This window comes from Catharus ustulatus, chromosome 26 (genome assembly GCF_009819885.2).
Source record: "Catharus ustulatus isolate bCatUst1 chromosome 26, bCatUst1.pri.v2, whole genome shotgun sequence".
In the NCBI taxonomy this organism is placed as follows: domain Eukaryota; kingdom Metazoa; phylum Chordata; class Aves; order Passeriformes; family Turdidae; genus Catharus; species Catharus ustulatus.
Window position 1 is genome coordinate 5,675,595 of NC_046246.1, and position 122,033 is coordinate 5,797,627.

The 122,033-nt window shown below is 52.6% G+C and overlaps 12 protein-coding genes across 15 annotated transcripts in view; 4 read left to right on the forward strand and 8 right to left on the reverse strand.

Moving 5' to 3' along the window:
* The window catches only part of TMEM39B (transmembrane protein 39B), a 13,201-nt gene extending 7,805 nt beyond the window's left edge, over window positions 1-5,396 (forward strand). Inside the window, exons 5-9 of the mRNA XM_033081004.1 lie at window positions 616-770; window positions 2,393-2,729; window positions 3,625-3,812; window positions 4,670-4,790; window positions 4,973-5,396. Coding sequence (XP_032936895.1) covers window positions 616-770; window positions 2,393-2,729; window positions 3,625-3,812; window positions 4,670-4,790; window positions 4,973-5,209 — 1,038 coding nt within the window. The 3' untranslated portion in view covers window positions 5,210-5,396. The remainder of the gene's footprint in view (window positions 1-615; window positions 771-2,392; window positions 2,730-3,624; window positions 3,813-4,669; window positions 4,791-4,972) is intronic.
* Window positions 5,397-22,860: 17,464 nt separating this feature from the next.
* On the forward strand, window positions 22,861-25,128 carry MARCKSL1 (MARCKS like 1). The gene is made up of 2 exons (XM_033081002.1): window positions 22,861-22,988; window positions 23,715-25,128. The coding sequence occupies exons 1-2, from the start codon at window positions 22,926-22,928 to the stop codon at window positions 24,237-24,239; spliced, it is 588 nt and encodes a 195-aa protein (XP_032936893.1). The 5' UTR covers window positions 22,861-22,925; the 3' UTR covers window positions 24,240-25,128.
* A 3,601-nt stretch (window positions 25,129-28,729) lies between these two features.
* Window positions 28,730-46,144, reverse strand: HDAC1 (histone deacetylase 1). Its single transcript, XM_033081000.1, is given in 15 exon segments — window positions 28,730-29,278; window positions 30,117-30,189; window positions 30,777-30,923; window positions 32,473-32,603; window positions 32,686-32,794; window positions 34,098-34,238; window positions 34,327-34,435; window positions 34,695-34,787; window positions 36,400-36,541; window positions 36,976-37,114; window positions 37,967-38,041; window positions 38,223-38,340; window positions 40,636-40,658; window positions 40,661-40,747; window positions 46,045-46,144. Coding segments are annotated over 15 exon segments (1,464 nt in total). The 5' UTR covers window positions 46,094-46,144; the 3' UTR covers window positions 28,730-29,250.
* A 497-nt stretch (window positions 46,145-46,641) lies between these two features.
* LCK (LCK proto-oncogene, Src family tyrosine kinase) lies at window positions 46,642-58,269 on the reverse strand. The gene is made up of 13 exons (XM_033080668.1): window positions 58,109-58,269; window positions 53,226-53,332; window positions 53,005-53,086; window positions 52,832-52,922; window positions 52,623-52,721; window positions 52,438-52,541; window positions 52,212-52,361; window positions 50,840-50,992; window positions 49,617-49,796; window positions 49,158-49,234; window positions 48,919-49,072; window positions 48,550-48,681; window positions 46,642-47,206 (listed from the first exon to the last, which is right to left on the reverse strand). The coding sequence occupies exons 2-13, from the start codon at window positions 53,325-53,327 to the stop codon at window positions 47,004-47,006; spliced, it is 1,527 nt and encodes a 508-aa protein (XP_032936559.1). The 5' UTR covers window positions 53,328-53,332; window positions 58,109-58,269; the 3' UTR covers window positions 46,642-47,003.
* A 2,891-nt stretch (window positions 58,270-61,160) lies between these two features.
* FAM167B (family with sequence similarity 167 member B) lies at window positions 61,161-61,999 on the reverse strand. Its single transcript, XM_033080932.1, has 2 exons — window positions 61,709-61,999; window positions 61,161-61,451 (listed from the first exon to the last, which is right to left on the reverse strand). The coding sequence occupies exons 1-2, from the start codon at window positions 61,997-61,999 to the stop codon at window positions 61,188-61,190; spliced, it is 555 nt and encodes a 184-aa protein (XP_032936823.1). The 3' UTR covers window positions 61,161-61,187.
* Window positions 62,000-64,021: 2,022 nt separating this feature from the next.
* Window positions 64,022-70,983, forward strand: LOC117007468 (myotubularin-related protein 9-like). 2 transcript variants are annotated; one of them, XM_033080678.2, is made up of 11 exons: window positions 64,022-64,335; window positions 64,491-64,550; window positions 64,773-64,881; window positions 65,759-65,884; window positions 65,960-66,133; window positions 67,351-67,568; window positions 68,397-68,558; window positions 68,630-68,771; window positions 68,843-69,063; window positions 70,280-70,431; window positions 70,527-70,983. In XM_033080678.2, the coding sequence occupies exons 1-11, from the start codon at window positions 64,154-64,156 to the stop codon at window positions 70,685-70,687; spliced, it is 1,707 nt and encodes a 568-aa protein (XP_032936569.1). In that variant the 5' UTR covers window positions 64,022-64,153; the 3' UTR covers window positions 70,688-70,983. The 2 variants fall into 2 exon arrangements, with proteins under 2 accessions (XP_032936569.1, XP_032936568.1); XM_033080677.1 differs by lacking the exon at window positions 64,491-64,550 and having other exon boundaries at window positions 64,072-64,335.
* Window positions 70,984-71,675: 692 nt separating this feature from the next.
* Window positions 71,676-79,399, reverse strand: EIF3I (eukaryotic translation initiation factor 3 subunit I). Its single transcript, XM_033080602.2, has 11 exons — window positions 79,353-79,399; window positions 79,063-79,155; window positions 78,881-78,968; window positions 78,348-78,413; window positions 76,212-76,361; window positions 76,013-76,140; window positions 73,432-73,542; window positions 73,047-73,136; window positions 72,530-72,603; window positions 72,297-72,389; window positions 71,676-72,021 (listed from the first exon to the last, which is right to left on the reverse strand). Exons 1-11 carry the CDS (start codon window positions 79,353-79,355, stop codon window positions 71,940-71,942), a joined length of 978 nt encoding a protein of 325 aa, XP_032936493.1. The 5' UTR covers window positions 79,356-79,399; the 3' UTR covers window positions 71,676-71,939.
* On the forward strand, window positions 79,354-81,794 carry TMEM234 (transmembrane protein 234). Its single transcript, XM_042780007.1, has 5 exons — window positions 79,354-79,439; window positions 79,554-79,842; window positions 80,424-80,490; window positions 80,638-80,730; window positions 81,260-81,794. The coding sequence occupies exons 1-5, from the start codon at window positions 79,354-79,356 to the stop codon at window positions 81,319-81,321; spliced, it is 597 nt and encodes a 198-aa protein (XP_042635941.1). The 3' UTR covers window positions 81,322-81,794.
* A 1,298-nt stretch (window positions 81,795-83,092) lies between these two features.
* IQCC (IQ motif containing C) lies at window positions 83,093-85,942 on the reverse strand. The gene is made up of 5 exons (XM_042780008.1): window positions 85,802-85,942; window positions 85,315-85,587; window positions 84,601-84,871; window positions 84,400-84,509; window positions 83,093-83,545 (listed from the first exon to the last, which is right to left on the reverse strand). Exons 1-5 carry the CDS (start codon window positions 85,940-85,942, stop codon window positions 83,444-83,446), a joined length of 897 nt encoding a protein of 298 aa, XP_042635942.1. The 3' UTR covers window positions 83,093-83,443.
* A 38-nt stretch (window positions 85,943-85,980) lies between these two features.
* CCDC28B (coiled-coil domain containing 28B) lies at window positions 85,981-89,296 on the reverse strand. 3 transcript variants are annotated; one of them, XM_033080605.1, is made up of 7 exons: window positions 88,858-88,934; window positions 88,608-88,710; window positions 87,794-88,025; window positions 87,561-87,715; window positions 86,530-86,684; window positions 86,423-86,445; window positions 85,981-86,103 (listed from the first exon to the last, which is right to left on the reverse strand). In XM_033080605.1, the coding sequence occupies exons 3-7, from the start codon at window positions 87,946-87,948 to the stop codon at window positions 86,052-86,054; spliced, it is 540 nt and encodes a 179-aa protein (XP_032936496.1). In that variant the 5' UTR covers window positions 87,949-88,025; window positions 88,608-88,710; window positions 88,858-88,934; the 3' UTR covers window positions 85,981-86,051. The 3 variants fall into 3 exon arrangements, with proteins under 3 accessions (XP_032936496.1, XP_032936494.1, XP_032936495.1); XM_033080603.2 differs by lacking the exon at window positions 88,608-88,710 and having other exon boundaries at window positions 88,858-89,296; XM_033080604.2 differs by having other exon boundaries at window positions 88,608-88,946.
* A 39-nt stretch (window positions 89,297-89,335) lies between these two features.
* On the reverse strand, window positions 89,336-99,353 carry TXLNA (taxilin alpha). The gene is made up of 11 exons (XM_033080601.1): window positions 99,249-99,353; window positions 97,671-97,793; window positions 96,650-96,988; window positions 95,523-95,614; window positions 94,271-94,441; window positions 92,630-92,824; window positions 92,421-92,540; window positions 92,218-92,292; window positions 91,816-91,908; window positions 91,515-91,610; window positions 89,336-91,096 (listed from the first exon to the last, which is right to left on the reverse strand). The coding sequence occupies exons 2-11, from the start codon at window positions 97,777-97,779 to the stop codon at window positions 90,815-90,817; spliced, it is 1,572 nt and encodes a 523-aa protein (XP_032936492.1). The 5' UTR covers window positions 97,780-97,793; window positions 99,249-99,353; the 3' UTR covers window positions 89,336-90,814.
* A 706-nt stretch (window positions 99,354-100,059) lies between these two features.
* On the reverse strand, window positions 100,060-121,257 carry KPNA6 (karyopherin subunit alpha 6). The gene is made up of 14 exons (XM_033080952.1): window positions 121,221-121,257; window positions 113,948-114,057; window positions 112,081-112,176; window positions 111,153-111,252; window positions 110,827-110,921; window positions 109,772-109,903; window positions 109,504-109,592; window positions 107,586-107,685; window positions 106,008-106,171; window positions 105,345-105,423; window positions 105,133-105,258; window positions 103,470-103,597; window positions 102,337-102,515; window positions 100,060-101,561 (listed from the first exon to the last, which is right to left on the reverse strand). Exons 1-14 carry the CDS (start codon window positions 121,222-121,224, stop codon window positions 101,377-101,379), a joined length of 1,587 nt encoding a protein of 528 aa, XP_032936843.1. The 5' UTR covers window positions 121,225-121,257; the 3' UTR covers window positions 100,060-101,376.
* Between the last annotated feature and the right edge of the window lie 776 nt (window positions 121,258-122,033).

Sequence of the window (122,033 nt, forward strand, 5' to 3'; positions counted from 1 at the left end):
AGAGGGAATGCTCAGCTGTGCCCCACATCACCTTGACTGGAAATTCTCCTCACTCCCAGAGTAATGACTCCCAGATTGCCCAGAAATCCTCCCTGTCATGATGCCACCTTGTCCCTGGCACTTCCATCCTAGCTCTGATTTTACACTCTGTATTTTCTCCTTGAAGGAGAGGGAATGTCCAGCTGTGCCCAGCTGTGCCCAGCTCTCTCCTGTGCCCCACAGCACCTCAACCAGAAACTCTCCTCACTCCCAGAGTAGTGACCCCCAGATTCCAGAGGTTTTGGAGAGCCCAGAAATCCTCTCTAATGCCACCTTGTCCCTGGCACTTCCATCCTAGCTGTGATTTTACACTCTGAATTTTCTCCTTGAAGAGGAGGGAATTCCCAGCTGTACCCCACATCACCTTAACTGGAAACTCTCCTCACTCCCAGAGGAACAACCCCCAGATTCCAGAGATTTTGGAGAGCCCAGAAATCCTCCCTGGTGCCACCTTGTCCCTTCCTAGCTGTGATTTTACACTCTGAATTTTCTCCTTGAAGAAGAGGAAATTCCCAGCTGTGCCCAGCTGTTTCCAGCTGTTTCCAGCTGTGCCCAGCTCTCTCCTGTCCCCCCCAGGCCTCCCAGAGTGGCAAGGTGTCCCTGGCACGCTCCATCTTCCTGGTGGCCACTCGCTTCGCCGTCCTGACGGGCACGGGCTGGAGTTTGTGTCGCTCCATCATCCACCTGTTCAGGACCTACTCCTTCCTCAACCTGCTCTTCCTGTGCTACCCGTGAGTACCCCCCAGCTGGGAGGGATTTTTTTTATATTTTAGCATGGAATTTATTATTCCCAATGTATATCCCAGAAATCCTTGGAATTTTGGCAGGTTTTGGGGTGGTTTAGTGCAGATTTTAGGAGTTTTTGGGTCATTTTTAATGTGATTTTTGGAGCATTCTTAGTGCAAATTTTTAGGGACTTTTTGATTTTTTAGGTGAATTTTTTAGGAGTTCTTTCCTAATATATATCCCAGAAATTCTTGGAATTTTGGCAGGTTTGGGGTGTCTCAGTGCAGATTTTGGATGTCTGGTGACCGATTTTAGGACTTTCTTGGGGAATTTTGGGGGTCTGTTGGATATTTTAGCATGGAATTTTTTAGGAGTTCTTTCCCAATGTATATCCCAGAAATCCTTGGAATTTTGGCAGGTTTTGGGGTGGTTTAGTGCAGATTTTAGGAGTTTTTGGGTCATTTTTAATGTGATTTTTGGAGCATTCTTAGTGCAAAGTTTTAGGGCTTTTTGGTTTTTTTTTTAGGCTGAATTTTTTAGGAGTTCTTTCCCAATGTATATCCCAGAAATTCTAGGAATTTTGGCAGGTTTGGGGGTGTTTCAGTGCAAATTTTGGGTGTCTGGTGACCGATTTTAGGACTTTTTTGAGAGGATTTGGGGTATTTTATATATCTTAGTGTGGATTTTTTTTAGGAGATCTTTCCCAATATTATTCCCAGAAATCTTTGGAATTTTGGAAGGTTTGGGGTGTTTTAGTGCTGATTTTAGGAGTTTTTGGGCCATTTTTTTGTGATTTTTGAAGCATTTTTGCGTTTCTTAGTGCAAATTTTTAGGGATTTTTTGGGGTTTTTAACATGGAATTTTTTAGGAGTTCTTTCCCAATATATTTCCCAGAAATCCTTGGAATTTTGGCAGGTTTGGAGTGTTTCAGTGCAGATTTTGGGTGTCTGGTGACCGATTTTATGACTTTTTTCGAGAGGATTTTGGGTATTTTGTATATCTTAATGTGGATTTTTTTAAGGAGTTCTTTCCCAATATTTTTCCCAAAAATCCTTGGAATTTTGGCAGGTTTGGGATGGTTTAGTGCAGATTTTAGGGACTTTTTTGACCATTTTAATATGATTTTTGAGGCATTTATGCGTTTCTTAGTGCAAATTTTTAAGGATTTTTTTGGTTTTTTAACATGGAATTTTTAAGAGTTCTTTCCCAATATTTTTCCCAGAAATCCTTGGAATTTTGGCAGGTTTGGGGTGTTTCAGTGCAGGTTTTGGGTGTCTGGTGACTGATTTTAGGACTTTCTTGGGAGGATTTTGGGAATTTTGGACATCTTTATGTGGATTTTTTTAGGAGACCTTTCCCAATATATTTCCCAAAAATCCTTGGAATTTTGGCACATTTTGAGGTGTTTCAGTGCTGAGATTTGCTGCAGCAGGAAATATCCACAGAAATTGCTGCAGCAGGAAATACCCACAGAAATTGCTGTCTGTGTTTAAACTTTTTTTGGAAGTTTCCCTTTGGAATCCCAGACTAGTTTGGATTGAGAGAGGAACTTTACCCCCATCCCAGCCTTGAACTGTTCCAGCCCAGGGAAATTCAGGATGAGATCCTAATCTCTGTGCTTTTGCAGGTTTGGGATGTACATCCCCTTCCTCCAGCTGAACTGCGACTTCAGGAAGGCGGGGCTCTTCGCCCAGGTGGCCAACATCGGCCCCAGGGACACGGGGGAGGTGACAACTCGGGGCAGGGACTACCTGACAGTGCTCAAGGAGACCTGGAAGCAGCACACCAGGCAGATGTACGGCATGGAGGCCATGCCCAGCCACGCCTGCTGCCTGTCCCCCGATCTCATCCGCAGCGAGGTGGAGTTCCTCAAGATGGATTTCAACTGGCGCATGAAGGAGGTGCTGGTCAGCTCCATGCTCAGTGCCTACTACGTGGCCTTTGTGCCTGTGTGGTTTGTCAAGGTGAGGCCTGGATTGAGCAAAATCTGAGTGTGGGTTTGACACTGAGATTCAGCTGTGATGGACAAAAAATCTGTAAGAATTTAAAGTTAGAAAGTGTGTGTTTGTGTCCTGGTTTGGAGGGCAGGTGTGTGCTGAGAAAGGCAGGAGCCTCTCTTTGAAATGGAGAATGGAAACCCCTCCCTCCAAATTATTATAATTCTGAAATTAAGGAGCTCTCAGGCAAAGATATGGGAATAGGAATAACAGTTCTTTACTGGGGAAATTAAAATAGAAATACAGCACTACAAAGAACAAACCCAAGCCCTGCCAGAGTCAGAATCCAAGCTGACAGCCGTCAGTCAGGCAGGGTGTTGGCAGCAGTCCCATCCCATGGTGGCTGCATCCTCCTGCAGTGACAGATGTGGCTCAGCTGGAGCAGTGCTCCTGTACAAGGTGCAGTTTCCTCCCAAGCTCCAGGGATGATGTGGAAGGGTCTGGTTTTCCTCTGGGATCCAGTGGGAAAGGCTGCTCTGATGTTCCAAATCTCAGTTTTTATCTGGGTAGGAAATGTTTGGCTCCTCCCCCTGGCTGGAGCATCTCCCCATGGGATGATGGAATTTTATCAGCCATGCCCTGGGACTCAGTGGCCATGAACAGGAGAGATCTCCTGGAGGGAGGATGGGCTGTGCAAAGATAAAGAACACTGCCCCAGCTGGTTTAACAGCTGCCCATGAACAGGAGATATCCCACAGAGATCAGGATCACTGCCCCAGGCTCCCCCTTTTCAGACAGGATCAACAGCTCCATGCAGAGCCCTCATTTCTTCCCCTGAATGCTTTGTGTTGTGATGCTGTGAGGCTGCCCAGCAGTGTCCCAGCACTGTCCCAACCCTGTCCCACCTGGCTGTCCCCCCCAGAACACGCAGTACTACGACAAGCGCTGGTCCTGTGAGCTGTTCCTGCTGGTGTCCATCAGCACCTCGGTGATCCTCATGCAGTACCTGCTCCCTGCTCGCTACTGTGACCTGCTGCACAAGGCTGCAGCACACCTGGGCTGCTGGCAGAAGGTGGATCCAGCCCTCTGCTCCAACGTGCTGCAGCACCAGTAAGGAATTCTCTCCTGGAGTTCTTTTCTTGGTGGGTGGGGCAGCTCAGCCTTAAATTAAAGCAGAGAAAAGTGCAAGCTGAGTTGTTGGTTGGCACATCCCCAGCACAGACACTCTGGGCACTGTCCCCTGCCAAGCAGAGCTGATTTTTGGCAAGGTGCCTACTGCTCCTGGCCATGCCACCTGCACTTTGTCACTGCCACGGGGACAATTCCAAACTGGGAGCACAATTCCTGTACTGGGGAGGCAGCAGAGCCCAGTGCCCCATGCAGGTGGGATTGAGGAAACTCTGGTTCACTGCAGGTGGGGTTGAGGAAACTCTGGTTCACCTGCAAGTGAGATTAAAGATATTTTTGTTGTCTAAAGTGGGATTAAGGAATCTCTTGTTGCCTAAAGTGGGAATAAGGATTCTATTGTTCCCTGCAGGTGGGATTAAGGAATCTCTGGTTGTCTAAAGTGAGAATAAGGATTTTCTTGTTGCCTAAAGTGGGATCAAGGAATCTCTGGTTGTTTAAAGAGAAATTAAAGAATCTCTGGTTGCCTGCAGATGGAATTAAGGAATCTCTTGTTCCCTGAGTGGGATTAAGGAATCTCTGGTTGCCTGCAGGGATCTTTTGTTGCCAGAGTGGGGTTAAGGAATCTCTTGTTCCCTGCAGGTTGGATTAAGAACTCTAATTTTCTAAAGTGGGATTAAGGAACCTCTGGTTGCCTGCAGGAATCTCTGGTTGCCTGCAGATGGGATTAAGGACTCTGTTGTTCTCTAGGTGGGATTAAGGATTCTCTTGTTGTCTGAAGTGGGAATAAGGATTCTCTTGTTCCCTGCATGTGGGATTAAGGACTCTCTTGTTGCCTGCAGGTGGACTGAGGAGTGCATGTGGCCTCAGGGGGTGCTGGTGAAGCACAGCAAGAACGTTTACAAGGCCGTGGGTCACTACAACGTGGCCGTGCCCTCGGACGTCTCCCACTTCCGATTCCACGTAAGCTCCCCTCTCCCTCCTGGGCTCAGGGCTGGCACAGGGGGCTCCTGCTGGCCTGGACACCTGGGGCTGCCTGGGCTGGGGGTCAGAGCCCAGCCTGGGTGCATTGCTGGGGTCACCCAGAGCCAAAACATCCCCAAAGTGACCCAAAGGCTTCCCCTCCTCACCCTGCCGCCCCTCAGTTCTTTTTCAGCAAACCACTGCGAATCCTCAACATCCTGATCCTGCTGGAAGGAGCTGTCATCTTCTACCAGCTCTACTCTCTGATTTCCTCAGAGAAGTGGCACCAGACCATCTCCCTGGCCCTGATCCTCTTCAGCAACTACTACGCCTTCTTCAAGCTGCTGCGGGACCGCCTGGTGCTGGGCAAAGCCTACTCCTATGCTGCCAGCAGGGACTCAGAGCAGAAGTTAAATTAAAACCATTGCACTGATGCTCTCAGCCTCTCACAGAACAAACAAAAAAAACCAGAAAACCCTCAGAGCTTTGTATTTTTGTTACCACTGCTTTTTTTTTTTTTTGTCGTCGTCGTTTTCTTTGATAACTGATGTAATTAAAAGGAAAAGGAAGAAAGAGAAAAAAAAAAACATATTTTTTTACTCCCAACGAGTTGTTTGGTGTGTTTGTTGGTTGGATTCACCTCCACCAAAGGGTTTGGGTGTGAGGAGGGGGATTTTATTGGTGCTGAGGTTTGGCAGGGCAGGATGGGAGGAGGAAGGGGAGAGTTACAGAGGTGTTAAAGGGTGAACCTTCATCCCCTCATTTTGGGGGTCCCCAGGAGCTCCTGTGCCCCCTCCCCATCCTCTGTGTAAGAAAAGGTGATGCTATTTCTCTAAAATGTTGATTTCTCAATGATATTTATTTCTCTAAAATGTTGATTTTCAATTCGCTGAGTCCCAGCTGCTGCAAGCTTTGAGGGGTGCCCTGTGGATGGGGGGCACGGGCGGAGCTGGGGGGGTTTGGGGAGCCCCAGTTGCTTCCCTTTGCTCCTTTACCCGCGGGTCTGGTGTTCTCCTCGGGCTCCCCTGCCCGGGGGAGGGTCCCAAAAGGGGTTCCGAGGGTTCTAAACGGGGGTTCGGGGGGTCCCGGGGGGTTCGGGGGGGTCCCGGGTTCGGCCTTTGTTCGGCAGCGCCACGCGGCCGCCAGGGGGCGCCCTGCGCGCGCGGTCCCGGTCCCGACACCGATCCTGAAACCGGTCCTGGCACTGGTCCTGGTCCTGGTCCGGGTCCTGACATCGATCCCGGACCTGACACCGATCCCAGTCCCGATCCCGGCCCTGACACCGGTCCCGGTCCCGACACCGATCCTGAAACCGGTCCTGGTCCGGGTCCTGGTCCTGGTCCTGGTCCTGGTCCTGACACCGATCCTGAAACCGGTCCCGGTCCTGGTCCTGGTCCTGGTCCTGGTCCTGGTCCTGACACCGATCCCAGTCCCGACACCGATCCCGGCCCTGACACCGATCCCGATCACGACGCCGACACCAATTCTGGTGCCTATCCCGATCCCCGTCGCCATCCTGGTCCCCATCCCGATTCTGACATCGGTCCCGGCACGGTCCCGACTCTGATCCCGGTCCTCACTCAGGTCCCGGTCCCGATTCCCAATCCTGATACCGATCCCATTGTGATACCGATCCCGATCCCCGTCCCGATCCCGACTCTGATCCCGGTCCTGATCCCGATCCCCATCCCAGTCCCGGTCCCGATCCCATCCCGGTGCTGATCCCGGTCCCGATCCCAGTGCTGATCCCAGTCCCGATCCCGGTCCCGGTGCTGATTCCGGTACCGATCCCGGTCCCGCTTCCGACCCCGTTCCGGTTCAGCCCGGAGCACACCGGGGGAATTCTTGCAGGACCGGAAGCTGGATCGGGACCGGGATCGGGATCAGTACGGGACCGGGAGCGGCAGCAGCACCGTCCGTGACACCGGGGAGGGTAAAGGGGCTGTCGGTGCCCGGCAGAGCCCCGAGGGACGGTGGGGACACGGTGGGGACACGGCGGGACCAAAGGGCACCGGAGCGAAGCCGCCGCCGCTCCTCGGCGCTGCCGTCAGCGGGGCGAAGGGCGAGGAGGAGGAAGGAGCAGCGGGAATAGCGAAGGCTGGAGGGGAGCCAAGGCGGCCGAGCCCTGGGGATTGTGCTTTCCCTCACCCCCACCTCACCCCACACCGGGACCGGCACCGGGACTGGGACTGGGACCGGGACCCCCCGTTCCCGGGGTTCCGCTGCCTGGAGCGGCTGCGGGACCCCCCCGAGCCCCTCCTGCAGATGCTGCGGGTTTGGGGTGCCCAGAGCGGCCCCCCCATCCTGTCCCCGTTCCCGTGTGACCCCACCAGGACCGAGCCCAGCCCGGTTTTCCAGCCGGGCCGGGGCTGATGCCGGTGCCGGCCCCCTCCCCAGCACGGCAGGAGGAAGCGGCCGTGTCCTGCCTTTCCCGAGGATGAGGATTTCCTTCCTCCCATTGAGCGGGGACCCTGGGGTTAGCACGCAGCCGTGGGGCACAGGACGGGGGAGCCTGGCTGGGAATTGGGGGGCAGAGACCCCCGGCACAGCCCTGGGGGTGCCTCCCTTACCCCCTCTGCCCGGCCGGGACCCCGAGAATGAAGGAGATGGATTTGGGGGGTGGGGACACAGGATGGAGACACGCAGCCATTTCCTCCTCTCCTTCCCTTTTCCCCACCCCGGCAGCGCTGCGGGTATTTCGGGGGCGAGGAGAAGGAAATTTGGCTTTCCCAGAATCGCTGTTCCCGCAGCTGGGCAGGGCTGGCGGTGCTGGGAGCGGTGACAAATTCCATTTCCCTTCAACCGGGGCTTTCCCAGGGCAGCGATGATGTCCCGAGGGAGATCCCGCTGGGATTTCCACACGGAGGTGGCTCCGCTGGGGACTCAGCTGCTTTGGTGACCCCGGGGGTCCCGAGCTCCATCTGCCGCGCTCCCCACGCCCGCTAATCCCGGGATTAGCAGCCAGATGCCAGGGGCAGGTTTGCAGCAGGTAACGAGGACCCCTCGGGAGGAGGTGATGCCATCAAAGTGACAAATCCCACCCCAGCCTGGGGTCCCCCGGCCAGGAGGGCAACGGGGACAGGGAGCTCACATCTGCCAGGTCACATCTGGGGTGTCCCCAAGCGCAGAACCCCGGGATGGCGACCGCGCAGGGGCGAAATTCCCGGCAGAAATTCCCTCCGTGTGCCCGCCGGGAATCCCCTGCCGCTTCCCAGCGGATGCAGCTGATGGGAAGTTGATTGTTTTCCCCTAAAAGCCGTCCCTGCATTCCTGGGGCCGCGTCTCCCACCCTTATCCCAATTCCTGGGACCTCCAAGCAGCAAATTCCTGTCTGGTCCCAGGCGGCACAGATGAAGGATTGCTGGGTCCCGGATCTCTGGGTGATCCTGGATGGTTGGATCCCGGATTTCTGGGTGATCCTCGGTTGCTGGATTCCGAATTTCTGGGTTGTTTGATCTCGGATTTCTGGGTTGTTGGATCCTGGATTTCTGGGTGGTCCTGGGTTGTTTGATCCCAGTTTTCTAGGTGATCCTGGATGGTTTGGATCCCGGATTTCTGGGTGATCTTGGGTTGTTGGATTCTGGATTTCTGGGTGATCCTGGGTTGTTTGATCACAGATCTGAGTGATCCTCGGTTTCTGGATCCCGGGTGATCCTGGATTGTCGGATCCCGAATTTCTGGGTGATCCTCGGTTGTTGAATCCCGGATTTCTGGGTTGTTGGATCCCGGATTTCTGGGTTGTTTGATCTCAGAATTTCTGGGTTGCTGGACCCCGGTTTTCTGGGTGATCCTGGATTGTTGGATCCCGGATCTCTGGTGATCCTCGATTGTTGGATCCCGGATTTTGGGTTGTTTGATCCCGGATTTATGGGTTATTTGATCCCGGATTTCTGGGTGTTCCTGCAGCTCAGCTCCCTCAGTGTGGTCTCAGACACCTCCCAGCTCCTCCTCACCCATCCCAAACCCTCAGCCCACCCCCGGCTGCTTCCCTGCCAAATCCAGCACCCAGCAATTCCTGATGCGGACAAGAAGGTGGGAAGGGACAGGAACATCCCCTAAAACCAAAGGTGATCCCACCTGAGCCGTGCCACTCTGTATCCAGAGACTGGCACCTTCCATTCCTCCCTAATAAATGTATTTCACATTAATAAACCCAAATCCCCGAGGTGGTTAATTAAGGATTCGTTTGCTCAGTGTCACCTCACATCACAGCAGATTTGGGGTGAGATCTAGAGGGGGAAAAGCATCAGGGAGGGAAAAAAAAAATCCCGGACTGGGGACACCCCCGAGCATCCCTCGGCCCCAGAACCGCGGGACACCCAAATTTTGGAGATGCTGAACCAGGACGGGCCACGTCCTGCCGTAATTACAAACCTTTAATTAATATACACGCATCTCATTAACGATTCCACACGCGTCCTCATTTCCTCATTCAAACAATGTCCCCGCGATGTCCCCGGACCCCGAGCCAACTCCCAGCCTCTGCCACCACCTGAGGCCACCACGAGGGGTGGGGACAGAACCTCGGCACCCCGGGGGACAGATGGTGGCTCCGAGCTCGGGGCCAGATGGAGCCTCCGAGCCGAGATCCGCGCTCCGCTCCCGCTGCCATTTTCCCTTCCTAGAAATTAAATATTCAACAGTTCCGAGCCCGCAGGAGGAGGGGCTGGGGGACACCGGGGTGGCATCCCTGGCGTAGGGGACACTGGGGTGACATCCTCGACATGGGGGACACGGCTCCCATTGCAGTTTGAGCTGAACATTCCCGGTGATCTGAGCTGGAGGTGCTTTAAATGGACGGCTGGAGGCTCTGGAGAGTCCTGGGGCATCTCCCAAAAGTTGTGGAGAGGTGGGGGCAGTGCCAGGAATGTCACCACCCCCCAGGTGGGTGTCAGGCTCTGGGGTGACCCCACCTCAGGCTGAGCCCCAAAAATGCTCCCAGAAATGAAAAAGAACCCAAGGAACCCCAAACCCACCCCGGGGGTTCCGCTGGGGTCAGACCCCAGCCAGGCACCCCGAGAGTGGCAGCGCCACCTCCACGGCCACCAAAGGGGTGTCCCAAGGGTCCTGCTCCCTCTTTTGGGGTTTCCCACGAGGTTACGAGTCCCGAGGTGTGGCTGACCCGGCACGCCCGGACCTGCAGCCCCACGGGCGAGTTTCGGTCCCCCGGCCGTGTCCCATCCCCTCCCTGCGGGGACAACGGGGACAACGTGCACCGGGACAGCTCCTGCCTTCCTCCGGGTGGCCTCGAGCCTTTCCTCCGCTCTTCCTCCGCTTTTCCGCCGAGCTGGGAGCCGGGGCTGCCTTCCTGCCCCCGGCCCCGCTTCCTGCCCGTTCTGCTGTCAGCATTCCCGGCTTTCCCAGCACCATCCATCCTCCCCGGGCTCCATCCCGAGTTTCTCACATCATTCCCGGCTGTCCCAGCACCATCCATCCTTCCCGAGCTCCACACAGTAGAACCCGGTTTTCCCAGCACCATCCATCCTCCCCAGGATCCTTCCCGAGATTCTCACACCATTCCCGGCTTTTCCAGCACCATCCATCCTCCCCAGACTCCATCCCGAATTTTACACAGCCAGACCCGGCTGTCCCAGCACCATCCATCCTCCCCAGGCTCCTTCCCGAGCTTCTCTCAGCATTCCCAGTTGTCCCAGCACCATCCATCCTCCCCAGACTCCTTCCCGAGTTTCACACAGCCGGACCCGGCTCAGGACCCTGAGCCCTCCCGGACCCTCCGACCCCCAAATCTCCACGTGGGACCCGTCCCTGTCGGGGGGTCCCGGGGGTTCCACTCGCAATTTTCTTCCAGCTCAGCGAGAAAAGCAAAATCTGCCCCGAGGCTCAGCCCGGGGAGCGGCGATTCCCCGATTCCAATCATTTTTGGGGATCTGCCGCTGACCTAGTTTGTAATTCCCCGCTCGGGGCGGTGGGGATGGCACACGGGGAGTTTTCCAGCAGCATCCCCACCCCCTCAGCGCGTGGTTTTTGGGGAGCTGAGACTCCCAGAGCTCGGGGGGTGCTGCTGAGGACAGGACATTCCCACGCTGAGCCCGAGGGTGTCCCCCAAAAACCGGTCGGACGTGCGGGGCCGTGACTCAACCACGGCAGGACGGGACCTGTGCGGGGCCCCCCTGATCCCGGGCAGCCCTGAGCAAACAGGGAAGTGAAAAATTTCCTTTTCCTTCCTCCCGCCGAGCTGGGTGTCACCGCGCTGGGGTGACCTTCCCCTGCACTCCCGGCTGGGCTGGGCTGCTCTCCTTATCTCCCTTCCAGGCTGATGCAAGATTTGCTCATCCTGCTGCTCCCCAAGGCCGGAGCTGGCGGTGTCACCTTCCCCGAGGGTTTTTAACTCTCGCTGGGTGTTTCACCATCACCGTTCCCTGCCCCAAGCCGAGCTCAGCCCCGTTTTTCCCCCCAGGGCTCGGAGGGTGTTGGGAGCAGCCTGGCAGCTCTCTGCTCCAGCCAGGAATAAGTGGATTAGGAACCGATCTCGTTATCGCTGCTGGCAGCCTCACCGGGGCCGTGGGGTGGGGACAGAGTGGGGACAGAGAGGGGACAGAGTGGGGACAGAGAGGGGACAGAGTGGGGGGGACAGGGGTGGCTGGCACGGGTGGAACGTGGCCACCGTGCCTTGACAGCCAGGGCTCGGCCGCCTGCTGCTCCCAGGGATGCGACATCCAGGCTCTAACGAGGCAGGACGGCTAATTAGGCAGTGACAATTTCTGTTAATTAGCCGGGGGGAGTGCAGACAGCGATGGCCGTGCCACCTGGCTGGCACTGGGGCTGGAGGAGCCGGGGCTGCTCCCGGCCCTTCCTCGCTGAGACCCCGCAGGAAGCCCCAGGGATTTCCAAAAAACCTCGGAAACCCCCGAGCTCCGATCCCCTCCCCCTTTGTGAGGCTGCTGGAGTGACGGCAGCACACGCGGTGGCCGGGCTGGGAATTTCGGAGGGAGAAGGATGAGAAGGGGAATCCAGCAAGGAATGAGAGGGATGGAGCAGCTCCGGCGTTCACTGAACCCAGCTCCAGCTGCTGCCGTTTCCTGGGCTTGTTTCTCCTGCTGTGACCACAGAAACAAAGGCGAAACTTTAACCCTGCAGATCCTCCTCCCTTCCCAGCCAAGGCCGCGGGGGTTTGTCCCCTCCGAGGGGACTCTGGGGTCGGACACGGCTCCTCCGGAGCTGGGAGCAGCTAAAAATAGCAGCGCGTCTTCACGGAGGTGCTGCAGCCGCAATCAGCCATGCAAACGAGACCCAAATTAAATCAGCCGCATGCGACAGGAGCTGTTAACCCCTGCGGCGCGGGGATGTGTCCCCCGGCAGCGACAGTGTCCCCAGCGGGACTCGGGGTGCTCCGGCTGTGCCCCCCCGGCTCGCTGCCATCTGCTCCGGGTGTGTTAAAGGCGTGGAGAGAAAACGAGGTCAGGGCTGCGATGGCAGCGGGGACTGTGCCACCCGCCCGTGTCACCGGCGGGGCGCTCCGGTGTCCCCGAGTGGAGCGGGGATGGATTTTTGGGGTGTCCTCGCACCCCAAAGGCTCCCGACCGATATTCCCGGGGGGTTTTGTTCCTCTACAGCATTCCCACACCCTGGTGCCAGCGCCCCAAATCCGGGCAGCCAGAGCGGAGCATCCCCTCCCTGCTCCCCCGGGGGGCTCCCCGTGCCCATCCCGTGCCCAGCCCGTGCCCAGCCCGTGCCCAGCCCGTGCCCAGCCCCGCTGCAGGCGCCATCCCCGCGGCGCTGCCTGCATTTCATGCATTTTTAAGGGGAAGAAGGTTAGTGGGTCACTCCAGCGCCGCAGGCTTTTCTCCAGCTGAGCTGCTCCGCTGCCAAACGCAGCCGGGCTGGCGGGGGGGGCTGGGCCGGGGGGGCGGGCAGGTGGGCAGCGCCAGCCTGGCACGGCCACCCCCAGTGTCCCCTGTGTCCCCTGTGTCCCCAGTATCCCCAGTGTCCCCTGTGTCCCAGTGTCCCAGTGTCCCCTCTATCCCCAGCATCCCCAGTGTCCCTGTATCCCCAGTGTCCCCAGTGTCCCCAGTATCCCCAGTATCCCCAGTGTCCCCAGTGTCCCCAGTATCCCCAGTGTCCCTGTATCCCCAGTGTCCCCAGTATCCCCAGTGTCCCCAGTATCCCCAGTATCCCCAGTGTCCCCAGTGTCCCCTGTGGCCCCAGTATCCCCAGTGTCCCCTGTGGCCCCAGTGTCCCCAGTGTCCCTCTATCCCCAGTGTCCCCAGTATCCCCAGTGTTCCCTGTATCCCCAGTGTCCCTGTATCCCCAGTATCCCCAGTGTCCCCAGTGTCCCCTGTGTCCCTGTGTCCCCAGTATCCCCAGTATCCCCAGTGTCCCCAGTATCCCCAGTGTCCCCAGTGTCCCCTGTGTCCCCTGTGTCCCCAGTGTCCCTGTATCCCCAGTATCCCCAGTGTCCTCTGTATCCCCTGTGTCCCCTGTGTCCCCAGTATCCCCAGTGTCCCTGTGTCCCCAGTGTCCCCAGTGTCCCTGTATCCCCAGTATCCCCAGTGTCCCCAGTATCCCCAGTATCCCCTGTATCCCCAGTGTCCCCAGTGTCCCCAGTGTCCCCAACGCAGCTGGAAGCAGCGGGGTGCGCCCAGCACGGTGCTCAGCAGAAAATTTGGGGCTCCAAATGGTTCTGGGGGGGCTGGGCAGCAGCACCCCGAGGTTCCGAGCGCGGGGGAGGCGGGGATGGAGAGGAGAAGGTTCAAAGTTAATGCGGAGTCAGAGCGCGGCCGCACCAAAGCAAACAGCGGCGGCTTTCATGGCTTGGGGCTCCCCCCGAGCCCCGCACCCCCGGTACCGGCACCCCGGGAATGCTGAGAGCACCCCGGGAATGCTGAGAGCACCCCGGTACCGGCACCCCGGGAATGCTGAGAGCTCCCCGGGAATGCTGAGAGCACCCCGGGAATGCTGAGAGCACCCTGGGAATGCTGAGAGCTCCCCGGGAATGCTGAGAGCACCCCGGGAATGTGGAGAGCACTCCGGGAACGCTGAGAGCACCCCGGGAATGCGGAGAGCACCCTGGGAATGCTGAGAGCACCCCGGGAACTCTGAGAGCACCCCGGGAATGCTGAGAGCACCCCGGGAATGCTGAGAGCTCCCCGGGAATGTGGAGAGCACTCCGGGAACGCTGAGAGCACCCCGGGAATGCGGAGAGCACCCTGGGAATGCGGAGAGCTCCCCGGGAATGCGGAGAGCTCCCCGGTACCGGCACCCCGGCAATGCTGAGAGCTCCCCAGGAATGCTGAGAGCTCCCCGGGAATGTGGAGAGCACCCTGGGGGTGAACCCACACTGGGACAAAGCGGAGATTTTTGGGGAGCACAGGACAGGGGGCAAGGCGGGGTTGGGGTGGTGCCACATGTGGAGTGAAGGTTGGGCTGGGAGGGGACAGGTGGGGAATGAAGCCAGGTCTGGGAGGGGACAGATGGGGAATGAAGCCAGGCCTGGGGAAATGCAGATGTGGGGTGAATCCAGCCCTGGGGAAAGCCAGATGTGTGCAAATCCAGATGTGGGGGGATGCCAGGATGGCCAAGCCGGCCCTGGGTGCGATGGTAGCGCTGCAGTCCCGGCTCCCCCCGGTCCCCCTCGGCTCCTCCCGGTCCCCCCCGGTTCTCCCCCGATCCCCCCGGGTTCTCCCCGGTCCCCTCGGTCCCTCCCGGTTCTCCCCGGTTCCCCCCGTTTCTCCTCGGTCCCTCCCGGTTCTCCCCGCACCCCCTCATCCCCACACCCCCCTCATCCCCCGCATCCCCCCGCGCTGCCGTTGCCATGGTTACGGGCATGCAATTCTGCCCGAGCTGCATCCGCCGCTGCATCCCAGCGCGCCGTGGGGGCGGGGGCGGCCCCGCTGGCCCCAGGCACGGCCACGCCGCCGTCCCCTCCCCTCCCCACCCCAAAACCGCCCGGAGACCCCTCCCGGAGCTCCCCCCGAGCGGCTGGGACTGGGGAGGGGCTGCCGAGCTCCTTCCAGAGGGGTCCCCCCCACGAGTGAGGGGGGTGGGAGCAGCTCCAAAACCTCTCCGTGTCCCCTCGCAGGGGGTGGGAGCTCATCGGGCACGGCTGCGAGGACAAAGGGCTGCCCCAAAAATGCTCAACCCCAGCGTGGAACCCCCCCGGAGCCACCCCCGAGGTCTCCGTGCCCTGGGGACGCTTTGGGGTTTGCTCGGAGGCCAAGGGGGAATTTGGCTGCTGGCGATGAAGCAATCCCGGCCCGGGATGAAGGGAAGGAGGGGATTTCTGATGGGAAGTTACAGCCAGCGCTGACACAGCCGGGATTCCCGCACCGAGCTGCGCTCCCCGCTCCCTCCTGACCCCCTGGGATTTTGGGGGGAGGTTTTTCCTTGGAATTCCAGGGGGTTCAGGCACCCCCAGCTGCCCCAGGATCCCAGCCAGGACCCGGGGGAGAGGCAGCACCGACGGGAGCGCTGCCGGCGCTGCCACTCGCGGCTTCCTAATGAGGTTTTATAATTAATATTCCATCAGGATAAGCGGGGCGGGAAGTTCGCGGCTCTCGGGGATGATTTTCCACGCTCTTCGCGTACCACAAACAACACCCCCATCATCTAAAAGCTCTTCGAGCTCCCTCCCAACCCAAACCGAGATGATTCCACCACCTCCCAGGCACTCAGCATCCCTCCTGTGCTGCCCATCCCGGAGTGCTCGGGGTGGCCGTGGCTGTCTGTCCGTCCGTGTCCGTCCCTTCCCCCCTCACCCCGGGCACACACTGGCCTCTTCTCAGTGCCTGATGTTGCTGAAAAGGGAACAATGGCTCGTATTGTCTGTCCCCGCTCGGCGGTATCAGCCCCGGCAGCGCAACAAAAACCGCATTGAGTGCGGGGAGAAAAGGGGCTCTCACATCCCGCGGCTCCCGGGGGAGGCTCCGCAGCGCCCCGGGCCCTGGGGACACGGACAGGGGTCACCCTGCCGGGATCTGGGGGATTTGGGGGGTCTGGGGGGTCTGGGGGATCATCTGTGCGATCTGTGGGATCTCTGGGACCTGTGGGATCCTTGGGGTCTGTGGGATCTCTGGGACCTGGGAGATCTGTGGGATGTGTGGGATGTGTGGGGTCTCTGGGATCTCTGGGATGTGTGGGGTCTGTGGGATCTGGGGGATCTGTGGGGCCTCTGGGGTCTGTGCGATCTCTGAGATCTGTGTGACCTGTGGGGTCTGTGGGGTCTCTGGGATCTCTGGGATCTCTGGGATCTGTGGGGTCTCTGGGATCTCTGGGATCTGTGGGGTCTCTGGGATCTCTGGGATCTGTGGGGTCTCTGGGATCTCTGGGATCTCTGGGATCTGCTGCGCCCGGGGGGAGGCTCCGCAGCGCCCCGGGCCCTGGGGACACGGAGAGGGGTCACCCTGCCGGGATCTGGGGGATTTGTGGGGTCTGTGGGGTCTGTGGGATCTGTGGGATCACTGGGATCTGTGGGGTCTGTGGGATCCATAGGATCTGTGGGGTCTGTGAGGTCTCTGGGATCTCTGGGATCTCTGGGATCTGTGGGATCTGCTGCTCCCGGGGGAGGCTCTGCAGCGCCCCGGCCCCTGGGGACACGGACAGGGGTCACCCTGCCGGGATCTGGGGGATTTGGGGGGTCTGGGGGGTCTGGGGGATCATCTGTGCGATCTCTGGGATCTGTGAGGTCTGTGGGACCTGTGGGGTCTGTGGGGTCTGTGGGATCTGTGGGGTCTGTGGGGTCTGTGGGATCTGTGGGATCACTGGGATCACTGGGATCTCTGGGGTCTGGGATCTGGGGGATCTGGGGGATCTGTGGGACCTGTGGGATCTCTGGGATCTGTGAGGTCTGTGAGGTCTGTGGGATCATCTGTGCGATCTGTGGGATGTCTGGGATCACTGGGATCTCTGGGGTCTGTGGGATCTGTGGGATCTGTGAGATCTGTGCAATCTGTGGGATCTGGGATCTGTGGGGTCTTTGGGATCTGGGGGGTCTGTGGGGTCTGTGCGATCTCTGGGATCTGTGGGACCTGTGGGATTTGTGGGATCTGTGGGATTTGTGGGACTTGTGGGGTCTGTGGGGTCTGTGGGATCTGTGGGATCTCTGGGATGTGTAGGATCTGTGGGATCTCTGGGATCTCTGGGATGTGTAGGATCTGTGGGGTCTGTGGGATCTGTGGGACCTGTGGGATCTCTGGGATCTCTGGGATGTGTGGGATCTCTGGGATCTCTGGGATGTGTGGGATCAATGGGATCTATGGGATATATGGGATCTGTGGGATCTGTGCAATCTGTGGGATCTGTGGGATCTGTAGGACCTGTGGGATCTGTGGGATCTCTGGGATCTGTGGGATCTGTGGGGTCTCTGGGATCTCTGGAATCTCTGGGATCTCTGGGATCTGTAGGAGTGTCCCTGAGTGCCCTGCCCTGCCCTGCCCTGCCCTGCCCTGCCCTGCCCTGCCCTGCCCTGCCCTGCCCAGGTGAGGCCGCCCCCGCAGCCTCGGGCACAGGCAGGATGTGGAATTGAGCCCAGAGGAGGAACGGGGGTGCCCTGGAGACCCTGCAGAGGTTGGGACAAAGCTCTGGAGTGACGGGAGGGGCTCCCCTGTCCCAGGGCAGGGCTGGCTGCGATGTTGGGATCCCAAATCACACAAACCCCTCCTGCCCCTCCGGCCCGGCCGTGGCGTGCAGCAGCCAGGAAACAACACGGGAAAAGCCGCACTTGGAGCCAGCCTGGCTTTTGTTTCCTTTATAAACTTCCCTCTGGTGAGGAAGGATGATCTGGGACCTGTCCCTGCTCGGCCCCGGGCTGGGGACCCTGCCCAGGTCAGGGGAGCAGAGCCGGGTGGGGCCCCTCCGGTCCCTGCTGGGAGATTTTCTGGAGCTTTTCTGCGAGGCTGGGAGGTTTTCTTGGAGCTTTTCTGCGAGCTTTTTAGGAGGTTTCATTCCCAGTTTTTGGGAGGTTTCATTCCCGGTTTTTGGGAGGTTTCAATCCCGGTTTTCTGGGAGCTTTTCTGCGAGGCTGGGAGGTTTTCTGGGAGCTTTTCTAGGAGCTTTTCAGGACGTTTCATTCCCGGTTTTTAGGAGGTGTCATTCCCGGTTTATGGGATATTTCATTCCCGGTTTTTGGGAGGTTTCATTCCCGATTTTCTGGGAGGTTTTCGGGACGTTTCAATCCCGATTTTTGGGAGGTGTCATTCCCAGTTTTCTGGGAGCTTTTCAGGACGTTTCATTCCCGGTTTTTGGGAGGTTTCATTCCCAGTTTTTGGGAGGTTTCATTCCCAGTTTTGGGAGGTTTAATTCCCAGGTTTGGGAGGTTTCAATCCCGGTTTTTGGGAGGTTTCATTCCCGGTTTTTGGGACGTTTCATTCCCGATTTTTGGGACGTTTCAATCCCGGTTTTTGGGAGGTTCAATCCCGGTTTTTGGGAGGTTTCAATCCCGGTTTTTGGGAGGTTTCATTCCCGGTTTTTGGGAGTTTCAATCCCGGTTTTTGGGAGGTTTCATTCCCGGTTTTTGGGAGATTTCATTCCCAGTTTTGGGAGGTTCCAATCCCGGTTTTTGGGAGGTTTCAATCCCAGTTTTCTGCAGGCAGCCCTGGCACCCATCCTCTCTCAGCGCTCCCGAGCCCAGCTCAGGGTCACGGAGGTTTTATCAGCCCTGGGACACGGCCCGAGGCCGGGATGGGGAGATAAGAGCTGTGGGATGAGCGGGATGCTCGGCACAGGACGCTCTGGGGATTTCTGTTCTGCCAGGAGGGATCCAAAGGTCACGAGGGGGGTGGTGATGCCCAAAATACCAAAACCACGTCCGTGGGGACCCTCAGAAGCCACCCCTGTCCCCATGGCCACGCTGGGGCTGCACAGGGATTTGAGTTTGAATTTTTGCAAAATCCCAACTCCTCACCCTAAGGAAGGGCAGATGGGCTCCGAGATAAGATCCAGAGAGATTCCTCTCTCTTTCCCTCAGGGAAGGGGGTGATGGGCTGGGGAAGGCCCAGAGATGGGGCTGATCCCACGGGATGATCCCAGAGCAGGGGAGAAGGGAGCAGGAACAGCGAGTGCAGCGGCAGAAGGCGCCGGTTGCCATGGGATCTTCACAACCAAAAATGACATGACGGGGCTCTGGCAAGGACAAGAAGGGGCCCTTTCATGTTTGTGTGGGAAGTCAGCTCCTGGCCACAGCCTCCCGGGCTGGAGCCCTGCCCAGGGCAGCGAGGGTTTGGGGACACTGGGGCTGGGGGCTGTGGAGTTCCCAGGAGATCCCTGCTTGCTCCAGGAGGTTTTTCCCTGGTGCAGCTCAGGGGAGGGGAAAGGGGAGAGATTCCCTGTCACTCCTGCTGGGCCTTGTCCCCATCAGGAACCCCCAGCAGTGAGGATTTTCCTGCTGCAGCTGGGGAATCCACATGGGATGGACACCCAGAGCATCCCCAGGTGAGTGTCCGTGTCCTGGGAATGCCAGATCCTTCAGGGGCAGCCCCCAGACTCTTCAGTACAGCCCCCAGACCCCAAAACACCTCTGGGCTGTCCCCAAGGGTGTCCCCATCGCTGCCGTGGTGACAGAAGCCATCACCATCCATCCACACTCTCTCTCCCTGCTGGAATTCTCTCCCCGGAGAGATCTAATTAGTTAATTCCCTTGCTATTTATAAATCAATGTGGAAATCCCTCTGTTTTTATTCCCAGTTGTTCGCCCTGGCTGGGCCTCTTTAACTCGGGATAAAATCCCGGAGAGGATGATCCTGGTCCATGAATAAATAATTGCCTTAATTCCTGGGGAAGGGTGGGGGAATGCAGGGAGGGTTTGGGGACGGTCCCTCCTGTCCCTCCCAGCCCGCCTGAGCTCCCTGCTCTGCCCTGCAGCCTCCCAGCGCTTAACACCCAATAAATTAATAATCAGCCGCAGTTTAAGTAGGTCTGGAAAGTGGAAAACAACATCGGCAAGGATCTGGCGGGTAGGCAGCAGAGATTTGTCTGCCTGTCCATCTGCTGGAGGAGCAGACAGACCATAATCTGTCTGCGGGATCCTGCAAATTCCTGCCCCTTCCAAAGCTCTGCTGGAGCCCGAGCGCCTCCTGCCCCGCCTGGGATGGAGGATGGGACCCGGCTGGGGTCACTGGTTTGCACTGGGAGCGCTGGGATGTGCGTGGGAGCAGTTTGTGGTTTCTGGTGGGTTCTGTCCTCCACCCCCTGTCACCCACAGGCACACGGGGAGGAGGAAAAGCTGGAAAAGCTGGATGTGGGTGTGCCTGGGGACAGGCAGGGACACCCCGAGGGGATCCGGGGCAGCGGATCCAGCCCGGGGAGGAGCAGCGGAGGAGGGGGATGGACCGGGAACGGGGATTTCAAAATAAAATCACAGCCCTGGCTGCAGGAGAGGCTCCGGGAGCGGGAGGGAGGGATGAGGATCCCTCCGAGGTGAAAGCAGCTGGAAAAAATAAAAAAAAAAAAAAAAAAAAAAAAAATTGCCAGGAGGGCCTGGCGTGGCGGGGCAGTGTCATTGTCACCCCCTGCTCTGCTCCTTGTCCTGCCCCAGTTCACACAGCACATCCGGGAGGTGCTGCTCTGGGAGAGGGGAGGTGCGATGGGATCGTTCAGGGATGCTCCAGGGAATGGGAATTCTTGAGATGCTCCAGGGGATGGGATTGTTCAGAGATGCTCCAGGGAATGGGATTGTTCAGGGATGTTTCAGGGAATGGGATGGGATTGTTCAGAGATGCTTCATGGGATGGGAATTCTTGAGATGCTCCATGGGATGGGATTGTTCAGGGATGTTCCAGGGGATGGGATTTTAGGATGGGATTTTGGGATGGGATTTTGGGATGGGACAGGATTTTGGAATGGGATTTTGGGATGGGATTTTGGGATGGGACAGGATTTTGGGATAGAATATTGGGATGGGATTTTTGCATGGGATGGGATTTTGAGGTGGGATTTTTGGATGGGATTTCTGGATGGGATTTTGGGATGGGATTTTGGGATGGGACAACAGCACTCTTTGCATTCCCAAAGAGAAGGGCCAGGATGAAATGCCCTCCAACAGAAAGGCTGAAAATCACTCCTGGAAGGTGGGAAAAGCATGGATTGGATGTGGACATTTCCCAACACCGAGCAGGACACCAGGACAGGCACAAGCCTGGAGCTGGGACTGGGAACAAAAACCGTGTATCCACTAATCCCACACTCCTCCTGCTCTTCCCAAAGCCAGGAACAGCCTGGAGCTGTGGTTGTGCAGCAGGAACAGCCTGGAGCTCTGGTTGTGCAGCAGGAACAGCCTGGAGCTCTGGTTGTGAGCTCTGGTTGTGCAGCAGGAACAGCCTGGAGCTCTGGTTGTGCAGCAGGAACAGCCTGGAGCTGTGGTTGTGCAGCAGGAACAGCCTGAGCTCTGGTTGTGCAGCAGGAACAGCCTGAGCTCTGGTTGTGCAGCAGGAACAGCCTGGAGCTGTGGTTGTGCAGCAGGAACAGCCAGCCCAGCTCTGGGGCCAGCCCGGCCGCCGGCCAAGGGCTCTTTATCAACTGGCACCCAAAAGTCAATCAGGGAGATGCCGCCTGTTTTAATTAACAGCAATTTCGCTCTAAGGGGGGTGAGCTGATGTGCCAGGGGGGAGGGAGGGAGGCCAGAGACAAAACATGACCTTGTTGGTGCGGCACACACAGCGGGACATTGTTTTCCCCTCGCAGTCTGGCCTTGGAGGCTGCTGGGCACAGCTGGGTGCTGGGGACAGGGGGTGCTGCCACCCCTGCTGGCTCTGGAGCAGCTCTGGATGCCTGGAAAGCTCCAGAGATCGGGGTATGGCACGTGGGAGGTGTCCTCAGGGAGTGGGGGTGGTTTGGGATGGCGCTGAAGGGTCTGGATTTTGGGAATTCTCAGTGGATTCCAGCTGTGTCCGGGTGCTGCAGGGAGTGAAGCCCTGGCAGGGATGCTGCAGGCTCGGAGCCAGCCCCAGCAGTCCAGCCGGTTTCTCTCGTTTTCCTTTCCCCTCAGTTCTCCTATTCCGGGAAATCAGAGGGGGAAAACCTCGCTGTGAGTGTGCCAGGGTGCTCAGAGAGGCGGGGGGGTGACACATGGCACAGCCTGGCCCCAGGGCAGGACCTGATCCTACAGCAGGCCTGGCCCCAAATCAGGACCTGGTCCCAAATCAGGACCTGTCCCCAAATCAGGACCTGATCCCACTGCAGGAACTGTCCCCAGAGCAGGACCTGTCCCCAAAGCAGGAGCTGATCCCACAACAGGAGCTGATCTCACAGCAGGACCCGTCCCTACAGCAGGATCTGTCCCTAGAGCAGGACCTGTCCCCACAACAGAACCCGTCCCCAAATCAGGACCTGATCCCACTGCAGGACCTGTCCCCAAATCAGGACCGGTCCCCAAATCAGGACCTGTCCCCACAGCAGGATCTGTCCCCACAGCAGGACTTGTCCCCAGAGCAGGACCTGTCCCCAAATCAGGACCTGTCCCCAAATCAGGACCTGTCCCACAGCAGGACCCGTCCCTACAACAGGACCTGTCCCCAGAGCAGGAGCTGGCCCCAAATCAGGACCTGTCCCCAGATCAAGACCTGTCCCCACTCCAGGACACCCCAGGGATGGTGGGGCAGGGATCAGCAGGACCCTGGAAGAGCAAAACCCCGGATGAGACACCCTGGGGTGGCAGGACCATGGGGGGACAGGACTGAGCCCACCTGCACCAGGACAGTCCCGGGGGTGACAGGAAGGGTCAATGGCACCGTGGGACCCTGCCAGGGTGACAGGGATGGGTGAGCAGAACCCCAAGGCTGACGGTGGGGGGTTGTGATGGGGACAGAGGAACCCAGGGGTACAGGAATGGGGAGCAGCACCCTGAGGGTGCAGGAATGGGTGAGCGAGCCCTGAGGGTGTCCAATGGAGCATGGGGTGTCAGAATGGGGAGCAGCACCCGGGCTGATGAGACTTCCCCCAGGAAAGGGGCTGCCCCCACTCCCCCACCTCCGGGGGCGCACAGGCGGGGAGGGGGCTCGGTGGCCACCAGAACCCCTCCGGTACCCGGTGGGGCGGTGGCTCCAGCTCCATCCCCCCGCCCCCGGGGCGGGCTCGGCCCCGTCCCGCCCCCGCCCCTCGCTTTATCAGCGGCCGGCGGGGGGCTCGCCCCACTCCCGCCCAGCGCAGCCGCCGCGGCGGGGCCGGCACCTCCCCAAGTGCCGCACCATGGGCAGCCAGGGCTCCAAGGCGGCGGGCGGAGACCCCGACACCGCCAAGGCCAACGGGCAGGTGGGTACCGGGGGGTTCCGGAGGGCACCGGGGGTCCCGCGAGCACCGAGAGCCCCGGCGGGGCGGGCGGCAGCGCGGACAAAGGCGCGGCGGGGAGGGCGCGGTGATGGAGCCCTGGGGGGTTTCTTTGCCCCGGGGGGATTTTGCCCCACAGGGGATTCTCCTGCCCGGTGGCCGGGGATGCGGCACCGTCCGCGCTGTGCCCCGGGTTTCCCCCGGTACCGGGCGGGTCCCGTTCGCCGCCGCGCCCCGGTACCGGGAGTGGAGCGCGGGCGCCACCCGGTGGTACGGGCTGGGCCCCCCCACATCGAGCGTAACCCCCCGTGAGACCCTAACCCAGGCCAGCTGCACCCCCTTTTGGGTTTTGCCTTTTTTTCGGCACCCTTGGGTGCACCCCTTTCCCTCCCCATCGTGCTGCCCCCACCCCCGCGTGTTCCCCGCCTGGATCCCCCCCGTTCCATTCTCGGTGTCCCCGCCTGGATCCCCCCCGTTCCGTTCTCGGTGTTCCCCGCCTGGATCCCCCCCGTTCCATTCTCGGTTCCCCGCCTGGATCCCATCCCGTTCTCGGTGTTCCCCACCTGGATCCCCCCCGTTCCGTTCTCGGTATTCCCCCCTTGGATCCCCCCCGTTCCGTTCTCGCTGCCCCCCGTTTTCCAGGCTGGGCTCCCTTTGTGGCTGCGGGGTTTTGGGGGTCCCATCCGTTCCTAACGCGCTCCCCCCCCGCAGGAGAACGGCCATGTGATCTCCAACGGGGACATGACGCCCAAAGCGGGGGTCGAGGTGGCTCCCCAGAACGGGAACGGATCGGCGGAACCCCCCAAAGAGGAGAACGAGGGCGAGGCGGGCGGTGCCGACACCATCGAACCCGCCCCGGCCGCCCCCGACAGCGCCGAGCCCAAAAGCGAAGGAGCCGCGGGCGCTAAGGACGCCCCGAAGAAGAAGAAGAAGTTCTCCTTCAAGAAATCCTTCAAGCTGAGCGGGATCTCCTTCCGCAAGAACAAGAAAGAAGCCGGGGACTCCTCTGGCTCGTCGCCCACGGAGGAGCAGGGCAAGAACGAGGAGCCCCCGCCCGAGGGGCTGCAACCCTCGGCGCCCCCCGAGGAGGAACCGAGCGGAGCCGGGGCTGAGCCCGCAGAAAACAACGCGGAGGAGGAAAAACAGGGAGAGGAGAACCAGGGAGACACAGCCAAACCCGAGGAGCCGTCGAAAAGCGCGGAGCCCACGAGGAGCCCGGAGGAGAAGGAGGAGTAGAGGCCGGTTCTGGTTCCGTCCCCACCGGGGTTTGTCCCCCCAGCCCGTCCCGTCCCTGCCCGGACTCGCCCGCACCCCCCAGGACTGACACAGACCCCGCACTCCCCTCTCCAGTCTCGCTCTTTTTCCCCCACCTCGATCCTGGTAGAAAAAAAAAAAAAAAGCAAAAAAAAAAAAAAACTGGTTTGGATTCGCACCGCTGCCGCCACTCGGTCTGAGCTGAATTGCTTGGGAGAAAAAAAAAATGAAATTAAAATTAACAGCGTGAATAAGAAATGGAAGTGGGGAGGAAGATTTGGCCCGGACGCCACTGGAGTTACAGTTTGGGATCTCAAATCCTGCTCTGGATCTCTCCAAGCTCCAGACTGTCCCCTCTCCTCCTGCTCCCACTGACTGTCCAATGGAATTTTTCATTTTTTTTTTCTGTTATATTTTTTTTTTCTTTATTTCTCAGTTTACATTCCTGGTTCTGACTTTTCATTTCAAGTATTTCGTGCTTTTTCTATAGAAATCGATGGTTTCAAAAGCTAATCTGGTTAGTTTTTTATAATGATGTCTTCTATTGGCTTAAAAGCATAAAGCTTGTAAGTGTTTAATTAATTCTGCTTTAAGGGATAACTTTTGGGTGTGGGGTGGAGAGAGGGAGCCCTGCCAGCTGTAAAATGTCACGCCAACACTGTTTTGTTTTTTTCTGTTTATTATTTTTTTTCTTCTCTGTAAATAATTTTTTTAACGGCCAAAAAAAAAAAAAAAAAAAAGAAAAAAAATACAACAACACCGCTCGATTTGCAATTTTCTAACTTGTACAAAAAAAAAAAAAAAGAAAGAGAAAAAAAAAAAAAACCAAACAAAAGCTGTAAGATTTGAAAGGAATAAATGGTGACCCCTTTATGGGAGAGCTCGAGTCCTTCTTGTGCTGCTGGGGGAAGATGGTGGCAGTTGCTGCTTTACCCGACAGCTGCTGCGTTTAATCAACACTCGCCGTTAATTGACTCGCGGCAGATGCAGAGCCCCGGCCACAAAGGACTTTCCCATCCCTTTTTTTTTTTTTTCCCCTCCCTTTTTTTTTCCTGGTAAAAATCCTCAAGGTTTTAAAGATGAGGCGAAATTCTCCAGTGGAAGGTTGAGGTTTTAAATTTAAATTCTTTTTTTAAATTTTTTTGTTTGCTTTTTGGGATTTTGTTTGCTTTTTGGGATTTTTTTGGGGGTTTTTTTATTTTTTTTTTTAGAAGTGGGATTAGCTCCTCTGTGCTGAAAGCAGCACAAAAGGCGAGGGCTGGCAGAGATTTCCTGAACAAAGGGACAAGGAGGCGACAAAGGAGCCTCGGTCCCTGCTCCTGTCACAGCACCTGGGCTGGATTTTCTCCAGAGCTCTTGTCCCTTGGGGTGGCTTTTCCCAAGGAGATCCCTGCTCCTGCAGCTCCTCCATTTCGTGGCCTTGCTTCTCTAATTTTTTTTAGGCTGGAGAAACAAAAAAAAATTAAAAATTAAATTTAATTAAACCCCACAGCGTTGTTTGCCCAGCACGTGCCACCTTGCAAGGGCAAAGGAGCTTGAGGTAGGTGGGAATATCCAAAAATTCTGATTTTTATGCAAAAAAAAAACAAAATGAGGGATCTGGTTCCTAAAGGGATTCATTTCCTTGAGCAGAGGGTGAAATAAATGGGATTTTAAGCGAAATTTGAAGGAGAAATGGGATTGGGAGCGGAGCTGCAGCCTGGCAGCCATTTCAGGAATCCTGGAAAGGGCAGGGCTGGGAGGGATTCAGGGGATCCCCTGGAAATGATTCACTGGAAATGAAATTATGCCTGGAATGATCCCGGAAATGAATATGATCCCCCTGGAATTGAAATTATTTCCCTGGAAATGATCCCATGGAAATGATCCCATGGAAATGCCAGGACACCCCTAGAAATGAAATTATTCCCCTGGAAATGAAATGATCCCCTGGAAATGAAATAATGATTCCTCCTGGAAATGAAATGATCCCATGGAAATGCCAGGGACACCCCCTGGAAATGAAATTATCCCCTAGAAATGATCCCATGGAAATGCCATGGAAATTATTCCTGCTGGAAATGAAATAATGATCCCCCTGGAAATGATTCACTGGAAATGAAATGATCCCATGGAAATGCCAGGGACACCCCCTGGAAATGAAATTATTCCCCTGGAAATGAAATTATCCCCCTAGAAATTATTCCCTGGAAATGAAAATGATCCCATGGAAATGCCATGGAAATTATTCCTCCTGGAAATGAAATTATTCCCCCTAGAAATGAAATAATGATCCTCCTGGAAATGATCCCATGGAAATGAAATGATCCCCTTGGAAATGATCCCATGGAAATGCCAGGGACACCCAAAGAAATGAAATGATCTCCTGGAAATGATCCCCTGGAAATGAGATAATGATCCCCCTGGAAATGAAATGATCCCATGGAAATACCAGGGACACCCCCTGGAAATGAAATTATTCCCCCTGGAAATGAAATGATCCCCTGGAAATGATTCCATGGAATTCCCAGGGTTTGGTTCCTACAGGCCAGGATTTCATGGGGGAGGGAGGATGGAGCTCCCAAAGTCTGCTGAGCCTGCACAAATCTGATTTTTGTGACTTCAAAAAGAGCAAATTTGGGTTTTGGGTCCATCTCAGAACCAGATTTTGGGTTTTGGGTCTATTTTAGGAGCAGATTTGGGGGTTTTGAATCCATTTTGGGAGCAGATTTGGGATCTGTGCCCGTTTCAGGAGCAGATTTTGGGGTTTGGGTCCATTTTGGAAACAGATTTTGGGTTTTATGTCCATTTCAGAAACAGATTTGGGGTTTTTAGGCCCATTATGGGAGCAGATTTGGGGTTTTGTGCCCATTTCAGGAGCAGATTTGGGATTTGTGCCCATTTCAAGAACAAATTTGGGATTTTGGGTCCATTTTTGGAGCAGATTTGGGGTTTTGTTCCCATTTAAGAAACAGATTTGGGTTTTGGGTCTATTTCAGGAACAGATTTGGGATTTTTTGGCCATTGTGGGAGCAGATTTGGGGTTTTGTGGCCATTTCAGGAGCAGATTTGGGATTTTGTGCCCATTTCAAGAACATATTTTGGGGTTTGGGTCCATTTTTGGAGCAGATTTGGGGTTTTGTCCCCATATAAGAAACAGATTTGGGGTTTTGGGCCCATTTCAGAAACAGTTTTTGGAATTTTGTGCCCATTTCAAGAACAAATTTGGGGTTCTGTGACCATTTCAAGAACAGACTTGGGTTTTGGGTCTATTTTGGAAACAGATTTGGGGTTTTGTTCCCATTTCAGGAGCAGATTTGGGGTTTTGTGCCCATTTTGAGTTCTTTTTCCAGACAGAGAGAGAATCTCAAGGTTGTTTTGTAAAAACACTTGGGAAAAATGTAAAAAAAAAGAAAAAATTACAAAGGAAATAATAATTTACAAAAGATATTCAAACAGTTTTTTCATTGCAGGGTAATTAAATAAATTAAATGTTTTTTCTGGATGGAATTAAATCAACATTCCTGTAAGAAGAAGAGAATTAATTCCTTAATTTTCTTCCCAAATCTTCTTTTTTTTTTGTTGGGATCTCCACGAGGTGCAAGAAGAGCTCAGGAAATGAATGAAAAGAACAAAAAACAGGCATAGAAATGGAGCAGTTTTATTACAAAGGTTCTGAAAATTCAAAATAAACGCCTCTTTAAAAAAGCACAATAGATTTTTTTTTTTTTTCTCCCCTCCCTCCCCTCCCGCCCCTCCCACATTCCCCAGACACAAAGTTACACTGATCTCGCTTTTGTTTCACATAAAAACACCGAAAAAATCGGAGTGAAAACCTCACTCGGACCCCAAAGAGACTCAAAAACTTCAAGGTGAGGAAGGAAAAAAAAAAAATAATGAGGAGGGAAAAACAAAAAATAAAGGAATTAAAAAAATAAAGGCTTAGAAAAAGAAGCTGTGAGAAGTTTTAGCAGCATTTTTGGAGTTGGAACTTCCTGGGATTTCAGAGGAAAGGAGAGCAGCTTGGAAATAATAAAATTTTAAAATTCTGGATTTTTTTTCCTACCCTAAAAAGATTTTTTGGGGTTTTTTTTAATTTAAAAGGAGGTAAAAAGGTGAAAAAGGAGAGGTGGGGAAATGCTCAGAGCCCCATCTGCTGTTTCCTTAGCAAGGCAGCAGGAGAAAAAAATGGGATTTAAAAAAAAATTGGGATTTAAGAAAAAATTTAGATTAAAAACAATAATAAATTGGGATTTAAGCAAAAAAATTTTGGGGATTTAAAAAAAATTGGGATTTAAGAAAAAAAAAGGGATTAAAAAAATTGGGATTTATTGGCCTGGGGAAAAGGGGGGAAAGAGGAAAAAAAGGGGAAAAGGGAAAAAGAAAAGGGGAAAAAAGGAGAAAGGGGGAAAAAAGGGAAGAAAAAGGGGAGGAAAGGGGAAAAAGGGAAAATAAAAAAGGGAAAAAATGAAAAAGAAAAGGGAAAAAAAGGGAATAAAAAGGGGAAAGAAAAGGGACAAAAACATGGAAAAAAAGGGGAAAAAAAAGGATTTTTCAGGTTTGTTTTCAGCTGCTTCCTCTTTCCCCAAGTTTGCTGCAGGGAGGAGCCAACTCAATTCAAGAACTGCACAACTCTGACCCTGAGAAGTGGCACCAGCTGGCAGGAATTCTGGTTTTTGTTGGTTTTTTTTTGTGGTGGAATCCAAGTGCAGAGCCCAAAGGTCACTCTGGGAATTGTCCCTTCTCAACACAAAACACCAAAAAACACAGGGAAAAAAAATCAAGAATTGATCTTTGCAGATATTGCTGCTGGAATTCTGGATTTTTTGTGGGTTTGGAGAGGCAGTGGAAGGCAAAGGGTGAAAAAATCTGCCCTGGATCCTCCCAGCAAGGAATAATTTACAGTTCTCCAGTTATTTTATACAATTCTATAGAAATATGTACAGGGAACTTGTAGAAAATAGAGATGTGTGGGGAGGAGTTAAACCTGGAACATCTGGGCAGCTGCAGCCACTCAGGTGGATTTGGGCTCTTCCTTCACCCTGGGGAAAAGAAAAAAATAATTTAAAAAAATTGGTTTAAATTAATAATTGTTACAATATAGAGTGAGATAAAAGGGATTTGTTCTGTCAACATCACAGGGTGGGGCAGTGATCCTGATCTCATGGGAGATATTCTGCTAATGGGTCATGGTTTATAAACCAGCTGGGGCAGTGTTCTTTATCTCATGGGATATCTCCTGTTCATGGCCATGGTTTATAAACCAGCTGGGGCAGTGTTCTTTATCTCATGGGATATCTCCTGTTCATGGCCATGGTTTATAAACCAGCTGGGGCAGTGTTCTTTATCTTTGCACAGCCCATCCTCCCTCCAGGAGATCTCTCCTGCTCATGGCCACTGAGTCCCAGGGCATGGCTGATAAAATTCCATCATCCCATGGGGAGATGCTCCAGCCAGGGGGAGGAGCCAAACATTTCCTACCCAGATAAAAACTGAGATTTGGAACATCAGAGCAGCCTTTCCCACTGGATCCCAGAGGAAAACCAGACCCTTCCACATCATCCCTGGAGCTTGGGAGGAAACTGCACCTTGTACAGGAGCACTGCTCCAGCTGAGCCACATCTGTCACTGCAGGAGGATGCAGCCACCATGGGATGGGACTGCTGCCAACACCCTGCCTGACTGACGGCTGTCAGCTTGGATTCTGACTCTGGCAGGGCTTGGGTTTGTTCTTTGTAGTGCTGGATTTCTATTTTAATTTCCCTAGTAAAGAACTGTTATTCCTATTCCCATATCTCTGCTGAGAGCCCCTTGATTTCAAAATGTCACCCAAATTGTCACCTCCTGGTCCCAAAGCTTTCAGGGCAGGGCCAGGCTCACCCTTTGGGCTCTGCTGCTGCTGTTGCTGTTGCTGCTGCTTTTTCCTCTTTTGCTTTTTCCTCTTCCTTCTCCTCTGAAAAATAAAATAAAATATAAAAATGAATAAAATGAAATAAAATAGTAAAATAAAATAAAATAAAATAAAGTAAAATAGAATAATAATAAAGTAAAATAAAGTAAAATATAACAAAGTAAAATAAAGCGAAATAATAATAAAGTAAAATAATAATAAAATAAAATTTTAAAAAGTAAAATAAAAAATTAAAATATAATAATACAATAATAAAATACAATATAAAAATAAAATAATAAAAAATAAAATAGAATAATAAAATAAAATTAAAATTAAATAAAATTAATAAATAAAATAAAATAATTAAAAAATAAAATTTTAAAATTTTAAAATAAAATTAAAAATAAAGAAATAATAAAACAAAGTAGTAAATAATAAATAATAAAATAAATAAATAATAAAATAAAATAATAGTAAAATAAATAAAATAAAATTTTAAAAAATCATAAAATAAAATAAACAATAAAATAAACAATAAAATAAATAATAAAATGAAATAAAAAATAAAACAAAATAATAAAATAAAAAACCAAACTGAAGGCCCAGAGCAGTGCAGAGGAAAGCAGAACTCAGCACTCTGTGCTCACCTTTCTTCTCCTCCTCCTCCTTGTCCTCCTCCCCCTTCCCACGTTTGGCTTTCTTGAAGCTGCCGACGTTCCTGCGGCCGCCCTCGCCCTCGTCCTCCGAGTCCGAGAATTCCTCATCACAGGAGATCCTCTTGTTGGAATTCCTGACTGCAGGGCACAGCCACAGCTTGTCTGAGCAAACCCCAAATCCAGGAGGTGCCCCAGTGGGGTTCACACAAATTGGGATGAGGCCACCAGAAAAACTTTTATTTTTTATATTTTTGGTTTTTTTGTTTGGTGCCTGCTGCGTTTTTTCAGCTCATCCCTTCCCCAAATGCTCCAGGATCTCACAGAAAGCTGCTTTTTTTTTTACTCCAAAAAGAGGAGATTTGGGGTTTTAGGTCCATTTTGGGAGCAGATTTGGGATCTGTGCCCATTTAGGGGGAAAATTTGGGGTTTGGGGTCCATTTCAGGAGCAGATTTGGGGTTCTGTGCCCATTTTGGGAGCAGATTTGGGGTTTTGTGGTCATTTCAGGAGCAGATTTTGGACTTTTTAGGCCATTTCGGGAGCAGATTTGGGATCTATGCCCATTTCAGGAGCAGATTTGGGGTTTTGTGACCATTTCAGGAGCAGATTTGGGATCTGTGCCCACTTCAGGAGCAGATTTTGGGATTTGGGTCCATTCAGGGAGCAGATTTGGGGTTTTGTTGCAACTTAAGAACCAGATTTGGGGTCTTAGGTCCAGTTCAGGAGAAGATTTGGGGTTTTGTGGTCATTTCAGAAACAGATTTGGGGGTTTGAGTCCATTTTGGGAGCAGATTTGGGGTTTTGTGCCCATTTCAGGAGCAGATTTTGGGTTTTGTGGCCATTTCAGGAGTAGATTTGGGATCTGTGCCCATTTCAGGAGCAGATTTTGGGGTTTTGTGACCATTTCAGGAGCAGATTTTGGGGTTTTGTACTGCCAGGGCTCTGTCCCAGCACTCAGCCACTGCTGGAATTCTTCCTTTAAAAACCAAAGTTATTCCATTCTGGGAATCACCTGGCAGTGCTTTGTCCTACAAAAAATCCAGCAGGGAGGTGGGAATGGATTCAAATCAGAGTTTAAACCCTGGGACAGAGCCTGAGGCGAAGCTCCAGCCCCTCCCTGGGGTTTTTGGGGACTCCACAAAATTCCAACCCAAATATTTCACTTTGGATTTTCTCACAAAGCAAAGGGATGAAATCCTGAAGTCAGGATTGGATTTAAACCCTAAATCCTCCTCATGAAGAGCTCATAGATCCTGCTCAGCTTTGAACTTTTCCCAGCACAATTCCCAGATTTAAACCCTAAATCCTCCCCATGAAGAGCTCGTGGATCCTGCTCAGCTTTGAACTTTTCCCAGCACAATTCCCAAATTTAAACCCTAAATCCTCCTCATGAAGACTCTGTAGATCCTGTTCAGCTTTGAACTTTTCCCAGCACAATTCCCAGATTTCAACCCTAAATCCTCTTCAAGAGCAGCTCATGGATCCTGCTCAGCTTTGACATTTTTCCCAGCACAATTCCCAGATTTAAACCCCAAATCCTCCTCATGAAGAGCTCGTGGATCCTGCTCAGTTTTGTTTTTTTCCCCAGATTTCAACCCTAAATCCTCCCCATGAAGAGCTGTGGATCCTGCCCAGCTTTGTTTTTTCCCCCAGCACAATTCCCAAGCCAATCCAGCTGCCAGCACTCACTGGAAATTCGTTTTTCAGGATCATCCTCCTCCTCATCCCCACTGTCCTCCTGCACAGCATCCTCAGGGATTGGCTGCATCTGGACCCCGGGAGCGTGAGGGAGCATCCGCAGGTTCTCGAAGAGTCTCTGCCTGCAGCCAGCCAGGGAAGGAAACTTTGTCACCCTGGGCCACCCCCAAGGCCACCAAGGTCGTTTTTCCAGCCCACACTCACTTGATTTTCTCCAGGTATTCGTTGGTGTTCTGGTTGGTCATGTTGGAGGGGCTGATGTGGAGCTTGAAGTCAGGCCCGAAGTACTCGAAGTAGTCGTTGTATGGGAGTTCTGAGGGGGGGATTAATGGGAATTAACAACAAATGATCAGCAGGAGCAGCTGCAGCACTCAGGGCATGCAGGGGATACACAGGGCATCCTAAAGGATGGAGGTCAGAGAGCCCCAGCAGCTCCCAGTGGGGTGTCACTGATCCCAAATCTTGTTTGGGCCCAAGGGGGGAAATTCCACATTTCTCTGAGCTCTCAGTGAGGTATCTCTGATCCCAGGTTGTGTTCAGGGCTCCAGGGGGAATTTCCACATTTCCCTGAGTTCTCTGTGGTCCTGTTCAGGGCCCTATGAGGAATTTCCCCATTTCCCTGAGCTCTCAGTGGGGTGTCACTGATCCCAGGTCCTGTTCAAGATCCCAAGGGAAATTCCACATTTCCCTGAGCTCTCAGTGGGGTGTCACTGATCCCAGGTTGTATTCAGGGCCCTATGAGGAATTTCCCCATTTCCCTGAGCTCTCAGTGGGGTGTCACTGATCCCAGGTCCTGTTCAGGTCTCCAGGGGGAATTTCCCCATTTCCCTGAGCTCTCAATGGGGTGTCACTGATCCCAGGTCCTGTTCAAGATCCCAAGGGGAATTTCCACATTTCCCTGAGCTCTCAGTGGGGTATCATTGATCCCAGGTCCTGTTCAGGGCTCCAGGGGAAATTTCCCCATTTCCCTGAGCTCTCTGTGGTCTTGTTCAGGGACCCAGGAGGAAATTTCCCCATTTCCCTGAGCTCTCAGTGGGGTATCACTGATCCCAGGTTCTGTTCAGAATTTTCACATTTCCCTGAGCTCTCTGTGGGGTATCTGTGACCCCAGGTTGTGTTCAGGGCTTCAGGGGGAATTTCCACATTTCCCTGAGTTCTCTGTGGTCCTGTTCAGGTCTCCAAGGGGAATTTCCACATTTCTCTGAGCTCTCAGTGTGGTACCTCTGATCCCAAGTCCTGTTTGGGCCCCAGTGGGGAATTTCCCCATTTCCCTGAGCTCTCAGTGGGGTATCACTGATCCCAGGTCCTGTTCAGGGCCCTATGAGGAATTTCCACATTTCCCTGAGCTCTCTGCCACATTTCCCTGAGTTCTCAGTGTGGTATCTCTGATCCCAGGTCCTATTCAGGGCCCCAGGGGGAATTTTCATATTTCCCTGAGCTCTCAGTGGTCCTGTTCAGGTTTCCAGGGGGAATTTCCCCATTTCCCTGAGCTCTCAGTGGGATGTCACTGGTCCCAGATCCTGCTCAAGATCTCCAGGGGAATTTTCACATTTCCCTGAGCTCTCAGTGTGCTATCTCTGATCCCAGGTCCTGTTCAGGCCTCCAGGGGGAATTACCATTGGGGATCTCAGTGTCCAAGGCCACAGCAGTCTCGTAGGTCCAGCATCGAGCCACGTTTCGGATCGTGTACCCCCCTCCTCCCAGCATCAGCATGGGCAGGTTAAAGCTCTTCACAAACTCCACACACTTGGCATGGCCTGCAGTGCCAAAAAAAAGGGTCACACTGGTGGCACAAATGCCAGTTTTCCATGGAAGGTCCTGCTGTGCCCCTGCTGCAGCTCCTACCTTTGATGGTGAGGTTGAAGCAGCCCAGCCTGTCCCCAGACAGGGAATCAGAACCACATTGCAGCACAACAGCGCTGGGCTGGAACGTCTCCATCACTTTGGAGATCACCTAAACAACAAAAGCCTTGTCACCCCCCTGCCCACAGGCCAGTGTCACAGCAGCACAGTGACAGCCAGGCACGTGAGGCCACCCCTGGTGCTGCCACAGCTGGGGAGATCCCGCACAGGCTCCCATTGTTCAGAGGGAACAGAGCCCTTGCTGAGTTTACCATAAAAAAAAAAAAAACTCAATAAAATCCCACCAAGAATGGCCCTAAGGACAGAGTGGGACCCACAGAGGATCCCTCAGCAGAGGAGGAGTCACTCACAGGTTTGAAAATGGCCTCGTAGGACTCGTCGTCGATGCCGTCGCGCAGCGGGTAATTCACAGCGTAGTACTTGCCTTTGCCTGCCCCGATGTCCTGGGGGGACAGAGCACACTGAGCTCACCTCAAACACAAACCTGCTCCAGACTGGCAAGGGAGGCTTGGATTCCACAGCAAGTACAGTAATTTCACCATGTTACAATCCAGGGTGTGATCAAAGGTGTCTGTTCTGTCACCATCTGCTGAGGGTGGGGCAGTGATCCTGATCTCTGTGGGAGATATTCTGCTAATGGGCATCCATTGAAACCAGCTGGGGCAGTGTTCTTTATCTCATGGGATATCTCCTGTTCATGGCCATGGTTTATAAACCAGTTGGGGCAGTGTTCTTTATCTCATGGGATATCTCCTGTTCATGGCATGGTTTATAAACCAGCTGGGGCAGTGTTCTTTATCTTTTCACAACCCATCCTTCCTCCAGCCAGTCATTTTCTGCTCATGGCCATTGAGTCCCACTGTGGCACTGATAAAATTACTGCATCCCATTGGGAGTTGCTCCAGCCAGGGGGAGGAGCCAACATTTCTACCAGATAAAAACTGAGATTTGGAACATCAGAGCAGCCTTTCCCACTGGATCCCAGAGGAAAACCAGACCCTTCCACATCACCCTGGGCTTGGGAGGAAACTGCACCTTGTACAGGAGCACTGCTCCAGCTGAGCCACATCTGTCACTGCAGGAGGATGCAGCCACCATGGGATGGGACTGCTGCCAACACCCTGCCTGACTGACGGCTGTCAGCTTGGATTCTGACTCTGCAGGGTTGGGTTTGTTCTTTGTAGTGCTGTATTTCTATTTTAATTTCCCTAGTAAAGAACTGTTATTCCTATTCCCATATCTTTGCCTGAGAGCCCCTTGATTTCAAAATTGTAATAATTCTGGAGGTTTACATTCTCCATTTCAAAGAGAAGCTCCTGCCTTTCTCAGCACACACCTGTCCTCCAAACTAAAACAGCAACTTTTCATTCTTGTCCTTGATTATAAGCTGCACTTTGGGTTTGACCAAAGTTTTAGCAAAATGGTGCAGTTATCATGGTGAAATTACTGTAATTCATGGTGTTATTATTGTTAAATATTGATTTACTGCAGAGATGCACAGCAGCGGTCTGGGTTGGCCAGACCGGTTCAGTCACCAAATTTTACTTTGTAATAAAAGTATTTTATTCTGAAATAATAAAGATTTGAATATTTATCACTTCACACCCAAGGGGTTTATTAAAAAGAGTTGTTTCATTTATGGTGCAGCACCAAGCTCTTGAAAAAACAAATCCTGAGTTAACATGACAGGATTTAGATTTTTAAAAAATCACATTTCCTGTAAAAATCCAGAAAAATAAAGAACCTTTGACCCCTGAGAACAGAAGTCTGGCAATGTCACAACCACAGGTGACACTTTGAGTGACACAGCAGTGAGTCACTGCAGGAAATGCCAATAAAAATCCACACCCCAGAGTTTGTGTCACCAAAATGCACCTTTAGGGTCGTTTTTTGGGAGCAAAACCCCCACTAGAGATGAGAGCAAAGATTTGGGCTTGAAAAAAATAATCAGGGAGTTTCCCATCCACATTTCTGCCTCAGGAAATGAGTGTCACACAGGGATAGCCAGGAAAATAAAAAAAAAAAGCAAATTTTTGGGAATTTTGTGAGTCTCACCCTCAGGTCCCCAGTTCCTGGGAAATATTCTCCATATTTGTGGAAGGACACGGTCATGACCCTGTCTGTGGTGTAAAAAGCTTCCTCCACCCCATCCCCGTGGTGGATGTCGATGTCAATGTACAGCACTCGCTGGTGGTACCTGGAAAAAATCACAAAATTGCATTTATTGTCAGGAAAAACTGCTCCAGAGCAGAGGGAAAAGGGAGGAAGCACAGAATTCAGGGCAGGAATTCCAGGGCAAGGAGTTAGGGAAGGAACAGAAATTAAAGAGATTTTTGCTGGTGAGTTTGTGTGAGATTCAACCAATAAAATGCATTTTAATGCAGTTTTTAATGCAGTTTTTTTAAATAAAAAGCAGTTTTTAATGCAGGTTTTTAATGCAGTTTTTTTTTTGGCCTGGAGACAAAATGCAACAGAAAAAAAAAAAAAAACATTAAAAAAAATTTAAAAATCCTCTGCTGGACAAATCCCTTTTGGGAGCTCCAAATAATAAAAAAAAATTAAAAATGAGGGAATAAAATAAAAAAAGAGGAGAAAGCAGTGAGGGAGAGGGCTCAGGGGTGCTGCCCATACTTGAGGAGCTCCAGGATGGCCAGGACGATGTCGTTGACGTAGCAGAATCCAGAAGCTTCTGATTTTTTGGCGTGGTGGAGCCCCCCTGCCCAGTTGACTGCAATGTCTGTTTGTTGTTTGTTCAACTTCACAGCACTGGCTGGGGGAGGGAAGCACAAAAAGGTTAAAACAGGAGGGGAAAAATCTTAAAAGAGAGGTTGAAGTGAAGCTCAGCTGCTCCTTGAGGGTTTTGAAACTCCAGCTCAGGGGTTGATGTGGATGTGCCCAAAAATCAAGGGGAAATGGGAAATATTTTTAATTCTTTCCTAGTTTTGAGTCAGAGCCCCAGCACACACACTGAAGACAATCTGGATTTTTTAAAAAGTTTTCCTCCCCCAGCCCCTTCCTGCACATCCTGGGATCTGCCAGGATCCGAATAAATTCTAAATTCTGTGGAATTCTCCAGCCCTGGGAGCAGAGAGAGAGCACAGAGCTGCTTCAAAAGCTGCTGCTGGCACAGGAAATGCACACTGGAGGTGTCACTGTGGCAGCAGCAGCCACAAAGCTCTCAGGCTTTGCACACAAACAGTTTCCCAGCAGCTTTTCTGTCAATGACGAGAAAATAATAAAAATAAATTTAAAAAATAAATTTCAATGTTCTAGCTCTCAAACCTTGCAGTTTCTGCTTTGCCTCATGTCCAGAGTTGGTGGCTTTTTAAAAACAGCAGCTAAGTCACTTCAGTTTTTTTCTTTCTGCTCAGGGCAAGACTTTTAGAAGTTTTATTTCATGTAAAGCTCAGGTTGGTTTTTTTTTTTTATTCAGCTGTGCTGTTGTGGTTTTGTTTGAACTCTGCCACTGGTGATGTTACAGAGCCATGCAGGGAGGAAACCCAAATTAGTGATTAACAAATGGAAAGGGACTCAAAAATCTGGATTTCATTGTTAAATCAGCAATAGATTCAGAGACAGAACTGCATAAAACAATAAAAATAAACAGTATTTGTGATCTTACCAACAGAGCCTCCAGCAGAGAGCTGACAGAACTCAAAGAGCCCATCAAACACAGGGCAGTCCTCCCCAACATTAACTGCAAGAGAATGGAGAAGAAAATAAAACCAGAATGAATAAATAATCAATAAATAAAATAAAACCAGAAATAAAATCCAAATCTCACGCCACCTGGATTCAAAAAGTGACCAAAATGTAATTTCTGTGATAAAACACAGAATGAAAGCTCAGCTGTGACTGTGCCAGGTGTGAGAACTCACATCTCTGCATCTGCTTGCTGTACTCAGACATGTTGTCAGGGCGGATGGAGCGCAGGAATTTGATGTAATCATCGCTGTGGTACTTGGTCATCTCCTCGGCGTTGGCCTTGTGAGGACGCTGCAAGGACAGCAAGAGAGCCCTGCAGTCCCCTCCTCCCTGCTTCCCAGCCCCACATTTACCTCAGGAACCGAATAAAGAATCAAACCATCCCCTGATTCCCCTTCCCAGCCCCATATTTACCTCAGGAACTGAATAAAGAATCAAACCAATCCCTGATTCCCCTTCCCAGCCCCACATTTACCTCAGGAACTGAATAAAGAATCAAACCATCCTCTAATTCCAACCCCAAATTTACCCCCAGGAACTGTTCAAGTATCAACCATCCCCTGATTCCAAATCCCAAATTTACCACAGGAATTAAATAAAGAACCAAACCATCCCCTGATTCCCCTTCCAACCCCAGATTCCATCCCCTAATTCCCCTTCCCAAATCCAAATTTACCCCAGGAACTGTTTCAAGTATCAAACCATCCCTGATTCCCAATCCCAAATTTATCCCCAGGAACTGAATAAAGAATCAAACCATCCCCTAATTCTCCTTCCCAACCCCAGATTTACCCTAGGAGCTGTTAAATTATCAAACTATCTCCTAATTCTCCTTCCCAACTCCAGATTTATCCCAGGAATTTAATAAAGTATCAAACCATCCCCTGATTTCCAATCCCACATTTACCCCAGGAATTTATAAAGTATCAAACCATCCCTGATTTCCAATCCCACATTTACCCCAGGAACTGTTCAAGCATCAAACCATCCCCTGCTTCCCAAGCCCAGATTTACCTCAGGAATTAACTAAAGAATGAAACCATCCCCTAATTCCCCTTCCCAGCCCCACGTTTACCCCAGGAACTGAATAAATATCAAACCATCCCCTGATTCCCCTTCCCAACCCCGGATTCCATCCCCTAATTCCCCTTCCCAAATCCAAATTCACCCCAGGAACTGTTCAAGTATCAAACCATCCCCTGATTCCCAATCCCAAATTTACCACAGGAACTGTTAAATGATCAAACCATCCCATGATTCCCCTTCCCCATCCCAGATTTACCCCAGGAACTGAATAAAGTATCAAACCATCTTCTAATTTCCTTCCCAATCCCCACATTCCATCCCCTAATTCCCTTTCCCAAATCCAAATTTACCCCAGGAATTTAATAAAGTATCAAACAATCCCCTGATTTCCAATCCCAAATTTAGCCCCAGAAACAGAATAAATTATCAAACCATCCCTTAATTCCCAACCCCAAATTTACCCCAGGAGCTGTCAAGTATCAAACCAATCCCTGATTCCCCTTCCCAATCCCAGATTTACCCCAGGAACTGAATAAATATCAATTCATCCCTGATTCCCCTTCCCAACTCCAGATTTATCCCAGGAATTAAATAAAGTATCAAACCATCTTCTGATTCCCCTTCCCAACCCCAGATTTACCCCCAGGAACTGTTAAATTATCAAACCATCCCCTAATTCCCCTTCCCAGCCCCATATTTACCTCAGGAACTGAATAAATATCAACTCATCCCCTGATTCCCAATCCCAACCCCGGATTCCATCCCCTAATTCCCCTTCCCAAATCCAAATTTACCCCAGGAACTGTTCAAGTATCAAACCATCCCCTGATTCCAAATCCCAGATTTATCCCAGGAACTGAATAAATATCAACCATTCCCTGTTTCCCCTTCCCAACCCCAGATTTACCCCAGGAATTTAATAAAGTATCAAACCATCCCCTGATTCCAAATCCCAAATTTACCCCCAGGAGCTGTTCAAGTATCAAACCATCCCCTAATTCCCCTTCCCAACCCCAGATTCCATCCCCTAATTCCCCTTCCCAAATCCAAATTTACCCAGGAACTGTTCAAGTATCAAACCATCTCCTAATTCCCAATCCCAAATCTACCCCCAGAAACTGAATAAAGAATCAAACCATTCCTGATTCCAAATCCCAACCCCACATTTATCTCAGGATTGAATAAATATCAAACCATCCCATGATTCCCCTTCCAAACCCAAATTTACCCCAGGAACTGTTCAAGTATCAAACCATCCCCTGATTCCAAATCCCAGATTTATCCCAGGAATTGAATAAATATCAAACCATTCCCTGTTTCCCCTTCCCAACCCCACATTTACCCCAGGAACTCAATAAAATCTCAAACCAGCAGCACTGAGTAAGAAAATTTGAATTACAAGGCAGGAATGGCACTGTTGGTGTCACATGTGCAGACATGCAAATAAATTTAATTTTTTAGTTTTTCCACGCTCCAAAGCCTCTCACACCAGCACAAATTGGAGAAAAGCTCCACAATTAAAGCCTGAAAGGTAAATTATAAATGATTTTCCCCACTTACATAAATTTCCATCTTCCTGTAGAGCCATAGTTGAGCAGCAGGTTGTGGGTCATGCGGATCCTGTGCGGTTTCATGGGGTGTCCTTGGCCATAATAATAATTCCCAACATCCCCTGCAAGCAGAGAGCAGGAAAATAAAGTCAGAAAGCTGAAAAATAAATGTAGAAAGCAAGAAAAATAAATGTAGAAAGGAGAAAAAAATAAATGTAGAAAGGAGAAAATAAATGTAGAAAGCACAAAATAAATACAGAAAGCAGAAAAAATAAATTCAGAATGGAGAAAATAAATTCAGAAAGCAGAAAATAAATGTAGAAAGCAAGAAAAATAAATGCAGAAAGGAGAAAAAATACATGTAGAAAGCAAGAATAAATGCAGAAAACAGAAAATAAATGCAGAAAGGAGAAAAATAAATGTAGAAAGCAGAAATAAATGGAGAAAGGAGAAAAAAAATGTAGAAAGGAGAAAATAAATTCAGAAAGGAGAAAATAAATTCATAAAGCAAGAAATAAATCCAGAAAGAAGAAAAAATAAATGCAGAAAGGAGAAAAGTTCAGAAAGAGGGAAAAATAAATGCAGAAATTCAGAAAAATAAATGCAGAAAGGAGAAAATACATTCAGAAAGGAGAAAATGCATTCAGAAAGGAGAAAAATAAATGTAGAAAGCAGAAAATAAATGTAGAAAGGAGAAAATAAATTCATAAAGCAAGAAATAAATGCAGAAAGAAACAAAATAAATGCAGAAAGGAGAAAAATAAATGTAGAAAGCAGAAAAAATAAATGCAGAAAGCAATAAAAATAAATGTAGAAAGGAAAAAATAAATGTAGAAAGCAGAAAATAAATTCACAAAGCAAGAAATAAATGCAGAAAGGAGAAAAGAAATTGCTGATAAATTCAGCAATTCCTGGAGAGGGAAGTGCAGCCCTCTCTGGGATTTATTTCTTCACCTTCCTGGCACAGGGATTTCTCCTCCAGTGAGGCTTGGCAGTTCAGGGAAGGTGAATTTGGGATGGCAGCAGTGGAAAAGGGGCTGGAATTGGGGCTGGATCATGTCCCAAACCACACCAGCCCCATTCCTGGGCCACAGGAGCTGAGGCTGAGTGCCAGAAATGTGTCCCAGGTTCCAGGGAGGGCTGGGAGCAGCCCCAGGGCTCAGGGCAGTTAATCCCAGCTCAGACAGTGACTCCCACAGCCTGAGCCTCACTCTCCTCCTGTTCACCCAGGGGAACGGGGAAGGGAACTCTGAACTCAGCAAACAGCACCAGCTCTGCTCCCACTGACTGCCTGAGCCCCTTTTTATTCCTTCAAATCATCCAGGGTACTCCCACAGATTGCCTGAGCCCCTTTTTATTCCTGAAATCATCCAGGGTATTCCCACAGATTGCCTGAGCCCCTTCTTATTGCTGAAATCATCCAGAGCATCCCCACTGATTGCCTGAGCCCCTTTTTATTCCTGAAATCATCCAGAGCACTCCCACAGATTGCCTGAGCCCCTTTTTATTCCTGAAATCATCCAGAGCACTCCCACAGATTGTCTGAGCCCCTTTTTATTCCTGAAACCATCCAGAGCACTCCCACAGATTGTCTGAACCCCTTTTTATTCCTTCAAATCATCCAGTCCCACATTCCCTGAACCCCTTTTTATTCCTGAAATCCTCCAGAGCACTCCCACTGATTGCCTGAGCCTCTTCTTATTGCTGAAATCATCCAGAGCATTCCCACAGATTGTCTGCACCCCTTTTTATTCCTGAAATTCTCCAGAGCATTCCCACAGATTGCCTGAGCCCCTTTTATTGCTGAAATCATCCAGAGCACTCCCACACTGCCTGAACCCCATTTATTCCTGAAATCATCCAGGCACTCTCACATTGTCTGAACCCCTTTTTATTGCTGAGATCCTCCAGGGCACTCCCACAGATTGTCTGCCACCCCTTTTATTCCTGAGATCATCCAGGGCACTCCCACTGATTGTCTGAGCCCCTTTTTATTCCTGAAATATTCCAGAGCATTCCCACATTGTCTGCACCCCTTTTTATTCCCTCAAATCCTCCACTCCCACACTACCTGCACCCCTTTTTATTTCCTGAAATATTTCAGAGCACTCTCACAGATTTCCTGAACCCCTTTTTATTCCCTGAGATCCTCCAGTCCCACACTGCCTGCACCCCTTTTTATTCCTGAAATTCTCCAGAGCATTCCCACATTGCCTGAACCCCTTTTTATTCCTGAAATCATCCAGAGCACTCCCACAGATTGCCTGAGCCCCTTTTTATTCCTGAAATCATCCAGAGCACTCCCACAGATTGTCTGAACCCCTTTTTATCCTGAAATCCGCCAGAGCACTCCCACAGATTTCCTGAACCCCTTTTCATTCCCTGAGATCCTCCAGAGCTCACCCACATTGCCTGCACCCCTTTTTATTGAGCACTCCCAAACTGCCTGCACCCTTTTTTTTATTCCTTCAAATCATCCAGTCCCACATTGCCTGCACCCCTTTTTATTCCTGAAATCCTCCAGAGCACTCCCACAGATTGTCTGAGCCCCTTTTTATTCCTGAGATCCTCCAGAGCATTCCCACATTGTCTGCACCCCTTTTTATTCCCTCAAATCCTCCACTCCCACACTACCTGCTCCCCTTTTTTATGCCCTGAAATCCTCCACAGCACTCCCACAGATTTCCTGAACCCCTTTTTATTAAGCACTCCCACATTGTCTGCACCCCTTTTTAATCCCTGAAATCCTCCAGAGCACTCCCACATTCCCTGAACCCACTTTTATCTGCACCCCTTTTTATTTCCTGAAATATTCCAGGGCACTCTCACAGATTTCCTGAACCCCTTTTTATTCCCTCAAATCCTCCAGGGCACTCCCACATTGCCTGCACCCCTTTTTACTGAACACTCCCACACTGCCTGCACCCCATTTTTATTTCTTCAAATCCTCCAGGGCACTCCCACATTTCCTGAACCCCTTTTTATTCCTTCAAATCATCCAGTCTCACATTGCCTGAACCCCTTTTTATTCCCTGAAATATTCCAGAGCACTCCCACAGATTTCCTGAACCCCTTTTTATTGAGCACTCCCATACTGCCTGCACCCCATTTTTATTTCTTCAAATCATCCAGGGCACTCCCACACTGCCTGAACCCCTTTTTATTGAGATTTCCCACATTGCCTGCACCCCTTTTTATTGAGATTTCCCACATTGCCTGCACCCCTTTTTATTCCTGAGATCCTCCAGAGCACTCCCAGGAATGATCACCCCCCAGGAATGTTTTGATGGGACCAAGGGAACAAAGTCACCTCCCCAGGTGGATTTTTCTGCTCCAAACTGAGCTCACACTTCACTGCTAACTTCAATAAAAATTCAATTTTAATTTTTTTTCATTCCACCTCCTTTCCCCAGGGGGACTCATTTCCCTGAAACTCAGAGGAATTTCACTTTCAGATTTCCCTGCCTCATTTTCCTGGGAAACCAGAGCAGGCTCCTGCTCCTTTTGGGAAGCCAGGAGATGCAATCCGGTCTGGCCGGTGACTCAGAGGGGAGAATTCAAATTTCATCACCACTCTCCACCTTCAGCACAAGCAGCTTTTCCTCCTGTGGACCTGGATCTATTTTCAGGCAGGAAAAAGGAGATGGCAGAGGTGTAAATCTCACATCCAGGTTGGAATTTACCTGTCTGTGGGAATGTTCTTTCAGCAAACAGAATTATTTTCAGTTAAATACATTTTTTTCCCAATGAAAATAATTTTATTTTGTGAATTTTTTTAAATTCATGCTGAGTAACCACCCTGATAATTTTAGGGATGTATTTTATCATCTCTAAATCAATTTTTGGGGAAATTGGAAGAGATGGTTGAGGCTGTGCTTAGGAAATAACAGCACAGAACTCTGTGAAGGTTTTTTAAAAATCCCCCTGAGCTGTGCAGGAGCTGCTGCTCCCTGTGCTGAGCACATCCCAAGCCCTGTGGATCCATGGATCAGCTGCTCCTGGACGTCAGAGCAGATTAAGGAGTGTGAATTTAGCAGGTTCTGCTGGGGTTAAACAAATCCCTTCAAGGGGAGATCAGGATGGAGAAGGATTTTTTGGATCCCACCCCCAATTCCTTCATGCCATGAAATTCAGGGAATTCCCACATCAGGTTGGGCTGTTTCAACCTCCCAGTGTGGAAAATAAAATTTCAAATAAATAAATTATTCCTTTCCCCCTCAGCTGTGGATGTTCGAGAGTTGCTCAGAAAAGAACGGTGAAAAAGAAAAAATATTTTTTAAAAACCACACCACAGAGTGTGGAACCTAAATTTGTGAAATTCCAAAGACCTGCAGGGCAGCAGCACTTCAAACAAAACTGCTTATTTTTGTATTTCACATATAATTTAAGTGCCTTTAAAAATTATAACCCAGCAGCGCTGAAAACCTCACATTTGAGGGGAAAAAAAAAATCACATTTTTAGAGGAAAAAAAAAAGGATTTGGAAAAGCCTCCTGCACTGCTCCAGCACTGGGCACATCCTTTGAGAGGGGAAGAAGTACAAGAACAAGTTTTTATTTGATTTTAGGCTGAATTGCACAACAGAAAACGAGTCAGTGAGCCTGGGAAGGGAAAGGGAGAGGGGCAGGACTGGGATTTCCACCCCAAAAAACCCCACAGGACACCCAGAGAGGGATTTGGCCAAGCTGCCCCACAGGGATGGCGAGGCAGAGCCAAAATCCAAAATTCAAAATTTAAAATCCCAAATCCACAACCCAGAAGTGAAGGATGCTCTGGACAGGCTGAACAGCCCCGCAGGCTCCCAGAACCTTTTTGACACCAAAATCTCCATCCCAAGAGTGATTTTTCCTCCTCAGAGCTCCCCAAAATCCTTCTCCAGCATCTCAGCATCCCGAGCCTGTGCTGGCCTCCTGTCTCATCCCAGCTTTTCCCAAATCCCCAAATTTCCACATTTCCCCATCCCATTCCACCCCTCTGATCTTATTCTCCTCTCCAGTGTTCCCCACATCCCTGCCGTGTTTCCTAAGCCCTTAACCCCATTAAAAACCCCATTAAAACCCCATTAAAACCCCACACAACCCTTGATCCATCCCCTGTCCATCAGCGACCCCTCAGAACCTTTAAACTCCCCTCACCTCCACATCCAACACACATCCCCCATCACCAACCTCTCAGCACCCCCATCCTCCCTCAGGGACCCCCACACACAACCCTCAGTGCCCCCATCACCCCCAGTGCCCCCTCACTCTCAGAAATCTCCATCTCCCCCCATTCTCCCCTCACACCTCGCCCCCTCCCCTCAACCCCGCCCCCTCCCCCCCACCCCCGTCACCGATGCCCCCTCAGCCCCTCACTCCCCCCCGCTCCGGGACGGCTCCCCCGCGGCTCGGCGGCCCTGCTGGGTGCCCGCAGCTCCTCACCATCGTAGTAATAGCAGACTTTGCGCTTCGTCCCCTGCGTCAGCGCCATTTTCCTGCCTCCCCTCACAGCGCCCGACCCGCCGCCGCGCCGCGCAACCAACCCTGCCCGCCCCGGGCCCGCGGCCCCGCCTCCCGCGCCGTTCTGTCCAATCGCAGCTCTCCGTTCCGCCCCCTCCCGCGCGATAACCAATCGCAAGCCGCAGCGGCACCTAGCAGGTTAGGCTGAGCGCCGGGGGCGCCTGGGCTGTACCATTACAACGCGGAGAGGGGGAGGCGGCTGTACCATCGCTGAGAGGGGGGGAGAAAAGAGGAGAGGGGTCCAGGTGGGCGGGGAGGAACCATTCCCTGGGGGGGGGGGGGGGGGGGGGGGGCAGGTGGGGCTGAACCATCCCAGGGAAGGGGGGGTCCCCAGGGCAGGGCTGACCCACGTGGGTGGGCGAGAGAGGGGCCGGGGGGGTCTCACAGGGCTGGGGTGGGGTCAGGGGGGTCCGGGGTGGGTTGGGGTCCATGTTCCGTGGGTATCACCCCGCAGACCCCATCCCACGGCAGCCTGGCACTGCGAGACCCCCGGCGCTGAAAAGGTTTTTATTTCCCCAAAATGATTGTGGGACGGGTCCTGCAAACGCCGTGGGGGGAGAAGGAGCATCCCACGGCCAAGGGGTGCAGTGGCCAGCGCTGCTGCCATCACCGGGGGGCAAAGGGGGCACAGCCAGAGTGGGGTGAGAGCCTGGATTTGCCCCCTGGAAAACGCGGGGACAGCAGGGTGGGCACCAGCAGAGTTCCCTGTGCCATCCCCCAGCTTTTGTGGGAGGCTGAATTTGTCCATCCTCATCCCAAAGAGGGGCAAAATCCGCTGCTCCCAAGCTCTGGAGCTTCAAATCTTGCAGGCAGAATTTAACCCCAGCCCGGGGTGATGTCCTTGGGGACCCCAAACCGGGGCTGTGCCAGCTGCAGGGACCTCAGGGCTGCTGCTGGTACTGGCCCTCGGTGGCAGTGAAGAAATCCTCGAGCACACTCTTCATGAATTCGAAGGTGGGGCGCTCCTCGGGGCTCTCCTTCCAGCACTGCCTCATCAGCTCGTACAGCTCCGGGGGACAATTGTCGGGCTGGGGCATGCGGTAACCCCGCTCCAGGTTCTGGATCACCTCGGGGTTGGTCATCCCTGCAGGGAGGGCAACACGTGTGGGGGTCAGTTTGGGTCACCCCCGGGGTGTGGGTGACAGCCTGGGGTTGGTGATTCCTGCCAGGACCCGGTTTGGGTCACCCCCGGGTCACAGGAGCCACTCCAGGGCTGGTCACCCCTGCCAGGACAACGCCCAGGACTTGGTTTGGATCACAGGAACCACTCCAGGATTGGTGATCCCTGCCAGGACCTGGTTTGGGTCACTCCCGTGTCACAGGAACCACTCCAGGGCTGGTCATTCCTGCCAGGACCCGGTTTGGGTCACCCCCCATGTCACAGGAACCACTCCAGGATTGGTGATCCCTGCCAGGACCCGGTTTGGGTCACCCCCATATCACAGGAACCACTCCAGGACTGGTCATTCCTGCCAGGACAATGCCCAGGATTCAGTTTGGGCCATCTCAAAGTCACAAAGACCACCTCAGGGTTGGTCACCCCTGCCAGGACAACGCCCAGGACCCAATTTGGGTGACAGGAACCACCCCAGGGCTCGTCACCCCTGCCAGGACCCAATTTGTGCCGCCTCCACCTGGCAGGGACCACCTCAGGCTTGATCTTATCTGCCAGGACAACACCCAAGACTCAATTTGGGGGTCTCAGGGACCACCCCAGGACTGATCATCTGTACCAGGACAATGCCCAGGACCCAATTTGGGTCACCCTGAAGTTTTAGGGACCAGTCTAGGGTCGGTCATCCCTACCAGGACAATGCCCAGGACCCAATTTGTGCCACCTCCACCTCGCAGGGACCACCTCAGGCTTAACCTTGTCTGTCAGGACAACACCCAAGACACAATTTGGGGTCTCAGGGACCACCCCAGGATTGGTCACCCTTGTCAGGACAATGCCCAGGATCCAATCTGGGTCACCCTCAGGTTTTAGGGACCAGTCTAGGGTTGGTCATCCCTGCCAGGACAACACCCAGGACCCAATTTTGGGACTCAGAGACCACCCCAGGCTTTGTCACCCTTGCCAGGACAACACCCAGGACCCAATTTGGGGTCACAGGAACCACCCCAGGATTGATCCCTGCCAGGACAATGCCCAGGACCCAGTTTGGGGTCTCAGGGACCACCCCAGGCTTTGTCACCCCTGCCAGGACAACACCCACGACCCAATTTGGGGTCTCAGGGACCACCCACCCCCCCAAACCCCACCGGGGGTCACCTCCCACCCCCTCCAGGTGGCTTTGGGGACAGTGCCCGGTGTCACACGGCGGGCTGGGCTCAGGGCAGGCAGCCAGGCTGGCAGAGGCGTGCGTGCCTCGCTGCATGCACACACTCGTGGGCGTGCCAACCCCGCAGCTGCCCCAAAATCCTGACCTGGATACGGGATCCGGCCGTAGGTGACGATCTCGGTGAGCAGGATGCCGAAGGACCACACGTCCGATTTGATGGTGAACGTCCCGTAGTTGATGGCTTCGGGTGCCGTCCATTTAATCGGGAATTTTGCCCCTGGAAAAATGCGGGAGGGGAGGGGATAAAACGCCTTGGTTGAGCTGGAATCATCGCTGGGTTTAATCCGATGTGACAACTCCCAGCCAGGCTTGGGGACCGGCTGGCTTTGGTGGCTGAGCCCCCCTGAGCTCCACATCCCCCTCCAGAGATGGAAAAAGGAGAAAACATCCCTGCTGCATCTCCCCAGGCTGTCCCCGTGTCCCCAAACTCTGTGACCCCCAGGGCTGGGCTCACCCTCCCGAGCCGTGTACTCGTTATCCTCGATCAGCCGGGCCAGCCCAAAATCGGCGATTTTGCAGCACAAAGTGTCCGACACCAGAATATTGGCGGCCCTCAGGTCCCTGTGGATGTAATTCTTGGCCTCGATGAAGGCCATGCCTTCAGCAATCTGTAATAATTACCGGGTTGCAATCATTAATTAACAACCGGAGCTGTCCCAGCTCCATCCTGAATTTTCTCTGCTCCCCCCTCACCTGCGCTGCCATGTCCAGCAGTTTGTTGATGCTGAGCTTGACTCCTTCCGAGGTTTTTAGGAAATCCACGAGGCTGCCTGGGATGGAAACAGCAATTCTCAGCTCCTGGGGGCCATGGGGAGGTCACAAAGGCAAAAAAAACCAAAAAAATCTGGGAGTGTGGGCAGGTGAACACAGAAAATAATTTTTTCCGCAAGCTGGGAAAGAATAAACTCTGTCCCCAAATGGGGCAGAACAAACAGGGCTGGAAGCATAAAAATCCCTAAAATTAACAATTTTAACATGGCAAATCTTTCATTATTTCTGGTTTTGGAGGAGATGCTGCAGCCACACCGCTGGAGGAGTTTTAGGAACGAGCAGCACATCGCTCTGAGCTGGTTTAGGCGGCGATTTTTTTAACTCTACCCTAAAAATCTTAAAATTCCAGCGTGGGATGGGGCAGCGCCAGGGTGGCTTCACCTTTCTCCATGAACTCGGTGATGATGTAGATCGGCTCCTTGGTGACCACGGCGTAGAGCCGCACCAGCCGCCGGTGCTGCAGCTTTTTCATCAGGTTGGCCTCGGCCAGGAAGGCGCTGGGGGACATGCTGCCAGCCTTGAGGCTCTTCACCGCCACCTTGGTGTGCCCGTTGTACAATCCTTGGGGGGAAAAAAGCAAAAAAAACGGGATCCGGATCCGGACACGGGGCGGTGCCAGCCGGGGGGGGCAGAGCAAGGGAAGGAGGAGATGCTGGAGGGTCTAAAAAGTTGGGTGGGAGGTGGGGATGGAGGGGGGAGATGGGGTTTGGTGTGCCAGAAATGATGCGGTGGGATGGAGGGGATGGAGGGGATGGATGGAGGGAGAGAAGCAGGGAGGGATGGAGGAGACCAGGGAGGGATGGAGGGAAGGGATGGAAGGGAGCAGAGAGGGATGTAGGGAAGCAGGGAGGGATGGAGAGAAGGGATGGAGGGATGGAGGGATGGAGGGAAGGGATGGAGGGAAGCAGGGAGGAAAAAGAAGAAGGGGAAGGATGGAGGGAAGGAGGGATTCAGGGATGGAGGAAAAGGAAGGAGAGATGGAGGGAGGGAGGGAGGAATGGAGAGAAGAAGCGAGCAGGGAGGGATAGAGGGAGCAGGGAGGGATGGAGAGAAGGGATGGAGGGATGGAGGGATGGAAGGGAGGGATGGAGAGAAGCAGGGAGGAAAAAGAAGAAGGGGAAGGATGGAGGGAAGCAGGGAGGGGTGGAGGGATTCAGGGATGGAGGGAAAGGAAGGAGAGATGGAGGGAGGGAGGAATGGAGAGAAAAAGGGAGCAGGGAGGGATGAAAGGGAGCAGGGAGGGATGCAGGGGAACAGGACAGCCCCAGTGGCTGCCCCACACGGCACTCAGGGAGCAGGAGGGGATTTTGTGGCTGGATCTACCCCCACGCTCCCACATCACTCCAGGCACAAGGGACACTCCCAAGCGGGGACAAAGCCAGCAGCTCTGCAGCATTGTGGTGCCACACGTCCCCCCTGTCCCCAGCAGAAGAGCAGGCACTCAGGGATGGGAGGAAAGGGAAGTTTGGGCTGGGTTCTCTCTCCTTCCAAGCCCCAGTCCCACACCTCGGGCTGTGCCGGCTGCTCTGTGAGATCCCAGCTGGATTTCCCCGGCTGGAGGATCCCGCTGCTCGCTCTGCTACCCCGGTTCCACCCTGACTCACCCATCCAGACCTCTCCGAACTGCCCCGCTCCCAGCTTCTCCACCAGCTTCAGCGACTCCCGCGGCACCTCCCACTCGTCCTGCCACCACGGCTTCTGCGGCTTCTGCGTCCGGCACGGCTTGCCCAGGCGGCAGCAGAGCCCGTCGGAGCTGCCTGCGCCAGGGGAGGCAGAGCTGGGACAGTGCGGGGCTCCCGCAGGGCTGGGAGCAGCGGGTCCTGCTTGTCCCATCCCATCCCATCCCATCCCATCCCATCCCATCCCATCCCATCCCATCCCATCCCATCCCATCCCATCCTGTCCTGTCCTGTTCCATTCCCATCCCATCCCATCCCATTCTATTTCAGCCTGTCCCATCCCATCCATTCTTATTCCATCCTCATTCCCATCCCATCCCGTCCTGATCCATTCCTATTCCATCCTCATTCCCGTCCTCATCCCCACCCTCATTCCCATCCCATCCTCATTCTCATCCCCGCCCCATGCCCATCCCATTCCCTGTGTTCATCCCATCCCATTCCTGCCCCATTCCCATTCCGTCCTGTCCTATTCCATCTGCTTCCCTCCTGTTCCACCTCATCCCACCCCATTCCCATCCCATTCCCACTCCATTCCCATCCCATTCCCGCCCCATTCCCACTCCATCCTATTCCATCCCACCCACTTCTCTCCAGTTCCATCCCATCCCACTCCCTCCCGCCCCAATCCACCCCATCCCATTCCATTTCCGCCTCATTCCCATCCCATTCCATTCCCACTCCATTCCTGCGCCATCCTGCCCCATTCCATCCCATCCCATCCACTTCTCTCCAGTTCCACCCCATTCCCGGCCCATTCCCACCCCATCCCATCCCGCCTCATTCCCGTCCCATTCCATTCCCACTCCATTCCCACCCCATTTCCATGCCATTCCCATCCCATCCCGCTCTATCCCTCCCCATTCCCACCCCATCCCATCCCAAAATCCCATCCCATTGATCCCATCCCATCCCATCCCATCCTATCCCATTCCATCCTGCTCTATCCTGACCCATCCCGCCCCATTCCCGCCCATTCCTGCCCCATCCCATCCCATCCCATCCCATCGCATTGATCCCATCCCATTATCCCATCCCATCCCGTCCCATTCCATTCCCACTCCATTCCCACCCTATTTCCATGCCATTCCCATCCCATCCCATCCCACCCCACCCCATCCCATCCCATCCCATCCCATCCCATCCCATCCCATCCCATCCCATTGATCCCCTCCAATCCCATCCCAAAATCCCATCCCATCCCATTATCCCATCCCATTATCCCATGATCCCATCCCACCCCATTATCCCACCCCATTACCCCCTTATCCCCTGATCCCGTTATCCCATCCCTCACGTGTGTAGTGCTGCACCAGCTCCCTGAGGCTGCCGAAGGGGTTGCGGGGGGAGATGTAGAAGCCGCCGCTGTCCAGGTTCCGGATCTTGTAGTGCTTCACCGTCTCTCCCTGGCTCTCATCCAGGTCCCGCACGGACAGCGAGTACGAGCCTGGGGACAGGGACACCCGTGGGACCCCGGAGCCCTGGTGTGACCCCCAGAACCCCCCGGGAGCCGCGGGTGGCACCTTTGGAGGTCTCGCTCTCGCGGATGAGGAAGGAGCCGTGGGTGTTGCCCGAGGCCAGCAGCTGCCGCTCGGCGTCCTTGCGGCTGATGTTCTTGAAGAACCACCTGGGGACAGGGGCAGGGCTCAGAGGATCCTTTTGGGGTTTTTTTGTTGGCTCAGATCCCTGCTGCTCGCTCCCTACTCACGGCTCGGGCTCCAGGCTGTTCACCAAAGCCACGAAGTTGTGCGGGATCAGCCCCTCCTGGCCCGTGGTGAGCGATTGTGCTTTCCACCACTCCCCATTCCTGCAAGGACACGGCTCAGTGAGACCCCCTAGACCCCCCCAGAACCCCCACAGGTGCTGAGACCCCGCTGGGATCAATTTAATTTAATTTGATTTGATTGATTTGCTCACTCTTCCAGCACTCGCAGCTTCTCCCCCTTCCGCAGCCCCAGGTCCCCGTCGTGCTTGGGCTCGTAGTTGTACAGGGCCACCACCAGCTTCTCTGGGGGGACAAGAGCAGGGGCAGGGTGGCAGTGAGCAGTTTGGGGGTGTCACAGCCCCCCCAGACCATGACCAGGCCTCACCTTGCATGGGGGAGCGCGGAGGGGACGAGTGCTCGTAGGACACCAGGGGGTCTTGGACCTCGGAGCCATTGCGGATCAGCCTCTGCCAGGGGACAGGAGCCCTGTGAGCCCCCAGCTTGTAGGGTGTGGTCACCTCTGGGGGTGTTTGGCCACCTCTGGGGGTGTTTGGCCACCTCTGGGGGTGTTTGGCCACCAGGATGGGGTCAGTGGCCCGTCCTGACCTGGCGTTTGCTGTCAGGGTCGATGGGGTAATTGCAGTGCTCGCAGATGTCGATGTTCTCGATCCAGTCCTCGTCGTAGTTCGAGCTGCAGCAGCAGCCCATGGTGGCTGCAGGGACAGAGGTGACACGGGGGTGGCACCTCCACCCCTGCCTGTCCTCCTGTGCTAGTGCATCCCCATCCCTGCATCCACCCATCCATCATCCATCATCCATCCATCCATCCATCCATCCATCATCCATCCATCATCCATCCATCATCCATCCATCCATCATCCATCCATCCATCCATCCATCCATCATCCATCATCCATCCATCCATCCATCATCCATCCATCCATCATCCATCCATCATCCATCCATCCATCATCCATCCATCATCCATCCATCCATCATCCATCCATCCATCATCCATCATCCATCCATCCATCATCCATCATCCATCCATCATCCATCCATCCATCCATCATCCATCATCCATCCATCCATCCATCCATCATCCATCCATCCATCATCCTTCCACCTTCCCACCCCCTCTGGCCCATCCCAGCTCCTTTGATTCTGGGCACTCTCCCTGCCTCTCTGCCATTATTTCCTCCTCATTTATCCTGCCCTCATTAATTAAAACCACTGAAGACAATTAATCCCCATCCTGTGCCAGCCCCTCCCCACCCTGCAGCTCCAGGGCTGCTCCCTCTGCTCTCCCTGCAGACAATCATTAATAACCTCATCATTAATTAGCAATTAACATACTCAACTTTAACGAGCCTTGCTCCTAAAATCCGCTCCCAACTGGATGTGAACCCTTCCAAACCCCTTTTCCTACAAACCCCCATCCTGGAGCACCCCAAAACCCAGCTGGGGTGACACTGCCATCCCTGTCACCGCCACCGAGATGTCACCAGCGCCGTGTGGGCACCTCGGGTGACACTGCCATCTCTGTCACCATCACCGAGATGTCACCAGCGCCGTGTGGGCACCTCGGGTGACACTGCCATCTCTGTCACCGCCACCGAGATGTCACCAGCGCCGTGTGGGCACCTCGGGTGACACTGCCATCTCTGTCACCATCACCGAGATGTCACCAGCGCCGTGTGGGCACCTCGGGTGACACTGCCATCCCTGTCACCACCACCGAGATGTCACCAGCGCTGTGTGGGCACCTCTGGCTTTCCTGAGAATGCTGAGCTTGGCACAAGCCCGGAAAAGGTTTTTCCGCAGCATCCTCCGCCCACGGGGCCGGGATCTGTCCCCAAACCCCTCTGTGGGGCCCCAGATGTGTTTCTGTGTTTGCTGGGGGGTTTTGTCACCTGTGCCAGCCCAGGTGTGTCACCTGTCCCAGCCAGGCCCCGCTGAGTTCCCTTTGCTGAGGGGTTGGCATTGTGGGGTTTTATTTCCTGCCTGGTTTTTCAGCAGCACGCTCAAAAATTCAAAAATTCATCTTTACCCACGGTGCCAAGGGGGACACGGTGTGGGGGGATTGGTGTGAGGCTTGTGGGGGGTGTCTGAGGGGGATTTGGGGTCCCTGAGGAGGGTTTGGGGTCCCTAAGAAGGGTTTGGGGTCTCTAAGGAGGATTTGGGGTCCCTAAGAAGGGTTTGGGGTGCCTAAGGAAGGGTTGGGGTCTCTAAGAAAGGTTTGGGGTTTCTGAGGAAAGTTTGGGGTCCCTGAGGAAAGTTTGGGATCTCTAAGGAGGGTTTGGGGTCCCTGAGGAGGGTTTGGGGTCCCCAGGAAGGGTTTGGGGTCCCTGAGGAGGATTTGGGGTCCCTAAGGAGGATTTGGGGTCCTTAAGAAGGGTTTGGGGTGCCTAAGGAAGGGTTGGGGTCTCTAAGAAAGGTTTGGGGTTTCTGAGGAAGGTTTGGGGTCCCTGAGAAGGTTTTGAGGTCCCTGAGGAGGGTTTGAGGTCGCTAAGGACGGTTTGGGGTGCCTAAGGAAAGTCTGGGATCTCTAGGAAAGGTTTGGGGTCTCTAAGGAGGATTTGGGGTCCTTAAGGAGGGTTTGGGGTCCCTGTGGAAGATTTGGGGTCCCTGAAGAGGGTTTAGGGTCCCCAGGGAGGGTTGGGTGTCTCTAAGGAGGATTTGGGGTCCCTAAGAAGGGTTTGGGGTCCCTGAGGAGGATTTGGGGTCCCTAAGGAAGGTTTGGGGTCCCTGAGGAAGGTTTGGGGTCCCTAAGGACGATTTGGGGTCGCTAAGGAGGGTTTGGGGTCCCTGAGGAGGGTTTGGGGTCCCTGAGGAGGGTTTGGGGTCTCTAAGGAGGGTTTGGGGTCCCTGAGGAGGATTTGGGGTCCCTGAAGAAGGTTTGGGGTCGCTAAGGAGGGTTTGGGGTCCCTGAGGAGGGTTTGGGGTCCCCAGGCTGCCGCCATCCCCCTGTTCCCCTCCAACCCCCCTGCCCTGCTCTCCAGGTTTGATTTCTGCCCCAGGAGCCTCCCTCAGGCCCAGGGACACGGGGACTGTCCCCACTGTCCCCAGAGGAGCAGGGACAGGAGAAGACTCAGAGCAAATCCCCAAACCCTCCCTGCCGCCCTCATTTCCCGGTGCCACCTATTTGGGGACACATTTTGCCACCTTAGAGGGTTTTACAGGCAGGGTGAGGGTGTCCAAACCCAGATTTTCTTTTCCTCATCCTCTCCCTACAATTCCCATCACCATCCAGACTTCCCACACTTCAACTGGTGGCCAGAAAAATAAAAAAATCCAAAATCCATCAACATTTTCAGGGCCTTTCTGAGCGGTTCAAACCCAGAATTTCTGCACAAGGACAACACAAAGCACAAAGCATTTCCCATCCAGAACAAAAGGACAGCTCAAAAATCCCAAATCCACCCCCTGACCCCAAAGAGAAGCTCCCAGATCTCTTCAAACCCCTCTGCAGTGCCCTGAGCTATTTCTTTTTTTTTTTTTGTTTTTTCCTCCCGGGGTGAGGGAGGTGCTGCTATTGTGCTTTTTTTTTTTTTTTTTCCTCTTACAACCCCAAGCCACAGTGTAATTTCCACCGAGCTGCAGCAGCCGTTTCAATTCACCTGCGTTCTACCAGGAGGGAAAAAAAAAAAGAAAAAAAGAAAAAAAAAAAAAGCGTTTGAAGCATTTGAAGTCGGAATTTTTTTTTTTTTTTTGGCTCCATCTGTGCAACCGAATTTCTTTGTGTGAAGGGGCCTGGCAGGGAGGGGGTGTGGGAGTGTCCTTGCCAGGTGTGTCCCCCCCTTTTTTTTGTTGTTTTTGGGTTTTTTTTCTGGGTTTGGAGCCTCTGTCCTGTGCTGTCCCCTCTGCCCACGTGGCTCTGGCCGTGTCCTGCGGCTTTGTCACCGCTGTGGGTGTGAGGAGAGCTGAAATCTGGGCTGACCCCATCCCTGCTGCTCTTCCTTGAGCCAGATGTGAGCCAGATGTGCCCCTCCGGACCCACAGCCCACAGTGACAGCAGGGACCGTGTCCTCGGTGTTTGCACTGAGCCAGAGCCAAAAAAATGGGAATTTCTGAGCCCTGAGCCCCCAAAATTGGGCACCAACCCCGAGGGGCCGGCACGGAGTCCCTGCTGCTGTCCCTGGGCCACAGCCCTGGGGACAAAACTGAATTCCTGCTTTGTCCTGGGATAAAACTCAACTCCTGTTTTGTCCCAGGGTAAAATTCAACTCCTGCCTTGTCCTGGGACAAAATTCAACCCCTGCCTTGTCCTGGGATAAAATTCAACTCCTGCCTTGTCCTGGGACAAAATTCAACCCCTGCTTTGTCCTGGATAAAATTCAACTCCTGCTTTGTCCTGGGATAAAATTCAACCCTTGCTTTGTCCTGGGATAAAATTCAACCTCTGTTTTGTCCTGGGAACAAAACTCAACTCCTGCCTTGTCCTGGGACAAAACCCCTGCTTTGTCCTGGGGTAAAATTCAACTCCTGCTTTGTCCTGGGACAAAATTCAACTCCTGCCTTGTCCTGGGATAAAACTCAACTCCTTCTTTGTCCTGGGATAAAATTCAACTGCTGCTTTGTCCTGGGATAAAATTCAACTCCTACTTTGTCCTGGGACAAAACTCCTGCTTTACCCTGGGGACAAAACTGAATTCCTGCCTTGTCCTGGGACAAAATTCAACTCCTGCTTTGTCCTGGGACAAAATTCAACCCCTGCTTTGTCCTGGGACAAAATTCAACCCCTGCTTTGTCCTGGGATAAAATTCAACTCCTGCCTTGTTCTGGGGCAAAATTCAGCTCCTACTTTGTCCTGGGGCAAAACTCAACTCTTGCCTTGACCTGGGACAAAATTCAGCTTCTGCTTTGTCCTGGGACAAAATTCAACCCCTGCTTTGTCCTGGGATAAAATTCAGCTCCTGCTTTGTCATGGGACAAAACCCCTGCTTTGTCCTGGGGTAAAATTCAACTCCTGCTTTGTCCTGGGATAAAATTCAACTCCTGCTTTGTCCTGGGGACAAAACCCCTGCTTTGCCCTGGGACAAAATTCAACTCCTGCCTTGTCCTGGGATAAAATTCAACTCCGACCTTGTCCTGGTACAAAACTCCTGCCTTGCCCTGGGGACAAAACTCAACCCCTGCCTTGTCCTGAGACAAAACTGCTTTGTCCTGGGACAAAATTTAACTCCTACTTTGTCCTGGGACAAAACTCCTGCCTTGCCCTGGAAATGGGGGCTTGGGGAGAGCCCTCCGAGGCCCCCAGGCGGGCAGGGGACATCGGGACATCGTGCCAGCGCCTTTCCCCCACCCGGGTGACCCCAGAGCGATTTGTGGAGCCCAGCCCGGCTCCCCCATCCCCACCCGAGCTCCAGCTCCTGATCCCCGCACGAACCATCCCGAACCCCCATTCCCATCCCTCCCAGAGATCACAGCTCACCCCAGGGCTGCTCCCCAACCCCACCCGGCCCCGCAGCCCCTTCCCCTGATCTCACCTGGTGGCAGCGAGGTGGGGACAGGCAGCTCTCAGTGTCCCATGTCCCGCCGGGGCCGTGCCCGTCACGTCCTCCCCATCCCCCGGGGCGGCTTTTGGGGTGCGCAGAGGGGTCCCCAAGGTCGGGAGGGATCCGGAGGGGTGAGCAGAGGAGTTCTCCGAGCTCTGGTGGGATCCCGAACCCCCCGATCTCTTTGGGGTGCGCAGAGGGGTTCCCAAAATCGGGAGGGATCCGGAGGGATGCGCAAAGAGTCCCCCAAGGTCGGGTGAGATCCAGAACCCCCCGGAGCTCTTTGGGGTGTTCAGAGGAGCCCCCAAAGTCGGGTGGGATCCGGAGGGGTGAGCAGAGGAGTTCCCAGAGCTCTTTGGGGTGCGCAGAGAAGTCCCCAAGGTCGGGTGGGACCCCGAGCCCTCCGGCAGCTTTTGGGGTGCGCAGAGGAGCCCCCAGAGCCCTGGTGGGATCCCGAACCCCCCGAGCTCCTTAGGGTGAGCAGAGGAGCCCCCAGAGCCCTTTGGGGTCTTCAGAGGAGCCCCCCGAGCTCTTTGGGATGCTCAGAGGAGCCCCCCGAGCCCTGGTGAGATCCTGAGCCCCCGGAGCTCTTTGGGGTGTTCAGAGGAGCCCCCCAAGCTCTGCTGGGACCCCGAGCCCTTTGGGGTGCTCAGAGGAGCCCCCCGAGCTCTGCTGGGACCCCGAGCCCCCCGAGCCCGGCTGCGCTGCCGCCGCCCTCCCCTGCCCTCCCCGCCTTGCCCCGGTTTCCTGCCTCATGAGCAAACTCAAGAGGAGCCGCGTTCTCAGCTCGCTCCCGACCGCAAGAGCGAGTGACAAACCCCGATGGTTTCCTGCCATCCCCGGCCGGGCGAGGTGGGCGAGGGGAGGCTGAGAGAGCTCCAGGCCAGCGCGGAGAGGGGGGTGGCACCTGCTGCCAGCGCCGCTCTGTCCCCTGTGCTGTCCCCTGTGCTGTCCACTGTGCTGTCCCCTGTGCTGGCCCCTCCCCGCGTCACCAAACTGCTCTGCCACCCCCTCGGTCCGTGCTGCACCCCCAGACCCCTCTCACACCCCCAGACCCCTCCTTCCACTCCCAGACCCCTCCTTGCTTCCTCAGACCTCTTCTTGCACCCCCAGACCCCTCTGTGCACCCCCAGACCCCTCTCGCACCCCCAGACCCCTCTCGCACCCCCAGACCCCTCCTTTCACCCCCACACCCCTCCTTCCACCCCCAGACCCCTCTTTACTCCCCCAGACCCCTCTTTCCACCCCCAGGCCCCTCTCACACCCCCAGACCCCTCCTTGCACCCCCAGACCCCTCTTTACACCCCCAGACCCCTCCTTCCATCCCCAGACCCCTCCTTGCGCCCCCAGACCCCTCTTTCCACCCCCAGACCCCTCCTTGCACCCCCAGACTCCTCTCACAGCCCCAGAGCCCCCTTGTCATCCCCAGACCCCTCCTTGTTCCCCCCACACCCCTCTGTGCTCCCCCAGCCCCCTGTCACACCCCCAGACCCCTCTCACACTCCCAGACCCCTCTCACACCCCCAGCCCCCCCCGTGTGCAGTGTGACACGTCCCGCAGCCCCCAGCTCCCAGCCGTGGCTGTCCCCGCGGGTTTTGGGAGCCGAGGGGACCCGCGGTGACAGCTCGGAGCTCCCAGCCACAGCAGCATTGTGCTGGCCGCTTTGATGGAGGGTGAAGCCGCAGGGAGCCGGCGGGGCTCGGGCAGGAAGCGCCGAGGGGTCGGGGGGGTTGTGGTGGCGTTTGGGGGGCACCTTCGGGCCATCCTCGTGTCCCCAAAAATGAGCCCAGGGTCACCCCAGAGCTCCCCTGGAGATGTTCTGGGAAAGTCGCATCCCCCAAGCGGCACCTGGGGCTGTCACCTGGGGCTGTCACCTGGGGCTGTCACCTCCCAAAAAAACCCGGGAGCCACAGCTGGGAGGGAAGAGCAGCTGCTGCCAGCGCCACCTCCTTTTATTGCACCTCACAGGGTGATCCGACCCCGGGCTTGGCCCCACCGCCCTCAGGGCCAGGCCCCGGCACCGTGACATTCCTAAATAATTCCTAAATAATTCTTAAATCATTCCTAAATAATTCTTAAATCATTCTTAAATCATTCCTGTGCCATTCTTGTGTCATTTCCATGACATTCCCAAACTATTTCCATGCCATTCCTGAACCATTCCTGAAACATTCCTGTGCGATTCCCGTGTCATTCCTGTGACATTCCCATGTAATTCCCAAACCATTCCTGTGACATTGCCAAACTATTCCTGTCCCATTCCCGTCTCATTCTCGTGCTATTCCTGTGACATTCCCGAGCCATTCCCGTTCCATTCTCGTGTCATTCTTGTGTAATTCCCAAACCATTCCCGAACTATTTCCGTGCCATTCCTGTGACAATCCCGAGCCATTCTCGGGCCATTCCCGTGTCATTCCTGTGCCATTCCCGTGTAATTCCCAAACCATTCCCAAACTATTTCCGTGTCATTCTCGTGCTATTCCCAAACCATTCCTGTGACATTCTCGTGCTATTCCTGTGACATTCCTGTGACATTTCCGAGCGATTCCTGAACCATTCCCGTGTCACTCCCGTGCCATTCCCGAGTGATTCCCGTACCATTCCCGTTCCATTCCCGTGTCATTCCTCTTCCATTCCCGTGCCATTCCCATATAATTCCCATACCATTCCTGAACCATTCCTGTGCCATTCCCTTGTAATTCCCAAACCATTCCTGAACCATTCCCGTGCCATTTCCAAACCATTCCTGAACCATTCCCGTGCCATTCCCGTGTCATTCTCGTGCCATTCGCAAACCATTCCTGAACCATTCCTGTTCCATTCCCAAACCATTCCCGTGTCATTCCCGTGCCATTCCCGTGTCATTCCCAAACCATTCCTGAACCATTCCCGTGTCATTCTCGTGCTATTCCCAAACCATTCTCGTGTCATTCCCGAACCATTCCCGAACCATTCCCGTGTCATTCCCGTGTCATTCCCGTGCCATTCCCTTGCCACTCCCAAGCCCCGCCTGCCCCGAGCCCTGAGGGATTTGGGGAGGGGTCCCGGAGCCCCGGAGCCCCCGGGCCGCTCAGCAGAGGGAGAATCTCCGGGAATTGATGTTCATGCGGGTGACCCCGATGTGCTTGAGCGGCGTGGAGAGCAGGAAGGCGGCCCGGGGGGGGATGGTGCACAGCAGATCCGAGTCTTCCTCGCAGCCCTCGAGGCCGAAGGTGGCGTCGTCCAGCATCTCCTTGTGCTGGTGGCAGGCCTGCTCCACCTTCAGCCGGTGCAGCCGAGCCCGCAGCCGCATCAGCTGCTGTGCCAGCCGCTGGTCCAGAGCCTGCATGTCCCGCTGGGGGGAGAAGGGAACCGGGCTCGGACAGGGCATAAACACGGTGACAGTGAGGTGACAGCACGGTGACAGCTCGGGCTGTGCTGTCCGTGACAAACCCTGAGCCCCCCACCACGACCCCCAGTGCTGCTGTGAGTGGTTAAGGGCAGAGCTGTGGAACAGCAGAGCCACGGAAAATCTTGGAAAATTTAAAAAAAAAGCGGAGTTCAATTCCTGTCGCTGCCCTATCACGGTGTCCCCAACCCCGTCCCACTCACCAGCTCCGTCCTGAGCCACTCCAGAGCCGCCTCCACGGTGGAAAAACCACAAACTCGCCCATCCCGCTGCTCCTGGGGGTGCTCGGGGCTCGGCGGTGTCCCCAAGGTGTCCCCGGGGGTCCGAGCCCCCCAGCGCTGCCCCCTGACCCTCGCCTCCCACTCCAGGTACGAGGGTCTGCGCGTCTGCAGCTTCAGCTTGGCCGTCAGCGCCTTCACGCTCTCCAGGTTCTCCTCCTCCCAGGTGGGCTCCTCCTCGCCCAGCTCCTTGAATTTCAGCTGGCTGAAGGCCATGGTGGGGCAAAAAAAAACCCAAAAATCCCGGCTGATTTCTGACCCCTCTACAATTCTTTTTCCCCGGGGAAATGAAGCCACGCACCCAGAGCGTGCCCCAAGCGCCCCCGGTTCCCGTTATTTATCCACGATAAAGCCCGATGGGCAGGGATTTCCTTATCCAGAGGACTGTAAAGGAGGAGGTTTTTAATTTTTGTTTTGTTTTTTTTCCGTTTCTTTTCTTTTTTAACATCATTGTCTCCGCTGGGAGGAGACTCGGTGTTCCCGGACGGGCACGGAGGAGCAGGAATGATTTATCCTCGGGCTCAGCCGCTCCCCCTCCCCTCGGGGGGGCCCAAAAAAAGCCCAAGGAAGGAAAAAGAAACGGGGGGTGCCCACGGGGGGCAGCCGGGGTCCCGCACCCGGACGGGACCTTAAGGTGGAACCGCGTCCCGATCGGTTCTGTGTCACCTCCCCCCTGCCCGGAGGGGTCTGGGGACAGCGGAGGTGGCTCGGGGGTCTCACCTGTGTCCCCCGGGTGTCACTGTCCCACTCCTGTCCCCTCCAGCCCCTCCCAGAGCAGCCCCAAATTCTCGGCGTGCTCCCCCCGCGCTGCTCTAGAGTCCCGCTGTCCCCTCGCTGTCCCTCCTCGCGGGTCCCCAGTGTCCCCTCGCTGTCGCAGCGCTCGCAGTGACCCCTCCTTCACCCCCAGACCCAACCCCAGCCCCGGGATCGCCGCGTCCCTCCGGACCGGGCCACCTTAAACCCGACATCCGGGCCGGGCCGGGCCGGGCTGTGCCGGGACAGCGCCGCTCCCCCGCTTCCACCCCCAAATCCCCTTCCTGTACCCCAAAATCCCCGCTTCCACCCCGAGCTCTGCATCCTGCACCCCAAATCCACCCCGAGCTCTGCATCCTGCACCCCAAATCCTCGCTTCCACCCCGAGTTCCCCTTCCTGCACCCCAAAATTCCCCAGAGCTCTCCATCCTGCACCCCAAATCCACCCCGAGCATCCCGAGCTCTGCATCCTGCACCCCAAAATCCACCCCCAGCTCCCCTTCCTGCACCCCAAAATCCCCTCCGTGCTCCCCTCCTGCACCCCCAAATCCACCCCGAGCTCTGCATCCTGCATCCCAAATCCAACCCGAGCACCCCGAGTTCTCCATCCTGCACCCCTAAATCCACCCCCAGCTCCCTTTCCTGCACCCCCAAATCCCCCCCGAGAACCCCGAGCTCCCCTCCTGCACCTCCAAAATCCCCCTCGAGCTCTGCATCCTGCACCCCAAATCCCCACTTCCACTCCGAGCTCCCCTTCCTGTACCCCAAATCCCCTCCAGCTCCCCCTGCTGCACCCCAAATCCCCCCCGAGTTCCCCTTCCTGCACTCCCAAATCCCCCCCGAGCTCCCCCTCCCTCATCCCCAAATCCCCCCCGAGCTCCCCCTCCCGCACCCCAAAATCCCCCCGAGCTCTGCATCCTGCACCCCAAATCCCCCAGAGCACCCCGGGTTCCCCTCCTTACACCCCAAAACTCCCGGTGCTCCCCCAATCCCCTCCTTGCACTCTCAGACTCTTCCTTCTGCCCCAAAGTCTGCTTGCACCCCAAAATTCCCGCTTTACACCCCAAAACTCCTCTCCTGATGGCGCTCTGAGGTGCCCTGCTCGCACCCTGCTTGTCCCCCGAGGTCCCCGTTTGTCCCCCAAGGTCCTTGCTTGTCCCCCGAGGTCCCCGCGTGTCGCCCGAGGTCCCCACCCGCCCCCAGCCCGAGCAGGTAAGCAGAGGGGTCACCGGGGCGGGATCACACCCACCCATCTTCCTCCTCCTCCTCCTCCTCCTCCTGCCCCGTCCCCAGCCCCGGGGGTGGCTCTGGGGACAGCAGAGCCCGTGGGGACCCTGGCACCCCCCCCGGGAACGGCGGGGAAGGACCGCGAGCTCCCCCCAAAAATCCCCTCCAGCACAGCAGGTACAAGAGGAGACTGGAGCCCTCTGTGCCTCAGTTTCCCCGAAGCTGGTGGAGGAAATGTCACCCTGGAGGTGACACTGCCAGCGCGGAGAGGGGACAGCCCGCGTGACGCGCAGGGAAGGGAAGGGAAGGGAAGGGGTTTCCAGGCGGGCCCAGAGCTGCAGGATTTCCCCTTTCTCCGCTCCCTCCCCGCTCCGGGCAGAGGCAGCGCCCATGGAGTTCTCGGAGCTGATCAAGACGGCGACAGTGGAGAACGTGCTGCTGTCGCGACAGGGGCTGCCCGCGGTGCGGGGCACCCTGTGCATCAGCAGCCACCACCTGCTGCTCTCCTCCTGTCCCCGAGGCGACCTGGAGCTCTGGCTGCTCATCCGCAACGTGGACGCCGTGGAGAAAAGGTGGGGCTGTCCCTTCCTGCCAGCCCTGTCACCTCACCCTGAGCTGGAGGGTCCCCCTCGTCCCCTCGTGGGGTCCCCACGGGCAGCGCTGCCCCGCCCAGCCTTGTCCTTCCTCTTCCTCGGCACGGCGGGCATTGACCTCCTCTCGTCCCCAGAGTGCACAATTTAGGCTGGTACCAACCCCCCCGGACTGGCGGCTCCCTGCGGGACACCAGGTGTGGCTTTTGTGGCTCTGCTGCCTCTGCCACCAACCCACCCACCCACCCACCCACCCACCCAGCGTGCCCCGTCCCGGTGCCTCAAATCCGGCAGAGCTGAGAGCCCCAAATCCCTCTGCTGGGGGGAGAGGGCAGCTCGGTGCTGTGTTTGTGTCCCCGTGTGTGTCCCCGTGTGTCCCCTCCAGGCAGCCCTGACCCCCCTCCCGCCCCCTCCCGCAGGTTCTGCGGCTCCTCCGGCACCATCACTCTGCGCTGCAAGGACCTGCGGGTGCTGCAGCTGGAGATCCCGGGCATGGAGCAGTGTCTGAACGTCGCCAGCTCCATCGAGGTGAGCCCGGCCCGGCAGCGCGGGCTCGGCCGGGGGAAAAGCGCGGCTGTGTTTGCTCTGGCTCCGGAGTCACTGGGTAAACACACAGCTCCGGCTGGGACACGGGGCTGGCACACGGGGACAGTGCCTGGTGACACGGGACTGGCACTCGGGGACAGTGCCCGGTGTCCCTGAAACAGGGCTGGCACACGGGACAGTGCCTGGTGTCCCCAACATGGGGCTGACACATGGGGACGGTGCCACCACTCTGCTCCTTGCCCGGTGTCCCTAACATGGGGTTGGCACACGGGGACAGTGCTTGGTGTCCCTGAAACAGGGCTGGCACACGGGGACAGTACCTGGTGTCCCCAAAATGGGGCTGACACACGGGGACAATGTTTCGTGTCCCGGAAACAGGGCTGGCACACGGGGACGGTGCCACCGCTCTGCTCCTTACCTGGTTTCCCCGAGACGGAGCTGGCACTCGGGGACAGTGCCTGGTGTCACTGACATGCGGGTGGCACACGGGGACAGTGCTTGGTGTCCCGGACACGGGGCTAGCACACGGGGACAGTGCCTGGTGTCCCCAAAATGGGGCTGGCACTCGGGGACAGTGCCACCGCTCTGCTCCGTGGCCGGTGACACAGGACTGGCACACGGGGACAGTGCCTGGTGTCCCTGCCATGGGGCTGGCACACGGGGACAGTGCCTGGTGTCCCTAAAACAGGGCTGGCACATGAGGACAATGCCCGGTGTCCCTGACATGGGAGTGGCACATGGGGACAGTGCCCGGTGTCCCTGAAACAGGTCTGGCACACGGGGACAGTGTTTGGTGTCCCCAACACGGGGCTGGCACACGGGGACAGTGCCACTCTCCGCTCCGTTCCCGGTGTCCCAGGCGCTCTCCTCGGTGGACTCGGTGATGATGCTCTACCCGTTCTTCTTCCGCCCGCCGAGCCTGCGGCTGCAGCAGGGCTGGCACCGCTTCCCCCCGGAGCGCTTCTTCCAGCAGCTCTCGTCCCAGGTGAGCCCGGCCCGGGGGGACCCGAGCCCGCCCCGTCACACCCCGGGCTCCCCGCTGATGTCGCCTGTCCCCCAGACGAGCCAGTGGCGGCTGAGCACCGTGAACCGGGATTTCAGCGCCTGCCCCTCGTACCCTCCCGCCGTGATCGTGCCCGCGGCCGTGGGCGATGACACCGTGGCCAAAGCTGCTCGGTTCCGGCACGGCGGGCGCTTCCCCGTGCTCAGCTACTTCCACCCCAGGAACGGCACCGTGAGTCCGGCCCGCCCCTCGGGACAGGGACAGGGGCTGTCACCCCGGGGACAGGGGCTGTCACCCCGGGGACAGGGGGCTGTCACCCCCCGTGCCCGTGTGCTGGAGGAGAAGAGGTTCCATCTTCATAGAATCGCAGAATTGATTGGAAGGGATTTTGGAGATCATCCAGTGCCACAGCAGGGTCACCTTCCACTGCCCCACTGCATGGCCTGGGGACACTTCCAGGGGTCCAGGGGCAGCCACAGCTGCTCTGGGAATTCCACAGTGTGAATCCACTCCCTGTGTCCTGTCCCTCCACACTTTGTCCCCAAGGAGCTCCTGCAGCCCCTTCAGACCCTGTGAAGCTCTGAGGTCACCTTGGAGCTGGGCCTGGGACACTTCCAGGGACCCAGGGGCAGCCACAGCTGCTCTGGGAATTCCATTCCAGTACCCCAAGCTGCTCCAGCCAGGTCTGGGACGCTTCTAGGGATCAGGGACAGCCACAGCTGCTCTGGGAATTCCACAGTGTGAATCCATTCGCTGTGTGTCCCTCCATGCCTTGCCCCCAAGGAGCTCTCCCGGAGTCCCTTCAGACCCTGTGAAGCTCTCTGAGGTCACCTTGGAGCTGGGCCTGGGACACTTCCAGGGACCTGGGGCAACCACAGCTGCTCTGGGAATTCCACAGTGTGAATCCACTCCCTGTGTCCTGTCCCTCCACGCCTTGTCCCCAGGAGCTCCTGGAGCCCCTTTAGACCCTGTGAAGCTCTGAGGTCACCTTGGAGCCTGGCCTGGGGACACTTCCAGGGGTCCAGGGGCAACCAGAGCTGCTCTGGGAATTCCATCCCAGTATCTCAGTGTGAATCTATTCCCTGTGTGTCCCTCCACACCTTGTCCCCAGGGAGCTCCTGGAGCCCCTTCAGACCCTGTAAAGCTCTCTGAGGTCACCTTGGAGCCAGGTCTAGGACATTTCCAGGGATCCAGGGGCAGCCACAGCTGCTCTGGGAATTCCATTTCAATACCCCAAGCTGCTCCAGCCAGGCCTGGGGACACTTCCAGGGATCCAGAGGCAACCACAGCTGCTCTGGGAATTCCACAGTGTGATTCCATTCCCCGTGTTCTGTCATTCCATGCCTTGTCCCCAAGGAGCTCCTGGAGCCCCTTTGGACCCTGTGAAGCTCTCTGGAGCCTTCTCTTCTCCAGGCTGGCCATTCCCAGCTGCTCCCCCCTCTCCCCAGGCCCTGCTCCGCAGCAGCCAGCCCCTGACAGGCCCCAACCGCCGGCGGTGCCGCGAGGACGAGCAGCTCCTGGGGACGATCCTGGACGAGGGCGAGCGCGGCTTCATCATCGACACGCGCTCGGCACAGGCGGCCAAGCAGGCTCGGATGAGCGGAGGTGGCACCGAGCCCAAATCCTGCTACCCCCAGTGGAGGAGGCTGCACAGAGCCCTGGACAGGTGAGGAGGGCTGGGTGGTGTTGAGAGCAAAGGGTTAAAAATGTTTGTGAAATCATGGGAGTTACACAGAACAGATTCAGGGGTGGGAAAGGGAACCAGGCCTGGGAAGGAATGTTGGGTTTTGTCTTTATTGGATCATGTGAAACTGCACCTGTGTGATCATCATGTGATAAATAATATGATTGTTAAATGTGATAATTGTTTGGTAAATTGAATATATTATTGTTTGATCATAATAAGAATCATGAGAAGCGATGCAATGGTAACAAGAATCAATACCTGAAAGTGTTGGGGCTGAATCCAAACCTGACCATTGACAGATTGTACCTAAAATCCTAAAATATCTAAACTCAAAAGAGGGGTTGAATCCAGACATGATCATTGAATGATTGTACCTAAATCCTAAAGTATCTAAACCCAAAGGAGGGGCTGAATTCCAACCTGACCATTGACTGATTGTACCTAAAATCTTAAAGTGTTGGGGCTAAATCCAAACATCATCATTGACTGATTGTACCTAAAATCCTGAAGTGTTGGGGCTGAACCCAAGAATCAAGAGAAAGGATATTTGGGGACCTGATGGAAATCACAAGAATCCCTGCTTGGATAAGATCAGTGTGTACAATAGAACAATATGGATTTAATAATTATTATACAATGAAAAGGGTATAAAACCTGTCCATGTGGAGTCAGATTTGGGGTTGTACCCCGACTTCTATAAAACCACCAGCACACAATCACCCTGTGACAATGCGTTCCTACCCCAACACTGTCCCCTGCGTGCCACCACCCTGGTGACAATGCCAGCACCCGTCGTGGTTCGCGCAGGGGCCGCCCGCTGCAGGAGAGCTTTGCCCGGCTGGTGGAGGCGTGCTCGGACCCCGCGCCCAGCATGGAGCGCTGGCTGGCCCGGCTGGACGGCAGCCGCTGGCTCAGCCACGTCAAAGCCGCGCTGAGCACGGCGTGCCTGGCTGCTCAGTGCCTGGACAGGTAAGGGGAGCTGCTCCTTCACCTTCCCCATGGGGTGTGACCCCAAAATCTGGGTGTCACCTCTGTGCTAGGGAGGGTTGCAAGGTGCTGGTGCACGGGGCGGAGGGGACGGACACCACGCTGCTGGTGACAGCGCTGGCCCAGCTCATCCTGGACCCGTCGTGCCGCACCCTGGAGGGATTCCAGGCGCTGCTGCAGCGGGAATGGATCGAGGTGAGAGCGGCAGGGATGGGCAGGGAGGGGATGCCAGGCTGGCTGGGTGCTGTCACCCCGTGTCCCCGCAGGCTGGGCATCCCTTCCAGCTGCGCTGTGCCCGCTCCGCCTCCTCGCACGCCCGAGGGAAGCAGGAGGCGCCGATTTTCCTCCTTTTCCTCGACTGCGTGTGGCAGCTGAGCCGCCAGTTCCCGCTGTCGCTGGAGTTCGGGGAGCAGCTGCTGCTCACCCTGTTCGACAACGCCTACGCCTCGTGCTACGGCACCTTCCTGTGCAACTGCGAGAAGGAGAGGTGGGTGTGGGGGACAGGTATGGCCAGCACCCTGCTGTCCCCACACCAGCACCCTGCTGTCCCCAAACCAGCACCCTGCTGTCCCCACACCAGCACCCTGCTGTCCCCAAACCCTGCTGACCCCACACCAGCACCCTGCTGTCCCCACACCAGCACCCTGCTGTCCCCAAACCAGCACCCTGCTGACCCCACACCAGCACCCTGCTGACCCCACACCAGCACCCTGCTGACTCCTTCTGTGCTGACCCCAAACCCTGTTGTCCCTTCTGTACTGACCCCAAACCCGGCTGTCCCCTCCTGTGCTCCCCAAACCCTGCTGTCCCTTCTATGCTGACCCCAAACCCTGCTGACCCCTCCTGTGCTGACCCCAAATCCAGCTGACCTCTCCTGTGCTCCCCAAACCCAGTTGGGCACTGCAATTTGTCCCTGCTGACCCCAAAACCTGCTGTCCCCTCCTGTGCTGACCCCAAACCCTGCTGACCCTCCTGTGCTGACCCCAGACCCAGCTGGGCTCTGCAGTTTGTCCCTGCTGTCCCCAAACCCAGCTGGGCTCTGCAGTCTGTCCCTGCTGTCCCCAAACCCTGCTGGGGGCTGCAATTTGTCCCTGCTGTCCCCTCCTGTGCTGTCCCCAAACCCTGCTGTCCCTTCCTGTGCTCCCCAGACCCTGCTGACCCCTTCTGTGCTGACCCCAATCCTTGCTGGGGACTGAAATTTGTCCCTGCTGACCCCAAACCCTGCTGTCCCCTCCTGTGCTGACCCCTCCTGTACTGACCCCAAACCCTGCTAGGCTCTGCAGTCTGTCCCTGCTGTCCCCAGACCCTGCTGGACACTGCAATTTGTCCCTGTTGTCCCCTCCTGTGCTGACCCCTCCTGTGCTCCCCAAACCCTGCTGGACACTGCATTCTGTCCCTGCTGTCCCCAAACCCTGCTGGACACTGCAGTTTGTCCCTGCTGTCCCCAAACCCTGCTGTCCCCTGCAATCTGTCCCTGCTGTCCCCAAACCCAGCTGGGCTCTGCAGTCTGTCCCTGCTGTCCCCAAACCCTGCTGGGGGCTGAAATTTGTCCCTGCTGACCCCTCCTGCACTGACCCCAAACCCCGCTGTCCCCTGCAGTCTGTCCCTGCTGTCCCCAGACCCTGCTGTCCCCTGCAGTCTGTCCCTGCTGTCCCCAGACCCTGCTGTCCCCTGCAGTCTGTCCCTGCTGTCCCCAAACCCAGGAGCCTGTGTAAGGTCAAGGAGAGCACCCACTCGCTGTGGGCCTGGCTGAACCAGCCTGAGGAGAGGCACAAATACCTGAACCCTCTGTACTCACACAACCCCTTGGTGATCTGGCCCTCCGTGGAGCCCCAGAGCATCCAGCTGTGGCAGGGTGAGCAGGAGCCTCCCAAAATCCACCCTCAGCTCCCAGGGGGAGCTCAACCTCTGCCTCTCTGATTCTCTGACACCCACCCCCTTCTCTCCCAGGTTTATTCCTTCGTTGGATCCGTCCTTCCCAGCACCTGGATGAGGCTTGGGAGGAGATCCAGAGGTTGGTGGAGGGAAATAACTCCTCCAACAAGGAGGGCACAGGGGAAAAGCTGGGCCAGTCCCTCCCTGAGCCCACTGCTGGGACAGAGAGCAGGTGAATTGGGGACAGCTGGGATTTGGGACAAGGTGACACTGGATGCTGCCATGGGAAGGGCTGTGCTGGACACAGAGCCCATGGACAGATCTGGAGAGGGGACAAATCTCCCTCCCCAGCCTGAGCTGTTTCAGTAAATCTCTCTCCCAGCCCTTGCCTGTGTCCTGCTCTTCCCTCTGGGATCCCAGCAGTGCCTGAGGATGGTTCTGGAGCTCAAGGGCAGGAGATGACACAAATAACCCAGCAGATCACACAAAAAAACCAGCAGATCACACAAAAAAACCCACCAGATCACACAAAAAAACCCCACCAGATCACACAAAAAAACCCACCAGACCACACAAAAAAACCCCAACAGGTCACACAAAAAAACCCCAGCAGATCACACAAAAAAACCCCAGCAGATCACACAAAAAAACCCACCAGATCACACAAAAAACCCCCAACAGATCACACAAAAAAACCAGCAGATCACACAAAAAAACCCCAACAGGACACACCAAACCAACAACCCCCCACAAAACCCCTCAGGCTGCAGCCTCAGTGTCGTGCCAGCAGCTCCCAGCCAGGAACCAACCTGGGAATTCTGCCCTTGAGCCCAGTTTTGAGGAAGGAAAGAGGAAAAAAAAACCAACAAAACCCATCCCTCTGGAGAGACAGGAGGGTGAGATCTGCAGGAAATAACTGTTCCATGAGGAAAGCTGGCTCGGGGTCAGCCCAGCAGATAAACAAAGGGGCCGGGCGCGTGCGTGGCAGCTGGAAAACAATTCCTGGCTGCTGCACTTCCACCCTTTTCACACTTCAGGGCTGGGCCTGAGGCTGGGGAGCCTCCCTGGGATGGAGTTCATGGATGGGCAGAGGTCCCAGGAGGAGCAGCACTGCTCCATGGGTGTGGAACAAGAGCTGGGAAAACAAAGTCCTTGGGTTAATTTTGGTTCAGATGGAGAAAAAAAAAAAACCCAGCTAAAAAATCCCCACAGAGGTGGTTTTCCTTGTGTTTAGAAAAGATTTCTATTTATTTCCTCTTTTTTTCCCCTCCCCTGGTTTATAAATATGCCCAGCAGGCAGGCAGCCAACCCAGTTCCCTTCACTTTTATTCCAGTAAAATCCACTCCTGCCCTTTGCTTGGAGTTCCCACTTCCCCAACTTCCCAAAAATCGCTGCCAAGAACAACTTCAGGCCTTCCCAAGAGTCCTGTGGTGGAGGCAAAGGGTTGGAGAAGGGAAAAGAAGAGGAGAGGAGAGGGAAATTCTCCTTCAGGCTTCAAACTCGAACTCGAAGTACTGGGGGTCGAAGTAGTGGATGCGGACGTAGCCATCCTCACCCCCACTGCTGTAGCTGCAGGGAGGAAAGGGAGACTCAGAAATGCTGCTGGGAGCAAAGAAAGGGAAGTCTGACCTCACCACCCCCTCCTGAAACTCAGACAGGAATCACAAAAATCAGAGATGTGGTCAAAGTGTGGGGCAGGGTGTGAGGGACGCCCTGGGATGGATCAGAATGGGGGAATTCAGGTGTTGGTTTCATTCCCATCACAGAAATGTTGTGAGATTGAATTAAAAAGTGGGATTGATTGGGTGGGTTGGGGACACTGTAAATGCCCAGGGAGCTCTCACCTCTTGCCATCAGGGTGGAAGGCGACGCTGTTGATGGGCCCAAAGTGGCCCTTGACTCTGCCAAACTCCTCCTCAAAGGCCAAGTGGAAGAACCTGGCAGGAAGAAAATTTAAATTGTAACAGAACCACAGAATCATCAAAAAATAAACCCAACAAAACCCTCAAGGGTTTCTCCAGCACTGCCAGCTCCTCCAAAGAAAGTGAAATGCAATCCCTGGGGTGTTCAGACCAACCTGGCCTCGAATTTGCCAATCCTGGTGGAGGTTGTGGTGACATCCATGGCCTCCTGCCCTCCACCCAGCACCACCTGCAGGGGAGAGAAAGCAGAGAAATGCCAACCCTTCAGTGCTTCCCTCTGGGATTTGGGGAATCCTGGGGTCACTGAGGCTGGGAAAAACCTCCAAGCTCCAGCCCAACATTGATCCCCACCTTGGAACCAGTTTAGAGCAGTGAGTGCCAGGTCCAGAGGTTCCCTGGACACCTCCAGGGGTGGTGAGTGCTCCCAGCACTTCCCACAAATCCCACAAATCCCACAAATCCATCAGCAGCCCTGCAACCCTCAGAGGAATTCCCACCTCCCTGACAACACAAAACTTTGTTCTCAGTGTTGCCAGACCCAGTAAAACTCCCCAGGCTCCTGATTTTAGGAAACTCCCAGACTCCTGGTTTTAGGCTGGACTGGGAAAACTCCCAGTGCAGGAATCCCAGGGTGAGTTTGGATCAGATTGAGCTGAGGGAACTCATCCTCACGTGGTCAAAAATGGGGGAAAGGGCAGCAGAGTTCACCGGCCGCTCCGTCCGGAACGTCTTCAGGTGCTCCAGGGATGTGCAGTCAAAGAGCTGCAAGAGAAAAAGGAGAAATCCATGAATTAACTCTCAGCTCCAGCTGCTGGGCCTTATCTGGATGGATGTTCCCTCTGCAAGTTCAAATCCCAAAAATATTCCCCCAGAAAAGAGAAATTTTTGCCTTCCAGATGTGGCAAACTGGCAAAAAAAATTGTTTAATTTTGTTTAATTGTTTAATTTTCAATGCCTGCTCATTTAGCACCTCCCCTTTTCTCACTGAACATTCCCAAGGAACAAAACCCCCCTGTGAGCAGAAATCCTGGCAGGAAATGCCCAGAGAAAAGCTCACCTTGGCTGTGTTGTCCTTGGAAGCAGTGATGAACATGGTCATGTCCCGGGAGGTCTGGATGTCGTTGATTTGCTTGGTGTGCTCCTTGATATTGGAGAGCTGCTCCCCTGACTGCAGGGGAAGAGGAATTTTCAGGGAGCTGGGAAGTGATTCCCACATTAAAAATAACATGGAAGAGAATCCTGGAATGTTTGGGGTTGGAAAATAATTTAGAAATGGATTTATTTCCACATCTCTGTGCTGCTCCCAGCTTTGCCCAGGGGAGTCTCATATTTTAACAGGAGAGGGGAAGAGTTTTCAGGGAGCTGGGAATTGATTCCATCATTAAAAATAACATGGAATAGAATCCTGGAATGCTTTGGGTTGGAAAATAATTTAGGAATGGATTTATTTCTACATCTCTGTGCTCTGTCACTTCCAGATTTGTTCATATTTTAACAGGAGAGGAGAAGAGGAATTATCAGGGAGATGGGAAGTGATTCCCTTATTAAAAAAAAACCTGGAATACAATCCTGAAATGCTTTGGGGTTGGAAAAGAATTTAGGAATGGATTTATTTCCACATCTCTGTGCTGTTCTCAGCCTTGCCCAGGGGAGCCTCATATTTTAACAGGAGAGGGGAAGAGAAATTTTCAGGGAGTTGGGAAATGATTCCCACATTGAAAACAACATGGAATAGAATCCTGGAATGCTTTGTGTGGGAATAGAATTTAGGAATGGATTCAGTTACATGTCCCTGGGGTAAAGGAATTTTCAGGGAGCTGGGAAATGATTCCATCATTAAAAATAACATGGAATAGAATCCTGGAATGTTTTGGGGTTGGAAAATAATTTATAAATGGATTTATTTCCACATCTCTGTGCTCTGTCACTTCCAGCCTTGCTCATGTTTTAACAGGAGAGGGGAAGAGGAATTTTCAAGGAGCTGGGAAATTATTCCCTGATCAAAAATAACATGGAATAGAATCAACAGAATCCTGGAATATTTTGGGTTGAAAGGGAATTTATAAATGGATTTATTTCCACGTCTCTGTGCTCTGTCACTTCCAGCTTTGCTCATATTTTAACAGGAGAGGGGAAGAGGAATTATCAGGGAGCTGGGAAGTGATTCCCTTATTAAAAAAAAACCTGGAATACAATCCTGAAATGCTTTGGGGTTGGAAAAGAATTTAGGAATGGATTTATTTCCACATCTCTGTGCTGTTCCCAGCCTTGCCCAGGGGAGCCTCATATTTTAACAGGGGAGGGGAAGAGTTTTCAGGGAGCTGGGAATTGATTCCATCATTAAAAATAACATGGAATAGAATCCTGGAATGCTTTGGGTTGGAAAATAATTTAGAAATGGATTCAGTTCCACATCTCTGTGCTGTGTAACTTCCAGCCTTGCTCATGTTTTAACAGGAGAGGGGAAGAGAAATTTTCAGGGAGTTGGGAAGTGATTCCCACATTAAAAACAACATGGAAGAGAATCCTGGAATGCTTTGGGTTGGAAAAGAATTTAGGAATGGATTTATTTCCACATCTCTGTGCTGTTCCCAGCCTTGCCCAGGGGAGCCTCATATTTTAACAGGGGAGGGGAAGAGTTTTCAGGGAGCTGGGAATTGATTCCATCATTAAAAATAACATGGAATAGAATCCTGGAATGCTTTGTGTGGGAATAGAATTTAGGAATGGATTCAGTTACATGTCCCTGGGGAAGAGGGGTTTTCAGGGAGCTGGGAAGTGATTCCCACATTAAAAACAACATGGAAGAGAATTCTGGAATGTTTTGGGGTTGGAAAAGAATTTAGGAATGGATTCAGTTCCACATCTCTGTGCTCTGTCACTTCCAGCCTTGCTCATGTTTTAACAGGAGAGGGGAAGAGGAGTTTTCAGGGAGCTGGGAAATTATTCCCTGATCAAAAATAACATGGAATAGAATCAACAGAATCCTGGAATATTTTGGGTTGGAAGGGAATTTATAAATGGATTTATTTCCACATCTCTGTGTTCTGTCACTTCCAGCCTTGCTCATATTTTAACAGGAGAGGGGAAGAGGAATTTTCAGGGAGCTGGGAAGTGATTCCCACATTAAAAACAACATGGAATAGAATCCTGGAAAGCTTTGGGTTGGAAGAGAATTTAGGAATGGATTTATTTCCACATCTCTGTGCTGTCCCCAGCCTTGCTCATATTTTAACAGGGGAGAGGAAGAGTTTTCAGGAAGCTGGGAAGTGATTCCATCACTAAAAACAACATGGAATAGAATCCTGGAATGCTTTGTGTGGGAACAGAATTTAGGAATGGATTCAGTTCCATGTCCCTGGGAAAGAGGAATTTTCAGGGAGCTGGGAAGTGATTCCATCATTAAAAACAACATGGAATATAACCCTGGAATGCTTTGGATTGGAATATAATTTAGGAATGGATTTATTTCCACATCTCAGTGCTGTGCCCATTCCAGCCTCGCTCAGGGGACCCTCCTGAATATTCAAACAAATATTTAAACTCTCCTTGCTGGAGCTGCTGTTTGCAGCCCCAAACCCCCAATTCCAGCCCTGACCCCCATGGCAATGCTGCTCCAGCCTCCCCCAGGCCCTGACCTTGGCACTGAACTGGTTGAGCTCCCCATTCTCGTGGCCAGCGATGATGAACTCCCCGAGCGGGCCCCACACGGCGCTGGTGATCTTGGAATCGCTGCAGGGAATCTTCATGTAGGGCTCGTTGTTCTCTGTGGGAAGGAGGAGTCAGGCAGCCCAGAGGGAGCATTCCCAACCCCCTGAGAGCCCAGGGGAAGCTCACCAATCTGGCTGGGGTCCCTCAGGTCGAAGAAGCTGACGAAGCACTGGTATCCCATCTGCTTGTCCGTGGAGAACATGATGATGTTCCCTCCAAAGTCGAAGCCGCACGTCCTCACGGCTGAGCTGGTCTTCACCAGGGCCAGCTGCTTCCCTGGGAGCAGCACAGACATCAGGGATGGGTGGGAAAGGGTGGGAAAGGAGGGCAGGGACAGCAGGAGGGGCTGGGAGTCACTGCTGAGCCACGCAGGAATCACTGCGGGGTCTCCCAGATTTTAGAGTGGGATGGGTCGGGTTGGAAGAGGGGAATGGGATGGAAGAATGGAATGAGTTGGGTTTGGGATGGAAGAGTGGAATGGGTTGGGTTGGAAGAGTGGGGTGAGTTGGGTTTGGTTGGAAGAGGGGAATGGGTTGGCAGAATGGAATGCCTTGGGTTGGAGGAATGGAATGGAATGGGTTTCCAGCTTTTCTCATGGAATGAGTCGGGTTGGAAGAGAGGAATGAGTTGGGATTGGGTTGGAAAAGTGGAATGAGTTGGGATTGGGTTGGAAGAGTTGAATGGTTTTCCAGCTTTTCTTATGGAATGGGCTGGGTTGGAAGAGGGGAATGAGTTGGGTTGGAAGAGTTGAATGGTTTTCCAGCTTTTCTCATGGAATGACTTGGGTTGAAAGAGTGGAATGAGTTGGGTTTGGGTTGGAAGAGTGGGATGAGTTGGGGTTTGGGTTGGAAGAGTTGAATGGTTTTCCAGCTTTTCTCATGGAATGGGTTGGGTTGGAAGAGTGGGATGGGTTTGGTTTGGGTTGGAAGAATGGAATGAGTTGGGTTTGGGTTGGAAGAATGGAATGGGTTGGGTTGGAAGAATCGAATGGGCTGGGTTTGGGTTGGAAGAGCTGAATGGGTTTGGTTTGGGATGGAAGAGTAGAATGGGCTGGGTTGGCAGAGTGGGATGAGTTGGGTTTGGGCTGGAAGACTGGAATGGGTTTCCAGCTTTTCTCATGGAATGGGTTGGGTTGGAAGAGTGGAATGACTTGGGTTGGAAGAGTGGGAGGGGTTGGGTTGGAAGAGTGGGATGGGTTTCCAGCATTTAGCAAAGAATGGGTTGGGTTTTAAGAGTGGAATGGGCTGGGTTTGGGTTGGAAGAGCTGAATGGTTTCCCAGCTTTTCTCATGGAATGACTTGGGTTGGAAGAGTGGAATGAGTTGGGTTGGAAGAGTGGAATGAGTTGGGTTTGGGTTGGAAGAGTGGAATGGGTTTCCAGCTTTTCTCATGGAATGGGTTGGAAGACTGGAATGGTTTTCCAGCTTTTAGCAAGGAATGGGTTGGGTTGGAAAAGTGGAATGGGCTGGCAGAATGGAATGGGTTGGGTTGGAGGAATGAACTGGAATGGGCTTCCAACTTTTTTCATGGAATGGGTTGGGTTGGAAGAGTGGAATAAGTTGGGTTTGGGTTGGAAGAAGGAATGAGTTGGGTTGGAAGAACAAAATGGGTTGGATTCCAAGAACAGAATGGTTTTCCAGCTTTTCTCATGGAACAGGCTGGGCTGGAAGACTGGAATGGTTTGGGATCAAAGAACTGAATGGTTTGGGTTTGAGTTGGAAGAATGGAATGGGTTGGGTTGGAGGAATGGAATGGTTTTCCAGCTTTTCTCATGGAATGGGCTGGGCTCAAAGAGTGGAACATTTTGGGTTGGAAGAATGGCATGGGTTGGGTTGGAAGAATGAAATAGTTTTCCAGCTTTTCTCATGGAATGGGTTGGGTTGGAAGAACTGAATGGTTAGGGTTTGGGTTTGAAGACTGGAATGGTTTGGATTGGAAGAATTAAATGGGCTGGGTTTGAAGAGTGGAATGGTTTGGATTGAAGACTGGAATGGTTCCCCAGCTTTTCCCATGGAATGGGTTGGGTTAAAGACACTCAAAGCCCTCCCAGCCCAGGACAGGGACACCTCCCACCATCCCAGGTGGCTCCAACCTGGCCTGGGACACCTCCAGGGATGAGGTAGCCACAGATTCTGTGGGAATTCCATCCCAGGGAAGAATCCCCTCCAATACCCACCCATCCCCTGTGTCCTGTCCCTCTGCAGCTCTCCTGGAGTCCCCCAGGCTCAGGATGTCCCCAGGGGGAATTTGGGCACGGCCTCACCTGTCTCACAGTCCCAGAGCCGACAGCTGTTGTCTGCAGAGCCGGTCAGGACGTGCCTGGTGTCCCCTGGGCCACCAGTTAGGGAATATCAGCCCCAAATTCACTGCCTGGGCACCCAGGGAGCTTCTGCACCGGGATAAAAAGGGAATTTTGGGGCAAAATCCACCCCAGGAAAGGCAACAAATGTTTCCACTGCAACATCCCATGATTTTTCCATGAAATTTGAAAGCAAAGGGTCGGTTTCTTGCATTTAAACAATTTTTCCACACTTTTGTCTCTGCTGCCCATGGAAAATCTTCCCAACCATTGAGGGAAGCAGCACAAAGCACAAAAAAAAATCCAAATATCCATTGGGATGTTATCCCAAATAGTAGCAAGGCAGGAAAACCACCCAGAAGATGGGGAAAGATAAAGCAGCAGGAGAGTGAAATGTTCCTGTTCGAGAGGAAAATGAGGAGAAGCCGGGAGGAAGCACCGGGAATGAATCAGCCACTAAAATATGGGATTAAACCGGTTTGGGGATCAAAGGATACAGTCGGCATCCACACACCACACAGCTCCCGTGTGCCCATTGTAGGTGCCCAACCTCTCCCCATTCACCGAATACCAAACATTCACAATCTGCGAGAAAAACAAAAAAATATATATATACAAAAAATTAATTAGTGATCAGTTAATCACGGCGCGTTCATTACCCGGGGTGGGGAGCACTCACAGGATCTTTGGCCACGGTGAAGAGCAGGTCTCCCTCGCGGTTGTATTTGATCTGCGTGATGGAGCGCTCATGGCCCTGCAGCAGGATGGGCTTCTGCAATTCATTAATTAAATAATTAATAAATTAAATAACAAACGAGCGGAGGGAGGGAAGCGTGGGTGAGGCCGGGGAGCGAGCGCAGCCCCCGATCCGGGACTCCTCGGAGCCACCGGAGCGGGGGACGGAGCCGCCAAATCATCGCTGGCGACCACAAACCGTGACCCCCGCGCCCGCGGGGATCCCGCTCTCACCATGGCGGCCACGCTGAGCCGTGAGGGGGGCGCCACTTCCGGCTCGGAAACGGAAATACGTCATAATAACAAGACGGAAACTTCCGGGTAAACCCGGAAGTGCCGCCGCGTCGCCATGGCGACCGCGGGTGAGGGGAGAGTGATGGCGGCGGGGAGGATTTGTTTGGGAAAAGGGGGAAAAACGCGGCTGGGTGGGCGCTGAGGGGCTGTGTGGGCTCGGGGGAGGTTGTGCAGAGGGGCTCGGGCTGTGCGGGCGGGGAGGCGGAGCGGGAAGGAGCTGCGGGATCATCCCGAGCTCCCTCCGGCCTGGCCTCGGACGCTCCCCGCTGTCCCCGCAGGCCAGGCCGCGGCTCTGGCCGTGGTGGCGGCGCTCTGGGGCGGCAGCGGCCCCTTCCTGAGGGCGGGAGCGGCGGGCATGGAGCAGCTGCGGGGCCGCGGCCGCCTCGGGCAGCTCCTGGCCGAGCTGCGCTTCCTCAGCCTCAACCCCAAGGTGAGAGCTCAACAACAAATTATGAATTATAAATGTGTTGGATTTGCGTGATGTTGTTAATCACAAAGATTTTGGCATGGCACAATTTATAATGGCCTTTTAACTGGTTTTTTATATGGTATATATATCAGTTTATGCATCATATAGATTATATATAAACAGTATATATCATATATATTAACATTTTTTATATATATAAACAGTACTGTGATAAATGTATCATAGGCCTTAACATAGTATTAAAATAGAGACTTTTATAAATAACAAATTAGTTATTGCTAATTATTATTAGTTATTATTTTGCATGGATTTTGGCATGGTGCAATTTATAATTTAACTGGTTTTTATATAATATAATCCATCAGTTTATGTCTGCACCGTGTAGATTATATCTAAATAGTAGTGTGATAAATATATTATAGGCCTTAACATAATGTTAAAATAGAGATTGTTATAAATAACAAATTATTGGCTTGTTGTTATTAACCACATGATGGATAATAAACCAATATATAACAGGGAAATCAATGAGTACAAAGTTATTTATAACGATTTTCACCCAGATTTGTGTTTTCCTGCAGTACCTGGTGCCTTTCCTGCTCAACCAGGCTGGATCTCTCCTCTTCTACCTCACCTTGGCCTCCACAGGTCAGCTCCTGCTGCTGGTTTTGGGTGGATTTCTGGGATTTTGGGCAGGGTCAGCTCTGTGGGTCAGTGGTTGGACCAAACACCAAGCAGCTGCTTTGGAATCATCAGGAATAAATCAAGTTTCTGCACTTGAAATTTGCATTTCAGACCTGTCCCTGGCAGTCCCACTCTGCAACTCCCTGGCTTTGGTTGTGACCTTGGTGACTGGGAAAATCCTGGGAGAGGACATTGGTGGGAAAAGTGAGTCCCACTTCCAGCATTTCCTCAAGAAATCAGCTTAGATTTGATTTATAGGGTTTGATTTATAGGATTTGATTTATGTGATTTAATTAATAGGATTTTATTTTATTTTATTTATAAAGTGTGGGCTCTGCTCTGAACACCCCAAACACCCCACAAGGCTTTGGGGTCAGAGCTGGACTTGAAAGGGAATTGATACAGATTTTTGGGCTGGGCTGGTCAATTTAAATCCTGATTTAAGCTAAAAGAATTTATAGGTTTTTATGACTATGAGCAAAGAATAAATCCACCTCAAACAAAAAATGTTTTTACCAAGCAAAAAAAATTTCACAAAAATGCTGTGTTGCAAGTAGGAAAAAAAAATCTCAAAATTTTCCACTGCTAGAAAATTGAAAAACAGCTTAAAGTGTAACACTGGTGGTCAGGAAAAAAAGCAGGAAATTGGAAAGTTTGAAAGTGCAGGAGCTGGGAAAGCTCCTGTGTGGTTGTTGGGGGCACATTCCCAGTTTGTCCCTGTTCCTTCCCCCAGGAGCTGTGGCAGGAATGCTGCTCACCGTGCTGGGAGTGTCCCTGTGCATGGCTGGGGCCTGAAGGAGCAGCAGGACCCGGCCTGAGGCACCTCCCCTGGAGGCTGAGGGGGCTCCAGGATGAGATTTGGGATGGCAGGATCCATGGATTGCATTGCCTGAGCTCCAGGATGAGATTTGGGATTCCAGAATCCATGGATTGCATTCCCTGAGCTCCAGGTTCAGGTTTGGGATTCCAGAATCAATGGATTGCATTCCCTGAGCTCCAGGGGAGCTCCAAGCTCAGGTTTGGGATTCCAGAATCCATGGATTGCATTCCCTGAGCTCCAGGCTGAGTTTTAGGATTCCAGAATCCATGGATTGCATTCCCTGAGCTCCAGGATGAGATTTGGGATTCCAGAATCCATGGATTGCATTCCCTGAGCACCAGGGGTGCTCTGGGCCTGAAGGGATTTTTGGGGCTGTTTCAGCACCACAAGGGTTAAATTATCTCAGTTCTGCAGGGAGAAGAAATGGTTAATAAATTATCCAGTGTGACCTCCTGGCACTGATGGAGTTTTCATTACCCCAAACCCTTCTGACCACCCTAAAACCCTTCAGGGAGGCCCTGAGACCAAACCCTTCCACCCACCCCAAACCCTCCTGGGCATCCTCCTGATCATCCCAAAACCCTCCTGAGCACCTCAAACCCTCCCTGCTGAGCCCAGCCCCTTCCCAGCCCAGTTCCCATGGATGCAAACCCAGCAGCAGGGAGTTGTGGCCACATCCAACACCCTCAGAGCACCAGGAAGCACAGGGCTCTTTGATCCTCCAGGATTTGATCCTCCAGGATTTGATCCAGGTACAGGGCAGCAGCCAGCAGGTTCCCATCAGGATTTATGGATCAGCATTGTGACCCCTCCTCTGGCATTATTTGGGAAATCCCAAAGGGCCTGTCCTGTCCTGGACACCTCAGCTGGCTCTGCACAGGAGGAATCAGGAAGCCAGGAAGGAACTGGTTCAACATCAGGAAAAGTTTTTTTTTTAATTATTATGATTTCCAAACAATAAAAATAATTCCAGAACAGAAAGATCCACATCTGCAGTGTCCACACAAGGGCAGGGAACCACAGCACCACGTGGGGGAAATCCCTTTCTGAGGGACCTGGAACATCCCTGAGCTGAAGGAATTGAGAAAGCACCAGGTCCTTTCCTGGCTCTGCCCCAGGAGAAAATTCCCAGAGCCAGAGGGAAGGCAGGGATGAGATGAGCCAGGATCAGGCAGGAATGAGCTTCATGCCCAGGATCAGGCAGGGATCTCATGCCAAGGATCAGGCAGGAATCTCATGCCAAGGATCAGGCAGGAATCTCATCCCAAGATCAGGCAGGAATCTCATGCCCAGGGAGCAGGAATCTCATGCCAAGGATCAGGCAGGAATGAGCCTCATGCCCAAGGATCAGGCAGGAATCTCATCCCAAAATCAGGCAGGAATCTCATCCCAAGGATCAGGCAGGAATCTCATGCCCAGGATCAGGCAGGAATCTCATGCCCAGGGATCAGGAATCTCATGCCAAGGATCAGGCAGGAATGAGCTTCATGCCAAGGATCAGGCAGGAATCTCATCCCAAAATCAGGCAGGAATCTCATGCCCAGGATCAGGCAGGAATGAGCCTCATGCCAAGGATCAGGCAGGAATCTCATCCCAAGGATCAGGCAGGAATCTCATCCCAAGGATCAGGCAGGAATCTCATCCCAAGGATCAGGCAGGAATCTCATCCCAAGGATCAGGCAGGAATGAGCCTCATGCCCAGGATCAGGCAGGAATCTCATCCCAAAGATCAGGCAGGAATCTCATCCCACCTGCACAGGAACTCCTCCCCACTCAGCACCTCAGTGTTCCCAAAATCCACCTCGTGGACATCCTGGATATTGCAGAGCCATCCCAAGCACGTGGAATCCACACAGTTCTGTGGGAAGAGCTGATTCCTGCAGGTCCTGCTGCCTTCAGCCATTCCAGCACCAAAAGCACCAGCTGGAAGTGAAAATCCTCCATTTCCCACTTGGATCATCCAGCTCAGCCAAGAAAAACTGGGATCTTGTGGGATGGATCCCTGCAGGACACTCCTGGCTGATGATGTTTGATCCTGCTTGGACCAAATATCCACAAAAAGATTTTTCTTCCCACGTTTTTCTGGAGTGAGAAACATCAGGGCTGGTGCTGCTGCTGCAGAGCTTCTCCACACCAATCCAAGAACTCAGGAATTCCAGAGTGGTTGGGAATTCCCAGCTTCTGTTTTAGCATCAGGAACTGTGAAAGAGAGAAAACCAAGCAATGAAATCCCTGCCACAGCTGTCCCAGTCCCTGGAAAAGTGAGTGCAGCCCATCCCAGGGGTGTTTGGGGTGAGAGACAAAAAAAAAATAAAGCAATGAAATCCCTGCCACAGCCACTCCAATTCCTGGAAAAGTGAGTGCAAACATCCCAGAGATGTTTGGGGTGAGAGAGAGAGAAAATCAGGCAATGAAATCCCTGCCACAGCCTCCCTAATCCCTGAAAAAGTGAGTGCAGCCCATCCCAGAAGTGTTTGGGGTGATAGAGAGAGAAAACCAAGCAATGAAATCCCTGTCACAGCTGCCCCAATCCCAGAAAAGTGAGAGCAGCCCATCCCAGAGGTGTTTGGGGTGACAGAGAGAGAAAATAAAGCAATGAAATCCCTGCCACAGCCACTCCAATGCCTGGAAAAGTGAGTGCAGCCCATCCCAGAAGTGTTTGGGGTGACAGAGAGAGAAACCCAAGTGATGAAATCCCTGCCACAGCCACTCCAATCCCATAAAAGTGAGTGCAAACATCCCAGAGGTGTTTGGGGTGAGAGACAAAAAAAATAAAGCAATGAAATCCCTGCCACAGCCACCCCAGTTCCTGGAAAATGGAGTGCAGCCCATCCCAGAGATGTTTGGGGTGAGAGAGAGAGAAAATCAAGCAATGGAATCTCTGTCACAGCTGTCCCAGTCCCTGGAAAAGTGAGTGCAAACATCCCAGGGGTGTTTGGGGTGACAGAGAGAGAAACCCAAATTATGAAATCCCTGTCACAGCCACCCCAATCCCATAAAAGTGAGTGCAGCCCATCCCAGAGGTGTTTGGGTGAGGCAGGAGCAGCCCTCACCTGTTTCCTGCTGGCAATGGCCTGTTGGATCCACAGCAGCTCCATCCTGAGATGATTCCTGTGGGATTGCAGCTCCCAGTGGGAAAGGCCCTGCAGGTCCTCTGGGATTTCTGCCAAAAAATGGGAGAATCATTAAAAAATCCAGATTGTGGGAGCTGTCCCAGCTTTCCCAAAATACTCCTGAGGTTTTGTGGTCCTTACCTGGGCTGGCTCCATGGTGGTTGCTGTCCCATTCCTTGTCCCACTCCTGACTCCCTGCCAGGGCTCTTCCCTCCTTTTCCAGGCTTTTAGCAGCACCACACCCCAAATTTGGGGATTTTGGGGGTTTTGGGGGCAGGGGGGATGAGGAGGGGACATTCCCAAAGCTCCCAGCCCGCTCTGCTCCAGGGGGATCCAGCTTCTCCAAGGATTTTTTGGAAATGGACTCATTCTTTACAGCCTCCCCTGGAGCCAAGGGCTTTACTGGGGAGGGCTGCCAAAAGGAAAAGAAAAAAAAAAAAAACCAATATAAAGAGGGTAAAAAAAAAAGAAAAAATATTTTAAAAATCAGGCAAGTCTAAAAGAAAATATGAAAAAAAAATGAAGATGAATAGGGAAAAATATAGAGAAAATATAAAGAAATATCAACAAAGAGATTAAAATACACAAAAGAAAATCTAGAAAAGAAAATACAAAGGTCTGGAAAGTGGCTCTGAGCCATCACAAAGCTTTTTGTACGACAGGTGGGAGCAAGGAAAGGGGAATCATCTGGGCAGGGTGGGGACAGGGCAGGGGCATGAACTCGGCACCTTTAGCAGGCTAAAATTCCCAATTTCTGGGAATGCTCCCAGTCCCGTTCCCGGTCCCGTTCCCGGTCCTGTTCCCGGTCCCGTTCCCGGTCCCATTCCCAGGAATGTTCCCCCGCCGCTCACGAACCTCGGGGTCGAAGCGCGGCTGCTGCAGAACGCGGCCGGTCCAGCGCAGGTGCCTCAGGTCCCCCTCGATCTCCAGCACCACGGCCTCGAACTCCTCCCGCAGGCCCCGGAGCCGCCTCCGCAGCAGGAACCCCCTGGCACAGGCCTGGCACGGCCCGGGGGCAGCGCTGGAACCGGAACCGGCACCGGCACCGGCACCGAGCGCGGCCCAGCCCGGCCTGGAGCATCCCCCCGTGCCAGATGTGCCCTCATGGGCCTTTCCAGATGTGCCACCCCAAGGGTCTCATCCAGATGTGCCCCCCACAGGCCTCACCACCCTTCCCTTCCCTTCCCTTCCCTTCCCTTCCCTTCCCTTCCCTTCCCTTCCCTTCCCTTCCCTTCCCTTCCCTTCCCTTCCCTTCCCTTCCCTTCCCTTCCCTTCCCTTCCCTTCCCTTCCCTTCCCTTCCCTTCCCTTCCCCAGCCCTGTTTCCCCGGTCCCGTCCCGTACCTGCAGCCGGGTCACGGCGCGGAGGAGCCGCCGCCGCTCCTCGGCCTCAGCCCCGGCCCGCGGGCCCAGCGCGGCCGCCATGGCAACGGCGCCGTCTGGTGACGTCATCGGATCGCGACCCACGAGGTTTGTTGACGTCATCGTGCCGCGACCCGCGCCGCCATGATGGGGGGGGCCCGGCCGGGCCTGGTTGAGGGGCCCGGGGATGGGGGGGCCCGGAGCGGGGACAGGGACAGGGACAAGGTCGGGGTCAGGGCGCCGCGTCCTCGGGGTCCGAGCTCTCGGCCAGGTGCAGCTTCTGTCTGAGAGCGGGTCAAGGGGAAGCGCCGGCACCGTCACTGTCACCAGCGTCATTGTCATCACTGCCACTGTCACCACTGCCACTGCCACTGCCACTATTGGCACTGCCACCACCATCGCTGTCACTGTCACCACTGTCACCGCCACCGTCATCACTGCCATCGCTGTCACTGCCATCATTGTCATCACTACCACCACCACTATCACCGCCATCACTGCCACCACTGCCACTGTCACCACTGCCACTGTCGCCACTGCCACTGTCACTGTCACCACTCCCACTGCCACCCCTGCCACCGTCCTGTCACCAGCCAAGGATACATGGAGCTGCTGAGCTCTTCCAGCTGTGGGAGCAAAGGCAGAGGCTGAGGGGCCGAGGGGACCCCGGGGGTGTCACAGCACTGGCAGGGGACAGGGGTGACACTCACGTGTGCCAGCAGCTGGTCCAGGTTCCTGTCGGCCGCCGCCTTCTTCTGCTCCTCGGGCAGCTCCTCCACGCACACGTCCAGGCCGAAGTGCAGCCGTGCCAGCTTCTCCTGCATCTCCCGCACGTGCTCCAGCTGCTCGAAGGAGCACTCCTTCCCTGAGGAGAGATCCAGAACCTTCCATCACACCCGAGACCATCACCCCCAGCCCACTCCTTCCCTGGGGAGAGATCCAGAACCTTCCATCACACCCGAGACCATCACCCCCAGCCCACTCCTTCCCTGGGGAGAGATCCAGAACCTTCCATCACACCCTGCTCCACACAGAGACATCACCCCAGCCCAGTCCTGATAAACATCCAGGGCATTCCTCCATCCCACCCCTTCCCTGGATTCATGGGAAGGATCCATCAGATTCCCCAGCTCATTCCTTCCCTACAGATCAATCCTAACCCCCTTCTCTGTGGATCCATCATCCATCATCCATCCATCATCCATCCATCCATCATCCATCCATCCATCCATCCATCCATCATCCATCATCCATCCATCCATTCCAGGTCATTCCTCCCTTTGGATCCAGGACATTCCCCCATTCCACAGCTTACCTGAGCCTGTGGAAAGGATCCATCCATCCCCCAGCCCATTCCTTCCCTATGGATCCAACGTTTTCCCCATCCCACCCTTTTCCCATGGATTCAAAACTCCCCAACCTGTTCCTTCCTTGTGTCCATCCCACCCCAAAATCCCACCCTAAAAACCCACCCCAAAATCTCATCCCAAATTCCCACCCTAAAATCCCATCCCAAAATCCCATCCCAAAATCCCATCCCAAAATCCCATCCCATCCCAAAATCCCACCCCAAAATCCCATCCCATCCCAAAATCCCATCCCATCCCATCCCATCCCAAAATCCCATCCCAAAATCCCATCCCATCCCACCCCAAAATCCCATCCCAAAATCCCATCCCATCCCCATCCCCCCTTCCCCGTGGCTCCACCGCACCCCTCAGCCCCCGCTCCCCCTCCTCACCGAACGCCTGCAGCTTTCCCGAGTGGAAGTCGCTGAGGAGGCCGAGCAGCCCCCCCTCCATCTCGCACACGTCGGACACATCCGTGAGGAAGCTGTGCTGGAGCGGAGCCCCCCGGGATCCCCCCGCGCCCGCCCGCGCCCGCTCCTTGCTCGCCCTGCGCGGGGAACACGGCGTTGGCATCGCCCCGGCCGCTCCTTTCGGGGCTCCCCGGGTCCCCCCCGGCCGCACTGACCGGCGGGGCCGCGGCCGCTGCCGGGGCGAGGGCAGCGTGGGCAGCGGCAGCGCGAAGGACGTGCTCTTGCTCGGGGGCAGCGGCCGCGGGGCTGCGGAGGGCGGCGGCTGAGCCAGGCAGGGCTTGGGGCTCCGCTTCTTCCTCCGCTCCTCCATGGCCGCGCCGCGGGGGCTGCGGGGGATGCGGGATCGCGCCCTGCGTGCGGCGGACACGGCGCTGGGAGGCTCCTGCCCTGCACGGAGAGGATGGCTGGGGACAGGGCTCGGCTGCCCGGGGATCCCCGGGACAAGGGGGGACAGCGGAGAGGCACCGGGAGCCCCGGGACAAAGAGGGGACAGCGGAGGGGACCGGGACCTCTGGGACAAAGGGGGAACAGCCAGGGGCACCGGGACCTCTGGGATAAAGAGGGGACAGCCCCGGGACAAAGCGGGGACAGCCAGGGGCACCGCGAGCCGCCCCAGGGCTCGGTGGAGCGGGAGGAGCGGAGCAGGAGCTCGGAGCGGAGCCCGAGCTCGGTTCCCCGTTCCCGGGAGGGGCTCCGCTCTCCCCGCAGGAGCTCGGCCAGGGCCTGAACCGCAGCCGCGGCCCCGTCTCTCGATGGAAAAGAGGATTTCGGCCCCGAACCACCCCGGTGACAGCGGGACCGCGTGGGGACCGGCACCCACCCGTTTGTGCCGCCGAGTCCCCGAGCCCCGCGCGGTGTCGGGACGGGGCAGCTCCGGGGGCTGCGGAGCCCCTCTGTCCCCTTTGTCCCTTTTGTCCCCTCTGTCCGCAGCCTCCGGCCGCTGTCCGGAGCGCCACGGCCGGGACTGACCTGTGCCAGGCCCGCTCCGGCCTCCGGGAGCCGATACCCCGATCCCGCCGGACACCCCGATCCCGCCGGACACCCCGAGCCCACCGGACACGGTCCGCACAGCCTGGGATTTGCATTTAAAGGGAAAGGGAACTTCCTCCAGGATCCCCGGCCCCGGGATCAGCATCCCGCAGCTCGGGAATGCGGTGGGATGCTGATCCCGGAGCCCCCGGCTCGTTCCTGCCGTCCCCTCCCGGTCCCGCCGCTTTACCCCGAGTCCCCTCCGGTGTCCCCGAGCGCGGCGATCGCGGGATCCGTCCGTGCTGAAGGAGCCGGGCAGGGCCTCCAGCGCTGGCAGGGATTAAACAAGCCCCGTCCCCCCCCTTCCAGGCCGAGCGCGGCTGCTCCTGTAAATCCCGGCAGGATTTTAAACCCGTCTTGGACATTTCGGAGCCGATGGGGGCACAAGGAACCAGCCGGGGGTGGGGATTGGTAGCCCCAGGGCCAGGACCCTCAGGGCTGGCGGCTCTTGGTGGCTGCAGCATCGCTGAGCCAGGGGTTGGGGACACCGCGATGTCCCCCCCTGAGCGAGGACATCCCCTCTCCACTGCAGCAGGATGTCCCTCCCAGCCCTCATTCCCACCGGGAACGCAGGAACAGAGCTCTGGGATACATGGAAGGCGATGTGGTCACCCCAAACCCCAAAATCTTCACTCGCCCCACGGTAAATAAAGAACGAGAGGCAGCAGCGGGGTTGGGAGCGTTTCTATTGGATACAGGATACACACGACAGCCCCCGCGGGGGTTTCTGTACCGTAACAGGGAAAAGAGGAAAAAAAAGGGTTTGGTGGATTGCTAAGGGGTTTTTCCTTTTCCTGAAGTCCAGATCCCGCCCAGCCCGGCCGGGGCTACATTCACGGAGCATCCCCGAGGAACCGCGAGGGGCTGGAAGACAAAGCCACCGCAGCTCCGGGGATTGGCCCAGGGGATGTCCAGCCACGGCTCTGCGGAGCCTCGGAGCCTGTCCCTGCCTTCCTCAGACCTGGATTCCCCCGAGGAAAAGGGAGCAGCTGGAAGAGGCAGGGCCGTGCTGGAGGGAAGGTGTGAGAGCAGCTGTGGGGCCAGGAGAGAATCCCAACCTGGACACATCCACCTGGGGAACGGCTCCAGCTGGCTCCAGCTCCCAGCACAAGGAAGGCAATGCCAGGAATAAAAGTCTGTCATAAACAGAAGCTGCAGCGAGGTTCGAAGCGAGTCGAGTCTTTCCAAAACAACAGCGAAATGACAAAGTCTTGAGACACCGAAGAAAATCCCAAAACCCGGCGCCAGCAGCTCCCACGTCCGTCCCTAAACTCCCTCCCAGCACATCCAGGCCCCGCCGGGTGAGGCAGCACTGCGGAGATTTCTTCCAAGCAGAGAGGGAAAGCAGAAGTGGGGCTGGGGCAGCACAGGAAGGAGCAGTCCGGGAGCCGATCCGCAGCTCGGAGGTTTGATCCTCCTCCAGTCCCAGCTCCGTGGGTGCCTCCGGGGCTGGGGCAGAGGGGCTCGGGGGCACCTCCCCAATCCCTGTGCACAACGATGCAAAAACACTTGGGAATGAGACCTTTGGATTAACTGTTTAATACACTTTGTGCACGTGTGCGTTCAGCAAAGAGGCAACTGTGAATCGTAAGGCGGTTTTGAGACATTGGCAGGGCCTGGGAAGAGCAAAAAAAATCCCGGGGGTGGGACCAGGCACCCCCTTTGCTGCTTCTCCTTGTCCCACGGAGAGGAGGGGAGCAGCCTCTTGTGCCCTCAGCTCACACACAGGCAGCGCTGGGAATGTTCTGGAATTCTCCCAGCTCTGCTTTCAGTCCGGGGTGGAGTCGTTGTGACGGTGGAGGAGCGTCCCTTGTCCCTGTGCCCTGGGACTCTGCCAGTGCCAAGGTCCTTTAGTCAGAGGGATGAGCAGCTGAGCTCTGTATTTTCAATATTCACACAGGCAGGGAGCTGGCTGGGCCCTTCTGCTTCTCATGGATATCCATAAAGTGTTGCCCTGCACGTTTTTATATATCTCATATATATATATATATAAAATCTTAAAAAAAAACCCCTCCAAAAATCCTAAACTAGGAAATCTCACATCCCCACGAGGGCTGTGTCCTGTCCTTTCCCACCTGTCCCAGGACAGGCAGAGTGGAATCTGGAGCAGCTCCCAGCCCAGCCCAGCTCCGTGCCCCGCCCAGGGCTCACTCAGTCCCGCTCTGCCCCGCCCCTGCCGTGCTCAGTTCTGCCGCGATTCCCGCGGGATCCGGGCTCTGCGGGGCCTTTCCCGAGCTCAGAGAATCCGGAGCTGCCTCGGAGCTGTCCCGGGGTGGCTCCTTCAGAGGCTCCAGCAGGTCCGTGTGGGCACACAGGTCCTGCACTTTCTTGTTGAGGTCGTTGCGCTCCGTCTGCAGCGCTCGGCAAAGCTTCTCCAGGCGCTGGATCTTCACCTGCAGCCCCTCCAGCTCCTTGTCCCGCAGGGTTTTCTGCACGAGAGAGGCACAGAGGGAGAGGTGAAACCCCAGAGGGATGTCAGGGGGTAGTGGCAGGACAGGGGGATGGTTTAGAGTGGGATGAAATTCCTCCCTGTCTGGCACAGAGAAGCTGTGGCTGCCCCTGGATCCCTGCAAGATTCTCCCTGGAGAAATTTGGGACAGGGGGAGATGTCCCTGCCCATGGCAGGGGGTGGAACTGGATGAACTTTAAGGTCCCTTTTAACCCAAACCATTCATGATTGATTCCAGGGAAACCTGAGGTGAAAATGCAAACCTGAGGTGACCAAGCAAACCTTCACCACCGAAAGCACCAAGGAGCTTCTTCCTCCCTTTTCTCCCACAAAACACCAAGGCAGGACCTGTCCTGTCCCCATGCCACCCCCCCAGCTGCTGCAGAGCCTCCCCTCACCTCTTCTGCCATCTCCAGGAGGGCCTTGTTGCTGCTCTCCCAGCGGGAACGGTACATGGTGGTCTCCTTCTCCAGCTTCTTGATTTTCTTGGTCATCTACACAATCACAGAAAGGCAAAAATCCACTCATAAAATGTCCTGAGCTGGAAGGGACCCACAGGGATCCAATTCCTGCTCAGGACATCCCAAATAAACAAACCTCAGGGAGAGCATTGCAGTGACATCCCACAGGTCCTCATGTGTCACCCCAAATTTTAGGTGTAGACTGAAAAAATTAACTGGAAAAAAAAATCTCACCCACCTTCTCCATCTCCTGTTTAAACGTTGTGAACACTTCACTGCTTTTGGAAAGGGTGTTCTGGAATTCCTCAAACTTCTCTGTGTACAGAGCCAGCTGTGGGGAGAGACAGGGAGCTCAGGGCACCCAGTGCCAGCCAAGGGCTGAGCTGGGACACACAAACAGCAGCAGCTGCTCTGCCAAAGGAAAATTCTGTCCCAGAGAAACCTCCTCAGAGCAGAGTGTTCTACAAACACCTCCTGCCTGATCCCATGACTGCTCCCAGTGCTGGGAAACAATCCCTGAACAAAGCCTCAGCTCACCAAAACCAGACCCAGGAGGGATCCTGCCCCTCTGGCCCAGATGAAGGAACTTTGGGTTGTTCAGGGAGGGAGGGAAACTGAGCACACAGAGCAGGCAGCTCACCTGCTGCTTCAGGTGGGTCTCCTGCTGCTTCATCAGCTCACACATCCTCTGGGACTCCACAGCTTCCTTCAACAGCTGGGGAAGAGCAAAGCAGTGAGCTGGGAATGCTGAGGGCACAGCCCAGCCCTCCTGAAGCAGGATAACACCCAGGGATCCACAATAACAGGCAAAAAAATGTCCCAAGCAACTCCTCCAAGACTTACAAAGTCCTTCTCCCGCTGGTGCCTCTCCTCTGCCTCCTTCAGCATCTCCTGGGCCTGCTGCAGTTTGGCATCCACCAGCTGCTGCTGCAGCTCCTTGTGCTTGAACACCTTGTCAATGTGCTGTGGGGGGAAGAGCAGAGCTCAGGGGGGATCCAGAGCTTCTCCCTGCCCTGGGGCAGCAGGAGCAGCCTCTGCCTGTGCTGACCCACCTCCTCCCTGAGCTCGTACTGCTCGATCAGCTTCTTGAGCCTCTCTGCCAGCTCCATGTTCTCCTGGCGCAGTTTGGAGTTCCTCTCGTTGTGCTGCTCCATCTGCAGCTGGATGTCGTTCAGGGTCACCTGGAAGTGGGAGGTCACCTCCTTCCTCTTCTCCTCCTCCTCCCTGGCACGCTGGACACCCTCCTCCTGCACGAGGGGAAAAGGAGAAAACTTCCCAAAATGATGTTGCCAACCCATGCAGCCTCCTTCCCCCTTCCCTTCCTTCTAAAATTCTCCACTCTCCTCAGAAATTCACATTTTACAGAAATGCTTGTACATACCTGGGCTACAGTAAAATAAAATAAAAAAAAAATCTTTGACATTTGGGATCTCTGAACCAACAATCCATGATTAATCTATCTGAGGATTTATTTTTGACTGTGTTTTCTTTTTCTGCAATTTCAAATAACATCACACTGGCTGAACTGAATTCTGTGGAGCCACCCTAAACTGTGCTCCAGGGATTAGTGAGGCTGTGAATTCACAATTTTCCTGAAAGTTTTTACAAAAATCAAACCTAACCACCAATTCTGACCACTGCTGTGACCATTGATGGGAGCCTGAAATAACAACTGGGATTGTGCTCAACACCAAAATTACAAAATCTCTGATGGCAGAGTGAGGGCAAACAGTGGGAAAGGTGAGAAGGCTCATGGAGAATTCATGGAGAGATCATGGAGAGTCCATGGAGAACTCATGGAGAGCCCATGGAGAGCCCATGGAGAGCCCATGGAGAGATCATGGAGAGCCCATGGAGAGATCATGGAGAGCTCATAGAGAGCTCATGGAGAGATCATGGAGAGATCATGGAGAGCCCATGGAGAGATCATGGAGACATCATGGAGAGCTCAGGGAGAGCCCATGGAGAGATCATGGAGAGCTCATAGAGAGCCCATGGAGAGCCCATGGAGAGCCCATGGAGAGCCCATGGAGAGATCATGGAGAGCCCATGGAGAGATCATGGAGAGCCCATGGAGAGATCATGGAGAGCTCATAGAGAGCCCATGGAGAGCCCATGGAGAGCCCATGGAGAGCCCATGGAGAGATCATGGAGAGCCCATGGAGAGATCATGGAGAGCCCATGGAGAGATCATGGAGAGCTGATGGAGAGCCCATGGAGAGATCATGGAGAGATCATGGAGAGCTCATGGAGAGATCATGGAGAGCCCATGGAGAGCCCATGGAGAGCCCATGGAGAGATCATGGAGAGCTCATGGAGAGCCCATGGAGAGATCATGGAGAGATCATGGAGAGATCATGGAGAGCCCATGGAGAGATCATGGAGAGATCATGGAGAGCCCATGGAGAGATCATGGAGAGCTCATGGAGAGCCCATGGAGAGATCATGGAGAGATCATGGAGAGCTCATGGAGAGCCCATGGAGAGCCCATGGAGAGCCCATGGAGAGATCATGGAGAGCTCATGGAGAGCCCATGGAGAGATCATGGAGAGCCCATGGAGAGATCATGGAGAGATCATGGAGAGCCCATGGAGAGATCATGGAGAGCCCATGGAGAGATCATGGAGAGTCCATGGAGAGCCCATGGAGAGCCCATGGAGGGTGCAGGAGGTGGGGAAGGAGCAGGATCTCACCTTGAGGGTGCGGTTGTGCCTCTGCAGCTCCCGGCACAGACTCTCCAGTTTGCTGCGCGCCAGGATGGCCTTGCTGTGCTCGCTCTGCAGGTGATCCTTCTCCTGCACCAGCTGGCTCTGCTTCTTCTGCAGGATCCTCATCTGCTTCTGAGAGTTCCGGTGCTCCTCCAGCTGGGAGAGACAGCACAGGGTGGGGGGAGCTCGGGGTGGGGTGTGGGGACAGCACCAGGGGTGTGGGGGCAGCAGGGCAGAGCTGAGCTCCACCAAGGGGACACGAGCTGGCTGTGCCCCATGGACAATGGTTCTGTGACACTTCTGAGGACACAGGAGTGACACAGAGCACAAGGATAGGGGACAGGAGCTCACTGTGCCCCATGGACAGCTCTGTGACACTTCTGAGGAGGATACAGAGCCCAAGGGCAGGGGACAGGAGCTGGCTGTGCCCCATGGACAATGGTTTTATGACACTTCTGAGTGCACAGGAGTGACACAGATCCTAGGGCAGGGGACAGGAGCTCACTGTGCCCCAAGGAGAGCTTTGTGACACTTCTGAGTGCACAGGAGTGACACAGAGCACAGGGATAGGGGACACAAGCTCTCTGTGCCCCATGGACAGGGGTTTTGAGCACACAGGAGTGACACAGACCCTAGGGCAGGGGACACAAGCTCTCAGTGCCCCAAGGACAGCTCTGTGACAATTCTGAGTGCACAGGAGTGACACAGACCCTAGGACAGGGGACAGGAGCTCACTGTGCCCCATGGACAGTTTTGGAGACACTTCTGAGCACACAGGAGTGACACAGAGCCCAAGGACAGCTCTGTGACACTTCTGAGCACACAGGAGTGACACAGACCCTAGGACAGCTCTGTGACACTTCTGAGCACACAGGAGTGACACAGAGCCCAATGACCTTTCTCCCTCCTGAATTCCCACCCTGCTGGAATTGGAAGGAGCTCCATGTCCCCCCAGCACAGGGAAAAGCCACCCAAGGACATTCTGGACATTCACAGTGAGCCCCAAACCTCCTCCAGTTCCAGATCCACGCTTGGAACTCCACCTTGGCTCTGGTTAAACGTGGGATCAGGCTTTGTGTGTGTGTGACAACAGATCCGAGCTCCTCTTGAACTCAGATTTACCAAAATTCCTTCTGTCCACACCTCACAAACACCACCAGGACAGCAGAGAGCTCCAGAGTGTCCCTGGAGTGTCCCTGTCAAAGGTCTGAGATCCTGCCCCAGCCCCAGGACTCACCAGCTCAGCGTATTTCTTGCACAGAGCTGCCAGCTTCTCCTCTGATGTGCTCAGGGTGTTCAGGGTCTGCATCAGTAAAGTGATTTCCTTGCCTGGAGTGAGACATGGAGTGGGAATGATGCAATGAAGAGGATAAAATGGTTTGATAAAGGTGAAAAAAGGAGGGACTGAGCAGGGACACAGGGCACTGCCAGGATTTCCCCATGGTTTTTGGAGGGGAGAATCATCCCTGGGCTGGCTGGAGCCAGCTGTGCCCAGGAAAAGAGAAACCCAGGGAATTCAGAATGCACTGGGTGAGCACAGGATGTTCCCAAACATACCCAAGGCTCTGATTTCCCTGAGGGTAATTAGTGTGGGATAAAATCCATTTATCCAGTGATAGCCTCAGGCACAGCTGGAGCAGGGAATCCTTCACCTGAACCCTTGGGGAGCAGGGAACCCCTCACCCAAACCCTTGAAGGACAGAGAATCCTTCAACTAAAACCTTGGGGAGCAGGGAATCCTTCCCTAAATCATTGTGGGACAGGGAACTCCTCACTTAAACCCTTGGGGGACACAGAATCCCTCACCCAAAACCCTGGGGGACACAGAACCCCTTCCCAAAACTCTTGTGGGACACAGAATCCCTCACCCAAAACCCTGGGGGACACAGAACCCCTCACCTAAATCCTTAGGGAGCAGGAAATCCCTTCCATAAACCCTTGGGGAGCTGGAAATCCTTCACCTAAACCCTTGTGGGACACAGAACCCCTTTCCTAAACCCTTGTGGGACATAGAACCCCTCACCTAAATCCTTGTGGGACACAGAATCCTTCAACTAAACCCTTGGGAGACACAGAATCCCTCACCTAAACCCTTGGGGGACAGGGAATCCTTCCCTAAACCCTTGTGGTGACACAGAACCCCTCACCTAAACTCTTATGAGACACAGAATCCCTCACTTAAACCCTTGTGGGACACAGAATCCCTCACCTAAACCCTTGGGGAGCTGGAAATCCCTTCCATAAACCCCTGTGGGACACAGAACCCCTCACCTAAACCCTTGAGGGAGCAGGGAATCCTTCCCTAAACCCTTGTGGGACCCAGAACCCCTCACCTAAACTCTTGTAGGACACAGAACCCCTCACCTAAACCCTTGGCTTTCTTCTTCTCCTGAGCTTTCTTCTGATCCCTGTCTCCAGCCTCCTCTCCAGGCCGGAACTCCTCGCTGCCCTTGGCGCTCTCCTTCTCCCCGTTCATCTCGGGGCCTCCTGGCTCCTGCTCCCCGTTCCTGGGGGATTCACTGAGCCCTTTCTCGGCTTCCTCAGGCTCTGGGGGCTCTCCCTGCCCTCCTTCCTCCCCCTGGTTCTCCTGGCTGGCATCCACACAGTAGGTGTTGAGGATGTCCTCCAGCTGCCGGCTCAGCTCCTCGGAGACGTCGCGCACGGAGGGGCGGGAGGGTTTGGGATCCTCCTGTGTCAGGGGAGCTGAGGGGGAGAAAAAAATGAGAAAACAACAAAAAAATAAAAAGGATTTGGGTTCCCAGCATTGGGGTTCCACCCTTCTCACACTGCTGGATAAGCTGATTTGTTGTCTGTCCTGACAATGGGAACAGGCTTTGATCAGCAGAGCGTGACCAAGCTCTTGACATCTGTCAGAATTTCCTCCTCTTCCCTCCTTTTTTTTTGTTTTTTTAAGGAAGGTTGTGTGTGAGATTTTTTTTTCCCCACCCCAGGGGAATTGGCAGCTCCAAGGCTGGGTTTTTAGCATGATAATGAGTTTGAGCAGCTGGATCTCTGGGATCAAACAGGGAAGAGGAGAACTCCTCCAGAAGAAGGGAGAAAAACCCAAATTTCCTACCCTGGAAAACCAGAATTATCTACTCCTACAAAAAGCTGGATACAGCAGCCCAACCTCACACAGAAAAATGTGGGTAAGAGCAGCTGGATCATCTCTGGGATCAAACATGGAGAACTCCTCCAGGACTGCACACACACAGAAAAAGGGAGAAAAACCCAAATTTTCTACCCTGAAAAACCAGGATTATCTACTCCTACAAAAAGCTGGATACAGCAGCCCAGTCTGACACAGAAAAAGCAACTCCCAGGCTCCAACCCACCCTGGCACACTCCAGGGAATGTCCCCAGAACCCCTCAGGGGTTCCCCCACCTTCTGGGGGAGCTGCAGCCTCAGGTGAGTCTCCCTCCTCCAGCCCCATCCCGCTGCTCGTTCTGGAAGGACGTGGAGCTGCTTTGGTCTCCACTCCCTGGTTCTTCATCACAGCCTCTCAGACTGCAGGGACAGAAAGGGAGAGGTTTTAAGGACATCTGGAGGATTTTTGGGAGGAAGGAGCCTGCTCTCAGCAAAGCTCTGTGCTGAGGGAAGCAGCTCTTGACTCCCAGGAATCCCCTCCCAACTCACAGACAACAGAAATTTCCCATTGGGTACAACCCCCTCAGTCCTTCCCAATTTTTGGGATTATCAAGCTGGCCCAGAAATGAGAATTCCCTGAATTCCCTGGCTGAGCAGAGCCTGGAATCGCAGCTCCTCCTCCGAGGGTTGGATGTTCCCAGCCCCGGGGTGTCACTGAGGAGCTGTGGGTGCTGATTGCCGGTGTGGGAAGGGAGGAAGGGGCAGATCCCGAGCCCGCCGGGATTTTCCTGCCAGGAAAACCCGAGGGGAGAGCGTGGGCAGCGCTCACCCGTGTGAGGGACGGGAGCTCCGGGGCAGCCCCGGTAACGGTACCGGCACTGCCCGAGCCCCGGGAGCGGCTTTTCCATCGCTGCTGCTGCGGCAACCGGGGCTGGGGGGATAACCGGGGGGATAACCGGGGTTGATAACCGGGGGGATAACCGGGGCTGGGGGGATAACCGGGGGGATAACCGGGGGGATAACCGGGACTGGGGGGGTGAAACCGGGCTGATAACCGGGGTGATAACCGGGGCTGGGGGGGACAACCGGGGGGATAACCGGGGCTGGAGGGGATAACCGGGGCTGGGGGGTGAAACTGGGGTGAGAACCGGGGTGATAACCGGGGCTGGGGGGGATAACCGGGGCTGGGGGGATGAGAACCGGGGGGATAACCGGGGCTGATAACCGGGGCTGGGGGTTGATAACCGGGGTGATAACTGGGGTGATAACCGGGGCTGGGGGGGATAACCAGGGTGATAACCGGGGGGATAATCGGGGCTGGGGGTGAAACCGGGCTGAGAACCGGGCTGAGGGTGATAACTGGGATAATAACCGGGGCTGATAACCGGGGCTGGGGGGTGAAACCGGGCCGAGAACCGGGGCTCGGGGAGTGATAACCGGGGCTGATAACCGGGACTGGGGCTGAGAACCGAGCCGAGAACCGGGCCGAGAATCGGGGCTGATAACCGGGCCGAGAACCGGGGCTTGAGGGGGGATAACCGGGCTGAGAACCGGGGCTCGGGAACCGGAGTTAGGGGTACAGAACCGGGGTGATAACAAGGCTCGGGTTATCACCCCGATAACCGGGGTTCGGAGCGATAACCGGCCCCGCAGCAGCCCGGCCCATCGCTCCCTCGGTACCGGCACTCCCGGCCCGTCCATCCCCGCTCCCCCGAGCCGCCCCCGTTACACCGGGAACCGCCCCCCCCAGCCCCGTTACGGTCCCGTTCTGGCCCAGCCCCCGGAGGAGGCCCCGCCGCCACCCCCCGGTGCCCCCCCCGTTAAAGCAGCCCCGCGCTGCCCCCTCCCCGCACCGCCGTGACGTCACGCGCGCACCCCGTGACGTCAGCGCCGCCGGTCTGACGCAGGTGTCGCTTCGTTCTTCAGCCAACGGGCGCGCAGGGCCCGGCGGCGGCCCGGCGCATCGGCGGGGGCGGTGGGTGCCGGTGCCCGGCCGGTGCCGGTGTGGCGGCGGTTGCGGCGGTACCGGCGCTGAGGGAGCGGCTCGGCCCGGGGCCTCCAACGGCCGCGCGTGCGCCCGCCCGCTCCGCCGCCCAATCAGCGCCCGCCGCGCGGGGGCTGCCGGGAAGCACCGGGGAGACGCGGCAAGCGCGGCGGGAGGCGCTGAGGGGACTACAGCTCCCGGCGTGCTCCGCGCGAGAAGGGGAACAGGAACTACAGCTCCCGGCGTGCTCCGCGAGAGAAGGGGAACAGGAACTACAGCTCCCGGCGTGCTCCGCGAGATAGGGTGTACAGGAACTACAATTCCCGGCGTGCTCAGCGCGGAGTGCCCACAGGAACTACAGCTCGCGGCCTGCTCTGATAGGCCTGGAAGGGGAAGAGGGAAGGAAACCGCCCCCGGGTTGGGGAAGAAGAGGACGAGGAGAAAGGGAAACTGGACTACAACTCCCGGCCTGCCTGGCGCATGGCTCCTCTGGTGACACTTCCCGCCCTGCTCCTCTGGAGGCCGGGAAAAACGAGGAGGAAAAGGAAGGGACAACTATGGCCTACATCTCCCAGCATACCCTGCGCGCTGCCACCCTAGAGACTACAACTCCCAGCATGCCCCGCGCGCGGTTCCGCCGTTACCGGGCACCGGGGGCCCCTCCCAAGGTCACCGAGCCCCCAGCAGGACAGCACAGCCGGGCACCAGCACAGGTGGAGTTTATTCGTTCCACAACAAGGGCTCAGCTCGCCCCCCCTGCACCCCCGAAATCGGTGTTCGCTCCTCGGTTTTTACTGAAATAGCGGCAAAGTCACTCAAAAGGCGCCGAGGGAGCTCCGTGTTCACCTCCCCGGGCAGGGGAAGGAGCGGGAGGAGCAGCAGGAACAGCCCTGAGCCCGGGGGTTTCCAGGTGTGCCTGCCTCACAGTGCTTATTTTTACAGAAATTTTATATATAGTTTGCTCTGTGGCCCAATTAGACAAATATCTCCCTATCTATAATATAAAAAATACAGAGATTTGCCATTTTTTTTGGAAGTAAAATGTGCATTTATCCGACTGTGAGCAGGAGGTAAACCTGAAAACCTGGTGCTGTTGGAGCCAAAGCTTCCTGCACCCCAAACCACCCCAAGGCAGGAAAAACCCAGAATTCAGCCCACGTTTCTCATGGCAAATAAAGTATTTCAAGTAAAGATGAAGGTGGGTTTCAGCATTTCAGAGCTCTGAGATCAGTCAGTACAATGCAAACCAAACCTGTGCAACAGCAGCTGTGCTTCCTGCTCCAAAAAAATCCACCCCAGTTCCCATCTTTGGGCTCTTGTTGCTTTGTTTTTAATCCTTGGAAATAGCACTAGCAGTTCTTCAAAAAAAAAAACAAACAAAAATATCTAGACAAAGGGAAGCAGCAGGAAAAAAAAAATAACTTCCCAGCAGTGAGAGAACTTTGCATTTTTCTGTCCATTTTCAGTATTTTTTCATCAGGGAACTGGTCCTGGGCTCACCAGAACTGTCCACCTGAAGGAGGAAGGCCAGGGTTAAACTTTGCTCTTGGCATATTAAAGAGTCTTTAACAAAGAGTAATGTGCAAAAAAAAAAAAAGGAAAAAGAAAAAAAATTTAAATAGATCAACCCACATTTTGCAGAATCACTGTGGCCACAACAGCTCCCTCCTCTCCGTGTCCTCACCCAACCCAAGGCTGGAGTACCCGAGGTAAAAACTGCATTGGGGAGACACCACCACAAAAAAAAAGGAGCCACCAAGAGGTGCCACCTGTCACCTCTGTGTCCTTCCTGCCTGCAAAAACAACGTGGAGCAGCAGCCCAAAGAAACAGAGGAGCAGAAAAAAATTCCCCCTTTCTCTCCAGGAGCGCTGCTTGGATTTGTTGAGTTTTCCTAAACAGGTGGAGTGGGTGTCCAACCTTCCCAGCCAGGACCAGCAGCTGCTCTCCCAAACTTTCCAGAAAGTCTGTGGTGGTTTAGTTGGGGTTGTTTTGATTTTTTTTTTTTTTTTTCCCTAGGATTATAGCTGGAATCCTTCCATGGGAGCCTCGGGTTGCTGGAAGATGTATTGCTGCTGGTTTTCATCCACCTGGGGAGCCACTCCCGCGTCGTCCTCCACCCCAAAGTAGTGCTCAATCAAATCAAAGGCTTTCTGGTAAATCTCCTGGTTCTCATGGCTCTGCAGGAATTCTATCTTATCCAAACCTGGGGAGAAAAACAAACAAAAAAAAACAACAAAAAAAAAGAGGAGTTGGATGAAAAAGAAATCCGCGATTGGATGAAACAGAAATTCGCTCTCCATCCTCAAAATGATTCTGTGAGAGCTGACATTGAAACCCTGATCTCAGCAGGTTGAGCTCATCCAGATGTGCTCCCAGCTGCAGATTCCAGTGGAATTAAGGAGGAATTTGGTAGCTGCAGGAGCAGGGTTTGTCCCAGGAGGCTCCAGCTCTTGCTGCCCCAATTAAATCCACAGAAATCATCCATGGCACAACACACCCTCAGGAATTCCAGGAATTCTCCTTCCAGGGAGAATCAGGACACTCAGAGTAATGAGAGGGCAAAGCAGACACTGGCAGCTCACAGGGAGTTGCAGACCAAAATAGGAATTTGCTCCTACTCAAAGCAGGACAAAAAAAAATATTAAAAAATCCATCAGCACCAAATTAAGTCACTCCAGGGAAAAGCAAAGCAAAGCCTCCCTGGATTTCCAGTGTAAATCTGGGAGCAGTCACAGCAAGTTTAGACCCAAAATTGTCACTTTTTACTCAGCTCAGCTCATTTCTGTTCAATATTCCCACCTGCTGCAAGCCATGATTTTCAGCTTGGACTCCAGGTCAGAGTTTTTTTTAAATCCAACTATTTTCTCATCACCCACTAAATGAGTTTGAAAAGATTTTGGAACAAATATTGGCAGTTTTGGAATAGAATAAAGCCCTCAACAGAGGAGAAAACCTGGAGTGCCCAAATCCCCACCTACCATAGGCCTCCTCAATCAGGCTGCAGTAGGGGTTGATCCCACTCCCACTCTGGTTGGCTTCCTGCTCTCCCAGCCTCAGGATGTTTTCCAGCCCATTCAAAGCCACCAGAACAATCTTGGAGTCCATGACAGTCAGCAGGTCACACAGAGGTTTGATACAACCCAAATTCACCAGGTACCTGCAGAGAGAGAGCAGCACCAACATCACTGAGTGCTCAGGAGCATCACCTTGGCTCCCCTGGGAAGCAAATCCAACTGAAATCCAGGAATTTATCTTAAAATATACATTTACACATCTGCAAGGTTGATTTTGATCCATTTATTTGTGTTTGTACACAGTCCTGTTTTCAGAAATCTTTTTATTTAATGAGCCACTTTGGAAATCCAGGTGCTGCTCAAATTAAGTCCACACTGGAATTTAATCTGGAATTTAATCCCTCAAGGCAAAGCTCTAATTAAGGTTTTGAAATCCAGGTGCTCAAATTAGTTCCACACTGGAATTTAATCTGTCATTAAATTTGGACATTTAGCCTCAACTATCCAAAGAGAGATGGAGAAAATTTGGGATTAGATTATCCTCATCCAGAAGGAAATTACAAATTACAATCCTGTCTCAATTACACCCCAGAATTTCTCCAAATTTTGCCTGGAATTTTTGAAATTTCCCTCAAGGCAAAGCTCAAATTAAGGTTTTGAAATCCAGGTGCTCAAATTAGGTCCACACTGGATTTTAATCTGCCATGAAGTTTGGATAGTTGAGGCTAAATGTCCAAAGAGAGATGGAGAAAATTTGGGATTAGATTATCCTCATCCAGAAGGAAATTAAAAATGACAATCCAACTCTGCCTGTCTTCAGAATGTCTTCAAATTTCCCTCAAAGCAAAGCTCAAATTAAGGTTTTTAAATCCAGGAGCTGCTCAAATTAAGTCTACACTGGATTTTACTGAGACATGAAGTTTGGATAGTTGAGGCTAAGTGAGATGGAGAAAATTTGGGATTAACCTCATCCAGAAGAAAATTACAAATTACAATCCTGTCTAAATTACACCCCAGAATTTCTCCAAATTTTTCCTGGCAATTCCCCTCAAGGAACTGATCCAGATGTGCTCCAGGAGGAGATGCCCAGGGAATACCTGATCTGCTCAGGGGTCCCTCCTGACGTGGCGTTGGTGATGGCCCAGGCCGCCTCTTTCCTCGTGCGGAATTCTGCTTTCTGCAGGATTTCAATCAGCACCGGGAAAATGTTGGCATCTATGACTGCCTGGGAAGAGAGGGCAGGGAGAGGGGCTTGGTATTGGCAGCACTTCCCAAAAGAATTGGCAATTTGAAATATCCCAGTGTGAAGAATTTCCTTGCAGTGGTTCCTGTGGTATATTCATTTATAGTAATTTCAGGATTATAAACTGCATGTTACAATCCAGGGTGTGATAAAAGGGATTTGTTCTATCACCATCTGCTGAGGGTGGGGCAGTGATCCTGATCTCTGTGGGAGATATTCTGCTAATGGGCATCCATGGAAACCAGCTGGGGCAGTGTTCTTTATCTCATGGGATATCTCCTGTTCATGGCCATGGTTTATAAACCAGCTGGGGCAGTGTTCTTTATCTCATGGGATATCTCCTGTTCATGGCCATGGTTTATAAACCAGCTGGGGCAGTGTTCTTTATCTCATGGGATATCTCCTGTTCATGGCCATGGTTTATAAACCAGCTGGGGCAGTGTTCTTTATCTTTTCACAACCCATCCTCCCTCCAGCCAGTCATTTTCTGCTCATGGCCATTGAGTCCCACTGTGGCACTGATAAAATTACTGCATCCCATTGGGAGTTGCTCCAGCCAGGGGGAGGAGCCCAACATTTCTTACCAAGATAAAAATTGAGATTTGGAACATCAGAGCAGCCTTTCCCACTGGATCCCAGAGGAAAACCAGACCCTTCCACATCATCCCTGGAGCTTGGGAGGAAACTACACCTTGTACAGGAGCACTGCTCCAGCTGAGCCACATCTGTCACTGCAGGAGGATGCAGCCACCATGGGATGGGACTGCTGCCAACACCCTGCCTGACTGACGGCTGTCAGCTTGGATTCTGACTCTGGCAGGGCTTGGGTTTGTTCTTTGTAGTGCTGTATTTCTATTTTCATTTCCCTAGTAAAGAACTGTTATTCCTATTCCCATATCTTTGCCTGAAAGCCCCTTGATTTCAAAATGATAATAATTTGGAGGGAGGGGGTTTACATTCTCCATTTCAAAGAGAAGCTCCTGCCTTTCTCAGCAGACACCTGTCCTCCAAACTAAAACAGCAACTTTTCATTCTTTGTCCATATATCAGCCACACCTGATTATAAGCTGCACTTCGGGTTTGGACCAAAATTTTAGTCAAAATGCTGCAGCTTATAATGGTGAAATGACTGTTATTTATCCTATTAAAAGCTGATATTCCCTAAGCAGCACAGCAGACAATCCCTGGAATTGCATCAATACTGTGGGAATGATGAAAGCTCTGCTCTGCTTGCCTATGTAGGTCAGGAAAAGGATAATTAAACCTCAATGAGCTCCAGCTCTTCAAAGGAGAAATAGGGGCTGTATCTGCTCTAATCCCAGTGATTCCAGACTCTGGGATTCAGTCCATGTGCTGCTGCCATTCCCAATTCCCACCCCCAGTTTTTAGCTTGTTTGGCATCAGCAAACTTGCAAGAGACTGCAGAGTAAAAGATGTGAACCAATCCAGCCTCTAAGGGTCAGGATAAGGAAAAAAAAACTGCAAATCCTAAATGCTGAGCCTGGAGATGACTGTACCTGGATCTGTGCTCTGTTCCCTGCTGTGATGTTGGATATGGTCCAGCACGCCTCTTTCCTGATGGATTCCTTGGGACTGCTCAATAAATGGAGCAGGCAAGGCAGGGCTGAGCAGTTTAGAATCACCTTTAGTGGGGGGAAAAAAGGAAGCACAAAGTGAGATGAGCAGTGGCAGGCACTGCATTCCCTGCAGGAAATTCCTGTCCCCTCACCTGGGTCTGGATGTCGTCCCCTGTCACGATGTTGCCAACTGCTCTCAGAGCTGGAGAGGCCACTTTGTAATCGTTGTGCCTGCAGGAAAATTGCACCAAAAATAAACCAAACTCCATCAGATCCCTGGGATATTCACAATATTCCCTCCTCATTATCCCACCTGCATGATTGCCATAGGATTCCACCCCTGCCATGAGCATTTTTCCACTGAAAACAAAGCTGCAGCACAGTTTGATCCTTGATATCCCAACTCCATCCCTTCTTCCATACAGATTTTGGAGAAACAAAGCCAAGCTGATTTCTCCTAGCCATTATTTTTTGATGTGCCTCATAACCAGGCTTCCATTTGAAATTTGAGAGCACACAATCATTAAGGAAAGATGGGAAAGGAGAAAGTTCTTCCCAGTTGCTTGTGTAGTTGGCCCATACTCAAAAAATGGTTGAATTTCAGAAATTTATAGGGATAATGTTCCTTTTATCAGTCAATTTTGGAGTAGATGTTGTGACCAGTGTAGAGCAGAACTGGAAAATCTCCAGCTGAGGAAGAGAATCCAGCAAACCCCAGCTGTGAATCTGCTCAGGCAGAGTGTGCAGGGGATGTTTGGAGTGCTCTGATGGGATTTTGAGATGGATTCTCACTCAATCTCCTGCCAGATACTCACATTAAGAGCTCCACCAGCCTCCTGCACACCCCTGAGTCCACCACAGCCTGGATCTTCTCGTTGGGACCATCGGACAGGTAGGACAGAGCCCAGCATGCGTCTGCCAGCAGGTCAGAGTCACTGTTGAACAACAATCGGGACAACACTGGCAGGCAGGGAGACACCTGCAACAACAGCCACCAGCCAGGGTTAGTCACCAGGCCAGGAGCAGCACACCTGCAGGAAAAGCTCCACAGACACCTCAACAGTTTTGTTGTCACATTCAAATGACACTGAGGGGTTACACTGAGTTTTGGGAATTTCTGTAAAAGAGCTCTGCTCCATTTCTGACTTTAATATTCACATCAAATCATTTTTAAGTGGGTTTATATTGACACTCAATGTAGATTTCACCCCTCACCACTGATTTCCCAACTTTGATATGTGAGGTTTCACTTTAAAAAAGTGAGAACACTTCTTAGAACAGAAGTTCTAACAGCGATTCACAATTTATTTTTTTTTGCCTGACATTACAGATTAGTTTTGTCTTCTCCTATAGATCATGTTACCTGAATTTTTGGGGTTCAAAATAAAATTTTCTCTTGAGAGCACTTGTGGGTTCACAGTTTAAACAGCTCTACACCCTGAAGAATTGATAACAGAATCTCCTTTACCTGTGCTGATTTAAAACATTTCTGTGTTGCAAAAGGAGGATGAGATACCCAAAAATTGAGGAGGACCTTTAGTTAGAGGGAAAGGGAAGAAACCACAGCTCACAGGAGTCCTGGTTTTTAGCATTTCCAGGTCTCAGTAGTTGTGGGTCATAATTGAAGTCTCAAAATTCCAGAGTTGATAAGAAAATGGTTGAGAGAAAATTTCTAGCAAAACCTGAGCCTGTCTCTTATTTGAAGGGTCCAGCAGAAAGGTTGGGAAAAATTAAAACATCCAGATCAACCTCAGCAAGAAAAACTTCACCTTGTGCCAGGTCTCAATAGCTGTTGATCATAATTGAAGTCTCAGAATTCCAGAGTTCATACAAAAATGGTTGAGAGAAAATTTCTAGGAAAGCCTGAGCCTGTCCCTTATTTCAAAGGTCCAGCAGAAAGGTTGGGAAAAATTAAAACACCCAGATCAACCTCAGCAGGAAAAAGTTCACCCTGTGCCAGGTCTCAGTAGTTCTTGATCATAATTGAAGTCTCAAAATTCCAGAGTTCATAAGAAAATGGTTGAGAGAAAATTTCTAGCAAAGCCCAATCCTGTCTCTTATTTGAAGGGTCCAGCAGAAAGGTTGGGAAAAATTAAAGCATCCAGATCAACCTCAGCAGGAAAAAGTTCACCCTGTGCCAGGTCTCAGTAGTTCTTGATCATAATTGAAGTCTCAAAATTCCAGAGTTCATACAAAAATGGTTGAGAGAAACTTTCTGAGCCTGTCCCTTATTTGAAGGGTCCAGCAGAAAGGTTGGGAAAAATTAAAACACCCAAATCAACCTCAGCAGGAAAAAGTTCACCCTGTGCCCTCCTGAAGCCCAAAAGAAGCCAGACAAACACCTGAGCTGTGTGTCCCCATCCCCTGGCTGCCAACAAGGCATTTCTCCTCACCTTCTCAAATTCAGGAGGGGGACTCTTCCCTCTGCACAGGTTTGACAAGGCCCAGACAGCATTTCGTGTCATGGTCAGCCTGGTGGATGTGGTGAGGAGCCTGAAAAGAGAATTATCAGGGATTATTGTGCTTGATGTGGGAGTAGAGGGAACCAAATTAATTAAAATTAAAATATTTATCTTCAATTCAGCCCAGGCAAACAGTCCCAGCCATCAGCAGGGAGCAAAGGAGAGGAATGCTCAGTCAGAGCTCAGTGTCCATTTGGGACAAAGCCTCACTTTTCCTTTTCCTTTTCCATTTAATCTTTAATGAAGATTAATTCTTGCCAGAGCAGCAAGAGCCCAGGCCTGACAAATCTACACTGAGGGAGGTGGTGTGAGAGACCTGATCCCACTCCAACCCCAAAAAATCCTGAACCCAGAGAACAGGAATTTCATCCACAAATTCCCACTCTGAACCAGAGGTTGGAATCTCAAGGATCCCTCACTGCCAGAAAATCTGGAAGGAATTTTACAGAGAATCCCAGTCTGAACCTGAGGTTTGATTCCCAGGGATCCCAGAACTGCCAAAGAATCTGTAAGGATTTTTATCCACAGATTTCCACTGTGAACCTGAGGTTTCATTCCCAGGGATCCCTGAACTGCCAGGGAATCTGAAAAGAATTTTATTCACAGATTTCCACTCTCAGGGATCCCAGCACTGCCAGGGAATCTGGAAGGAATTTTATCCACAGATTTCCACTGTGAACCAGAGGTTTCATTCCCAGAGATCCCAAAACTAGCAGGGAATCTGGAAAGAATTTTATCCACAGATTCCCACTGTGAACCTGAGATTTCATTCCCAGGGATTCTAGAAATACCAGGGAATCTGGAAAGAATTTTATCCACAGATTTCCACTTCCAGGGATTCCAGCACTGCCAGGGAATCTGGAAGGAATTTTATCCACAAATTCCCACTGTGAAACAGAGATTTGATTGCCAGGATTCCCATAGTGCCAGGGAATCTGGAAGGAATTTTATCCACAAATTCCCACTCTGAACCTGAAGTTTCATTCCCAGGGATCCCAGCATTGCCAGGGAATCTGGAAAGAATTTTATCCACAGATTTCCACTCCCAGGGATCCCAGCACTGCCAGGGAATCTGTAAGGAATTTTATCCACAAATTCCCACTCCTCTGAAGCAGAGATTTGATTGCCAGGGATCTCAGAATTACCAGGGAATCTGGAAGGAATTTTATCCACAAATTCCCACTCTGAACCAGAGGTTTGAATCTCAAGGATCCCTCACTGCCAGAAAAAGTGGAAGGAATTTTACAGAGAATCCCAGTCTGAACCTGAGGTTTGATTGCCAGGGATCCCAGCACTTCCAGGCAATCTGGAAAGAATTTTACCCACAAATTCCCACTGTCACCCTGAGGTTTCATTCCCAGGGATCCCTGAACTGCCAGGGAATCTGGAAAGAATTTTATCCACAGATTTCCACTCCCAAGGATCCCAGCACTGCCAGAGAATCTGGAAGGAATTTTATCCACAGATTCCCACTCCTCTGAAGCAGAGATTTGATTGCCAGGGATCCCAGAAATACCAAGGAATCTGTAAGGAATTTTATCCACAGATTTCCACTCCCAGAGATCCCAGCACTGTCAGAGAATCTGGAAGGAATTTTATCCACAGATTTCCACTCCCAGGGATCCCAGAACTGCCAGGGAATCTGGAAGGAATTTTATCCACAGATTGCCACTGTGAACCTGAGGTTTCATTCCCAGGGATTCCAGCTCTGCCAGCGAATCTGGAAGGAATTTCATCCCCAGATCCCCAGTGTGAAGCAGAGCTTTGATTCCCAGGGAATCTGTGGGCACAGCTCCAGCCCTGCTGCCCTGGTACAATGGGACTCCCAGAACTGCTCCTGGCTACTCACATTAATAAGGGAGGAAGAATGGCACAGTTGAGGACATAATCTCTGCACACAGAGCTGTCTCCAGCAATGTTCCCCAATGCCCAGACAGCCTGAAAGGAAACAGCAACAGTTTTAACATCCAGTTTTTAACAGTGTGCTGAGAAAGCAATTTTTGTGTAAATCCAGCCCACAATCTGTGCTGGGATCACTCCATTTAAACACTGCATTTTTAATATTAATATTTTAACATTTTGAACCCAACAATCCTAAAGTAAGGAGTGATCTTTACCTGCTCCTGAACATCCTCAAAGTCAGAATTTAAGAGCTCTATGAAGATGGGAACTGCCCCAGCCTCGATGACGATTTTGGTTTGTTGGGAAGTGCCCGAGGCAATGTTGGTCAGGGCCCAGGCAGCCTCAAACTGAAAGGAGGGACAAACAGGGATAAAACAACTCTCATTACATCCTGCTCCAAAGAGAGAAAGGAAGAGAACACCTCAGTGCTGAAAGGATTTTATTTTATTGAACAATGTCACCATCACATCATTTCTCCTCCACATTTCCCAGTTAGAAAAGTGAAGACACACAGTGCACAAAAACAGAAATTTTAGATTTTTCATCCAACATCCTAAAGATGTTGTGACTTCAAGTGAAGCTAAGCAGGAATTCCTTCCTTTTGTTTCTTTTTTTTTGGTTTAAAACCAGATTTCCATCCAGTTTTTCAGCAAATTCAGCCCCTCTGGTCCAGAGGGCAGAGAGAAAAAGGAAAGCAATCATCAACTTGGATTAAATTCCATGTATGGAAGTTTCTTTAACCCCTCCAAAGAAACCAGGACTCATTACCAAGCTGGAAGGAATCTCAGGAAGCCACCCAGGCAGGATCAGCACTGGCCAAACCCATTTCTAACATTTCTCTGCTTAAAAGCCTCCAGCACTGGAGGTTTTTCCTCACACAGTTTCTTCCTGCAGGTTTATCCCATGGCTCCACCAGTTCCCAGCAGAAATATCAGCTACAGGAAAGCCAAACTCTCTTCTGTTGCAGCTGAATTAGGTGATTTTTGCCAGCATTTTTCCAAGAATTTAATTCAGAGCAATTTTAATTTATTTAAATTTTTTCCCTGACATTACAAACTAGTTTTGTCTTCTCTATAGATCATATTACCTGAATTTTTGGGGTTCAAAATAACATTTTCTCTTGAGAGCACCTTTTTGGGGTTCAAAATAAAATTTTCTCTTGAGAGCACCTTTTTGGGGTTCAAAATAAAATTTTCTCTTGAGAGCACCTGTGGCTTCACAGTTTAAACAGCTCCACACCCTGAAGAATTGAGAACAGAATCTCCTTTACCTGTAATGTGCAATTTTCACTTCTTTTCAGGAATTCCACGAATCTCTCCACCACTCCCTGAGTGTTTATCACCTCATCTATTGGAGGATTTGGCTCTGAAACAGCAAGGAGTGAACAGGCTTCAGAGAGGGGAGTAACAAGTGTTAATTAAATTATCTCAAACTGCACTGAACTCATCGAGGCAGCTTGGCAGAATCATTTTCTGTACAATTCACACAAGTGCCAATCATCAGCAATACAAGTGATTATCACATTTCTAGATTATGGATTTTTTTTTCCCCCTCCAGGCTCTGCTGGATGCTGAGGCAGGGATGAGTTTTTTTTACCTTTGGAGAGTAATTTCCTGAATTTCTGAGTGGTTGCTAGCTGTAGGTCAGGGTCATCTGAGAAAAGCATCTCCACCATCTCTCCTGTGATCAATCCCTCCTGCAAAGATGCAGAGGACAGGAAACAGCATGAACAAGGGTACAAGATACAAAAGTGGGTTTTTAAAATTTATTTATTATGACATTTATTTTTTTATGGTGTTTAGGAGGTAAAAGAGGAAGATTTTTAAGGACAGGGATTTTTTTCTAGGGTTGGGAAAGGGACATAAAATTTTTTAATACATCTTGGATGGTGGATTATAACAGAGGACAAGAGAGAAATTGTTTTATTTCAGACTGAGATCATTTCAGGCATCACACACACGACATTCTAACAAGATTTGGGCTTTTGAATCCAAGGATTCAAAACTGGGGATCCCAGCACAGCTTTGACCTCTCCAGACTCTTCCAGTTCACATTTGGGAATGGGATATGGGATAAAAGGGGAGGAGACTGGAGCAGGATTTGGAACATTCAGCTGGGAATAAACCTGGCTAAAGCAGAGTGAGCAGCAGGATGGGGATTCCCTGGCATGGGCTGAGCTTTGCAGGGCTCACAGCTCCACTGGAATCATTTTTCCCCTCAAGAATAAATTTATTTTTTATATTTCAGCCAAGGGTTTGTGGCTGTTCCTGCTGCACTTATACAATCATTCTTGAAAGTAAGGATTGGAGATTGGGAGTTCCAAGCAATCACAGAATGGTTTGGGTTGGAAGGAGCTCAAAGATCTCCCAGTTCCACCCTCAACCAAGGGCAGGGATCCCTCCCACTCCCCCAGGGTGCTCAAACCCCATCCAGTGTGGGATAATTGCAGGGATGGGGCAGCCAAAGCTTCTCTGGGAATGGTCTCAGCACCCCCAGACATGAAATGGGACTGAAGGGAGCTCACCCCACACGTCGTGGAGGTGACGTAGGGATCCACCAGGAGACTGTCAAACATGGACTCATCCTCATTGATCAGCTCCACATTCCTCCTTTTGAAGAGCTGGTGGGGATGAAAACACAGGGATTGGTATTAGAGAGCAAAAATGAGCAGGCTACACAAGTGGACATTCTTGTTCCTCCTGGAGTGCAGGGAGAAAAACCTGAGCAAAAAACCTGAGCAAAACGTGGTCATGAACATTTCTGCACTCCCAGGGCTGGTCTGGCACACAAATTCTTGCTCTCAGATGTGCAAATGCCCAAATCACTGAGCCAACCAGGCAGGAAAGTGCAGAATTTGATGAAAATCAGAAAAAACCCAGCTTGGATAAGGTGCTAATAAAGCAAATATTTATTCCACACTCATCTCGTGCTTCCAGAATAGAAAATACACTCAGGACATACTTTAATTTTTCACTAATTAGATCTAAAAAAACCCCACACCACCACCTTTAAAATCAAAGATCTGTCAACAGAAAAAAAAAATTTAAAAAATTTTGAACAGTCCAAGAAGAAAACTCTTGGAAAGTTTTCCGCGCGAGCGGAGAAAAAAACGGAAAAAAATGTAAAAAAATCAAGATGTCAGTTAGACCAGAAAAAATAAGAACTGACAAAATTGAATGCACAGATTCCAGACAGGAAAGTGCAGAATTTGATGAAAATCAGGAAAAAAGCAGTTTGGATAAGGTGCTAATAAAGCAAATATTTAGTGCTGCACTCATCACGTAGGAATCACCTCGTGCTTCCAGAACAGAAATACACTCAGGCCATACTTTCCTGTTTCTCCAGGAAATAATCCCATTCACTAATTATATTTAAAAAAATACCACCTTTAAAAACAAGGATCTGTCAACAGGGAAAAAAGAAAAATTTGAACAGCCCAAGAAGAAAATCCTTGGAAAGTTTTCCATGTGAGCGGTGAAAAAAAAGAGAAAAAAATGGAAAAAAATCAAGATGTCAGTTAGACCAGAAAAAATAAGAACTGACAAAATTTAATGCACAGATTCCAGGCAGGAAAGTGCACAATTTGATGAAAAAAGCAGCTTGGATAAGGTGCTAATAAAGCAAATATTTGTGCTACACTCATCACTTGGGAATCACCTCGTGCTTGCAGAACAGAAATACACTCAGGCCATACTTTAACTTTTCACTAATTATAGCTAAAAAAAACCCACCACCACCACCTTTAAAATCAAGGATCTGTCAACAGAAAAATAAATAAATAAATAAATAAATAAATAAATAAATTTGAACAACCCAAGAAGAAAATCCTTGGAAAGTTTTCCGCGCGAGCGGAGAAAAAAATGGAAAAAATGGAAAAAAACCCAAGATGTCAGTTAGACCAGAAAAAATAAGAACTGACAAAATTGAATGCACAGATTCCAGGCAGGAAAGTGCACAATTTGATGAAAAAAGCACCTTGGATAATGTGCTAATAAAGCAAATATTTACTCCACACTCATCAGGTGGGAATCACCTCGTGCTTGCAGAACAGAAATACACTCAGGCCATACTTTCCTGTTTCTCCAGGAAATAATCCCATTCACTAATTATATTTAAAAAAATACCACCTTTAAAAACAAGGATCTGTCAACAAAAAAAAAATGTATATAAATAAATTAAGAAATTTGAACAGCCCAAGAAGAAAATCCTTGGAAAGTTTTCCGCGCGAGCGGAGAAAAAAAGAGAAAAAAATGGAAAAAAAATCAAGATCTCAGTTAGACCAGAAAAAATCAGAACTGCCAAAATTGAATGCACAGATCCTTGCAGAGTGCAGGCAGCAGCAGCTGCTGGGCTCTGGGCAGGCTGCAGAAGCTCCTCAGGCTGCCAGGTACCTGCTGCTCCCGTTTCTGTTTGCGCAGCTGGATCCCCTCCTCTTCCCTCCTCCGGCGCATCTCTTCAGGGTTCAGGGCTTTGTTCTTGTAGCTCTTCATTCGATAGTTTTCTGTGGAAAAAAAAGAGATTCTGACTCAGGGTTCTTGTGTGTTTTTGCCATGGGATAAGCAGATAAATATATTTATTTATTCCATTTATTTGGTTTTTAGCGGGGGTTTTTGTTTGGTTGTTGTCAGTGTGGGATTTGTTCTCAGAGAGGAAAAACTCAACAGAGTGAAGGGGTTGAGTTAAAAACAACAGAGCAGAGCTGTGGGTGAGGGACAGGCCTTGGAGAAAAAGTCTGGGGAGTGAAAAAGAAAAAAACTCATTCTGGGGAGGAAAAAAAAAATATCACTGTGGGGAGTAAAAAACAAAATTAATCTGGGGAGGAAAAAAAAACCTCATTCTGGGGAGGAAAAAAAACCAAATTCACTCTGGGGAGTAAAAAAAAAAATTCACTCTAGGGAGGAAAAAACAAAATTATCTGGGGAGGAAAAAACAAAACTCACTCTGGGAAGTAAAAAGAAAAAATTCACTCTGGGGAGGAAAAAAAAAAAACCTCACTCATGGGGGGGTTTAAAAAACTCACTGTAGGGAGTAAAAAAAAAACTCATTCTGGGGAGGAAAATAAAAAAACTCACTCTGAGAAGGGAAAAAAAAACCTAACTGTGGGGAATAAAAAAAAAATCACTTTGGGGAGGAAAAAACCAAAAAACTCACTCTGGGGAAGAAAAAAAAAAACCTTACTCTGGGGAGAAAAATAAAAAAACTCACTCTGGGGAGGAAAATAAAAAAAACTCACTCAGGGGAGGGAAAAAAATTCACTCTGAGGAGGGAAAAAAATCTCACTCTGGGGAGGAAAAAAAAAATTCACTCTGGGGAGGAAAAAAAAAAAACTCACTCTGGGGAGGAAAAAAAAAAACTCACTCTGGGGAGGGAAAAGAAAATTCTGGGGAGAAAAAAAAACCTCACTCTGGGGAGGAAAAAAAAAGCCAAACTCACACTGGGGAATAAAAAAAAATTCACTCTGGGGAGTGAAAAAAAAAAAAAACTCACTTTGGGGAGGAAAAAAAAATTCACTCTGGGGAGGGAAATAAAAAAACTCACTCTGGAGAGGGAAAAAAAAAATGATGGGTTTGGGTTTTTTTGGGTTTTATTTTTTTTCCCAGCTGTTAAGGTGGGAGTTTGTGGAGTTTTCAGTTTTATCTCCTCCTCATTTCGAGCCTCAGCCCCATGGTTCTCACAAAGTTTTTCAGTCTCGTTTATCAACAACCTGCAGCCACTCTGGAGCCCTTCCAAGAGCAGCTGGACAAGTGTCAGACCCAAAAGTTCACAGGCAACACAAGAAAAAACATCCACAAAATACAAATATCCAGCTTTTCATTACTGAGGAGAGACAAAACAACTGGGGGAAAAAAAGAAAAATAAAAGAAAAGAAAAAAAAGAAAAATAAAGGAAAAAAAAAGTTTTAACAGGAGAGGAAACAAAATAATTTCAGTTCTCTGATTTCCCAAAATCAGCTAAAAAGACACCAAAAAAAAGAGAAATCTGCAGGTTTTAGGGGTTTATATCTGACCATACAACAGCCAGATCATCTAGATGGAAATTTGAATTCAGAAAATAGAAATAAAAACAACAGAGGTGTTTAAATACATTTCCACCCCCTACAGTCCCACAGAATTTAACAGCTTAATTCTCCAAATAATTCAGAAATATTAATTCTGTGACACATGAGAATTCAGTTCAGCACCTCATTTTTTAATTTTTTTTATTTTTTATCCCATAAGATCAAGGATTGTCACCCCCAAGATCACTCTTCAGGGTTGGTTGTCACAAAATTCTGATTTTTTTTTCTCCCCCCAGATGATTTTTTCCATTGATTTCTCCCAGCCCATCATGTCTGGCAATGCTTTAATGGCACAAAAATGCTGATTTGGGACATTCCAGCTGATTTCCATGGGAATGCAGGATCAGGAGCTCTCAGTGCTGGAATAAAACACAGCAGGAGAAATTCTGTGTTTGGAATGTTTCACTACCAAACATCCAATTTATTTAATTCTGAATTCCAGTTCCATCTGTGGGAATCAATAATCAGGATCTGGGAATACCTGGGCTGGCACCAATGGGGAAGGAATCCTAAAAGATTTCAGCCATAAAATTTTATTTAATTCTGGAAAAATTTGCTTTTACAGAAGTGCCAGTGAACTCAGAACTTCAGAGAGGTAAAAAAAAAAAACACTCAAAAAACCAACAAATTTTGCAAGATTAATTTCATTTTTTAAAGTTTTGATCCAGCTTGGATAAAACATCCACAGTTCCTCAAGTTTCTGCTTGGATTAGTGGAGATCATTTATAATTCCAGCACAAAAAATTAAAAAAAAAAAATTAAAATAATTTCAAACTTCAGGATGAAACTGAACTGAACACCTTCCCAATTTCCTGTGCAAAGGAAATCTCACAGGAGCTGGTTTCACTGAGGGGGAAAAAAAAGTTCTCCAAGGATTTGTGAGTCAAGAATTCTGAGTCCAAGCTGTCACATTTATAAATTGGAGGATGAGGAGAAAGGAAAAAGTGAAAATTTCACTTTGAAGGTTCAGCAAGGCACTCAAATTCCTGTAAAATTAAAAATATAATTCCAGAATTGTTACTAAAACAAATTCTGGATGTTCCTGGAGCAGGAATCCAACTCTGCCTCTTCCTAATTTCCTGAAAAAAGAATAATTTCCTGAAAAAAGAATAATTTCCTTGCTCCCAGCACTTTATTTCTTTATTTCAGCTGCCTGGGAGCTGAGTCACTGCAGGATTGGTGCTGCTGAGTCAGGGCAAGGCACAGAGCTCCCCCTGCCAAAATTCCCTTCCCCACAGGGAATAATCCTCCCAAGGTGGGCTGGGAAATGATGGAAGTGGAAATAAATAAACCTGAGGGACTTCATCAGCACTAATCTGTTAATTAGTGCCTGCTGGGGATATTCCCAGCTCCTCCAAAAGTCCTTTGCACCCAATTTTTCCCCAAGATTTATAATTTAAACTCCTCTAAATTAGATAAATTGACTTCCAAAAACCCTTTGCACCCAACTTTTCCCCAGGATTTACCATTTAAACTCCTCTAAATCAGATAAATTGACCTCCAAAACCCTTTTCACCCAACTTTTCCCCAAGATTTATCATTTAAACTCCTCTAAATCAGATAAATTGACCTCCAAAAGCACTTTTCACCCAACTTTTCCTCAGGATTTATCATTTAAACTCTTCTAAATCAGATAAATTGACCTCCAAAAGTCCTTTTCCACCCAACTTTTCCCCAAGATTTATCGTTTAAACTCTTCTAAATCAGATAAATTGACCTCCAAAAGTCGTTTTCACCCAACTTTTCCCCAAGATTTATCATTTAAACTCCTTTAAATCAGATAAATTGACCTCCAAAAACCCTTTTCACCCAAGTTTTCCCCAGGATTTCTAATTTAAACTCTTCTAAATCAGATAAATTGACCTCCAAAAGTCCTTTTCACCCACCTTTTCCCCAAGATTTATCATTTAAATTCCCCCAAATCAGATAAATTGACCTCCAAAAGTCCTTTTCACCCAACTTTTCCCCAAGATTTATCATTTAAACTCCTCTAAATCAGACAAATTGACCTCCAAAAACTCTTTTCACCCAACTTTTCCCCAAGATTTATCATTTAAACTCTTCTAAATCAGATAAATTGACCTCCAAAAGTCCTTTTCCCCCAACTCTTCCCCAGGATTTATCATTTAAACTCCTCTAAATTGCAGCAAAATAAATGGAGTGAACTGCTGAGTTTCATCCCTCCACTTCCCTGAAATCCCAGAGGATCCCTAACATAATTAACATCTCCAGAGGACTCTCCTAGAAAAGAAATGTGGCCAGGACAACTTCATTAAGTGAATTCAAACCCTAGAAAAAAACAGACTAAATAATTTGTACTACTTAAATACAAATGAAATTAATAAATATATGAATGTAGTGTGTGAAAGGACAGCTAGCAGAAAGCACTAAAAAATTTGATATTAATAAAAAATAATTAAAAAAAAAAAAATAAATCACTTTGCTTGCTCAGAAGATAGAAGCGAAACAAGAGAAGAGCTACACAAAAAAAAAAATAAAAATAAAAATGAAATAGTCCCAATGTGGAATCCCCCAGCAGAATTGTGTTTTGTTGATCCTGGGGCAGGTCTGGGGCTGTCCCTGGGACACTCTGTGCTGGTAAATCCCCATCCCTGCAGTGCTGCTCCCAGCCAGGGCTGTGATATCAGCGCTGGAATGTGCCAGGGGGGAAGGGAAAGAAAAAAATTCTCTTTGGGAGAGTTTGGCTCTCATTGCTGAGGGTCAGGAGATGATTGGGAATGGTTTTGGAATGGTGGAAAGAGAAAACACCAACTCCTCAATCCGGTTTTCACCCCCAAATTTGAGTTTTAAATCCTCCTCAAGCTGGTTTATCCATTCTGAATATTCAGATTTCCTTTAAAAATGGACTGCTCAAGCACAAGTGTCAGCTTAGAACAAACAAGGGAAAACTCAAACTGAATTCACAGCTTAAAACCGACCAGAAACTCTCAGAGATAATTACAGAGGGATCTAAAATTCCAATCAATCCATCCCTTCCAACATGAGCTTTGCCTCAGGAACAAACAGCACTGTGTGATTTGTTAAGCTGATTTATCTGGACCTCAGCAGCCCCAGAACTGAAAGCCTGAAGGAATCAGAACTTTCACTCTCACGGGATTTTAATGATCAAACTCTTGACAAAGTTCATGTTTGCTCTCCTGAGCTAAAGCAAACAGAGCAAAGCAGCCAATTAACTGTTAAATTCATCAAGAATTGAGCAGTGATGCTGCTCCATGGGTTAAACAGCACTAAAAAAAGGCATTTCAAGGTGTCATTTGAATTAATGACAATTTCAAACAGTATCATGAACTTAAAATAATGGAAAAAATCAGCTTTAGCTTGTTTAAAAATAATAAAATTACACAAAGATAATTCAAACAAGGGGGATATTAAACTCTTACAGTGGTGTGCTCCTGTGCACAAATTTCTCAGCTCCACACAAAACTGCCCCAAGAATTTCCAAGAATTTCCAGACATTCCCACCAGGCCCCAGGATGTTTTTTTTCCTACATCTCAAGGCACAAATGAAGATCCCAAAGCTGCTGAGGGCTGGGAGGTGCAGCCACACACAGATGTGGGCACTGACACCACAGCAGGGTTTGGAGAAAAACTCCTGAGGGGATCCTGACCAGCAAGATCTCACCTCACAGGGAATTTTTGAGTTTGAATTCACTGAATTCCTGATTTGGAAAGGGCTGAAATATTTTCCACTATCCCAGGATGCTCCAGCCTAGCCTGGGATAATTCCAGGGATGGAGCAGCCACAGTTTCCCCTCCCAGGGAAGAATTTTTTCCCAATGTCCCACCTGAACTTGCTTCAAAGCTTCTGGTTAAAAGACAACATTGCAGGTGGAAAATAAAATATTTTAATCCTTATTTCCAGAAGATCCTCACACAATTTTAAGGAAAACACAGGCTTGGCTTTTCAACCTCATCTTTCCAAACTGTATCTTCTTACAGGAATATTTTTAATTTTTTTTTTTAAAAAGCCACCTCTCCTCCTTGAGCTGGGGACATCCCACATCAGGCACATCAAAACAAAAAGCTGCAGGAATTAAAGCACTTTTTGAAGGGATAACAGCGAGCTGGGATTTATTTGCTGCAGATTCCACTCCCTCCCAGCAGCGTGGTGGCACCCACGGTGACACAGGGACAGCCCAGCACGTGCACAGCCACACTGAAACTTTATTTTAATAAAAGTCACAACAACCAAAGCCCTGCTGGGTGCTCAGAGCTGCCAGGAGGTTTGGTGGGTTCTCATTTGAACCCTGAGCTCTGTGAGAGGTCAGGATTTAAATGGAGGAGTTGTGTGAGAATTTAAACGGGGCAGAGATGTGCCAGCCTGTGGGGGTTTCACTGCAGCACCAACAGCCCCAAACAGCCCAAAAAGAGGGCACTGACACCCCCAAAACTGGGCACTGACACCCCAAACCGGGCCCTGACACCCCAAAAGTGGGTCCCTACAGCTCCCACAACAAAACCAGGGCTCCTGCATCACTGACACCCCAAACAGGACACTGACACCCACAAAATCGGACACTGAACCCCAAAACTGGGTCCTTACAGCTCTCACAACAAAACCAGGGCTCTTCCAGAATTGACACCCCTAAACCGAGCCCTGACACCCCAAACCGGGCACTGACATCTCTCACAATAGAACCTGAGGTCCTGCAGCACTGACACCACAAAACCGGGCACTAACAACTCTCACAATAGAGCCTGGGCTCTTCCAGCACCGACACCCCCAAAACCGAGCACTGACACCCCCAAAACTGGGTCCCTACAGCTCCCACAACAAAACCAGGGCTCTTGCAGCACTGACACCCCAAACAGGGCACTGACACCCCAAAAGCAGGCACTGACAACTCTCACAATAGAACCTGGGCTCTTCCAGAACTGACACCCAAAACTGGGTCCTTACATCTCTCACAATAGAACCTGAGCTCCTGCAGCAGTGATACCCCAAACAGGGCCCTGACACCCCAAAACTGGATCCTTACAGCCCTCACAACAAAAACAGGGGGCTCTTGCAGAACTGACACCCCCAAACCGGGCCCTGACATCTCTCACAATAGAACCTGAGCTCCTGCAGCACTGACACCCCAAACAGGGCACTGACACCCACAAAATCGGACACTGAACCCCAAAACTGGGTCCTTACAACTCCCACAACAAAATCAGAGCTCTTGCAGCACTGACACCCCCAAACCGGGTCCTGACACCCCCAACCCGGTCCCTACACCCCTCACAACACCCCCGGGCCGTGCAGTACTGGCACCCCCAAGCCGCGGGCATTTCACCGTTCACGCCCCGCAGCGCCCCAAAGGGTCACAACCCCCGGGCCGCCCTCACTGACAGCCCCCTGAGGCTGCCCCGCGCCCCCAGACCCCCGGGAGCGGCCCCGGGATGACTCAGCGGCCGCGCCGGGCCCGCCGCCCTCACCCCGGGAGCGCCCGGGACGCCGGTGAGAGGAGAGGGCGGCGGCAGCGCGGGGCGGACGGGCTGTGCGCGCTGCCCGGCCTCGGAGCGGCTCCTCCGGCTCCAGCCCATCCCCTCGGCCGTGCTCGCAGCTCCCCGGGCCGCGCCCACCCCCTCAGGGCTCTCACCCATCGCGGCGGCTGCGGTGGCGGCTCCGGTGGTGGCGGCGGCGGCCAAAATATGGCGGCAGCGGGCGGGGCGCGGGCCGGACGGCGGCCGCGCGGGGCCAAAACTGCGAGCGCGGAGCGCGGCGGGCGCGGCTGCGGGGCTCGAGCGCCCCCAGCGGGCGGGGGCGGAACTGCGGCCGTGTCCTGTCACCTCTGACTGTCACCTCTGACTGTCACTCGTGTGCTGTCACCCGTGTCCTGTCACCTCTGTCCTGACACTCGTGTCCTGTCACTCGGGTTCTGTCCCCTCTGTCCTGTCCCGTCTGTCCTGTCACTCGTGTGCTGTCCCCTCTGACTGTCACCTCTGTCCTGTCACTCGTGTCCTGTCACTCGGGTTCTGTCCCCTCTGTCCCGTCACTCATCCTGTCACCTCTGTCCTGTCACTCGTGTCCTGTCACCTCTGACTGTCACCTCTGCCCTGTCCCCTCGGTCCTGTCACTCGTGTGCTGTCCCCTCTGTCCTGTCCCGTCTGTCCTGTCACTCGTGTGCTGTCCCCTCTGACTGTCACCTCTGTCCTGTCACTCGTGTCCTGTCACCTCTGTCCTGTCCCCTCTGTACTGTCACTCGTGTCCTGTCACTCGGGTTCTGTCCCTTCTGTCCTGTCACTCATCCTGTCCCCTCGGTCCTGTCACCCGTGTGCTGTCACTCGTGTCCTGTCCCCTCGGTCCTGTCCCCTCTGTACTGTCACTTGTGTCTTGTCCCCTCTGTCCAGTCACTCGGGTTCTGTCACTTCTGTTGTGTTACTCATGTCCTGTCACCTCTGTCCTCTCATTC

Excerpts from the sequence above, each read along its gene's own strand:
- LOC117007468 (XM_033080678.2), top strand. The coding sequence starts at position 64,154 with ATGGAGTTCTCGGAGCTGATCAAGACGGCGACAGTGGAGAACGTGCTG. Across the intron at positions 65,885-65,959 it reads TCCAGCAGCTCTCGTCCCAG|ACGAGCCAGTGGCGGCTGAG; the intron begins GTGAGCCCGGCC and ends CCTGTCCCCCAG. Across the intron at positions 68,559-68,629 it reads GCTGCTCAGTGCCTGGACAG|GGAGGGTTGCAAGGTGCTGG; the intron begins GTAAGGGGAGCT and ends CCTCTGTGCTAG.
- TXLNA (XM_033080601.1), bottom strand. The coding sequence starts at position 97,779 with ATGAAGAACCAGGGAGTGGAGACCAAAGCAGCTCCACGTCCTTCCAGA. Across the intron at positions 95,615-96,649 it reads GAAGAAAGCCAAGGGTTTAG|GCAAGGAAATCACTTTACTG; the intron begins GTGAGGGGTTCT and ends GTCTCACTCCAG. Across the intron at positions 92,825-94,270 it reads GGCACAACCGCACCCTCAAG|GAGGAGGGTGTCCAGCGTGC; the intron begins GTGAGATCCTGC and ends CCCCTCGTGCAG.
- EIF3I (XM_033080602.2), bottom strand. Across the intron at positions 76,362-78,347 it reads GCTCTGGGACTGTGAGACAG|GGAAGCAGCTGGCCCTGGTG; the intron begins GTGAGGCCGTGC and ends TGCTGCTCCCAG. Across the intron at positions 72,604-73,046 it reads TTTCCCCCATTTTTGACCAC|GTGGTGCTGGGTGGAGGGCA; the intron begins GTGAGGATGAGT and ends TCTCCCCTGCAG.
- TMEM234 (XM_042780007.1), top strand. The coding sequence starts at position 79,354 with ATGGCGGCCACGCTGAGCCGTGAGGGGGGCGCCACTTCCGGCTCGGAA. Across the intron at positions 79,440-79,553 it reads AACAAGACGGAAACTTCCGG|AGGGGCTGTGTGGGCTCGGG; the intron begins GTAAACCCGGAA and ends GGGTGGGCGCTG. Across the intron at positions 80,491-80,637 it reads CCTCACCTTGGCCTCCACAG|ACCTGTCCCTGGCAGTCCCA; the intron begins GTCAGCTCCTGC and ends TTTGCATTTCAG.
- CCDC28B (XM_033080603.2), bottom strand. The coding sequence starts at position 89,131 with ATGCTGCAGCCACCAAGAGCCGCCAGCCCTGAGGGTCCTGGCCCTGGG. Across the intron at positions 86,446-86,529 it reads TGGACCAGCTGCTGGCACAC|CTGGAAGAGCTCAGCAGCTC; the intron begins GTGAGTGTCACC and ends TTGCTCCCACAG. Across the intron at positions 86,104-86,422 it reads GAAGAGCTCAGCAGCTCCAT|ACAGAAGCTGCACCTGGCCG; the intron begins GTATCCTTGGCT and ends ACCCGCTCTCAG.
- IQCC (XM_042780008.1), bottom strand. The coding sequence starts at position 85,942 with ATGACGTCAACAAACCTCGTGGGTCGCGATCCGATGACGTCACCAGAC. Across the intron at positions 85,588-85,801 it reads GCGCCGTGACCCGGCTGCAG|GGTGGCACATCTGGAAAGGC; the intron begins GTACGGGACGGG and ends TGAGACCCTTGG. Across the intron at positions 84,872-85,314 it reads AGCCGCGCTTCGACCCCGAG|CCCTCCCCAGTAAAGCCCTT; the intron begins GTTCGTGAGCGG and ends TCCTTTTGGCAG.
- KPNA6 (XM_033080952.1), bottom strand. Across the intron at positions 111,253-112,080 it reads TCACCTCCACGACGTGTGGG|GAGGGATTGATCACAGGAGA; the intron begins GTGAGCTCCCTT and ends GCATCTTTGCAG. Across the intron at positions 101,562-102,336 it reads CCTGATTGAGGAGGCCTATG|GTTTGGATAAGATAGAATTC; the intron begins GTAGGTGGGGAT and ends TTTTCTCCCCAG.
- MARCKSL1 (XM_033081002.1), top strand. The coding sequence starts at position 22,926 with ATGGGCAGCCAGGGCTCCAAGGCGGCGGGCGGAGACCCCGACACCGCC. Across the intron at positions 22,989-23,714 it reads CCGCCAAGGCCAACGGGCAG|GAGAACGGCCATGTGATCTC; the intron begins GTGGGTACCGGG and ends CCCCCCCCGCAG.
- FAM167B (XM_033080932.1), bottom strand. The coding sequence starts at position 61,999 with ATGGCCTTCAGCCAGCTGAAATTCAAGGAGCTGGGCGAGGAGGAGCCC. Across the intron at positions 61,452-61,708 it reads AGTGGCTCAGGACGGAGCTG|CGGGACATGCAGGCTCTGGA; the intron begins GTGAGTGGGACG and ends TTCTCCCCCCAG.
- LCK (XM_033080668.1), bottom strand. The coding sequence starts at position 53,327 with ATGGGCTGCTGCTGCAGCTCGAACTACGACGAGGACTGGATCGAGAAC. Across the intron at positions 53,087-53,225 it reads ACCCTGACAGCAAACGCCAG|AGGCTGATCCGCAATGGCTC; the intron begins GTCAGGACGGGC and ends GTCCCCTGGCAG. Across the intron at positions 52,542-52,622 it reads AACAGCCTGGAGCCCGAGCC|GTGGTTCTTCAAGAACATCA; the intron begins GTGAGTAGGGAG and ends CCCTGTCCCCAG.